This window comes from Gadus macrocephalus, chromosome 12 (genome assembly GCF_031168955.1).
Source record: "Gadus macrocephalus chromosome 12, ASM3116895v1".
NCBI lineage: Eukaryota > Metazoa > Chordata > Actinopteri > Gadiformes > Gadidae > Gadus > Gadus macrocephalus.
In genome coordinates, this window is record NC_082393.1 from 1,979,858 (window position 1) to 2,119,032 (window position 139,175).

A 139,175-nucleotide genomic window follows, 5' to 3' on the forward strand; every position below is an offset into this window, starting at 1 on the left:
CTTCCTCTCTATCTGCTTGGTGGCCATCTTGCTTCATGTTGCTGAGGCCAATGCGACGCCGTGCGTCCGTGACCTCTGACCTCCGTCCTCTGTACCTCAGCCTTCCGCCAGGTCTCCCATGGCCTCCAGATGTCGTCCATGAAGAAACGACGGTCCACAGACGAAGAGGTCTTCTGTTTGCCCGTGAGTCCCTCCTCTCACTTCCTGTCCATCCGGTCACTTCCTGACTTCCTCTTAATTCTCAAGAACATCCTTATGTCTTCCTCCTCACTTCCAGTCTTCTTCCCTCTCGTACTGTCCTTCCTGTCTTCTTCCTCACTTCCTGTCCCTCACTTCCTGTCTTCCTCCTCACTTCATGTCCTCTTTGTCACTTCCTGTCCCTCACTTCCTGTCTTCCTCCTCACTTCCTGTCTCCCTCCTCCCTTCCTACCTGTCCGTCTCTGATTGGGTGAATCCCAGCCAGTTTTCCCTGGGCGAGCGAGCTCCGGTCTGACTGCCCTGTCCCTCTCTCTCTCTCTCTCTCTCTCTCAGATCAAGGGCAGGGAGATCTACGAGATCCTGGTGAAGATCAAGGAGTCTCTGGAGCTCATGCAGTTCCTGCCCCAGCACACCATCGAGTCGTACCGCCAGCAGCAGCAGAACCTCCTGCAGAAACAGTGAGTACCACTCCGGTAATACCAGAGTACTGAGAAGAACCACAGAACCACATTCCACCAGAGTACTGTGTAGAACCACACCGGTACTACCACAGAGTAGAACCACGTTCCACCAGAGTACTGAGTAGAACCTCACCAGCCCTACCACAGTGCTACCAGAGTGCTACCACAGTGCTACCACAGTGCTACCATAGCTCTCTGTATTACAAGTTCTTCCCTAGTACCTCACCCAGTTCTACTACTATACAGAACTCTCCCCTTGTCGGCATGTTATTGTCTGATTGAACCTTAACAAGTGTGCAGCTGCGCTTACAGGCTGGGATTCTGGTTCCTGTTGTCATGCACTCCCTTCTCCTCCCCTGGTGGTGTTTGGAGTGTCTGTAGCGTGTGTTTGTACCGTGTGCTCGCAGTGTGTGTTCGTTGTCGTTAGCGTGTGTCTATAGCCCTTTTGTTGTTAGCATGTGTTGTTAGTGTGCTTATTCGTCGCGTCGCTCCAGCGCCTCTCTGGCTGTGATCCACTGGCAGAGGTGTTGTGTTGTTCCTGCGACATGAGAAGCGAGGCGAGGCCGTGGTTCTGTGTGAGCGCAGGGAGAGGGCACATGGCCCGGAGGCTCCCCACAGCTCCTCCCCTCTCCGGGGAGCCGCCAACACGCATGAATCGGGACAAATGTGCCGAGCTGAGCTTTGTTCCGCAGACGCTTCCAGAGAGACGGGTTCACGCCTTTGGGTGTTCTGCCAGAGTTTGCACAACAGCATAATTCGAGGGGGGAAAGAAAAAAACAAACTTTTGGTTGAACCTCAGCCATTGGCTCAAGCGTGATTAAAATTGACTCACCTGGTTAGTGCGGCCCCGCCCGTGTTACCGGCGTGGTGGGGAAAGGGCAGACGATGGGTTAATTATAGTCGAAGGCTCTAATCACTGCTTACGCTATCAGTAAAATTGTGGCTGGCATGGCGCTGACGGAAAACCCGTACATAATGGAACTAGCCACGGGGTTCTTAACCAACGGATGAATTAAAGGGGGTGACCTTTATATTCCTTGTTATATAAACCCGCAGTTACCAAACACAAGCACTAGGGGGCGTGAAAACACAGCTTAGATTCCTCCGCAATTCTAAAGAGCTTCATTCTTTTTCATTTCTGCTTCCTTCAACGTTTTTTCTTCTCTCCGTCTTTGTATCTTTTTTTTTTACCTTGACTAAACTTCTAAATACTAAAACTAGTACTCATACTTCCCTCCTCTAAGTATGGGAAGTCTATCTAGACATTACTGATTATTGGGAGTGATTCCTGCGTTTCTGCACGACTGACTCGCATGCACTTGTGAAACAGGGACACCTGCTGGAGAGCAACGGAACTGCATGACAAGACTCCCCAATCATCGTGATTATAACGAGTGCGCCATGACGACGGTGTGATTAAAGACTTTGCCTCCCTAACACAGAATGACCACTCCTTTGTTTCCCTCCCTCGCCCTGTCTCTATCGCCGTGGTAACTAAACCCTGGGCGTGGCCTTACTCCTCCTCCTCCTGCTCCTCTCCCCAGCCTGCTGTCTGCCAGGCTGGGCCGCCAGCTCCTCCAGCCGGCAGGAGAGCAGAGGAGGCGCTGCAGCTCCTCCTGAACCTCTCTCCCTACATTCCTCCTCCTCCTCCCTCTCCTGCTGCTCCTCCAGTCTGCTCCTCTTCCTCGTCCCGCCTCCTGGACTCCTCCTCGTCGTTTCTCCTCCTCCTCCTCCAGGCTCCTCGGGGCTCACTGACCACTTCTGATCTGATGCCTCCTCGTCTCTTCAGCTCCTCGTCGCTTCTACCCTTCCTCCTCCTCCTCCATCTCTCTTCCTCCTCCTCCTCCTCCTCCTCCTCCTCCTCCTCCTCCTCCTCCTCCTCCTCCTCCTCCTCCCCCTTCTCATCCCCTCTTCCTCTTGCTCCTCTGTCATCTCTCCTCCTCCTCCACCACCAGTCTGATCTTCCTCTCATCGACACCTCCTCGGCTCTCCTCTTCCTCCTCCTCCTCCTCCTCCTCCTCCTCCTCACAGTGTTCACTTTGATCTGGGACTGGTTTTCAAAGTAAAAGTCCCCTCAGTGGACTCCATGCACTGACTGAGCCAGCAGAGAGAATAGGATATAGAAAGGGCCACACCGTTTTATTAAGGCTTGGCTGATTTTGCATGTTTAATTATCTGATTGTAATTGTTTTTGTTCCAACGAGCACATCTTGAAACCTTTACTCATTGTAGCAAACCGCGACAAAATCTCCATTGTGTCATTCTGTTTGATTCCCTGGTGTCATCTTAACGCCATTGCATCCAGCACGTAGCATTTGTAGCGGATGTAGCATATGTAGCATATGTAGCATATGTAGCGAACCGTTTACTCTGTGACAAGAAACCTTTGAGATGTCCTCTGCCTCTTCGGTGGTCGAGGTCTGGAACCAAGCTGTAGCTCTACTGCAGTTCTTATTATTAGTTAAACCTGACTACTACTTTTTAGTGTGATTCTAGTTTATTTCTATTGTGGTGTTACCGTAGTTCTTCCGTATAGTTTCTACTTTCGTTTCTACTGCAGTTTAATTGTAGTTCTGCTGTAGTTTCACTGTCGTTCGACTGTAGTCCATTGATATACTTTAATTCTACTTCAAATCAAATTCTACTGTTTCTATTCTAGTTTTACTGTAGTATCACTCTAGTTCTATCATAGTTTTACTGTCGTTTTACCGTGGTGCTATCTTGGTTTGACCGTGGTGATTCAGGTGAACACGTTTCACCTTTGCTTTGTGAGTAGAGCTGGACTCAACAGGACTTTGTTTGCTGTTTTCATTTTCAGGGTTGTTTGTGTTATTGAGACTTTATTGAGACTTTATTATGCAGATTCTATCGAACGTTGCTCGATGCTGGTCATGGTTTATGAAGTCCCTGCGGGACATTAAGATGTTTTTGTAATTCTTTAGTTTGTGAGTTTTAGTGTCTGTCAGGTAAATATCTTTCAGAGACCTTCTGTTTGAAACAGAGGCATGTGTTAGCTTGTTTGCAGTATTGCACTATTGTCTGGTTATTAATAAATGTTCTTTTTTCTGCTTTACCGCTCTCAGTTTCCCTTTCCTGTCTGAAATGTACACTGAATTGAATATTCACAGCTTTTCATTTATATTTATGGACATAAAAAAATCTTTAATGAACTTGAGACATATCAATATCTTCAAATAACTCAAATGATGTATACTACATTATTGTGTTAAACTTTTATCCTATCCATTTAGTATAGGACTGTTAATATTGATGTTATTCTCCGGCCGACACCACCTGACCTCCAGTTGTTCTTTAATCAATATAAGAGATGGGTTCTATCGATAGTATTGATCGACTGATCAGATACGTCCAGGCGATGGCGTGAGGGTCACGTGGTACTTTAAGTACCGTCGTAGGCCACAGGAAGTGACTAACAGGAAGTGACTAACAGGAAGTGACTAACAGGAAGTGCGTCCCTCCCAGGCCCTCCATGACGCCCCAGCAGTCGTACGGGTCCCAGTCCCCCCCCCACGGGAAGGTGAACAAGCTGCCCTCCGTCAGCCAGCTGATCAACCCCCAGCAGCGTAACACCATCACCCCCTCCGGGATGGGCTCCGGCCTCACTGACAGTAAGTACTACACCACCCGTCTCTCCTCCTGCACCACCCGTCTCTCTCCTACACCACCCGTCTCTCCTCCTACACCACCCGTCTCTCCTACACCACCCGTCTCTCCTACACCACCCGTCTCTCCTCCTACACCACCCGTCTCTCCTACACCACCCGTCTCTCCTCCTACACCACCCGTCTCTCCTCCTACACCACCCGTCTCTCCTCCTACACCACCCGTCTCTCCTCCTACACCACCCGTCTCTCTCCTACACCACCCGTCTCTCCTCCTACACCACCCGTCTCTCCTCCTACACCACCCGTCTCTCCTACACCACCCGTCTCTCCTCCTACACCACCCGTCTCTCTCTCTCCTGTAGTACCTGTCTCCTCCTACACCACCCGTCTCTCTCCTACACCACCCGTCTCTCTCCTACACCACCCGTCTCCTCCTACACCACCCGTCTCTCCTCCTACACCACCCGTCTCTCCTCCTACACCACCCGTCTCTCCTCCTACACCACCCGTCTCTCTCTCTCCTGTAGTACCTGTCTCTCCTCCTACACCACCCGTCTCTCCTCCTACACCACCCGTCTCTCCTCCTACACCACCCGTCTCTCCTCCTACACCACCCGTCTCTCCTCCTACACCACCCGTCTCTCCTCCTGCACCACCCGTCTCTCCTCCTACACCACCCGTCTCTCCTCCTACACCACCCGTCTCTCCTCCTGCACCACCCGTCTCTCCTCCTACACCACCCGTCTCTCCTCCTACACCACCCGTCTCTCCTCCTACACCACCCGTCTCTCCTCCTACACCACCCATCTCTCCTCCTACACCACCCGTCTCTCCTCCTACACCACCCGTCTCTCCTCCTACACCACCCGTCTCTCTCCTGTGCTACCCGTCTCTCCTACACCACCCGTCTCTCCTCCTACACCACCCGTCTCTCTCTCCTACACCACCCGTCTCTCTCTCTCCTGTGCTACCTGTCTCTCCTACACCACCCGTCTCTCTCTCCTGTGCTACCTGTCTCTCCTACACCACCCGTCTCTCTCCTGTGCTACCTGTCTCTCCTACACCACCCGTCTCTCTCTCCTGTGCTACCTGTCTCTCCTACACCACCCGTCTCTCTCTCCTGTAGTTCCCGTCTCTCTCTCCTACACCACCCGTCTCTCTCTCCTCCACCACCTCGTCGAGGGACGGGGGGGGGGTGCTATAAGGGGGGGGGGGGGCAGGGGACCCCCCCCCCCGGAGGACAAGCTCCTCCTACTGTCCGCCCAGGACCGCCCACCTCATTACCAGGCCCCCGCCCCCAACACCTAGTCCCCCGCCCCCACCTCGTCCCCCTCCTCTCTTATTGTGCATGCAGTCCGTCTAAAGGTCGTTCACAAGCAGAGGCTGGGGAATCGAACCCGCAACCTTTGGACCGCCCCTAGCCACTGTGACCCCCCACCCCAACCTGCTCACATCCCATAATACCTAGACGGAGACACTGACGGGGGGGCTGCTTGTGTTTCCATAGTGACGCCCATGATGGGCACTCACCTGCCAATGAGCGGGGACCTGAGCTCGCTCAGCCCCTCCCACGGCCTGCAGCCCCAGCTGCCCATGGTCCCGTCCTCCCACTGCACCCCCCCCCCACCGTACCCCATGGACAGCAGCATCGCCAGGTACCCGCGCTCTCAGGACCCCGCTCTCAGGACCCGGGGGGAGGGAGGGGGGGGGAGGGAGTTATAGCGTCATGGATAGATAGAGGATGGCGAGGGAGTGCGTCCTGTTCAGAGAGGTCGTGGGTAGAGCTCTTTCCGACTGATTCGGTCGTGGTCGTGGCACCGTGCGCTCGGTTGTTATGGCATGCATGTTGTGGGAGTGAAGTGGTCAAGTGACCTCTGAATGTGTTTATATAAGGACATGAATGTGCTTGCCTCGTGTGTTTCAGCATGGAGCGAATGTGTGCATAATACATAAAGTGAACGATGTATATTTATCACATGCGCCTGGGGTACTAACATCAGAAAATAGCACGACCTGTTCTGTACCAAGACAGCTGATATCGTGACTTACCTCTCTCTCTCTCTCTCTCTCTCTCTCTCTCTCTCCCCCCCCCTCTCTCTGTCTCTGCCTCTCTCTCTCTGTCTCTCTCTCTCTCTCTCTCTCTCTCTTCCCCCCCCCCCTCTCTCTCTCTGTCTCACTCTCTCTCTCTCTCTCTCTCTCTCTCTCTCTCTCTCTCTCTCTCTCTCTCTCTCTCTCTCTCTCTCTCTCTCTCTCTCTCTCTCTCCAGCTTCCTCCTGCGTCTGGGCTGTTCAGGCTGCCTGGACTACTTCTCAGCTCAGGGCCTAACCAACATCTACCAGATTGAGAACTACAACATGGAGGTGAGCCTTAGCCTGCCGTGTGGGTGGGGGTGTGTGTGTGTATGTGTGTGTGTGTGTGTATACAGCTGCACTGTATGTCTGTATTTATATCAATATCATTTGTATGTATTCAGATTGACTGACTTGGTTGGGGCACTGCTAAATCGATTACAAATATTGGTTGATTCATTGATGGATGGATTGAATGTATTTTGATCGCCTGATCAATAGATTGCCAACTGTCTGCTGGCATGTCTTTTAGCGTGTATTTATGAATGAATCAATGATCGATAGATAAGAGGAATATTGATCGCCCGATCAACAGATCAATGACTGTGATCCTATGTGTTTCCTTTAGGATATACACTATATATTGATCGACAGATCAATAGACTGCGTGTCTTTAAGGGTGTATATATGTAATGATCAACAGATAAATCGATGGCTAACGGTGTCCACTCGTGTCTCCCTTAGGACGCACAGAGTGTATATTGATCGCCCGACCAATCGATTGCTAACGGTGTCCGTGGCGTGTCCCCCCAGGACCTCTCCAGACTGAAGATCCCCCCAGACTACCAGCACCTCATCTGGAAGGGCATCATGGAGCACCGGCAGAACATGGACTTCTCCCCGCCGCCCCACATCCTGCGGAGCGCCTCCGGGGCGTCTACGGTCAGCCTGGGCTCCTCTGAGGCGCGCGGCGAGCGCGTCATCGACGCCGTGCGCTTCACGCTGCGCCAGACCATCTCCTTCCCCCCGCGGGACGAGTGGTCCGACTTCTCCTTCGACCTCGACTCCCGCCGCAACAAGCAGCAGCGCATCAAGGAGGAGGGGGAATGAACGGACCATTTGTTTACATGCACCCGCCCCCCTGACCCTTGACCCCCTGCTGACACCCCCCCCGACCCCCCCCCCCCCCCCCCGGGCCGCCATTTCAGTTCAACCCGCTGAAACATTTCAATTGAAATCTCCGGTGTTTTCGCCGTTGCGTCGCGGAGAGCCGGACACTTTGTTTTAAAAAGAGGTACAGATCAAAAGTGCACTTAAGGTCTTGAGTGTGGGGGCTCGGCCGGTCGCCTGGAGAGGCGCGCGTTCGAGTCCCGCGTGCATTTGCTTAAGGGTTCGCCTCGCTCGAAAGAGAGAGAGCACTTAGGGAATGCTGCGAACGGTTTTTTATATCGTCATTTTTTTTTTTTTGTCGTCTTTGTTTTTTTTGTTTTTATATACGTCAGATATGGTCTTAATACTTTCCAATGTAAAGCAGGACCGCACGTGGATCTTGCGTGCGAAGGGCTTCTGGGTCGTTGGGTTTCGTAGTCTCTGTTAGAGCCTTCCCAGGCTAAAGCGTTCACCCTCTGACCGCCCCGAGGTCGGACTGTAAACATTTCAAGAGTCTTCTTCTCACCAAAGTGTTATGATGACCTGCTCCCCAGAGCTCCCCAGGCTCCTCTTGCAGCTCTCGCTTCTGCTGTTAGCCTCGCGCCCGCTTCTGTTTGTTTCTGTCTCAGCTACGTGCTAAGAGCGACGTGCTACGTGTTACGGGCTGCATGCTAGGAGCTATGTGCTAGGAGCTACGTGCTACGTGTGTGTGTGGGATTCCCAAGTATTCCGGTTCAGGATCCATCCTTCCTCCTATATCCTTCTTGTCAGTGTTGCAGGTGTACTGAACTGATGTCTGTGTTTCCATCGATCAAAAGGTGCCTGGCATCGAATCTTTGTTTACTACGTTTTTAAGGACCGTATAGTTTTGGTAAGGGTTTATGTTTGATAGTTAGCCAAAACATTTGATATCATGTATATACATTTGTATAGCTATTTTCTTGAACAAACCTAAAGAAAATACTTGATAAGCCCAATGCCATATGGATGTGAATACAGCGGTACCATCGGAACTAATGTTTGTATTAATCGACAGTTATACATATGTACCCTTTACCAGCATGATGTGCCAAGTAGCATTGTTAAAGCCTTAGAAAGCATCTGCCATTTCATATTTTTGTACAATATATTGTAAATATGTTGCAAGTGGGCTTTTGTGATATAAATCCAAAATAAATATACATACTAAATGCATTTCATGTTTATGAATATTGTTTCATTGTTTTCATTCATCTAGAATTCACCATTCACAATATTTTTGGTCGTCAGCAAAAAATTATTTTTTTTAATCGCTTGTGACGAGCGATAAAAGCGTTACCCCTTAACAGCGTTACCCCTTATGTATTTTTTCATGTTGTGCCATAAAAAGCGACAGTGTTACCCCTTAAGTTTTATTTGAAAATGACCGATAAGAAGTGACAGTGTTACCCCTTATGTATTTTTTCATGACGAGCGGCTCGTTTTTTATTGGTCACTGTCGAATATAACAAACCTAAAGGTCGTCGTCAAACGAAAAGTAAGTCATTTCTTATCGTCTAATAACACATAAGGGGTAATAGTGTCGTTTTTTATCCATGTTGTCTGATAAGACATAAGGGGTAACACAGTCGTTTTTTATCGCTCGTCATCGAATATAACGTAAGGGGTAACACTTTCGTTTTTTATCATCGTTGTCTGTCTAATAATACATAAGGGGTAACACTGTCGCTTTTTATCACACATCATGAAAAAATACATAAGGGTAACACTGCCACTTTTTATCTTTCGTTGTCAAATAAAACATAAGGGGTAACACTGTCGTTTTTTTTGCTCTCGTTGAATAAAACATAAGGGGTAACACTGTCGCTTTTTATCTTTCGTCATGGAAAAAAACATAAGGGGTAACACTGTCGCTTTTTATCTTTCGTCATGGAAAAAAACATAAGGGGTAACACTGTCGTTTTTTATCTTTCGTCACGGAAAAAAACATAAGGGGTAACACTGTCGTTTTTTATCGCTCGTCATCGAATATAACGTAAGGGGTAACACTGTCGCTTTTTATCTTTTGTCATGGAAAAAAACATAAGGTGTAACACTGTCGTTTTTTTTGCTCTCGTTGAATAAAACATAAGGGGTAACACTGTTGTTTTTTATCTTTCGTCATGGAAAAAAACATAAGGGGTAACACTGTCGTTTTTTATCTTTCGTCACGGAAAAAAACATAAGGGGTAACACTGTCGCTTTTTATCTTTCGTCATGAAAAAATGACATAAGGGGTAACACTGTCGCTTTTTATCACACGTCATGAAAAAATACATAAGGGGTAACACTGTCGTTTTTTATCTTTCGTCATGGAAAAATATATAAGGGGTAACACTGTCGTTTTTTTTTTATCATCGTTGGCTATTAAAACATAAGGGGTAACACTGTCGTTTTTTTTTTATCATCGTTGGCTAATAAAACATTAGGGGTAACACTGTCGCTTTTTATCTTTCGTCATGGAAAAAAACATAAGGGGTAACACTGTCGTTTTTTATCGCTCGTCATCGAATATAACGCAAGGGGTAACACTGTCGCTTTTTATCTTTCGTCACGGAAAAAAACATAAGGGGTAACACTGTCGTTTTTTATCGCTCGTCATCGAATATAACGCAAGGGGTAACACTGTCGCTTTTTATCTTTTGTCATGGAAAAAAACATAAGGTGTAACACTGTCGTTTTTTTTGCTCTCGTTGAATAAAACATAAGGGGTAACACTGTCGCTTTTTATCACACGTCACGAAAAAATACATAAGGGGTAACACTGTCGCTTTTTATCTTTCGTCATGGAAAAAAACATAAGGGGTAACACTGTTGTTTTTTATCTTTCGTCATGGAAAAAAACATAAGGGGTAACACTGTCGTTTTTTATCTTTCGTCACGGAAAAAAACATAAGGGGTAACACTGTCGCTTTTTATCTTTCGTCACGAAAAAATGACATAAGGGGTAACACTGTCGCTTTTTATCACACGTCATGAAAAAAAACATAAGGGGTAACACTGTTGTTTTTTATCTTTCGTCATGGAAAAAAACATAAGGGGTAACACTGTCGTTTTTTATCTTTCGTCATGGAAAAATACATAAGGGGTAACACTGTCGTTTTTTTTTATCATCGTTGGCTAATAAAACATAAGGGGTAACACTGTCGCTTTTTATCTTTCGTCATGAAAAAATGACATAAGGGGTAACACTGTCGCTTTTTATCACACGTCATGAAAAAATACATAAGGGGTAACACTGTCGCTTTTTATCTTTCGTCACGGAAAAAAACATAAGGGGTAACACTGTCGTTTTTTATCGCTCGTCATCGAATATAACGCAAGGGGTAACACTGTCGCTTTTTATCTTTCGTCACGGAAAAAAACATAAGGGGTAACACTGTCGTTTTTTATCGCTCGTCATCGAATATAACGCAAGGGGTAACACTGTCGCTTTTTATCTTTCGTCACGGAAAAAAACATAAGGGGTAACACTGTCGTTTTTTATCGCTCGTCATCGAATATAACGCAAGGGGTAACACTGTCGCTTTTTATCTTTTGTCATGGAAAAAAACATAAGGTGTAACACTGTCGTTTTTTTTGCTCTCGTTGAATAAAACATAAGGGGTAACACTGTTGTTTTTTATCTTTCGTCATGGAAAAAAACATAAGGGGTAACACTGTCGTTTTTTATCTTTCGTCACGGAAAAAAACATAAGGGGTAACACTGTCGCTTTTTATCTTTCGTCATGAAAAAATGACATAAGGGGTAACACTGTCGCTTTTTATCACACGTCATGAAAAAATACATAAGGGGTAACACTGTCGTTTTTTATCTTTCGTCATGGAAAAATATATAAGGGGTAACACTGTCGTTTTTTTTTTATCATCGTTGGCTATTAAAACATAAGGGGTAACACTGTCGTTTTTTTTTTATCATCGTTGGCTAATAAAACATGAGGGGTAACACTGTCGCTTTTTATCTTTCGTCATGAAAAGATTACATAAGGGGTTACACTGTCGTTTTTTATCTTTCGTCATGGAAAAATACATAAGGGGTAACACTGTCGTTTTTTATCTTTCGTCATGGAAAAATACATAAGGGGTAACACTGTCGTTTTTTTTCTTTCGTCATGGAAAAAAACATAAGGGGTAACACTGTTGTTTTTTATCTTTCGTCATGGAAAAAAACATAAGGGGTAACACTGTCATTTTTTATCTTTCGTCACGGAAAAAAACATAAGGGGTAACACTGTCGTTTTTTATCTTTCGTCATGGAAAAATACATAAGGGGTAACACTGTCGCTTTTTATCACACGTCATGAAAAAAAACATAAGGGGTAACACTGTTGTTTTTTATCTTTCGTCATGGAAAAAAACATAAGGGGTAACACTGTCGTTTTTTATCTTTCGTCATGGAAAAATACATAAGGGGTAACACTGTCGTTTTTTATCTTTCGTCATGGAAAAATACATAAGGGGTAACACTGTCGTGTTTTTTTTATCATCGTTGGCTAATAAAACATAAGGGGTAACACTGTTGTTTTTTATCTTTCGTCATAGAAAAAAACATAAGGGGTAACACTGTCGTTTTTTATCTTTCGTCATGGAAAAAAACATGATGAACATTGTCGTTTTTTATCGCTCGTCATCGAATATAACGTAAGGGGTAACACTGTCGCTTTTTATCTTTCGTCATGGAAAAAAACATAAGGGGTAACACTGTCGTTTTTTATCTTTCGTCATGGATAAAAACATAAGGGGTAACACTGTCGTTTTTTATCTTTCGTCATGGAAAAAAACATAAGGGATAACACTGTCGTTTTTTATCACACGTCACGAAAAAATACATAAGGGGTAACACTGTCGCTTTTTATCTTTCGTCATGGAAAAAAACATAAGGGGTAACACTGTCGTTTTTTATCTTTCGTCATGGAAAAATACATAAGGGGTAACACTGTCGTTTTTTTTGCTCTCGTTGAATAAAACATAAGGGGTAACACTGTCGTTTTTTATCACACGTCATGAAAAAATACATAAGGGGTAACACTGTCGCTTTTTATCTTTCGTCATGGAAAAAAACATAAGGGGTAACACTGTCGCTTTTTTTTTATCATCGTTGGCTAATAAAACATAAGGGGTAACACTGTCGCTTTTTATCTTTCGTCATGAAAAAATTACATAAGGGGTAACACTGTCGCTTTTTATCACACGTCATGAAAAAATACATAAGGGGTAACACTGTCGCTTTTTATCTTTCGTCACGGAAAAAAACATAAGGGGTAACACTGTCGTTTTTTATCGCTCGTCATCGAATATAACGCAAGGGGTAACACTGTCGCTTTTTATCTTTCGTCACGGAAAAAAACATAAGGGGTAACACTGTCGTTTTTTATCGCTCGTCATCGAATATAACGCAAGGGGTAACACTGTCGCTTTTTATCTTTTGTCATGGAAAAAAACATAAGGTGTAACACTGTCGTTTTTTTTGCTCTCGTTGAATAAAACATAAGGGGTAACACTGTCGCTTTTTATCACACGTCACGAAAAAATACATAAGGGGTAACACTGTCGCTTTTTATCTTTCGTCATGGAAAAAAACATAAGGGGTAACACTGTTGTTTTTTATCTTTCGTCATGGAAAAAAACATAAGGGGTAACACTGTCGTTTTTTATCTTTCGTCACGGAAAAAAACATAAGGGGTAACACTGTCGCTTTTTATCTTTCGTCACGAAAAAATGACATAAGGGGTAACACTGTCGCTTTTTATCACACGTCATGAAAAAAAACATAAGGGGTAACACTGTTGTTTTTTATCTTTCGTCATGGAAAAAAACATAAGGGGTAACACTGTCGTTTTTTATCTTTCGTCATGGAAAAATACATAAGGGGTAACACTGTCGTTTTTTTTTATCATCGTTGGCTAATAAAACATAAGGGGTAACACTGTCGCTTTTTATCTTTCGTCATGAAAAAATGACATAAGGGGTAACACTGTCGCTTTTTATCACACGTCATGAAAAAATACATAAGGGGTAACACTGTCGCTTTTTATCTTTCGTCACGGAAAAAAACATAAGGGGTAACACTGTCGTTTTTTATCGCTCGTCATCGAATATAACGTAAGGGGTAACACTGTCGCTTTTTATCTTTTGTCATGGAAAAAAACATAAGGTGTAACACTGTCGTTTTTTTTGCTCTCGTTGAATAAAACATAAGGGGTAACACTGTTGTTTTTTATCTTTCGTCATGGAAAAAAACATAAGGGGTAACACTGTCGTTTTTTATCTTTCGTCACGGAAAAAAACATAAGGGGTAACACTGTCGCTTTTTATCTTTCGTCATGAAAAAATGACATAAGGGGTAACACTGTCGCTTTTTATCACACGTCATGAAAAAATACATAAGGGGTAACACTGTCGTTTTTTATCTTTCGTCATGGAAAAATATATAAGGGGTAACACTGTCGTTTTTTTTTTATCATCGTTGGCTATTAAAACATAAGGGGTAACACTGTCGTTTTTTTTTTATCATCGTTGGCTAATAAAACATGAGGGGTAACACTGTCGCTTTTTATCTTTCGTCATGAAAAGATTACATAAGGGGTTACACTGTCGTTTTTTATCTTTCGTCATGGAAAAATACATAAGGGGTAACACTGTCGTTTTTTATCTTTCGTCATGGAAAAATACATAAGGGGTAACACTGTCGTTTTTTTTCTTTCGTCATGGAAAAAAACATAAGGGGTAACACTGTTGTTTTTTATCTTTCGTCATGGAAAAAAACATAAGGGGTAACACTGTCATTTTTTATCTTTCGTCACGGAAAAAAACATAAGGGGTAACACTGTCGTTTTTTATCTTTCGTCATGGAAAAATACATAAGGGGTAACACTGTCGCTTTTTATCACACGTCATGAAAAAAAACATAAGGGGTAACACTGTTGTTTTTTATCTTTCGTCATGGAAAAAAACATAAGGGGTAACACTGTCGTTTTTTATCTTTCGTCATGGAAAAATACATAAGGGGTAACACTGTCGTTTTTTATCTTTCGTCATGGAAAAATACATAAGGGGTAACACTGTCGCTTTTTATCACACGTCATGAAAAAAAACATAAGGGGTAACACTGTTGTTTTTTATCTTTCGTCATGGAAAAAAACATAAGGGGTAACACTGTCGTTTTTTATCTTTCGTCATGGAAAAATACATAAGGGGTAACACTGTCGTTTTTTATCTTTCGTCATGGAAAAATACATAAGGGGTAACACTGTCGTGTTTTTTTTATCATCGTTGGCTAATAAAACATAAGGGGTAACACTGTTGTTTTTTATCTTTCGTCATAGAAAAAAACATAAGGGGTAACACTGTCGTTTTTTATCTTTCGTCATGGAAAAAAACATGATGAACACTGTCGTTTTTTATCGCTCGTCATCGAATATAACGTAAGGGGTAACACTGTCGCTTTTTATCTTTCGTCATGGAAAAAAACATAAGGGGTAACACTGTCGTTTTTTATCTTTCGTCATGGATAAAAACATAAGGGGTAACACTGTCGTTTTTTATCTTTCGTCATGGAAAAAAACATAAGGGATAACACTGTCGTTTTTTATCACACGTCACGAAAAAATACATAAGGGGTAACACTGTCGCTTTTTATCTTTCGTCATGGAAAAAAACATAAGGGGTAACACTGTCGTTTTTTATCTTTCGTCATGGAAAAATACATAAGGGGTAACACTGTCGTTTTTTTTGCTCTCGTTGAATAAAACATAAGGGGTAACACTGTCGTTTTTTATCACACGTCATGAAAAAATACATAAGGGGTAACACTGTCGCTTTTTATCTTTCGTCATGGAAAAAAACATAAGGGGTAACACTGTCGCTTTTTTTTTATCATCGTTGGCTAATAAAACATAAGGGGTAACACTGTCGCTTTTTATCTTTCGTCATGAAAAAATTACATAAGGGGTAACACTGTCGCTTTTTATCACACGTCATGAAAAAATACATAAGGGGTAACACTGTCGCTTTTTATCTTTCGTCACGGAAAAAAACATAAGGGGTAACACTGTCGTTTTTTATCGCTCGTCATCGAATATAACGCAAGGGGTAACACTGTCGCTTTTTATCTTTTGTCATGGAAAAAAACATAAGGTGTAACACTGTCGTTTTTTTTGCTCTCGTTGAATAAAACATAAGGGGTAACACTGTCGCTTTTTATCACACGTCACGAAAAAATACATAAGGGGTAACACTGTCGCTTTTTATCTTTCGTCATGGAAAAAAACATAAGGGGTAACACTGTTGTTTTTTATCTTTCGTCATGGAAAAAAACATAAGGGGTAACACTGTCGTTTTTTATCTTTCGTCACGGAAAAAAACATAAGGGGTAACACTGTCGCTTTTTATCTTTCGTCACGAAAAAATGACATAAGGGGTAACACTGTCGCTTTTTATCACACGTCATGAAAAAAAACATAAGGGGTAACACTGTTGTTTTTTATCTTTCGTCATGGAAAAAAACATAAGGGGTAACACTGTCGTTTTTTATCTTTCGTCATGGAAAAATACATAAGGGGTAACACTGTCGTTTTTTTTTATCATCGTTGGCTAATAAAACATAAGGGGTAACACTGTCGCTTTTTATCTTTCGTCATGAAAAAATGACATAAGGGGTAACACTGTCGCTTTTTATCACACGTCATGAAAAAATACATAAGGGGTAACACTGTCGCTTTTTATCTTTCGTCACGGAAAAAAACATAAGGGGTAACACTGTCGTTTTTTATCGCTCGTCATCGAATATAACGTAAGGGGTAACACTGTCGCTTTTTATCTTTTGTCATGGAAAAAAACATAAGGTGTAACACTGTCGTTTTTTTTGCTCTCGTTGAATAAAACATAAGGGGTAACACTGTTGTTTTTTATCTTTCGTCATGGAAAAAAACATAAGGGGTAACACTGTCGTTTTTTATCTTTCGTCACGGAAAAAAACATAAGGGGTAACACTGTCGCTTTTTATCTTTCGTCATGAAAAAATGACATAAGGGGTAACACTGTCGCTTTTTATCACACGTCATGAAAAAATACATAAGGGGTAACACTGTCGTTTTTTATCTTTCGTCATGGAAAAATATATAAGGGGTAACACTGTCGTTTTTTTTTTATCATCGTTGGCTATTAAAACATAAGGGGTAACACTGTCGTTTTTTTTTTATCATCGTTGGCTAATAAAACATGAGGGGTAACACTGTCGCTTTTTATCTTTCGTCATGAAAAGATTACATAAGGGGTTACACTGTCGTTTTTTATCTTTCGTCATGGAAAAATACATAAGGGGTAACACTGTCGTTTTTTATCTTTCGTCATGGAAAAATACATAAGGGGTAACACTGTCGTTTTTTTTCTTTCGTCATGGAAAAAAACATAAGGGGTAACACTGTTGTTTTTTATCTTTCGTCATGGAAAAAAACATAAGGGGTAACACTGTCATTTTTTATCTTTCGTCACGGAAAAAAACATAAGGGGTAACACTGTCGTTTTTTATCTTTCGTCATGGAAAAATACATAAGGGGTAACACTGTCGCTTTTTATCACACGTCATGAAAAAAAACATAAGGGGTAACACTGTTGTTTTTTATCTTTCGTCATGGAAAAAAACATAAGGGGTAACACTGTCGTTTTTTATCTTTCGTCATGGAAAAATACATAAGGGGTAACACTGTCGTTTTTTATCTTTCGTCATGGAAAAATACATAAGGGGTAACACTGTCGTGTTTTTTTTATCATCGTTGGCTAATAAAACATAAGGGGTAACACTGTTGTTTTTTATCTTTCGTCATAGAAAAAAACATAAGGGGTAACACTGTCGTTTTTTATCTTTCGTCATGGAAAAAAACATGATGAACACTGTCGTTTTTTATCGCTCGTCATCGAATATAACGTAAGGGGTAACACTGTCGCTTTTTATCTTTCGTCATGGAAAAAAACATAAGGGGTAACACTGTCGTTTTTTATCTTTCGTCATGGATAAAAACATAAGGGGTAACACTGTCGTTTTTTATCTTTCGTCATGGAAAAAAACATAAGGGATAACACTGTCGTTTTTTATCACACGTCACGAAAAAATACATAAGGGGTAACACTGTCGCTTTTTATCTTTCGTCATGGAAAAAAACATAAGGGGTAACACTGTCGTTTTTTATCTTTCGTCATGGAAAAATACATAAGGGGTAACACTGTCGTTTTTTTTGCTCTCGTTGAATAAAACATAAGGGGTAACACTGTCGTTTTTTATCACACGTCATGAAAAAATACATAAGGGGTAACACTGTCGCTTTTTATCTTTCGTCATGGAAAAAAACATAAGGGGTAACACTGTCGCTTTTTTTTTATCATCGTTGGCTAATAAAACATAAGGGGTAACACTGTCGCTTTTTATCTTTCGTCATGAAAAAATTACATAAGGGGTAACACTGTCGCTTTTTATCACACGTCATGAAAAAATACATAAGGGGTAACACTGTCGTTTTTTATCTTTCGTCATGGAAAAATACATAAGGGGTAACACTGTCGTTTTTTATCTTTCGTCATGGAAAAATACATAAGGGGTAACACTGTCGTTTTTTTTTTATCATCGTTGGCTAATAAAACATAAGGTCGCTTTTTTTTACATAAGGTCGCTTTTTATCTTTCGTCATGAAAAAATTACATAAGGGGTAACACTGTTGTTTTTTATCGCTCGTCATCGAATATAACGTAAGGGGTAACACTGTCGCTTTTTATCACACGTCATGAAAAAATACATAAGGGGTAACACTGTCGTTTGTTTTTTATCATCGTTGGCTAATAAAACATAAGGGGTAACACTGTCGCTTTTTATCTTTCGTCATGAAAAAATTACATAAGGGGTAACACTGTCGCTTTTTATCACACGTCATGAAAAAATACATAAGGGGTAACACTGTCGTTTTTTATCTTTCGTCATGGAAAAAAACGTAAGGGGTAACACTGTCATTTTGTATTGGTCGTTGTCAAATAAAACATAAGGGTAACACTGTTGCTTATTATCACACGTCATGAAAAAATACATAAGGTGTAACACTGTCGCTTTTTATCGGTCGTTGTCGAATATAACATAAGGGGTAACACTGTCGCTTTTTATCGGTCGTTGTCGAATAAAACATAAGGGGTAACACTTACGTTTTTTATCGCTCGTCGTCATATAAAACATAAGGGGTAACACTTACGTTTTTTATCGCTCGTCGTCATATAAAACATAAGGGGTAACACTTACGTTTTTTATCGCTCGTCGTCATATAAAACATAAGGGATAACACTTACGTTTTGTATCGTCGTTGTCTAATAAGACATAAGGGGCAACACTGTCGCTTTTTATCCGAGCCAATTAGCCTTACACCTTATGTTTATACCAGCATATAAACACATTTTTTATCGCTCGTCGTCGAATAAAACGTAAGGGTCTCTTTTTATCCGAGCCAACAAGAAGGGTAAACCTTTGAAGGGGGTGACGGTTGGGTTCTGCTGATGTTCGAGGAGTGCCTTTCCTGGTGGCTGAGTGAGTGGGGACTCAAACCCGAGTCTACAGAGTGTTGATCTATCACCCTGTAATATACCACTGCACCACCAGGACACAGAATTTAAATACTTCGGAAGTTATACTTTACCTTACATTTTGTAGAAGAAATAAAGCTGAATATGTAGCTGAGTGACCACCTCCTCCTCCACCCTCCGTATTTGTGTGTTTATATGAGGACTCAAACCTGGGTCAACAGAGTGTTAAACCACTCTCTTACCACTGCACCATCAGGGCACTGAATACAATACACATGTATTTTATTTTACGTTTTATTTGACCAATAAAAAACAACAGTGTTACCCCATACGTTTTGTGTGTGTGTGTGTGTGTGTTTGGCGGGTTGTGTGTCACAACACCACCCCCTGGTGGACATCAACACGGTAGCAGCTTTAAGAGACGCCGTAGCGCGCGCGTGTGTGCGTTTGTGTGTGTGTTACCCATCATAACAGTTAGTCTCACACGGGAAGAAAACACTCCCGTATTCTGAGGGTCTCCTGGTGGGTTCCTTGTTAATTAGTTAACCAGTGAAGTTCTGCCCTCGTCCTCCAGGGGGCGAAGTTTTGTCACTTCGAGTCTACACACACACACACACACACACACACATGTAAAAAAACTAACTATAACCCTAAAAGTAAAGAGAAAACCCCAAAACCTAGCCCTAATAGTAAAGCCTCAAACCAATGTAAACATTATTAGCCTTACACGTTATCATTGCGTTTGCGCCACTTAAAATACGTCCCTACATGTGCCAAGACTATGTTTGCATGGAGTGGGGATGAAGAAAAGACAAGGAGACGCTGATCGATCACTTTTGTTTCATTAAGAGCCCTGAAATGGTTTCACAGGTAGAGTTCACAGGCACGTTGCTGCGTGCAATCCGTCTTTAATCACTTTACAAACCACAGGAACAACGGAGAACCCTGAAACAGGACTCACCCCCCAAAACACTTTATAAATGAATAAATGTATAAGTACATTTAAAACAAACCAATAATGTGTCTCAATATGCACTCACAGCATCAGCCAATAATTTATTCCCCAAAATGTATCCCTGATCTCAATAAATCTGCCGAAGCACGAACTACACACTGTTAAATGTCAATAAACATAAACTGCCAATCGTATACACGTATACGTTGAACCATTCTTAAGACGCAACATCGATTTAAAATAAACTCGCAATGAGTGAATGTGCCAAAATGGCGGCAGGGTATCCAGAAAAAAATGAGGACCCAAAGAACACCTCGAATGACCACCTCCACCTCGAATGACCACCTTCATCTTCAATGACCACCTTCATCTTCAATGACCACCTCCACCTCGAATGACCACCTTCATCTTCAATGACCACCTTCATCTTCAATGACCGCCTGCTCCTCTACCTCGAATGACCACCTTCATCTCCATAGACCGCCTCCACCTCCACAGGTCTCTGGGACTCAGCATGCTGTGAGCGTAGCCTCGTCTTCATCACTTGAAGAAGGGTCCTCGGAGCTTGGTCTGCACCTGGTCCCTCTTGGCCTGCCGCTCCCTCAGGTAGGCCTTCAGCTTGTCCGTGGAGAAGCTGACCAGGGAGCCCCCCTGCTGGGCGGGGCCCCGGGGGGCCCTCACCCAGGGGCTCTGCAGGCACTCTGCCGCCGTGGGTCTCCCCCTGCACAGAGGGCCGGGGTCAGGGGTCAGGGGTCAGCGGTCAGCGGTCAGGGGTGAGGGGTGAGGGGAGGTCGTCCTCTGGTGCTCGGCAGCTCTCGTCGTAAACGTCTTTTATTGGGACCAGTTAAATTCTTAACACGCCTCGGTCGTAAATGCTGTGTAGCGGCCTTATCGGGCTCTCTGTCGTAAACATAATGTTGTGGTTCTATCGGGTTGTCGGTCTTAAACGTAATGTTGTGGTTTTATCGGGTTGTCGGTCGTAAACATAATGTAGTGGTTCTATCAGGTTGACGGTCTTAAACGTAATGTAGTGGTTCTATCGGGTTGTCGGTCGTAAACATCATCTCACAGTTCTCTGTCGTAAACGTACCATAGTGGTTCAATCGGGTTCTCGTCACAAACATTTGGCGGGTGTCGGTCATAGACATCGTGTAGAGGTTTTATCGGGTTCTCGGTCGTAAACGCCACGTAGCAGCTCTATCGGGTTGAACTCGGTGTTGGTTAGGGACGCAGTCTTCATCATCATTCATATCACGACCGGCGTGTTGCTCACCAGGCTTTGGGGTTCAGGCTGGTCTTCATGAAGTTGATGGCCCCCTCGGACAGACCCGGGTAGCAGCGGCTGAACTGGATCTTCCCCTTCCGGATGTTCCTATCCTGCTCCCAGCCCAGCTCCGAGTGGAACGGAGCGTCGGCGCTGAACCTACGAGGAGGAGGAGGGAGGAGGAGGAGGAAGGAGCTCTCATTATGTGTGGAGAGGGGGAGAGAGAGAGAGAGAGAGAGAGAGAGAGAGAGAGAGAGAGAGAGAGAGAGAGAGAGAGAGAGCTGATCCTGTCCTCACATGATGAAGGCCAGGACGCCGATGGCCCAGATGTCCGTCTCCGGTCCGACTCCGTTGCCTTCCAGAATCTCGGGAGCTTTTGGAAGCACAATGTAAACTGACAGACAGACATAACGCATCTTCATAAACACGACACGCCATTTTTCTGTCGATACAGAAAAATTCATTGAAAAACAACGACGATGAGAATGGTGAATGATCGATGAGAAACAAGCAGCTGAGAACATGTGGTGGGGTTGGTTAGGGTGAGCTAGGTCCTTCCATCCATCTCCCGTCAGCGCGTACCTTTGCTGCTGCATTCTGTTGAAGGCCATGACGTCAAAAAGGACGGGATTAGTCCATTAGTGTGTGTCAGTTTATGTATCCAAATTTGAATTCCAAATTGTGATTTTTTTCATAAACTTTTATACTTCATGGAAAACATCTATACTATATATAATATTAGATAAAATAATATTCATAAACATATCAGTGTGTCCTTGAGCACGTACCTTTGTTTTCGGCCAGCCCCTGGAAGTGCTCTATGTGGACGGGCTGCCCGGGGGTGAAGGGCTGAGCGGAGCCCAGGTCCACGATCTTCAGCTGGTTCTGCTCGTTCACCAGCACGTTGTCCGACTTCAGGTCCAGGTGCACCACCCAGCGGCCGTGCAGGTAGTCCACCGCGCCCAGGATCTGGACCAGCAACTCGGCCACGTGCTTCTCAGAGTACAGGTCTCTGCCAAGGGAGGTCCGTCATTTGTCACGTATTGAATATTTTTAATGTTATATTTCGCGTTTTATGATGAAGATGAACACAAAGGACACTGATTTAGGCTGGTTGTACATCTGTGTTGTCGATGCTTTCTTGGCCCTTTGACTCTCACAAGATGTTCACAGTGCTACATGATGCTCTGTAATGAAACACAACGTTCACTAGAAGATATACTGTACATCTACCACGTTCACCATTTATAATCCTTATTCAAGTAATTTATTCATTTAATGTCATTTAATTTAAAACAAAAAACAAAAAAAAATGTTACTTGAAGAGTCTACTCATATGAACTTGTATGTATACATTTATTTATATATATATATATAAAAAAAAAAAGTCTTTCAAGACCCCTGACGCGTGACCCCCAGCAGGGGGCGCTCACCTCTGGGCCAGGCTGGGCAGCAGCTCGCGGCCGGGGCACAGCTCCAGCACCAGCAGCAGGTATGCGGGGGTGATGTAGGCGGCGTGCAGCTGCACCAGGTGGCGGTGGTGCAGGCGCCGGAGGATCAGGTACTCCCTCAGCACGCCCTGCCGCTGCTCGGGGCCGTAGGGCGTCAGCTTGGCCGCGCACACGCGCCCGCTCTGGGCGTCGCGGCACTGGGTGATGACGCTGAAGCGACCCCTGGGGGGAGGGAGGGAGGGGAGGGAGGAGGGGGAGAGTAGGAGGAGGGGGAGAGGGAGAGAGAGGGGGAGGGAGGGTAGGAAGGAGGGGGAGAAGGAGAGTGAGGGGGAAGGAGGGAAGAGGGAGGGGAGAGGGGGAGAGAGGGAGGGGGAGGGAAGGGAGAGGAGGAGGAGGTGGAGAGAGGGGAGGAAGGAGAGGGAGAGGGAGAGAGGGGGAGGAAGGGAGGGGGAGGGAGAGAGGGGGAGGGAGGAAGGGAGGGGGAGGGGGAGTGGGAGGGAGAGAGTGGTAGACCGAGAGGGAGAGAGAGGGGTGGAAGGAGGGGGAGAGGGAGATAGAGGGGGAGGGAGGAAGGGGGGAGAGAGGGAGAGAGGGGTAGAGAGAGGGAGAGGGCAGAGACAGCAGGTGGGAGAGAGAGACAAAGTTGGAGAACTCTTTACCGAGAGATTCTATTTCTAACTACAATCTGTTCTTAATTCGTACTGGACCATGTCCACCGATTAAACACTACCAGCCATGGTATTCCAGTTGGTTCCCACAGTGTATGGTACGTGAGGATCCTACCTGTTGATCTCAGAGAGGAAGCTGTAGGTCTTGTGTGAGGGCTGTGCGCCCCCGACGGCCCTCGTCTCTGGGGAGTCCGTCTGGATGAGCGGCAGCTGGACTTCTGCGGAGGAGACAGAGTTGGCATTTTTGTAATTTTTTACTAAAATTCTTTAATGAAAGTTCCTAAAGTTGAAATTTAGATAATACATTAAAATATGGGGCCGTATCACCATACAGTCGCTTACATTACTGAATTATCTATACTTTATGAACTTTTATTTGAAAATAAAAATTATACAAAAAAATATATTAATATTATCTGTTGTTGTTTGTTTGCGTGCAGATGCACTGATGGATCAGTTCCTAAACCAGCGAGAGGTCGGGGCGACGGGTCCGCTCCCTTGCCTTCGGGGTGAGTTGCCATGACGACGGGGAGCGAGGGCTCGCTGAAGGAGCCGGCCCCCTGTTGGGTGACGACGCCCACCCTGAAGACGTAGGAGGCCCCCCGGGGCAGGTCCTTCACCACGAGGACGTTCTCCGCCACCCCCTCCGAGAGGGCCCGCCACTGGACCCCTGAGGGGACACGCAGGGGGGAGTCAACTCACACCCTCGCATCATCGGATCAGGCCCCCGCTTCAGCAGTGACGTGGGCGCGGGTATGTGGTGAAAAGCAAGACAGGAAGGTGGATCTATGACCTGGACAACACTTGATGGGCGTTTATGTCGATTTTGGTGGTGATGAATGTTTTTGGGGTATTTTTTATACTTTGGGTAAGAATCAGAAACTCCTTCTCATTACTGGCCCTATGGGCCGCTAAGTGAACTGCAAGCAGCTGGAGCTCACGCATTAATGCCTTCGAGATACTAACAATCTTAAAGTGAAGTTTGTTATAATCATAACAATTGTAAAATAAACATACAAATTAAAGAGTTATGGGAGAAGAGACATTTATGCTATTATTAGTTCTTGGACGTCAATTCCTTCCTTCTTCCCGGAGAAAACTAGCCCAGTTCAACTATAAAAGATTTTTTAAGTAAAACTAATACCTGTCCATATATTAGCAACTTAGCAAGGAAAGTAACCACTACTCATGAGCAACTATTCATAAAGAAAAAAAATGATCCGTCTTTGGTTTTACTCCTTGCCACCCACCGTCCGAGCAGTACTGTACGCAGTAGAGCGCCGGGGAGGGGGTCTGGACCTGCTTCCACACCAGGAGGACCCCGCCCCCGTCCAGCTGGACCACGTCAGGCCTGCTGCGCCGGGGCGGCGGCTCTGGAGGGGGGGGGGGGGGGGGGGGGGTCAGCGTTAGCGAGAGGACAGAGCGGGACTGATCTGGGGCCAGGCGTAACGGAAGGGGACCGCTACCTTTGGTCTTCTTGAAGGCCGGTATCTTGAAGGAGGACAGCAGCCGGGACACTTTGTTCTGAGGGCTCTCAGATCCGGAGGGACTGCCCTTTTTAGGAGGGATGGGAGATCCTTTCACGATCGGCCCTTTTACACAAAGACATGACGGGCAGAAACGTTAGACTTTAAAACACAACATAAACCTAACCAAATAGAAAGGTTGTAAGACAACAGCATCTTTATGAAGTGAAGTCCAGCCACAATTTGTGGTGCACTAGTATGTGATCAAATATGGGATATGGGATTTGTGTTGTTTTCCAATTGTCCTTTCATTCTGACTAACAGGTGTCTGCTCTTATGGAAGGAGGAGGCAACCGTTCATCTTCCACCAGTTCCCCTCCCTTCACTAGTTCACCTCCCTTCACTAGATCACCTCACCTCCCTTCACTAGTTCACCTCCCTTCACTAGTTCACCTCCCTTCACTAGTTCACCTCCCTTCACTAGATCACCTCACCTCCCTTCACTAGTTCACCTCCCCTCCCTTCACTAGTTCAGCTCCCCTCCTTCACTAGTTCACCTCCCTTCACTAGTTCACCTCCCCTCCCTCACTAGTTCACCTCCCCTCCTTCACTAGTTCACCTCCCTTCACTAGTCCACCTCCCCTCCCTTCACTAGTTCACCTCCCCTCCTTCACTAGTTCACCTCCCTTCACTAGTTCACCTCCCCTCCCTTCACTAGTTCACCTCCCCTCCCTCACTAGTTCACCTCCCTTCACTAGTTCACCTCCCCTCCCTCACTAGTTCACCTCCCTTCACTAGTTCACCTCCCTTCACTAGTTCACCTCCCTTCACTAGTTCACCTCCCTTCACTAGTTCACCTCCCCTCCCTTCACTAGTTCACCCCCCTCCCTCACTAGTTCACCCCCCTCCCTCACTAGGTCCCCTCACCTCCCTTGGTTAGGTCCTCCTTGCTGGATGATTTGAACAGCTTGGTGAGGCTGGAGGCCGACGCCCTCATCTTCTTCCTCAGGGTCATGGTGGGGGTGTCCGGGGCCATGATCTCCCCCAGGGTGGGGCCCAGGCCGGGGGTCTCCAGCGGGGCGTAGGAGTGGCCCGTCCAGGACTGCCGGCGGAAGATCTTCATGAGGCCCAGCTTGGGGGACCGCCCCGGGGGGATCTTGATCTCCAGGGCGGGGGCCGAGGCGTGCCTCTGGAGCCCCTGGCTGCCCGTCTTGTCCTTGGTCCTGGGGGGTCTCTCCGGGGACTGGAGGGACGTCAGGCTGGGGCTGGGGCTGGGCTGAGCCCCGGAGGGGGCCCCCGCCCGGTGGAGGCTGCCGCCGCTGCTGGCCGCCAGGTCCTGGTGGGAGCGGGTCCGGGCCCGGGGCGGGGGCAGGGGGGCCGCGCTCTTCGGCTCGGCGTCCACCTCGGAGAACCGGAGCGAACACGGAGCACCGTACCTCTGGCCGGGCCGGAACCGGGCGGCAGAGAGGATGGGAGCCGCCTCCTCACAGGGGCCCGGTCCGCTGGGGGACTCCGAGTCCCCGTGCACCCGGACGAGGGGCCCGGCCAGGGGACTGTGGGACCCCGCCGGGTTCCCCACCTCCAGGGGCTCCCGATGCGTCATGGGCGCCCTCTCCCCCATCAAAGGCCTCCTCTCCCCCATCAGTGGGCTCCTCTCCCCCATCAGTGGCCTCTTCTCCCCCATCAGTGGGCTCTTCTCCCCCGCCTGGAGCCTGGAGCCGACCAGCGCTCCCCCTAGGAAGAGGCTCCCCTGGACCGGAGCCACGGAGCCTCTCCTTCTGGACGTCCGGCCGGCGACCGGCGGGGCCAGCAGCTGCCTCCGCCGCCCTTCGTCGTCAGTGAACTCCTCCTTCACGCTCCGGCTGCCCCCCCCCTCCTCCTCCTCCTCCTCGGCCCGCCCCGGGCTCCGCTGGGGCGAGGCGGGCGAGCGGCGGGAGCACTCGTCCAGTGACCGGCTCCTCCGGTGGGGGGGCGGGTTGGCCTGGGACAGGCTGACGCCGCTGTCGAAGGAGCACGACGTCTGCATGGGCGGCTGGGCCGAGGCGGCGCGGCGCGGCCCGCGCCCGGCCTCCGCCTCGTCCTCCACGTACTCGATGAGCGGCTCGCTGAGCCGGCCCGAGAGGCTGCGGCGCAGCGGGCGCCGGCCGCGCTCCTGCTTCTTGGCCTGGAAGCGGTCCCGGAGGGTGATGTGGCGGGCCGAGAGCGGCGACAGCTGCTGGGAGGAGCTGTGGAAGGTGCTGCGGATCACGCTGCCCCGCGGGACGCGGCCGCCGTCGCTGCCCGAGCCCTCCTCGCCCTCCGAGTGGTACAGGGCCGGGCTGCCGTCCCGGCTGGGCCGCCGCTCCCTCTGGGGGGTCCGCTGGCAGGACGGCTCCGAGGAGCCCACCGACTGCTTGCTGACGCTCCGAGCCAGCCCGCTCCGAGCCAGCTCGCCGTCCTCCTCCTCCTCTTCGTCCTCTTCGTCGCCGAGCGTCTCCTCCTCCTCCTCCTCCTCCTCCTCCTCGTCCTCGGAACCGAAGCGCCGCGCGATGAAGGGCGGCGGGATGCGGGCCTGCTCCGCCAGCGGGTCGTAGCCCTCCTCCTCCTCTTCGTCGTCGTCGTCCTCCTCTTCCTCGGTGGGGCTGGCGTGCTGGAAGAAGTCCCAGGAGTCGGCCTCGTCGTACTCGGAGGAGGAGCCGCTGCTGGGCGAGGAGCTGCTGTGGTCGCGGGGCTCCCGGGGGACCGTGGCGGCCGTGTCCCTGAGAGGGGCCCCCAGCAGCTCGGGGAGGGGCCGCAGCGTGAGCACGGAGCCGATGCAGGTCAGCGACCGCTGGGCGTGCAGAGGGTCAGAGAGGGAGAAGTATCAAATGTACAAATATTTTAATTTTTATATATATATTATAAAAATATATATTTATTTTTAATATATATATTATAAATATATTTTCTTTTATTTTCTTTGATGTATAAATATATTTATAAAAATATATATATATATTCATATATGTATATTTATTTTTTTCATCTTAAATTTATAAATTACAATTTTATATTTATAAATCCATTTTTTTTAATTGAACATTTTTATTGATCATACTGAAATATTATGATTTAATTTACAGGTATTCATTCAATTCTGTCTAAAATGTTGGAGCAGCTTATTGTCCAAAGTGTTGTAGCAGCCGGTATGTTCTAACGACCTACCTGCCATTTCCTCCTGGAGATAAAGACCTTCAAGCTCCTCGTGTTGATGTCGTCCGTGTCCTCGACTGCGTGCTCCTCCTGAAACAGGTTCATGACAGCGGGTGGCTCTGAGCTCTGGCATGACTAAGACTCACTGTGCCTAAGAACAGCCAGACGTTAAACTCACCAGGAACCACTCATGGCTCAAGCACTCAGACGCAGTGGGTCTCCTCCTTAAAGAAAAATTATCATACAAGAAACAATTCATACTTTGATATTCATCATTTTAGAAAACATATTTACAACAACAAATATGTTTTGCTGTATGGAAACGGTCAACATGCCCTAAATGTAAATGTAAATGTCTCATTAGGGGACTTAGTCGTGTTCCTCCTTTACAACATGATATCTGATGTGGGGGCTTGGGTCAGGGGGGGAGTCATAAGTATTTGGCCTGTTTAGCCCTTTGAGACTGTAATGGAGATTAAGGGCTGCACAAATGATGAATTGAATCGAAGGTATTGGTATGGGTGCGTGAGCTACAGGTGTCTCAGGGTGTTGTGGGTGGACCAATAAGAAGCTCAGGTACTCAGGCTCCGGTTGGAGGACCAGGCGCAGGAAGTCCTGGGCCTCGGGGGTGCGGCCGGTCAGGTCGGGGCTCTCCCAGCTCAGGGTCCCCTCCCCCACCCGGAGCAGCGTGGCGCGGTCCGTCTCCCCGGCGAAGGGGCAGCGGCACGTCAGGCTGTCAACGACACGTCGGGACCGCCCGTCAGCACACCGACCAATCCTGTACTACCGCCGAGGGGCCGAGGCACGATAAGGCCTCGCCACGGTTCTAGATGTACGTACCAGAGGAAGGCGATCACACCCAGCGACCTGGCAGGGGGAACACGACAGAGGGTTAGCGCAGGATGAAGACAAAGCAGAGGACATGGAGTCAACATGTGGCTCAGGAGTGTCGAAGTGTCCCTGAGCAAGACACCTCACCCTAACTGCTCGGGATGAGCTTGCATGGCTGATACCGCCATTGGTGTGTGAATGTGTGAATCTTGGGCACTGTTGGACACTACTATTGCACTACTGACTGCGTGCTGCTGTCTATACCCACCGCCCCCGTTTGCATCTGCCTATGCGCAGATCTCTCATCCATCTAAGTACACGGAGACACCATCTCATCCAGATCTGCATCTAACGCGTGACCTCGTGGATCACCTCTAGATCATCGGTCAGACCCACCACACGTCCGTCGCCCCGGTGACGGGCTCCTGGTGAACGATCTCCGGGGCCACGAACTCTGGCGTCCCGAACTTGCTGTACTGGTGTCGGGACGCGTCCATCTCCTGGCTGAAGCCGAAGTCGCAGATCTTGACCTCGTCTCGCGGCGGGTACACCATCAGGATGTTATCGGGCTGGGAACAGACGAGGGAGGAGAGTGAGGAGACATGGTGGAGCAGTCTGACCATGAGGTCAGAGAGGACCCAGACATCACCGTTATGCTCCGTATCTCCTCCAAGAGACATGGAGGAGATATGGAGCATACGCTGATGTCTGACCACGAGGCCATGGAGGACCTCGATGATCTCCAGACGTCTGGCTCACCTTGAGGTCCAGGTGCAGGATGTTCATGCTGTGGATGTGAGCGACGCCCTCCAAGATCTGCTGGAGGTACGACTGGACCTGAGGAAACCAAACGGCATCGGTGACATTTCAATGTCGTCATACAAAGTTGATCAAGTAAAGGATATTGTGTGATGTACATGTCTGTCTACCTCTCTCTCTGTGACCGATGCCTTGAGCAGCAGATGGTCCAGAAGTCCATAAGGACAGCAGCTGTAACGTTGTTAGGGACTGAACGCGCATTAATGGATGGTCGATCTGTTTAAATTCATCTTTCTTAGAGCTTAGTGATAATGTCTTAAAAGTAGTGTAAAGGAACTGATAGTAAAAGGGATCTGTAGTCCCACATAAGAATAGAAGTTCAGGAGTAGAGAGTGTTAAAGAGTAAATGCTTGTGATCCTGCTCAGTGTCCCAGGATACACCTCGGTGACCAGGACCAGGGTGCGTCGGGTGCAGAAGAAGTCCAGCAGACAGGCCACCCTGGGGTGGGCCAGGCGGGACAGCAGGTCCCTCTCCTGGAAGGCCCGGGTTCTGGTGCTGTTCCTCAGGGGCAGGAACTTGGCCGCGAAGCCCTCCCCGGTCCTCCTGTGGACCACGCGCTTCACCACGCCGAACGCCCCCCTGGGGAGGGGAGGAGACGTGATGGGTGAGGGGCGCGGTGGAGGTCGCTGCTGGGACAGCCCGGTGTTGAACGACAACCGAGAGCATCACGGCGGTGGAAGACGAGGCGCCGGTTCACCTTCCCACTTCCTCGTGGATGTCGTAGACGGAGAACAGCTTCCTCCGCCTGCCCAGCTCCACCTCCCGCTCCTCCACCTCCAGCGGTCCTACGGGGAAGACGTACGGTCGGCCATGAGGTCGTCTTGAACATCTCCAGTTCTCCCTCGTGATAATCGCAGAGCGTCGCATTGATCCAACATAATGGGGTTGTGTTGTAGAAGACAAATGTCTGCAACACCCCCTCCCACTCCCCCCCTCCCCTCCCTCCCTCCCTCCCTCCCCTCCCACTCCCTCCCTCCCCCCCTCTCCTCCCTGTACCTCCATCCCTTGTGTCAGACCCCCAGGTTGACCACAGCGCTGACCGGGGGTGCAGACTCACCTTCCTCCACAATGAGCTCCGCCTGGCAGGAGGCGTGTCCCGAGTCGTTGTAGGCCAGGCAGGTGTACATGCCGCTGTCCTCCCCCTCAGGACAGACCACCGTCACCGAGCAGCGGGCCCCCTGCTGCCTCATCTCCACGTTGTCATTGGCTGAGAGCTCCTCCTCGTCCTCCAATCACAGTGTGTCATACATTTAACATGGAGGGCATTTAGCCGACGCTTTTATCCAAAGCGACTTACAATAAGTACGTTTGTCAGAAGAGAAACAATAACAATATCTCTGTCGGTACAGTAAGGATGTTTATAGAACCAAGTGCCAAGCACTAACCATCACTAGGTTAACCCATTCCCCGTACACAACACAGATAGCTAGGGTAATATTCTACACGATGCTAAGTACTATTTTAAAGTGCCAGGATGTACCACACACAATGAGGGCTTAATATTTGTGCTAGTGCCGACCTTGTACCACTGTATGTGGGGGGCGGGTCTTCCTGTGATGATGGCAGTGAAGACAGCTGATTGGCCGGGCTCCACGCACAGGCTCTCTGGGGGAACCTGAACGAAGGGAGGAGCTGGGAAAAAAAACAAGAAACGGACTCCAGTAGGATTGGGGGTTGAATGGGTCGGCTGTGTTGCTGGTTGTGTTGGGGACTAAAGTACCATCTTGGATCTCCTGCATGGGCTCTGAGATGAAGAGCTCCTCCTCCTCTCCCTCGGGGTAGTAAAGGGGCTCTTGGGTGGGGGTCTCCGTGGGTGGGGGGGTAGCTTCACCCACTTCAGGAAGACCTTCAGCACTGCAGAGAGAGTGCATCAGTTCACTATTAAGAGGAGGACGGGGGGAGAGGAGGCGATGGATGAAGCTGGACTCACTCCTCTGAGCTCCCTGGACCGAAGAGGCTCCTCACGATGGACTTGGGACTGAAGTCCGTCTGCAGCCACTTCTTCACCAGGACGGCGGACCAGCCTTCTGAGTCGGCGTCTGGGGGAACCAAACCCTCCATCTTAGCACCTCTTAACATGTGGAGGTGGAGCGGGAATAGTAAACGATGGAAGATCTTCCGGTTGACTTAACTTTGGGGTCATATTTATAAATTAATTATAATAATTATACTCATATGGCGAGGAGAGGAATTTTGAGAGCGGTACAGTACCTTTACCTTCACAGAGATTGAGAGAGATGGCAGATTTAACTTCTTACCTCACATGAACCAGGGTCAAACCCCCGTTAACCCACCATATCAACGGGATATGGACCATACCATTCCCCAGGTGGCTCTAGAAGACCTAACAGCACATGCCCGTCTCAAGGTGGGAGAATGGAGAATTAGATCGGCATGCATCAGGAGCAGGAAGATGTTGAGATGTTGTTTCATGCACTTAGATGAGGACTTACATGAGAGACTTCCTGCTGTCCGTCTCATGAAGGGAGGAGGATGACAGTGAATACGGATGAACAAAATGGTGGACGGACGCCCAAAAGGAAATGAGACAAAACAAAGATTCCTGCGGTGCTAATTCAACGACTATGACCTGAGGATCTGTTATACAAACCTCACAGGATTACACTGGATTATATTCCTTTCGATGCTATTATCGTAGAATGATAGCAAAGGGTTCTTTTGAACCACAAAGATGAGAGAACAATGAAGGAAATGTCAGTCATGGGGCTTCTGGAAATGGAAGAACAGATGATGAAAACAGGCACACACAAAAACATCCAATACATGACTGTATCAATGTCTTCTGATGGTGGGGACGTAGATATGGTGTTTGGTGGAGCGGTGGTGTCGGAGGTGATGGAGGAGGTTTGGGTGGAGGTGTTGAGGTTGGGGTCAGGGGAAATGGAATGGGATGTAACCTACACCCTGCCTTCATAATAACCGTGACATGGGGTGTAGGTAAGAGAGTGAGTGAGTGAGAGAGTGAGAGAGTGAGAGAGTGAGAGAGTGATCTGTGATGGGGTCGACGACAGTGTTGAGAGGCTGGGAGGTGGAGGGCTGGGGGGAGTTTGGGGGCTGTGTTTGGTAGTGTAGGGGAGCGGGTCTGAATTTAAAGTGTTCAATGTCTATGTCCTGGTCCCACTAAAAGTATTCCCAGTGTTTCCTTGTACCACCAGGGTGTTTATAACTGAGAAACAACGCTAATAAACCTCTCTTGGGGGCCCCGGGCCCCTGTGATGCGTGTTTACCTGGCTCGTCTGGGACCGGCCTACCTTTGGGGGACAAGTCCTGCGGTTCGACGATCTCGCTGTCAATCGACGGCACGTAGGCGGGGCAAAGCCCGGCCTTGCACTTGGCGCAGCCCATGGGGTTCGAGAGCTAGGGCAGAATAATATTAATACTAATAATAATAAAAGCAGTGACGGTAACCTGACGTCAAATATATATGGCCTTGTTATGCTAGATTTCTGAAACATAGCACCTGGGGGTTCGGGTATATTGCTCAAGGATGCCACCACGTAGTTTGTGGACATTATTGGGGATAAATACCTCGATATTTTGGCTTTGAACACTTTGAGCCACTACATTTACATTTAGGGCATTTCTATCCTTTAGCATTTTTTTTATAGACACTTTTATCCAAAGCGACTAACAATAAGTACATTTGTCAGAAGAAAGAGAAAGAACAAAATATCGCTGTCGTCGGTACAGTAAGGATGTGCAGTGGAACCAAGTGCCACTACTACACAATCGATATATTCTTTAAAACCATCCTTATTCTGATGCACCTCTTGACTCGCGTCTCGTACCTCGCACTCGTAGAGGCCGACGTCGGCCTCGGTGGGGCTGACGACGGTCAGGGTCAGGATCCCACTGCGGGCGTCGTTGGAGATCCGGTACTTACTCCGGTCCGTCAGCTCTACGCCATCTTTACCCCACCTGGCGACACAGAGGATAACTCAGGGGTCAGTCGGGTCCACGGTAACAACTGTCCTTTTGATAAGGGTTGGGGTGGGTGGGGGTGGGGGGGGCTGTACCTGACTCTGGGCAGGGGGGTGGAGAGGGTGGAGCAGATGAACTGGAGGTCCTCCCCCTCCATCAGACACATGCTCTCCAGTCGGCTGAGGAACCTGGGAGGAGCTGGGGAGAGGAGGGGTGAGTTACACCTCGTCTACATGGATTACATGTGGCTTAGACTGTTTGACTTTTTCACTTTTCGCTTCTGTTTATCTTCTCGAATATACATTTTGACCATCATTCATATATATATTTACATTACATTTGGGGCATTTCGCAGACACTTTTATCCAAAGCGACGTGCAACCATTCATGCACACATTCACACATCACCGACGGCGGAGTCGACCACGCAGGGCGACAGCCGGCTCGTCGGGAGCGGTCAGGGTGAGGTGCCTTGCTCAGGGACACCTCCACACACACCTAGGAGACCGAACTAGCAACCTTCCGGTTACAAGTCAACCTTAGGTGGTGATATATTTTTCGCATATTTTTTCCAATACCTCTTTCAAACCTAATTAGCAATTTAAATAATGGGTATGATGAAGAGATTTAAATTCATTCTAAATCAAAGTGAAGATCGGTCTGAACGGAGGAATGGCCGGCGGCGGGCCCTCACCCTCCACGGTGACGCGGGCCAGGGTGCTGGCGCTGCCCACCGGGCTGAGGGCGTAGCAGAGGTACTGGCCCCCGTCCCCCGGGGCCAGGCCGTCCAGCACCAGGCTGTGCGCCCCCGACCGCCGGGCCGTCAGGATGTGGCGCAGGTCCACGTCCAGGTGGAGCCCGTCTGGGGGCACCACAACACCACGTGTTAGGGGCAGCGCCACCATTTGCATTTACATTTACATTTAGTGCACTTGGCAGACTGCGGAGATTGTGGTTCGAACCAAGAACCAGGCTGGGGGTCAGAGACCAAAACCATTAAAAGCAACGAGAACATTTGCATTTACATTAAAGGCATTGATCCAATGAGACTCACAATAAGTACATTTGTCAGAAGAAAGAGAAACAACAATTTATCACTGTGGGTACAGTAAGGAGGTTCATAGAACCAAGTGCCAAGCACTTACAATCACTAGGTTAACCCTTTCCCTGTGTACAACAAGGCTAGCTAGGATAAAATGCTTCACAATGTTAAGTACTATTTTTAGGTGCCAGGATACGACATGTACGCGGTTGTATGTACAGGATACGACATAGGTTGCGTAAGAAGGGTGTTTTACGAGAGTAAGGGAAAATGGGCGGTGAGGGTAAGGAGGGAGGCGATGCAGAGTCCAGGTGAACTCTGAACAAGTGATCAAAGATTGATTCAATCTACTCCAGCCAATGCAAATCAAATACTGGATTGGTTTGGATGGGCACTATGCAGATATGACACAATAGTCCCCAACATTTAACCGCACCCTAATATTGTGCTGTCTTCGGAAAGAACACAACAAGTGTGTGCGACAGAAGCCGGGGTACCATGGCACTCTGTGATCGACTCTGTGACCCCGCTGGGGCCCCGTACCTTTGAGCCAGCTGACTACCGGGGCGGGGGAGCCGGTCACCCTGCAGGCCAGCTGGATGGTCTGCCCCGGCTGGGTGGTGACGTCTGACAGCTGCTCCTCAAACACTGGAGGGCCTGGGACACGCAGACACACGCCATGGAACCAAACAGGGTAGAAGAGACACAGAATGACCTTGTATTGTATATACAGGAGGATCCTCTGTGTGTCAAAATGGATATGATGAGATAAGCATTATTAATCAAAGACCAGATATTTGGGTGTCACAGCAGCAGAATTGCATGACGATACAATTAGTAGAAAATAACTTTTTTAAATAAGAGTTTAAATATTGAACTAGATTTTCATTAAATAGAGGTCTGATCGTTTGCTCTGGTCTGACTGATCAGAGAGGGACTCACTGCAGCAGGGGAGCTCAGAGGTCTGATCGTTTGCTCTGGTCTGACTGATCAGAGAGGGACTCACTGCAGCAGGGGAGCTCAGAGGTCTGATCGTTTGCTCTGGTCTGACTGATCAGAGAGGGACTCACTGCAATAGATCAGCTCAGAGGTCTGATCGTTTGCTCTGGTCTGACTGATTGAGGGACTCACTGAAGCAGGTGAGCTCAGAGGTCTGATCGTTTGCTCTGGTCTGACTGATAGAGGGACTCACTGCAGCAGGGGAGCTCAGAGGTCTGATCGTTTGCTCTGGTCTGACTGATAGAGGGACTCACTGCAGCAGGGGAGCTCAGAGGTCTGCTGGAGCTCCCTGAGGTCCCGGAGCCAGGAGAGCTTGACCAGGGTGGAGCGGCCCTGGAGGGTGTAGGTCCGCACCGAGCCCCGGTGCTCGTGGCCCAGCACCCAGCTCCTCTCGTCGCCTCCCCCCCCGGGACCGTCCTTCACCTTCAGGTCGTTCAGCTGGGAGGGGGGGGGGGGGGGGGGAGGAATGTGAGGGAGGAAGGGGGGAGGGAGATTTAAGGTCTGTACGCTCAGAGTGTAGTGACGGTCGGTACAACTTGAGTGCATTGATGTCATTATGAGAATATTATAAAAAGTGAATTGTGATTTTATTCCGCTGTTCATTGTTTTGTATTCAAATAATATGCATTGCTTGCTTTTTATATATATAACTATATACATATCTATATATCTATACATATATGTGTGTGTTTAAAGAAGATAATGAATAATTGGTTTCCAAACATATTCATATCCAACAATAGTTCTTTGGTTGATGCCAGGGGGATAAAAACCGACATAGGACCTTTTGGTGACGATTCAGATGCTAATCAGGGTTTTCCTCTGCATTAAGCATACACCTTCCTCTCACCTTCATCTTGTTTTTGAAGCCGTAGACGTCTGCGTTGGCCCCGGGGCCCCTCTTCAGTTTACACAGGATCACACAGTCCTTGAAGAGGAACACTTGTCTCTGCTGCCCTCTGCTGGCCGTCTTCATCTCCGGGGATTCCTCCCACACCGTCAAGACCCCCTGAGAAGGAAAGGGGCGCAAACGATGTTCACAGTGAAGCAGTGAAGCACTCGACATCAAAGGCAGTTTCACAACAGGTTGGCTTCCTGACTGCTGAGTTAATTGTTAGGGTAGTGTTAGGGTTAGGTTAACCTGGCACTTTATGTACACACTTATTGTATGTTGCACGTCCTGGCCCTTAATGTACGCACTCATTGTTTGTTGTACATCCTGGCACTTAACGTACGCACTTATTGTATGTTGTACGTCCTTGCACACAGATATTACTTAGCATTGTGTAGCATCTTATCCTAGCTATCTTTGTTGTATAAGGGGAATGGGTTAACCTAACAATTACACTCGTTTCCATGAACATCCTTACGGTACCGACAGCGTTATATTGTTGTTTCACTTTCTCCTGACAAATGTACTTATTGTCTCTTTGGATAAAAGCGTCTGCTGAATGCCCTGGCTGTAACTGTAGGTCCCCGGTGTGCTACCTGGCGTACGGGCTCCCCCAGGGCGGACAGCGGCGCGGGGTAGTTCTCTATGAGGGAGACCAGACGCAGCTTCTCTGAGCGGCCGGGCAGACGGGACACCATGGAGAAGGCGTCCTCCAAAACGCAGCACGCCTGGCCGCTCTGGGCCTTGTTCCGGATCAGCTCCTGGAAACACACAAACACAGCACATAAATACAACAAATAAACTAACAAATACAACAGACACAACAAAAACACAAACACAGCAAATAATACAACAAATAAACCAACAAATACAACAGACACAACAAACACATAAACACAGCACATAAATACAACAAATACAACGGACACAATAAACACACAAACACAGCACATAAATACAACAAATAAACCAACAAATACAACAGACACAACAAACACAGCAAATAATACAACAAATAAACCAACAAATACAACAGACACAACAAACACACAAACACAGCACATAATACAACAAATAAACCAACAAATACAACAGACACAACAAACACACAAACACAGCAAATAAATACAAGAAACACAACACACAAACACAACAGACAAATACAACACACAAACACAGCAAATAAATACGACAAACCTAACAAACAAACACAGCAAATCAAAAGACCAAACACACAACAAACGAATATAAACACAACAAACAAATAGAACAAAAAAAATAGAGCGAAGAAAGACAGCAAAAAAAGAAAGAATTACAACCAAAAAACACAACAAACAAATACAACAAACACAACAAGCAAATAGAGCAAACAAACACAACATACAAACACAACAAACAAATAAAGCCGCAAACCGACACAACAAACAAACCAACACAACAAACATGTCATCAGAGGATTGTACTGATGTGAGCTACAGGGTTAAAGGACTGAACCAATCAGAAGACATTCATTCTTATTAGCTCTTATGAACCCTCCCTAACCCTGCTCTCTTTGAGTCAGAGTGAGAGAGGAGCCTGACTGATACCTTCAGCAGGGCCTGATAGGTCTGGATGCGTTCCATGGGTCTCTGGAGGAACGTGAGGACCTCCTTGGCTGTGGTCTCAGGGTTCCCCGGCTCTGATGGATCCTAGTGTGTAGAAAACAGGAGGCTACATGAAACAAAAACCACCAATTTAACTGTAGTATATTGGGAATACTAACATTCACTAGACTGACACAGACATTTCTCTTTACTTATTTATTGAACACGCAAACGTGGCTCTCCCGCATAGCAACCATACATCACCCGGCTAACTCAGGATAGCTAGCGTTAGGTTACTGTACACAGCAATAGCACTACTGCCCCTAGGGGTCAGATGTAAGTATCCCACTCTACAACATTAACCATGAAACACTGGGTTTCCTATGCATCGGTATACAACATGAGTCATGGATTTGGGGGGGGGGGGGAGGTTACCCTTGTGTTTAGATACTGCTGGACAGCCTTGTCGGTGACGGACGCCTCTGCCTGGGATTGGCCCACCATGTAGTGGACGTACTTCTCAAAGTCCTCCGCCTGCCTCAGCAGATGCATGGCCACGTCATCATCTGTGGCGCAGTCGCTCAGTCTGGGCAGCACGGACCTGGAGGGAGCAGGTTGAGAGTCAAGTCAGGAGATAGAGCAGGTTGGATGGTAACCGGAAGGTTGCTGGTTCGATCCCCGCCCCCTCCTAGCTGAGTGTCGAGGTGTCCCTGAGCAAGACGCCTCCACCCTCACTGCTCCTGACGAGCTGGCTGTCGCCTCGCATGGTCGACACCTCCCGTCGGTGTGTGAACATGTGCATGAATGGGTGAATGTGGATATTGTAAAGCGCTAAAATGCATACAGTTGACATTTTATCCAAAGGATCTTAAAAGTGACAAGGAAAGCCTGCAGTGCTACAAACGAGTGCCATAAAGAATCAGGAGGACTTCTTCAAAGGTCAGAAATGATATAAACAAAGAAAAGACAATTGCATAGCTTATTAGAACATGTCAGACAATAAGGTGTGCCTCACCTCTCGTGGAGGAGGATGATGTCGCTGATGTTCCTGAAGACGGTCTCTCGCTGGGTGAGGACGCTGGGCGGGACATGGGGGCCGGTCTCCAGGTGATGAGACGCAAAGTCCTTCATCTCCTTCACAAACTCCTCCTCCCCGTCCACCAGGCCCTGGATCAGTTGGCTGAAGCAGAGGTCCTGTTATTATCATCAGTGTTACGTACTACTATACAGGCCAATACCACCTTTACATTCCCTACTGTGATAATCAGGTTTCAGGCCTTTCCACCGTGGTGTGATGTATTTGGGGCGGCAATAGCTCAGGGGGTAGAGCGGGTTGACCGGTAACCGGTAGGTTGCTAGTTCGATCCCCGGCTCCTCCAAGCTGTGAGTGTCGAAGTGTCCCTCAGCAAGACGCCTCACCCTGACTGCTCCAGACGAGCTGGCTGTCTCCCTGCGTGGTTGTCTCCCGCAACCGGTGCGTGAAGGTGTGAATGAATGGTTGTAAGTTGCCTTGGATAAAAATGCTAAATCCCCTAAATGTATGCATTGAGGTCAGCTTGTATCAGGCACATTGACGTCATTTTAGATGCAGGTCCTGATTCCCTCGAGGTACGTGACCGACCTCAGTGTCCTCCGGTACTCCTCTCCGGTCGACCCGATCCCGTCCAGATCCTCCTGAGGAGCGCTCGGCAGTGGGAACGTCTCCTGGGCCAAGTGGGGATTAAGTGTTCAGCCAATACCTCTCCCAAGGGAATACCCAAACACGCATTACAGGGTTTATAGTCGTGTTGTTATTGTGTTTAGAACATTTTTATGGTTATCCTATCATTATTCTGGGAATTACACAAGCGAATGTAATAATTTTATTTATGGAGGTAATTAGCAGAGAATTATTATCTGTTGCATAGCCTGGAAAATGCACAAAGAGAAATACAAAGTGTTTCCTACGGTTCTCTTCTTTTCCAGATACGCTGGGCAGACCCATCCCTGCCGTACAGGGCTGTTTTTGGTGGGCTTCGTGCGAACCAACCACTTGTCCGGGTGTACACAATCCAGGACCTCTACAAACTGGCCCTCCTTCAGAATAAAGGCCTCCTTGTTTCCAGCGCTGGGGCTGCAGTCGGCTCGGGCCACGTAGATGTCAAAGGTCTGGTCGAATAAAGGAACGGGCAAACACCAGGCATTACCACGGATGTTTGCATGCAGACGTTCTGTAGGTGAATGTAAGCGTGTCATAGAAATAGAACATTTTATGCGAAGAAAAAATGTAAACCTCTCTTCTATCTTCGTCTCCCTCGGACTCTGACGCTGAGCCGGCAGCAGCTAAAGGTGTGTGGGCACGGTGATGCTTTGGAGAGGGTGTTCTTGATACGCCCTCAAATTCACCTGGACCAAAATACACAGAAAGAGGTCATAAGCCGTGCTTCAATGTTTGTTCTCGATGCTGATTCGTTTACAATTGGCCTTGCTGACCTTTGACCTTCAGGAGTTTCATTTGTGGTCGCGTCTCAGTTGTCGGTTCTCTATCGTCCATCACAGCCATCTGTTCCTCTCTGGGATCGTCGCTGTGAGGATAATCTGAGGTTGGTTCAGTTGCTACAGGGCAATGGTTTCATTTGAAATCGGTCATGCAGCCACCATATCTGACCTGGGTTCGGGAGCGGTCTCGAGAGCTTCCATGTAGTCTGGAGCGGTGTCGTAGTCGGAGGGGCTGGACACTGAGGGAGACCGGGTCAGTGTAGAAGATTCACAGTTTACAAGGTGATCAAAGGTGATAAAAATATGTGTACACTGGGCATATTGGATTGCTATTAAACCTCCTATTTCTAAAGAACAAGGAAGGTGTTATCGATAGTGACAGCCAGGAGCACCTCAGCCAGACTAGATGCCCCCTGGTCGTACTGACACGCTGTAGGGGGATTCACTTAAGACGCGGTTGGACACCGTGCGGTTCCCTAGGTTTGATGACATTTATATGAGCTCCAGCTTAAAACACTCTGGATGTTTGGACTGCACTTCAAATCGATTGCTTAGCGTGGAGTGTCATGGTGTCATTAACACCAGAGAGTCATAACCAGTTACACTTTGAAACCATTCCCCTCCGCAGAAAACCACCGCAAGGTCAGACATACCGCCCCTCCCCTTCCTAGGACGGCCAGGGCGCTCTCTGCATAGCAACACAACGAAATGGGTAACGACCGTGTCCAAGCGCGTCTCAAGTGAACCACAAACTGAACCAAGCTACCGGTTCACTTACTGGAACTGGTAGGGATCAGCGAGGCTCGCCTCCTCTCCTGCAGAGTCATCTGGCTGTCCTGCTCAGTCAGGTTGTAGGCCTCCCATAGAGAGACGCCCTCACTCTCAACGACAAAGCCGGTCGGCTCGTTGGCTAAGGCTACCGGGGCTACCGGAGTCCGGGCTGGAGGCAGAGCCTGGGTCGGTGGCGGAGCCTGGGGCATCGGCTTTGCCAGGGCTTGAGGCTTCTGGGGCACCGGTTGAAGTGGCATGATGGCTGCGAGCGCAGAGTGAACAGGCTTGATGGTGCTGGCTGGGGTCGCTTGTGCGGTTATGTTACCGCTATAGGAGATCACACCAAACTTATTGACGACTTCACAGGTGTAAACGCCACTGTCCATGAGGTTCACGTCGGTGACCTCCAGTACGAGGACACCGTTTTCTGAAGTCTTCATCCTGTGCCGCTGGTCGGCGATTATTTGCTGTCCGTGTTTAAGCCAGCGCACAGCCTCGAGCTTCCCCTCCGCAACGCACTCCAAATGGGCCGTGCCGCCGAGTTCCACCCCCTGGTTCTTAAACACCTCCTTGAAGACCGGACGCATGTCTTTACGGGCCTTGTAGCCTTTGAACACAGCCTGAATCTTGACCGCAGCTTCCAGCATCTCGGGTTCATTGTCTATGATATCCATGATATCTTCTGGAGCTTCAGTTGGTGCCTCTGGTGGTTGGGTCACCTGAGGTAAAAGCTTGATGGGAGCAGGTTGAGATGGCGTGTTAATGGCGTCGAAGCCGAAAGGCTGGATGCTGCTGGAGTCCACCGTTTTCTCCGATCCGGCTATGGAGAAGGTGTCGTCTTCCGTGATGAAGAGAAGAGGAATGTTATCGCGGGACTCTGGTGTCTCACTCTCCAAGCGCATCGGTCGCACCTCGTGCTTCCTGCCCTCGTCCAGTTTGGGCATACTGCTTGGGGTTCCCACCAGTGCTGTCACTGGCTGTTCCATTTCTTTTAGGGGCCCCACTGGCAGCAATGGCTGTTTCATTTCCACTTCCTTCGCTTTACTCTTGACGAGGTGTTTAGCTTCCTGTTCGGTCTCGATGTCTCGTGTGACAGGTTGTTCCCTCTCAACATCATTATTCTCCTCACATTTCTTCTCGAAAAGTTTTACCGAGTCTAGAGCTGCCTGAACTTCCTTCTTAAACACAGGAATGACCAGGACCTGTTCTTCATCTTGACTCGCCTCAGAGTCTCTTGAGAACTGGCTTCCCGATGCCCTCCTGGCCCTGGCTTTGGTCCTCGCAGGTGGCTTTGGTGGTAGGGTCTCTATCACGATAGGCCTCTCTTTTGTCTTTACTGCCACTTCATCCATAGCATCTGCTGAGGGCGTTTTTTCAAGAGCTTTCAGTGACTTCTTCACAGTGGCTTCCATCAAAGAGGTTTCATGTGGTGGGACAATATCTTCGACAACCTTGTCTTGTTCGGGATCATCCTTTGATGGTTGCCTCTCAACTAATTCCTTGAAGCCTGACTCGGATCCTTTGCTTGACGCAGTAAGTTTCCCTTTAGTTCTTACCGGTGGTCTCAAAGGCACCTCCTCTCTCTTTTGTACGTCATCCTCCTTTGAGGTATACGTCACAATTTGAGGTATTATGGGTTTGTTCTCGACATACTTCTGTGTTGGGTCCAAAGGCATTTGTTCAGCCTTTTTAATCTCACTTTGTTCCTGTGGAGTGGGTGCTGACATCTGATCACCATCCCTCGGTTTCTCCAAATGTGTTGATGGTAGTTTTTCTTTCTGTTCCTCGGGCTCTGTCTCCTTCTTTTGATTCATCATGGCCGGCTGCAGAGGTCTCACCATCGGTGCTTCATTTGAGGATTTCTTACTCTTGTTCTCTAGTGACAAAGCTGAAGACGAACGTCTCTGTTCCATCTCCACGGTATGCTCTTTCTTCACCTCAAGCTGCTCAACTTTATGCCCCTTCTCACCATCATCACTCAGAGACATAATTGGCACTGCGTCTCTTTCATGCTTCCTTCTTGGGACCGGCTTTGGCACTTCAGGTTCCACCCTTTCCACCAGTTCACATTCTGGGTCAGAAATGTCGAATCTCACCACCTTGGTGTCTTTACTGACTGACATACATCTCTTGTCGACTTCCGTGATTGTTTCTTGTTTACCTTCAAGCTGCTTCACTTCATGCACTTCCTCATTGTCTTCTTTCAGAAGCTTTAATGGCAACGTGTCTCTTTGGACCTCATTCTTCCTCCTTGGGACTGGCTTCGGCACCTGAGGCTCCGCCGTTGGCTGCGGTTCATCTTCTGGGTCAGTGATGTCAAATCGCACAACCTTGGTATCTTGAGAACCTGACATGCGTCTCTTGTTCACGTCATTGTTTCTTTCTTGGGTTCCATCTAGCTGCTTGGCTTTGGGCTCTTCCTCACTGACTTTGTTAACTGCTATGTATGTCAATGTTTCTCCTTGGTCTTCCTGCTTCTTCCTTTGCTCAGGCTTTTCCCCTTTAGGTTCAGCCTTAGGTGCCACCTTTGGTTCCAGTTCTAATTCCTGGTCAGTATTGCAGGTCTGGGACAATGGAACAGGTATGGCATCTTTAGTAATGGACGTGACCGGTGGAACTCGAGGAGTGTGTTCGACAACACTCTCTTCTGAAGTAGGCTTTGTCTTGACCGGCAGTGTCTTCTTAGGGAGATGCAAATCAATCGCTAAACACCATTTGAAAAAAGTTTCATTAGTAAGGCTTTCTTTGCAGAAATATAAACAAACTTACAATGAGATTTGTTTTACAAACTCACCTGTAACAGCCAGACTAGCAGAGCTCTCTGCTCCTCCTACTAGACAGGAGTAGCTGCCACTGTCCTCTATGTTGAGGTCCTTGATGAGGAGCTGGAGCAGGCAGCCATCTTGTTTCATCTCATATTTTCTGTTGGCCCTCAGTGGCAGCCTGTTTTTCCTCCACCTCACCCTCACTTCAGGCTCAGGAGGCTTAGAAAGCTCACAGGACAGAGAGGCAGTTTCTCCCTCCTTAGCCTCTACACTCTGTAGCTCCTTGTTGAAAGATGGAAGAAGTTCTAGAGAACAGATAGATATTGAACATTTTATTATTTTAGAAATTAGGCAAATCCCTCTTCAAGGGTCAATCAAACTTCTGACGTGTCTATAGCACTTTGCATTTTGGCCACTTTACAAGTAACCCTTTAGACACCATCACAAAAACTGGTTTTCATCAACATAGAAATGTAATCATGTTCCTTGCGAGCTGATGACACAAACTGAGCTCTGGGCTGGAGAAGGTGTCGACTGGAGCAACCTGATGATGCTGATATTATTATAAATAATATCACAATTTATTTAGGACCATCCGCACACTAGCTCACCTGAAATCCAGATGGCTTGGCGATTATTGATGTTGACTATCACTATTAGTATAGCTCACAAATCCCTTTTCACTTATGCACTCACAAATCTAGTTAGGTCATGGCATATACAAATTGACCATCTTAATTAGGTTTCATGGACTTTAAGATCAGATATCGACCAGGAGAATATGAACTCACCGGTCACAGTCAGACTAGCGGAGCTCTCTGCTCCTCCTACTAGACAGGAGTAGCTGCCACTGTCCTCTGGTTTGAGGTCCTTGATGAGGAGCTGGAGCAGGCAGCCATCTTGTTTCATCTCATACTTCCTGTTGGCTCTCAGTGGCAGCCTGTTCTTCCTCCACTGCACCAACACTCCAGGCTGAGGAGGCTTAGAAAGCTCACAGGACAGAGAGGTAGTTCCTTCCTCCTCAGCCTCCACACTCTGTAGCTCCTTCTTGAAGGATGGAAGAAGTTCTGGAGGAGAGAAGATATGGAGCATTGAGATATGTTTGATTTTAGGAAGATATATATTTTGTGCAAAATCATAGAGCTGGCCTATTTTAAGCATATGTTGTAACTTTATGACTGGTTGCAGCCCATTTATTATTCTTCAGCCAACCAATTAATTGGTACAGTTGACTAGTATAGTTGAGTGTCATCAGCGTAACAAATGAATGACATTCTATCAACACTGAAGACCAACATGGAGAGAACATACAGAGTGAACACGATAAGGGGAGAACAGATTCTCCTGGGTTTCTGAGTAGGAAGGTCACGTCTGAGAACATGATGCTCCAGAATATGTCAAGATGTTTTGGTCCAATATGTGACCATTAAGCAGTACGGAGTAATTCAGAAGAGACTCACTTCATTTTGCAAAGTTCAACTTTGTAATAAAATACTGCACTTTTCCAATATTTTCACTACCATCTGACATTGGAGTTATAGCCTTAACATTAGATATCAGCCGGTACAGTATAAGAACTCACCGGTCACAGTCAGACTAGCAGAGCTCTCTGCTCCTCCTACTAGACAGGAGTAGCTGCCACTGTCCTCTGGTTTGAGGTCCTTGATGAGGAGCTGGAGCAGGCAGCCATCTTGTTTCATCTCATACTTCCTGTTGGCTCTCAGTGGCAGCCTGTTCTTCCTCCACTGCACCAACACTCCAGGCTGAGGAGGCTTAGAAAGCTCACAGGACAGAGAGGTAGTTCCTTCCTCCTCAGCCTCCACACTCTGTAGCTCCTTGTTGAACGATGGAAGGAGTTCTGGTGGAGAGAAGATATGGAGCATTGAAATATGTTTGATTTTAGGAAGATATATATTTTGGCTAAAATCATAGATGTGGATTTCTTTTTACATATGTTGTAATTTTCTGACTGGTTGCAGCCCGTTTAAAATTCTTCAGCCTGCAAATGACTTGTTACAGCTGAGTGTCATCAGCATAACAAATTAATGATATTTGTTTCCAAATTATGACCAACCAAGAGAGCACTACAGAGTGACAATATGAGGCGGAGAGAACGGATTATCCTCAATTACAGAGGAGGAAGTTCACGTCTGAGAACATGATGCTCCAGATTATGTCCAGCTCTTTGGGTCCAAAATGGGACCATGAAGCCGTAAGAGACTCACAGAATTTTAAAAAGTTCAACTTTGTACTAAAATACTTTTCCAATAATGTAACTACCATCTGACATTGGAGGAATAACCTTAGATATTACTGTCAAGAACACTATATGAACTCACCAGTGACAGCCAGACTAGCAGAGCTCTCTGCTCCTCCTACTAGACAGGAGTAGCTGCCACTGTCCTCTGGTTTGAGGTCCTTGATGAGGAGCTGGAGCAGGCAGCCATCTTGTTTAATCTCATACTTCCTGTTGGCTCTCAGTGGCAGCCTGTTCTTCCTCCACTGCACCAACACTCCAGGCTGAGGAGGCTTAGAAAGCTCACAGGACAGAGAGGTAGTTCCTTCCTCCTCCGCCTCCACACTCTGTAGCTCCTTCTTGAACGATGGAGGGAGTTCTGGAGGAGAGAAGACATGGAGCATTGATATATGTTTGATTTCATGGAAATATATATTTTGGGCAAAATCAAAGAGCTGGCCCCTTTTTTGCATGTGTTGTCATTTTCTGACTGGTTGCAGCCCATTTAGAATTCTTCAGCCAACAAATTACTTGGTACAGCTGAGTGGTACAGTTGAGTGTCATCAGCATAACTAATGAATGACATTCGATCTCAACTGATGATGAACCAGGAGAACATTACAGAGAGAACAAGGTGATGCATAGAGAGCAGATTCTCCTCGGGTTTCTGTGGAGGCAGTTCATGCCTGAGAACATGATGCTCAAAATGATGTCAAGATGTTTGTGTACAATATGTGTCCTATGTGATCTGATGAAGGCCTTTGTAGGCCGAAACGTTATCACCAATTAATCATTCTTATGATTGGAACTCAGAGTTTGCGGCACCTTCTTTTTATTTTTCTTACTTTGGGTCCAAAATGTGACAATGAAGCAAGAAGGGGTGATTCAGAAGAGACTGACTCTGTATTCAGTACAGTCAAACTTTGTACTAAAATACTGGACTTCTTCGAATAGTGTAACTACCATCTGACATCGGAGTAATATCCTTTAACATATCAACCAGTACAGGATATGAACTCACCGGTCACAGCCAGACTAGCAGAGCTCTCTGCTCCTCCTACTAGACAGGAGTAGCTGCCACTGTCCTCTGGTTTGAGGTCCTTGATGAGGAGCTGGAGCAGGCAGCCATCTTGTTTCATCTCATACTTCCTGTTGGCTCTCAGTGGCAGCCTGTTCTTCCTCCACTGCACCACCACTCCAGGCTGAGGAGGCTTAGAAAGCTCACAGGACAGAGAGGTAGTTCCTTCCTCCTCAGCCTCCACACTCTGTAGCTCCTTCTTGAAGGATGGAAGAAGTTCTGGAGGAGAGAAGATATGGAGCATTGAGATATGTTTGATTTTAGGAAGATATATATTTTGGGCAAAATCATAGAGCTGGCCTATTTTAAGCATATGTTGTAACTTTATGACTGGTTGCAGCCCATTTATAATTCTTCAGCCAACCGATTAATTGGTACAGTTGACTAGTATAGTTGAGTGTCATCAGCGTAACAAATGAATGACATTCTATCAACACTGAAGACCAACATGGAGAGAACATACAGAGTGAACACGATAAGGGGGAGGACAGATTCTCCTGGGTTTCTGAGTAGGAAGGTCACGTCTGAGAACATGATGCTCCAGAATATGTCAAGATGTTTTGGTCCAATATGTGACCATTAAGCAGTACGGAGTAATTCAGAAGAGACTCATTTCATTTGGCAAAGTTCAACTTTGTAATAAAATTCTGCACTTTTCCAATATTTTCACTACCATCTGACATTGGAGTTATAGCCTTAACATTAGATATCAGCCGGTACAGTATAAGAACTCACCGGTCACAGCCAGACTAGCAGAGCTCTCTACTCCTCCTACTAGACAGGAGTAGCTGCCACTGTCCTCTGGTTTGAGGTCCTTGATGAGGAGCTGGAGCAGGCAGCCATCTTGTTTCATCTCATACTTCCTGTTGGCTCTCAGTGGCAGCCTGTTCTTCCTCCACTGCACCAACACTCCAGGCTGAGGAGGCTTAGAAAGCTCACAGGACAGAGAGGTAGTTCCTTCCTCCTCAGCCTCCACACTCTGTAGCTCCTTGTTGAACGATGGAAGGAGTTCTGGTGGAGAGAAGATATGGAGCATTGAAATATGTTTGATTTTAGGAAGATATATATTTTGGCTAAAATCATAGATGTGGATTTCTTTTTACATATGTTGTAATTTTCTGACTGGTTGCAGCCCGTTTAAAATTCTTCAGCCTGCAAATGACTTGTTACAGCTGAGTGTCATCAGCATAACAAATTAATGATATTTGTTTCCAAATGATGACCAACCAAGAGAGCACTACAGAGTGACAATATGAGGCGGAGAGAACGGATTATCCTCAATTACAGAGGAGGAAGTTCACGTCTGAGAACATGATGCTCCAGATTATGTCCAGCTCTTTGGGTCCAAAATGGGACCATGAAGCCGTAAGAGACTCACAGAATTTTAAAAAGTTCAACTTTGTACTAAAATACTTTTCCAATAATGTAACTACCATCTGACATTGGAGGAATAACCTTAGATATTACTGTCAAGAACACTATATGAACTCACCAGTGACAGCCAGACTAGCAGAGCTCTCTGCTCCTCCTACTAGACAGGAGTAGCTGCCACTGTCCTCTGGTTTGAGGTCCTTGATGAGGAGCTGGAGCAGGCAGCCATCTTGTTTCATCTCATACTTCCTGTTGGCTCTCAGTGGCAGCCTGTTCTTCCTCCACTGCACCAACACTCCAGGCTGAGGAGGCTTAGAAAGCTCACAGGACAGAGAGGTAGTTCCTTCCTCCTCCGCCTCCACACTCTGTAGCTCCTTCTTGAACGATGGAGGGAGTTCTGGAGGAGAGAAGACATGGAGCATTGATATATGTTTGATTTCATGGAAATATATATTTTGGGCAAAATCAAAGAGCTGGCCCCTTTTTTGCATGTGTTGTCATTTTCTGACTGGTTGCAGCCCATTTAGAATTCTTCAGCCAACAAATTACTTGGTACAGCTGAGTGGTACAGTTGAGTGTCATCAGCATAACTAATGAATGACATTCGATCTCAACTGATGATGAACCAGGAGAACATTACAGAGAGAACAAGGTGATGCATAGAGAGCAGATTCTCCTCGGTTTCTGTGGAGGCAGTTCATGCCTGAGAACATGATGCTCAAAATGATGTCAAGATGTTTGTGTACAATATGTGTCCTATGTGATCTGATGAAGGCCTTTGTAGGCCGAAACGTTATCACCAATTAATCATTCTTATGATTGGAACTCAGAGTTTGCGGCACCTTCTTTTTATTTTTCTTACTTTGGGTCCAAAATGTGACAATGAAGCAAGAAGGGGTGATTCAGAAGAGACTGACTCTGTATTCAGTACAGTCAAACTTTGTACTAAAATACTGGACTTCTTCGAATAGTGTAACTACCATCTGACATCGGAGTAATATCCTTTAACATATCAACCAGTACAGGATATGAACTCACCGGTCACAGCCAGACTAGCAGAGCTCTCTGCTCCTCCTACTAGACAGGAGTAGCTGCCACTGTCCTCTGGTTTGAGGTCCTTGATGAGGAGCTGGAGCAGGCAGCCATCTTGTTTCATCTCATACTTCCTGTTGGCTCTCAGTGGCAGCCTGTTCTTCCTCCACTGCACCACCACTCCAGGCTGAGGAGGCTTAGAAAGCTCACAGGACAGAGAGGTAGTTCCTTCCTCCTCAGCCTCCACACTCTGTAGCTCCTTCTTGAAGGATGGAAGAAGTTCTGGAGGAGAGAAGATATGGAGCATTGAGATATGTTTGATTTTAGGAAGATATATATTTTGGGCAAAATCATAGAGCTGGCCTATTTTAAGCATATGTTGTAACTTTATGACTGGTTGCAGCCCATTTATAATTCTTCAGCCAACCGATTAATTGGTACAGTTGACTAGTATAGTTGAGTGTCATCAGCGTAACAAATGAATGACATTCTATCAACACTGAAGACCAACATGGAGAGAACATACAGAGTGAACACGATAAGGGGGAGGACAGATTCTCCTGGGTTTCTGAGTAGGAAGGTCACGTCTGAGAACATGATGCTCCAGAATATGTCAAGATGTTTTGGTCCAATATGTGACCATTAAGCAGTACGGAGTAATTCAGAAGAGACTCATTTCATTTGGCAAAGTTCAACTTTGTAATAAAATTCTGCACTTTTCCAATATTTTCACTACCATCTGACATTGGAGTTATAGCCTTAACATTAGATATCAGCCGGTACAGTATAAGAACTCACCGGTCACAGCCAGACTAGCAGAGCTCTCTACTCCTCCTACTAGACAGGAGTAGCTGCCACTGTCCTCTGGTTTGAGGTCCTTGATGAGGAGCTGGAGCAGGCAGCCATCTTGTTTCATCTCATACTTCCTGTTGGCTCTCAGTGGCAGCCTGTTCTTCCTCCACTGCACCAACACTCCAGGCTGAGGAGGCTTAGAAAGCTCACAGGACAGAGAGGTAGTTCCTTCCTCCTCAGCCTCCACACTCTGTAGCTCCTTGTTGAACGATGGAAGGAGTTCTGGTGGAGAGAAGATATGGAGCATTGAGGTATGTTTGATTTTAGGAAGATATATATTTTGGGCAAAATCATAGATGTGGATTTCTTTTTACATATGTTGTGATTTTCTGACTGGTTGCAGCCCATTTAGAATTCTTCAGCCCGCAAATGACTTGTTACAGCTGAGTGTCATCAGCATAACAAATTAATGATATTCGATTCCAAATTATGACCAACCAAGAGAGCACTACAGAGTGACAATATGAGGCGGAGAGATCGGATTATCCTCAATTACAGAGGAGGAAGTTCACGTCTGAGAACATGATGCTCCAGATTATGTCCAGCTCTTTGGGTCCAAAATGGGACCATGAAGCCGTAAGAGACTCACAGAATTTTAAAAAGTTCAACTTTGTACTAAAATACTGGACTTTTTCGAATAGTGTAACTACCATCTGACATCGGAGTAACATCCTTTAACATATCAACCAGTACAGTATTTGAACTCACCGGTCACAGTCAGACTAGCAGAGCTCTCTGCTCCTCCTACTAGACAGGAGTAGCTGCCACTGTCCTCTGGTTTGAGGTCCTTGATGAGGAGCTGGAGCAGGCAGCCATCTTGTTTCATCTCATACTTCCTGTTGGCTCTCAGTGGCAGCCTGTTCTTCCTCCACTGCACCAACACTCCAGGCTGAGGAGGCTTAGAAAGCTCACAGGACAGAGAGGTAGTTCCTTCCTCCTCCGCCTCCACACTCTGTAGCTCCTTCTTGAACGATGGAACGAGTTCTGGAGGAGAGATGGAAATGAAGCATTGAGAAATGATTGATTTCATGGAAATATATATTTTGGGCAAAATCAAAGAGCTGGCCCCTTTTTTGCATGTGTTGTCATTTTCTGACTGGTTGCAGCCCATTTAGAATTCTTCAGCCAACAAATGACTCGGTACAGCTGAGTGGTACAGTTGAGTGTCATCAGCATAACTAATGAATGACATTCGATCTCAACTGATGATGAACCAGGAGAACATTACAGAGAGAACAAGGTGATGCATAGAGAGCAGATTCTCCTCGGTTTCTGTGGAGGCAGTTCATGCCTGAGAACATGATGCTCAAGATGATGTCAAGATGTTTGTGTACAATATGTGTCCTATGTGATCTGATGAAGGCCTTTGTAGGCCGAAACGTTATCACCAATTAATCATTCTTATGATTGGAACTCAGAGTTTGCGGCACCTTCTTTTTATTTTTCTTACTTTGGGTCCAAAATGTGACAATGAAGCAAGAAGGGGTGATTCAGAAGAGACTGACTCTGTATTCAGTATAGTCAAACTTTGTACTAAAATACTGGACTTCTTCGAATAGTGTAACTACCATCTGACATTGGAGTAACATCCTTTAACATATCAACCAGTACAGGATATGAACTCACCGGTCACAGCCAGACTAGCAGAGCTCTCTGCTCCTCCTACTAGACAGGAGTAGCTGCCACTGTCCTCTGGTTTGAGGTCCTTGATGAGGAGCTGGAGCAGGCAGCCATCTTGTTTCATCTCATACTTCCTGTTGGCTCTCAGTGGCAGCCTGTTCTTCCTCCACCGCACCACCACTCCAGGCTGAGGAGGCTTAGAAAGCTCACAGGACAGAGAGGTAGTTCCTTCCTCCTCCGCCTCCACACTCTGTAGCTCCTTCTTGAAAGATGGAACGAGTTCTGGAGAAGAGATGGAAATGAAGCATTGAGAGATGTTTGATTTTAGGACAATATATATTTTGGGCAAAATCATAGATCTGGCCAATTTTTTACATAGGTTGTAATTTTCTGACTGGTTGCAGCCCATTTTCATTTCTTCAGCCCGCAAATGACTTGGAACCGCTGAGTGTCATCAGCATAACAAATTAATGATATTCGATTCCAAATTATGACCAACCAAGAGAGCATTGCAAAAGGGACAATATGAGGCAGAGAGATCGGATTATCCTCAATTACAGAGGAGGAAGTTCACGTCTGAGAACATGATGCTCCAGATTATGTCCAGCTCTTTGGGTCCAAAATGGGACCATGAAGCCGTAAGAGACTCACAGAATTTTAATAAAGTTCAACTTTGTAGTAAGATACTTTTCCAATAATGTAGCTACCATCTGACCTTGGAGTAATAACCTTAGATATTACTGTCAAGAACACTATATGAACTCACCGGTCACAGTCAGACTAGCAGAGCTCTCTGCTCCTCCTACTAGACAGGAGTAGCTGCCACTGTCCTCTGGTTTGAGGTCCTTGATGAGGAGCTGGAGCAGGCAGCCATCTTGTTTCATCTCATACTTCCTGTTGGCTCTCAGTGGCAGCCTGTTCTTCCTCCACTGCACCAACACTCCAGGCTGAGGAGGCTTAGAAAGCTCACAGGACAGAGAGGTAGTTCCTTCCTCCTCCGCCTCCACACTCTGTAGCTCCTTCTTGAACGATGGAACGAGTTCTGGTGGAGAGATGTTTAAAGTTAATCTACACATCTTTTGATGCCAAGATAAGATCTTCTCAACACATTCATAGGACTGGCCGATCTCTAGGATATCTTTATAAACATGACCGATTCCACGCCATTGTCAATAAGATATCCAATGTGTTGGACACCTTGGTAAAGATATTATCATCATCTTAGAGATTTAACTACATTCCTGACCAGCTGGTGATGACATCACCAAAGATGAGCATCAACCAGGTCAACTGAATAGGGCCCAATATATCTTTGTACAACCCTGAAAAGACAGTGCACATCTAAGGACTGGTTTAAATGCCATGTTTACAGTCAAATATGCGACCATGCAGCAGATGAATTGTCTGCTACAAACTCAATTTTGCATGAGTACTATTTACTTTAAAATATTAAAATATTGCAAATCACTACAGACCACTAGTTTTACAATGTTTAAAGACTTTTAACTACAAAAGACTGGGATGTGAACATGTCATTGCATGCAAAAACGCCACCTTGATTCTGAGTGAGAATATTAAAAAATGTCTAATGATCAAGAAGGTTATGAACTCACCTGTCACAGCCAGACTAGCAGAGCTCTCTGCTCCTCCTACCAGACAGGAGTAGCTGCCACTGTCCTCTGGTTTGAGGTCCTTGATGAGGAGCTGGAGCAGGCAGCCATCTTGTTTCATCTCATACTTCCTGTTGGCTCTCAGTGGCAGCCTGTTCTTCCTCCACTGCACCAACACTCCAGGCTGAGGAGGCTTAGAAAGCTCACAGGACAGAGAGGTAGTTCCTTCCTCCTCAGCCTTCACATCCTGTATCTCCTCCTCAAAGTAAGGAGGGAGTTCTGGAGGAGAGAAGATATGGAACATCGTATTCTTATTTATGTTCGGAAGAACCTTTTCACAATACAATCTTTCTGCTGGCTCATTGACAAGGTGTTAGCCCAGACATTGGACACCATATTTACAACTGGGAGTCATCAGCATAGTGATTGAATGATATTTCTTGCCATCTGATGACGCAAATCGAGATTCTTATTTCTTGCAGCCAATGGATTGATGTCATCCCAATGATCTTAGTGTCACAATTAAATCGGGACTCGGCGGCACTCTTAGCTGAAAACTGCAGATGGCTTGGTTCGTGATGATATAGAGTATCACTATATCCCCGGGACGAAGAGGCTTATTCAACCAAATCCCACTAACTAATGCAAGGAATGGAGTTATGCCATGGCATGTACGCTGTTCAAATTCACTTTTTTTGAATTGGAGTAATGGCCTTTAAGATTACCTTTGAATCACTGCAATATGAACCCACCTTTCACAGCCAGACTAGCAGAGCTCTCTGCTCCTCCTACTAGACAGGAGTAGCTGCCACTGTCCTCTGGTTTGAGGTCCTTGATGAGGAGCTGGAGCAGGCAGCCATCTTGTTTCATCTCATACTTCCTGTTGGCTCTCAGTGGCAGCCTGTTCTTCCTCCACTGCACCAACACTCCAGGCTGAGGAGGCTTAGAAAGCTCACAGGACAGAGCGGTAGTTCCTTCCTCCTCCGCCTCCACACTCTGTAGCTCCTTCTTGATAGTTGGAGGGAGTTCTGGAGGAGAGAAGATATGGAGCATTGAGATATGTTGGTATTATATCAATCTTTCTTTGAGGCGAAATCATTGTGTTGTCCTTTCTGTATTTCAATGTCTAGGCCATGAGGCCATGAGGCCATTGACAAGGTCCAAGGTGTTCGCCAACACTATGAACACCTTAGTAAAAACCTGGATGTCATCAGCGTAGCAAATTAATGATGTTCTTTACCAGCTGATTACAGGGAGAAGGGATGAATATAAACAGTGAACAGGATAGGGCAGAGGATAGATATGTTTGGGGTACTGGGAAGAGAGTACATGCCACAGAACTTGATACCCCAAGAGAATATCCAGCTTTTGACAAATATGTGACCACGTACTAGGATGAATGATTGTGTACACCATTACACAGTTTCATCAGTATGAAATGTAACCATTATAAGATATACAAATGCACTATGTTAGATTGGGGTGATTATAAACCAATACAATGTGTTCTCACCTCTGACTGCCAAACTAGCAGAGCTCTCGACTTCTCCAACTTGACAGGAGTAGCTGCCACTGTCCTCTGGTTTGAGGTCCTTGATGAGGAGCTGGAGCAGGCAGCCATCTTGTTTCATCTCATACTTCCTGTTGGCTCTCATTGGCAGCCTGTTCTTCCTCCACTGCACCAACACTCCAGGCTGAGGAGGCTTCGACAGCTCACAGGACAGAGAGGTAGTGCCTTCCTCCTCCGCCTCTGCATCATGCAGCCCTTCCTGGAAGAACGGAGGCAGTTCTGGAAGAGAGAGTTGGATGCCCAGTTAAGACTTGTAATAAGAGGTGTTTGGGTCACAAGAGAATGAACATCCCAATACAATAATACGTACCTCAATAACCTCAAACTCACTAACTTTTCAAAAGATACAAAAAAAATCATTGATTTATCGTGCAGGACATAGGTAAAAAAATATCAATACTATTTTTTACAAAAAGCAGACAAACATGGTATGGATCCTCGTTTGGATAGGTTTTACCGTGTACAGTGAGCAGGGCATTGCCCTTCACATCGCCAGTGTCACAGGTGTATGTGCCCGTGTCCAGGAGCTCCGCGTCGTGGATGAGCAGCAGGTTCAGGTGGCCCTCCTTGCGGATCTCGTATTTGGTGCCGTGGTGGAGGGGTGCGCTGTTCCTTCTCCAGGTGACCGGGTTGGTGGCATCAGACGTGGTGCAGGAGAGGGTGGCCGTTTGCCCCTCCATGATCTCAACATCCTTAGGTCGCTCCTTCAACAAAACTACATTTTGCAAAGACAATATTGGATTTGTTAGCGTGCATCGTTAAGTTAGGTCGTCCAATCATAAAGGCAGGAATCCCCTTTGACTCACACGTCCCTTTGTTTACCATTGTCTAGAATTGTTCGGAAATTCCTCCGATATTGCCTAAAATGCAGTATTGGGTATCGGTGAGTACGCAAGTCTATACACCGATACCATCACATGACAAAAAAATGTAAAAAAAATGTAACTTGTTCTTCAACGTAAGAGAAGAACAAGTGCTATTAGTAGTTACAATGCTGGATGCGGTATCGGTATATACTCGGTATCGGCCGATAATCGGAATCGGTATCGGGAAGGAAGAAATGGTATCGGAACGTCTCTACCTTTGACCCTGGGAACCACTAAGAGCTTGGCTGAGGTCCTCTCCTCGCCGATCACAAAGGCCACCTCTCCGGTCTCGTCGGGCGTGGTCATGGTGAGCACCAGGCGCTGCTGCCGCCCCTGGAAGGTCATCCGGTTCATCTCGTTCCTCTGCAGCGGGCTGGAGAGGAGCCACCACTCGCCCTCGCTCACGTCGGCGTGGCTCAGCTCGCACACGAACGCCGCGTCCTCACCCGCCGTCACCGTCCGGTCCTGCAGCCCCGAGACGATCCGCACGCGCTCTGTGGAGGGAGAACGGTCTGGGTCAGCGGGTCTCACATGGGAGTATGTGCACCCCTATGGGTTCTTTGGAGTACTGCGGGGGGTACTGCTGAAAATGTACTAAAAAAAATAGAATAGCAAAGTCAATTGTGAAAGCTAGACAAAAGAAAAATCGAGAAAATGGACAAGTGGTTGAAACGTAAATCCGACGACAAGGAGAAAGGAGAATCCTGGAAAAAGTAAGCGCATCCAGAAGCACCAAAATGTCATCAGTTTCAGGAGGAATGTATGGGATTCCCCTCTGCATGCTCTGAACCCCCCCCCCTGGCGTTGGGCTTCTTTTGTGGGGAGAAATTAGTCTTCACTGAATTAATAATTGACTCATCTCGGAGACCGGAGAGAACCTCTGATTTACTGAGTTGTATTTAGGTCAGGATTTTCTATCGTCTCTTCAGAAATGGCCGAGGTCCGGACCTCAGTGACCTCAGTGGCCTCAGTGGCCGGCTACCGGTCCACCTACCCCTCACGATGAGCCGGGCGGTGGTCTTCTTGCCCCGGGTGATGCAGCAGTACTCCCCGGCGTCCTCCCGACCCACGCCCTGGATCTCCAGGGTGTGGGTGAAGCCCTCCTTCCTGATGAGGCAGCGCCCCCCCGGCGCCACCGTGGCGTCGTTCTTCTTCCAGGTGACCGGGACGTTGGCGCTGGAGATCTCGCAGCAGAGCACGGCCGTCTTGCCCTCCGTCACCTCCACCCGGCTCTCCAGCTCCTTCTCGATGTACACCGACGCTGCAGCTGGAGGGAGGAAGGAGGCCAGATGTTTCTGACGCCACTTCGGGGTTTTCACACATCGGAAGACGCAGGTAGGTCGCAAAGCTGGGGCCTTGAATTTGTGACGTCATGACATTTTTATGAACGTTTTGTACGACTACGCACAAAACAAGGGTTATAGGGAAGTGGATTAGGGCCACATGGGAATTTATTTAGAGTTCTAAATTTAAATTTTGAATTCTCATTTTAAATTCTGAATTCTGAGATTAAAGTCAGAATTCTGGGATTAGGTACATTTTGTATCAGATAATGTGTGCAAAGCAAACGTAGGATTGACAACAAGGTATTTTTGCTGAGTTTTGAGGATATTAAAAACAACCCCAAAGACGGTTTGTGACAACAACAAAGACTCTAGACAACAAGACAACAAGACTCCAGACAACAAGACAACAAGACTCCAGACAACAAGACAACAAGACTCCAGACAATAAGACAACAAGACAACATGACAACAAGACACTAGACAACATGACAACAAGACTCCAGACAATAAGACAACAAGACAACATGACAACAAGACACTAGACAACATGACAACAAGACTCCAGACAATAAGACAACAAGACTCCAGACAACATGACAACAAGACTCTAGACAACAAGACCCCAGACAACAAGACAACAAGACTCTAGACAACAAGACAACAGGACTCCAGACAACAAGACAACAAGACCCCAGACAACAAGACAACAAGACTCTAGACAACAAGACAACAGGACTCCAGACAACAAGACTCCAGACAATAAGACAACAGGACTCCAGACAACAAGACAACATGACAACCGGACTCCTCCAGACCCGTACGGGGACCCCCTACCTCTGACGTTGACCTCGGCCGTGGTCCTCTGCTCTCCCAGGATGCAGCTGTACTCGCCCACGTCCTCGGGCTGGATGTTCCTGATGTGCAGCTCTGCCGAGGTGCCGCTGAGCACCGTCTGGTAGCGTCCGCCGGGCTCCAGCCGGTCCTCCCCCTTCCACCACTCCACCGGGACGCCGGCCTTGGACAGCTCGCAGCGCAGGGCCACGTCCCCGCCCTCACGCGCCTCCTGGTTCTTCAGCCCCGTCTTGAACGTGATGGGGATCGCTGGAGGGAGGGAGGGAGGGAGGGAGGGAGGAAGGGGAGGGAGGGGAGGGAGGACTTTAGCCTTCGTTTATTCATTCAATCATGTTAGTGGATTATATTCAATTCAATTTTATTTTTATAGCCCTTACGCACAGGTACAGTCTTAAAGGGCTTAACAGGCCATCTATTTTATTATCCCTCCCTGACCGTAGCCCTGAGAGGTCAAGATCTCCCTTTTATTATGGGATTGCTTGCTTATTTATTCTTCATAATTTCCTAACTACTCCGATATAACTGTGTCCTGTCTGAGGTAAAAGTCCAGCAGTGGAATATTTCACTGAGGACCTAATGTTATAAAATCAAGTCATGTATTTGCCTAAGAAACCCAGTGAATCATGCGGAGACGTATCTATCTATCTCTATTTCTTGAATCTTGAATCTAAACAGAGGTTCAAGATTCAAGATTCACAAGTTGTATTTGTCAAATGCATACAAGTATGCAGTGACCTGTAAAAGTGACTTAGCCGCAGAAGCAGCGGTCTCCTTACGGGTGACGGTGAGGTTGGCCGTGGTCAGGGCGTCGCCGTAGACGCAGCAGTACACCCCGCTGTCCTCCAGCAGGGCGTTCCTGACCGTCAGCTCCATCACGCCCTCCCTCCGTCTGACCTGGTGCCTCAGGCCGCTCTTCAGGACCTCCAGCCCCCTCCTCCACTCGGCCGCCAGGCCCGGCCTGGAGAGCTCACAGCTCAGGGTGACGCTGCTCTCCTCCTCCACCTGCTGGTTCCTCAGCTTCACCTTGAAGGTGATGGGGGGAGCTGGGGTGGAGCAGAGCGGGACAACGCTGAGGAACATCGCCATGAGGTGGAGCTCCGAACCACGTCATGTACGGTGTAGATGTTGAGGACGATGACTTATGATGTTATGATGATGTAAGGTGAGACCTTTCAGACGTTATGATGTAGTAGATACCATGTGGATTTAAATGACCTTGACGTCTTGAATGCATTTATTATTAAATCAATTATGCATAGTTAATGCATAATTAATTTATTAATTTTGAGTATTTTATTTGATGTAATAACAATTATTATATTACAACTTTTGTATTTATTAGTACTTTTTATATGAATGAAAAATATTTTTGGGGTCAATTCAAAATAATAAAAAATCTAAATGTTCGATTCCGAGGCAACTTTAAGCTTTTACCTTTCACCTTTACAAACATTTAAAACATGGGTGATGGCCTCATCCCAGCGGTACCCTACCTGTAACGGTGAGCTGGGCGGTGGACTGCCCGTCCTGGCTCTTACAGGTGTACTTGCCCGCGTCGCTCTCCTCTGCGCTGAGGATGACCAGCTTGGTGTAGGGCCCCTCCTGCCTCATCTCGTACTTGTCCCCCGGTCTGAGCACCGTCCGGCCCTTGGTCCAGTCCACAGGGGCCCCGGGCCGGGACAGCTCGCAGCAGAGCACTGCCCGGCCCCCCTCCCTCACTGACACCGGCTCCACCTCCTTGGTGAAGGTGACAGGGAGGGCTGAGGGACGTCCCGGGAATACAGGTCAGATACATCTGTCTCTGTGCGTTTTGGTTACAGCTGTAAGACCTTTGTGTTTGGAACATGGATATATTTGCAGACTAACAAGTGAACTGACAAGTGCACCAACAATTGAATCAACGAGTGAACTAACAACTGAACCAACAACTGAACCAACAACTGAACCAACAACTGAACCAACAACTGAACCAACAACTGAACCAACAATTGAATCAACATACTAACTAGTGACCCAACAAGTGATCAAAGGGAACTTAAAAGGTAATTTGGATGGTAACCTTAATATCCATATGGAGACTCTTTCATTCTCACCCACTAACGAACCGTGAACTAACGAACCGTACGTATCCCCCACCAGAAGGACCCCTTCCTGTACTTTGAGGTCAGCTGAGGTAGGGGTACTAACCACCACCAAGCTATACTTAACCCCAACAGACTGTACTGAACCCCACCAAACTATACTAAACCCCATAAGATTGTACTAACCACCACCAAACTATACTAAACCCCAACAGACCGTACTAAACCCCACCAGACCGTACTGAACCCCAACAGACGGTACTAAACCCCACCAGACCGTACTGAACCCCACCAGACCGTACTGAACCCCACCAGACCGTACTGAACCCCACCAGACCGTACTGAACCCCACCAGACCGTACTGAACCCCACCAGACCGTACTAAACCCCACCAGAGGCACCCCCTCCCTCGGACTGTGCTGAACCCCACCAGACGGGCCCCTACCTCTGACGGTGAGGTCGGCGGAGGTCACGGCGTCCCCGGCGCTGCAGCTGTACTCGCCGGCGTCCTCCAGGACCACCCTGCGGACCACCAGCTCGGCCAGCCGGCCCTCGGCCCTCAGCTCGTACCGCCGGCCCTCCCTCAGCAGCTTGGCGTTGCGCCGCCACTCCACCGCCACCCCCGCCTTGGACAGCTCGCAGCGCAGGCTCACGCTGCCCTCCTCCACCGCCTCCTGGCTCTTCAGCTTCAGCCGGAAGCTCACCGGGACCGCTGGGGGGTGAACGCATTTTGGACATACAGTTCAATTCTTAAATCCTGCTTACACAGAAAGCAGGATTTTATTTAATTTATTAAACTGAATTTAATTAAAAAGATGGTGAATTTTTTTGTTTCTGTTAACCGGTAAACGCTCTGAACCGGTAAACGCTCTAAACCGGTAAACGCTCTGAACCGGTAAACGCTCTGAACCGGTAAACGCTCTGAACCGGTAAACGCTCTGAACCGGTAAACGCTCTGAACCGGTAAACGCTCTGAACCGGTAAACGCTCTGAACCGGTAAACGCTCTAAACCGGTAAACGCTCTGAACCGGTAAACGCTCTGAACCGGTAAACGCTCTGAACCGATAAACGCTCTAAACCGGTAAACGCTCTAAACCGGTAAACGCTCTAAACCGGTAAACGCTCTGAACCGGTAAACGCTCTGAACCGGTAAACGCTCTGAACCGGTAAACGCTCTGAACCGGTAAACGCTCTGAACCGGTAAACGCTCTGAACCGGTAAACGCTCTGAACCGGTATACGCTGGCCCCCCCCAGCGCTCACCGGTGATGTCCAAGGTGGCGGCGGTCCTCAGCTGCCCACACACACACGCGTACGCCCCGCTGTCCTCGGGCCGGCCCCGTCTGATGAGGAGCTGCTGGAGCGGCCCGGTGCTCCTGAGCTGGTACCGGTCCCCGCTGCTCAGGGGCCCGTCGCCCCGCAGCCACTGGACCGGGGCCCCGGGGGCCCGGGACAGCTCGCACTGCAGGGTCAGGGGGCCGCCCTCCTCCGCGTGGACCCCCCGCAGCTCCTGGACGAAGGTTAGGGGGGGCTCTGGAGATGGACGGGGGGGGGGGGGGGGGGGGGGGTATCGTGTTATATCGTTTCTAAGAAGATTGTTTTTGGGAGGAACATTTATCTGGAAAACCCATTGAAAAAAAAAAACATTTTTATAATTTTACATGTTATATTTTTTGATGTTGTATTTTATATAAATTTTTATAAAATTCTTATGATTATCTAATCATACTTTTAGACATTTTTCAATTCATTATATTTAATATGATATTGTATATTTTATATAAATTGTATCATTCTTTTTGGATTTTGTGTGTATTTTTATTTTATTTTAAATCTTCATTAAACTTAATTTACTTACAAAATAATTATGTTGACATGCTAATCCTTACATTCTATCCAGAATTGTGTTTCTTGGTTCCATGTTTCATTGATTCGACTAAAACTCCATCATCTACCTTTAACCCTGGCTTCATAAGGACCAGGTACCTCTAACCTACACTGAGGTCTGCTGTCCCACTCACCGTTCACCCCCAGCCGGGCCGTGGTCCTGTGCTCCCCGCAGACACACGAGTACTCCCCGCCGTCCTCCGGGGCCAGCTCCACGATCCGCAGCTCCACCTGCAGCTCCTTCATCCTCATCTGGTACTTCCCTCCCTCCCACACTGGCTCCTCCTCCCTCCTCCACTCCACCGCGGCGGCCGGCTTGGTGAGCTCACAGTGGAACACGACGCTGGCGCCCTCAGTTCCCTCCACGTCCACCAGGGGCCGCTGGAAACACGGGGGAAGACCTGGCCGGGAGACCCAACACGGAAGGGTTACGGCCGAGACCAGACTAAACATTTGAATTACGTAAGAGTGTATTCTGGTCCCTCAGATGGACAACAGGGATGTGGTTGGGTGGGGAGGAGCACTCTAATGATCGAGGGAAAACAAACAAAATGGCGACACGTTTGTACAAAAATACAAAAGAGACTCTGATCAAATGATAGAGTGATGGTTAGGGTCTGTTGGTGTTATATAAATCAATGGCTGCTGCGGTTGTTCTAAATATAGCATCATCAGATGAACAACATTACAGTATTCAAAAGGCATTCAGGATTACATATGATATATATTTACACTTACTAGACCTGTAAACAAGGGTTGAAAACAAATAAATGCACTAATTAGTGACCTTAGTGCGAACATGAATATGCGGAACTCATTTGACCCGAATCAAGATGTCTACGGTGATAATGACAGAGAGCATGAGCTGGAGAAGAGTTGTGATGAAGGGGAATTCTTCATTGACTGGAATGTAATGGGAACGGAAAACAAATGTATTGTGACATTTATTCCTCTAGCATGTGGGAAGGGAATGATCAACCATATCTCCATGGCATGGTTTAGTGAGGAAGGCATGAACCAGTATGAACCAGTATGAACCTCTGTTAGGTCTACTGTTTTAAATAGTTTTTACTGTTTTTACTCTGTTTGAGCTGACTTCTCCTGCGTCTGCGTTGCGCTGACTCTGTTGAAATCAGAAAATCCAGGAAAAATCAATTCACCAAAAAGCGTGAGTTAGTCAAACTGCACCATATTCAATAACAGAGTCCAACACACATTACATTTTCACATCCACTTATGCACAACCTTTCAAATGTTACAATGATGGCGTAACATATATATCCCCAATCTCCTGTCTGGAATAAATAAAGTACAACTCATCTTCTCTTATCTGATGCATCAGTGACATGATGATTACAAATGTAATGGAAATGTCCTGTTGAGATGTAGACATTTTAAAAGACATGTTGTTCTCAAGACACTAAGACACTGTGTCTTGCCACTGTGACCTCGCTCATTATCTACAGTAATCATTTCAGTGTTTGTACCGTGCTGATCGCCCCTGGGGGGTACTGAGTCTGGGAGACGGCCTTGGCTGGCTCACAGCTGTACCACAAGCAGAGGACTGGTGGTATTCCTATCTGCAGATGGGGTCTCAAGGGCCTTTCCCTGCTTTAACCCTCAAGTGTGACCACTGTTGAGTACAGCGCCTTAGCTTTGAACGCCTGGGGTGCTGAGTGGTCTCTCTGCAGAGACTACACCTTTACTTCTTTGTTGTGCACGGGGAATGGGTTAACCTCACAATTGTTAAGAGCTTGGCACTTGGTTCTATGGACATCCTTCCTGTACCGACAGAGATATATCGTTGTTTCTCTTCCTTCTGACAAATGTACGGATTGTAAGTCGCTTTGGATAAAGGCATCTGCTAAACACCCTAAATGTAAAGGTAAAATTTAGATGTGAATTTCACTACTTTTCTTTTATACTATTTGTGCCTTTTTTTTTTTTTTACAATCAACTCTTTAGGGTTAGTCTGAGTTAAGTTGCAAACACAGTTAGACGAAGACCCCCCCCCCCCCCCCATGTCGCCCCTCTCCCCGCCTGCCTCACCTGTGACGGTGAGCTGGGCGGTGGACTGCCCGTCCTGGCTCTTACAGGTGTACTTGCCCGCGTCGCTCTCCTCTGCGCTGAGGATGACCAGCTTGGTGTAGGGCCCCTCCTGCCTCATCTCGTACTTGTCCCCCGGTCTGAGCACCGTCCGGCCCTTGGTCCAGTCCACAGGGGCCCCGGGCCGGGACAGCTCGCAGCAGAGCACGGCCCGGCCCCCCTCCCTCACTGACACCGGCTGGAGCTCCCGCCTGAAGGTCACCGGGAGAGCTGGGGAGGGAAGGGGCGCGAGGGGTGAGGGGCCCTGACGGGTCAGGAAGGAGAGGGGCCGGAGGGACGCGTTTGGGGTTGATTTGGGTTCGATAAGGGTTTGTTTTGTGTTGGATTTGTATTTGATTTGCGTTGGATTAAAGATTGACTTGGGTTTGACTTGGGTTCATTTGGTTCTGATTTGGGTTTCATTTAAGTTTGATTTGGGTTTGATTTGGGTTTAAATGTGTGTGATTGGGTCCATGTGCCTTTGTTCTGGGACTTGATTCTTATTCTAATTCTCCTAATTTCAGGATGTTCAATTGATTCAGGAATTTCTACATTTCCTCTAACAATGGATAAATGTGATGCAATATTGATCTATTGATTGCACATTGGGTTATGGTTATGTTGATCAAATGTGTCTTTATCACTAATTTATTAGGAGACTTGCTGCTCCAGGCCTCTTTGAAGACCCGTTGGCACATGAACAGACCTCGGACAAAAAATCAAAGTTCAGCTCAACTTCCACCGTGGATTTCCTCGGAATCTAATCTCAGCAAAGAGCAAACAGTAAACGATGTGCGTCTCATCTTAAGGGATCTCTGCTCTACGGCCCCCCAGAAAAACAAGGAGCTGACTAAAGCACCACCCAGCGAGGCCACCTGAGGCGTACGTTTGACGGTGAGCTGCGCGCTGGTCCTCTCCTCCCCGACGGAGCAGCTGTACTGCCCCGCGTCCCCCAGGTGGAGCTGCAGGACGGTCAGCTGGGCCGCGCGGCCCTCCTGGCTCATCCGGTACTTCCCCCGGGACACCTCCTCGGTGAGCACCTGCTCGCCCCGGCGCCACTCCACGGCCACGCCCTTCTTGGAGAGCTCGCAGCGCAGCGTGGCGCTGCCGCCCTCCTCCCCCTCCTGGCTCCGCAGGCGCGCCCGGAATGTCGCCGCCACCGCTGGGACGAGAGGGGTCACGAACAGATGTCAAGAACACGAAAAATATACGTAAACTAATGAATGCACACGCGTTAAGGAGCGGATATGGGTTCGGCGGCCAGCTTGTTCCATGATGCCTATGGGAAGACTTTGAGGTTCGAACCCAGACCTTTAAGGGTCCCATGTCATGCCACCCAGGCGTGAGTGGGATTAGCCTGACAAGCCGTTTTGGAAAACTGCCCCTTATGACATCCCAGGTGGGCGTGTCCACCTAGATGTGTGCTGGATGGATCAGTCTACCAGCCTACCCAGTGGACTGTAGCAAACGTTGCTCTTCTATCCGTCTGGGTGGGCTTGTAGACTGATCTGTCCAGCATACATCTAGGTGGACACGCCCACTAGTGCTTTAACAGGTAAAGGCAGATTCCCAGACAGCTTGTGATGCCTAACCACACTCACACCTGGCGGCATGATATGATATGAGAACCATCCCCATGAAAATGAACAAAGCCAACATGTCTGAGGATGCAACCGGTGCTCTGTCTTCGTCCAAGCCCCCCCCTCTCCCTCCATCAGCCCCGACCTACCGACGACCTTCACCGTGGCCTTGGTCCTCATCTCCCGGCACACACACGTGTAGACGCCGCTGTCCCCGGGGAGCGCGTCTCTCAGGATCAGCTCCTGCAGCGCCCCCCTCTGCTTGATCAGGAACTTCTCCCCGTGCTGCAGAAGGAACCCCCCCAGGCTCCAGTCCACGGGCACCCCCGGCCGGGAGGTCTCGCACTGCAGGGTGGCGTTCTGCCCCTCCTCCACGCGCACGCTCTGCAGCTTCTGTCTGAAGGACACGGGCAGCGCTGGGGGACGAGGAGGGGGTCAGCTTATCGGGTTATTGTGATGAGGGCAACCACAGAGACAGGGACATCGTGGTGGAGACAAAATGTACAAATCTGGCTCAGGCAATTTGATCTCCTTCTATTATAACAACTGTATTCTTAATCCCTTTGGCATATGAGTGTTTTATGTACTAATGAGTGTTCTTAATGCAAACATGAATATGCAGTACCGATTTTACCTGATAAACACATTGGTTTTCTTCATTATTTTAAACTAAGTTTTTTATTTTAAACTTTTTTAATTTAAACTCCCCGTGTGGACTGTGACTCGTCCCTTGGAGTCTCTCGAATGATTAGATATAGATCATATCCATAACAACGCCTAACCCCATTAAGAATACTCTTCTCTATAGCGTAGCTGAGCTCCATGAACCCAGCGGCGCCGGCCTCCTACCGTTGACGGTCAGCGTGGCGGCGGACTCGATGTGCCCGCAGACGCAGGTGTAGACGTTGCTGTCCTCGGGCGTGACGTCCAGGACCTTGAGCTCGGCGTGCACGTCCCGGTGCCTGATGTGGAACTTGTCCCCGTGCTCGAGGTCCTTCTCGTCGCCCCCCCGCCGCCACCCCACGCCGGGGCCGGCCTTGGAGAGCTCGCAGCGGAAGGTGGCGCTGCCGCCCTCCTCCATCATGACGTTCCTCAGCTTCTGCTTGAAGGTCAGGGGCAGCGCTGAGGAACCACACGGCCAAGGTCACCACGACGGGTTCAAACACGTTGAATAGTTGGGTTTTACACATTTTTATTACTTCTCCGTCCTCGTTCGGTTCTCTTCTTTTGCCATCGCCATTTTACCTTTGCTTCAATTAATTTCTGCTAACTACTATGCCTGGCGTTATCCTTGGAGGATTACTTGGAGCAATAAGTCAACTTGATGAACCAAGCTGTTGAGAACAGCATAGTAATTTAAAAAAAATGTCTCCAAAATCGACACAGGAGTTACGGTCTATTATACTTATCCTGTCATGAATAAGCAGGTAAGAACTGGTATCCAGCTCATGTCTGGTACCAGCTCTTCAAACCCAGAACGTTTTATTTGGCAGTCGCTCCACCTACCCACAATGCACCTTATATGATAGTTCAGATCAGAGCCGACACACACCACTGAGATACATGCAATAGTACCGCACTATGCTTGTTATAGTATAGCATACCTTAGAACCATAACGCATGCATTTGAAGTGTGCATCCGCTCTCATGCATTACGACCCCGCCGTCCCCCATTAAGACCGATCAGCGTCACTTCTCCTCCTGCTCCTCCTGCTCCTCCTGCTCACCGATGATGGTCACCGTAGCGGACGTCTTCTGATCGGCGCACACACAGCTGTACACGCCGCTGTCCCGCGGCAGCGGCCTCCAGAGCAGCAGCTCCTGGCCCGTCTCCCGGCGCCTGATCTGGTGCCTAATCCCATTCCTCAGCGGATCATCCCCTCTCTTCCACTCCACCGCCACGCCGGCCTTGGAGAGCTCGCAGCGCAGAGTCACGCTGACGCCCTCGTCCGCCTGCACGGGCTTCAGGGGCTGTGTGAACGTGATGGGGATGGCTGGGGGGGAAGGGGAAGAGGCAGAGGGGAACGGGGCCGTTCAGGAGCCGCTCAGAACCCGTTCAGAACCCGTTCAGAACCCGTTGGGGAACTGTTGGGAAACTGTTCTGAAGGGGTTCAGAATCCGTTCTGAACCGGTTCAGAGCCCGTTCAGAACATGTTTCGGGAACCGGTTCAGAGCCGGTTCGGAAACCGTTCGGAACCCGCTCAGAACTGGTTCAGAACCCGTTCAGAACCCGCTCAGAACCTGTTCAATAGCCGTTCGGAAGCCGCGCAGCCCTTCAGAACCAGTTCAGAAACTCGCTCATAACCAGTTCAGAAACCTGCTCGGGAACTCGTTCTGAACCCGTTCGAAACACATTTAAGAAAACGGGATCCATTTAAGAACTCAATTTTCAGAATCCGTTGAGAATCCGTTCGGAACCCGTCCACGATGCACCGTGTCAGTCGTTTAGCTGCAGGCGCCTGTCACCTGAAGCTCTGAGTGAAAGAGAACTCATAGGGAAACATAAAGGAGCAGATAAGGGTTCTCTTTGTGATACTGACACTAACTATATTAAACTATTCACCACTTAATTAATTAGCAGACATGTTTATCCACAAAGAAACCCCCACAAAGTCATCAACTGGAATTATCTCATCGCCATTTAAAAACATCATGAATGAATCATGAATGATCTAATTAGGAGTTAACGTTCAGTGTGGAGGAGTGTGTCTGTGGGTGATTATTCCCCCTCAGCATAGTGACTGAACTCTTTGAACACAGAGGCGTCCTCACCGATGACTCTGAGGCTGGCGCTGGTGACGTGCTCTCTGCAGAGGCAGCTGTAGACCCCCGAGTCCTGGGGCATGAGCGCCGCGACCGTCAGGAAGATGGCCGTCTTCTTGTGCCTCATGGCGTACTTGTCGCCGGCGCGGAGGTTCTCCTGGCCCCGCCGCCAGTGGTACAGGACCCCGGGCAGGGAGTACTCACAGCTCAGGGTCACGGCCTCGCCCTCCCGCGCCTCCAGGTCCGTGAGCGGCTGGGTGAACTCTGCAGGGATGGCTGGAGGATGACAGGAAAGGGAGACGGAACTAGAGAAGGGAATCGGCCATTTTGGATCTTTGAAGGTAAATGTTAATTGTTAAACATGTCACCATTTCACTTTAACTTTCAGCTAGTATTTTTGTTTTCTTTCTTTCATTGTTTCGCTTTTGTTCGATTTTTACTGTTTACTCAAACTTGCAATTTTTGTACGATTTTAACGAGATCGTAGCTAAAAATACCCTGGACATATCTGTGGTCAATACTGATGATAGCAATTTTTATAATTTCAGATCCTATAAATTATATATTCTAAAAATAAAAAATGCTGGCCAGCCCTTACCTCTTTCTCTTTATACAAGGATCTAACTATAGACACTCCCAAAACCCCTCCCACTCTCTCTAAACCCCACCCACTCCCTCAAAACCCCTCCCACTCCCTCTGATCCCCTCCCACACCCTCTGAACCCCTCCCACTCCCTCCAAACCCCTCCCACTCCCTCTGATCCCCTCCCACACCCTCTGAACCCCTCCCACTCCCTCTAAACCCCTCCCACACCCTTTAAACCCCACCCACTCCCTCTAAACCCCTCCCACTCCCTTTAAACCCCTCCCACTCCCTCTAAACCCCACCCACTCCCTCTAACCCCCTCCCACTCAGACCCTCCAGTCAGCCTAGCTATGCTAGGTCAAATCACTCAGTGGTAGAGGCAGGACGGCTCACTGTTTTTTGAAATCTGAAAGCATCATGCCTTTAACTTTGCTAATAACACAATTGACATACTTGTACGGAATAAATCTAAAAGTGAGCAACACAACATCGACAGAACCCAATATATTCCTTCCCCTTAGTCTCTCGACACCGACATTGTGCATGTTAATGGTAGCCAATAATTGTGCTCCAACAATCAATAATCAATGATCAATTTCAGTGATCATCCACCTTTGACCCTGACGACCGCCCGGGTGGCGACGGATCCGGCGCTGCACTCGTAGACGCCGCCGTCGCCGCCGCCGACCTCCCGGATGGTCATCCGCGCCTCGCAGCCCGAGCGCGCCGCGGAGTAGCGCGAGGAGTTCCACATCTGGCAGCCGTCCTTGTACCACAGGATGTGACACGGCTTGGAGGTGACGCAGCACAGCGTCAGGCCGCCGCCCTCCACGGCCTCGCAGTCCTCCAGGGACTTGACGATGGTCGGGCGTCGCTCTGGTGAAGACATGAGTCAAAGCGACCACGCATCAGCGGTGGAAGCCCATGTATGGGCTACGGCTCAGGTCCAACAGCAGCTGATGTGGACCATTCATTTGGCTGATTCTTTATCCATCATGGTCCTTCTGAAGCAGGTAAGGGTTAGGCATCTTGCTATTTACATTTACGCATCGGGCATTTGGCAGACGCTTTTATCCAAAGACTTACAATAAGTACATTTGTCTGAAGAAGGAGGAACAGCAAGATATCTCAGTCGGCACAGTAATGATATTCCTAGAACCAAGTGCCAAGCACTAACAATCACTAGGTTAACCCACTCCCAGTATACAACAAAGATAGCTAGGGTAAGATGCTACACAAGGCTTATCACTATTTTGAAGTGCAAGGAAGTACAACACACAATAAGTGTGTAAGAGTGGTGAATCGGGGTTTGGGGGGGGCTTTTCAGATTCTAAATGAACTCTGAACAAGTGAGTCTTATAATATTGTGAAGTGCTATTGGACGCCTACAGGTGAGCTGTGGACATGGGGGGATCGAACCCGGTTCCTCCCGGCCGGGTCTCGGCCCACTGACCTCTGACGAGCAGCGAGGCGTAGGACCTCTTGTCCCCGGCCTCGAAGGAGATGGTGCCGCTGTCCTTGCGGGCCAGCTGTCTGAAGGTGAGCATGTGGAGGCCCCCCTGCGTCGCCTGGATCTCGTTGAGCTCGTTGGTGTACAGCAGGGTCTCGTCCAGGTACCACTTCACCGACACCAGGTCGCTGGGGCAGATGCGGCAGCGGAAGGTGACGGTGTCGCCCTCCAGGCACTCCGAGTCCTCCAGCTCGTCCAGGATCAGCACCCGCTGACCTGTGACCGGAAGGGAGGAACGCCGGGGTCAGTGGGGGGGAACCGTCGGGCCACTTTCAGAGGACGCTTTCCATCCAAGTCGCTAAGTATAATCAATGTCACTCATGTGCGTTGGGTTCAAGAAATGTGTCTCGGTCAGGAAGTACACAGACTGTCAGACACCAGGGTTCAAACCATTTCAGCTGGGACTGGAAGTGAAATACCTTTACCATAACTCAAAGGGAGGTTTAAATTCAGATTATAAATGTTTGAATGGTAGATTTTAAGTCTGAATATTGAAGAACATTGAACCCTCCCCTCTGTTGACCATCAAAACAGCCTCACCTGTTGAGCTTTGACCCTAAAGCCCCCCAACCGGTTGACCTTTGACCCATGAAACCAGCCCACCTATTGACCTTCAAACCCCCCCCACCTGTTGACCTTTGACAGGCAGGGATGAACGCCGCCGGGTCTGGGGGAAGGGCCGTTGGGCCCCTTTCAGAGGACGCTTTCATCCAAGATGATCCAAGATGTCATGAAGCACACAGGCAGACTGTCAGGAGACATCAGGGTTCAAACCCTTTGTGCCGGGACTGAAGTCAAACACCTCACCATCACTGGCGAGGTGAGTTTAGCTCACCTCACTTTAGCTCAAAGTTACGTTTCAGAAGTTAAGCTTCTGATTGTTAGCATTAGTTTAAAACATTTTAATGTTTAAATTTAAGCCTAAATATTGAAGAATATTGAACCCCCCCCCTTCCGTTCACCATCACCCCCCCCACCCGTTGACCTTTGACCCATCATCCCCCCCCCCACACACCTGTTGACCTTCGACCCATCACCCCCCCCACCTGTTGACCTTTGACCCTCAAACCACACATCCTGTTGACCTTTGACCCATCACCCCCCCACACACCTGTTGACCTTCGACCCTCAAACCACACCACCTGTTGCCCATCACCCCCCCCCCCCCCACACAACTGTTCACCTTTGACCCTCAAACCACACCACCTGTTGACCTTTGACCCATCACCCCCCCCCCCCCCCCACACAACTGTTCACCTTTGACCCTCAAACCACACCACCTGTTGCCCATCCCCCCCCCCCCCCCCACACTTTACCTCAACTACTTTTGAGGCTCACTAAATAAACAACACTTAAGCTCTGGCCGGCGGCCCTCACTGATGACGGTGAGCTGGGCGTGGCTCTTCATGGTGCCCACGTCGCAGGTGTAGTGGTCCGTGTCGGCGGTCTCCAGGCAGCAGACGGTGAGCGACAGCAGCACGCCGCTCTGCCTCATGACGTACTTCCTGCCCGGGCGCAGCTCGGTCAGGCCCTTCAGCCAGGCCACGCGCCGGGCCGGGCGCCGCGTCTCGCACTCCAGGGTCACCTTGCCCTTCTCCTCGCCCCGCGCGTCCCGCAGCTCCCGGGAGAAGGTGTGCTGCAGCTCTGGACCGGGGAGAGGACGGGGGTCAGTCTGGGGTTCAGGGGTCTCCAGAGACTGTGATGTGTTTGGGTGGCTATGAACACAACACTTTCACTTTGGAGTGAAAGTATCATAAATATATGGCCTTTAAAGCCCTTTGAGACTGTACATGTGATTAAGGGCTATACAAATACATTAGAATTTCATTGAATTGAATTGAGTCATTTAGCGGACGCTTTTATCCAAAGCAGCTGACAGGGAACATGGATACTTGTCATTAAGGAGCAGGTTGGGGTAGGCTAAGGACATGGAGGCTGGAACCGAAACTCCATAACCCTGCACTATCCAGCTACTGTTTACCGAGAAGATCAGACAATCGATGGAAAAACAAACACACTCTTCCACACTCGAACTTTGGATCCTCCAGATCCAAAGTTCGTCTGAAAGGAAACCAAAGAGGCTGGCGTTCACTTCAGACGGTGAGGGGGTCCCCCTTGTGCGCTCACCTCGGACCTCCAGCTTGGCGCGCGTGGCGATGCCGTCCGCCTCGCAGCAGTACTCCCCGGAGTCCCCGACGGTGGCGCTGCGGATCACCAGGCTCACCAGGGTCTTCTCCACGCTGACCACGTGCTTGGAGCCGGGGCGCACGGGGTGGCCGTTCTTCAGCCAGCGGATGGTGGCCTCGGGCTTGGTGATCTCACAGCTCAGCACCGCGTCGTCGCCCGGCACCACCTTCACACTCTGCATCTCCCGGAAGACGTGCACCGCCTTCTCTGCAACGGGACAGCACCGTCACCAGTGTTCACAGTGATCAGAACGAGAAACATGACAGGGACATATGGGGCTGGCATGTGGCTCAGGAGGTGGAGCGGGTTGGCTGGTAACCGGAAGGTTGCTAGTTCGATCCCCGGCTCCTCCTAGCCGAGTGTCAAAGTGTCCCCGAGCGAGACGCCTCACCCTGACTGCTGCCGACGAGCTGGCTGTCGCCTTGCGTGGCTGACTCCGCCGTCGGTGTGTGAATGTGTGCATGAATGTGTGAAACTTACGCAATATTGTAAAGCGCTTTGAGTGGCCACTGGTTAGAAAAGCGCTCTATAAATGCAGTCCATTTACCATATCAAGAATATAATCACAATAACACTTCAAACACCTCTTGGACCTGGACGCTTACCTCGGACGAAGAGCATGGTCCTGCAGCTGAGGTCTTTGACGGTGAAGACCACGTCTCCAGCATCGAGCAGGTTGGCCTCTTTGATGGCCAGTTTGTACAGGCGCCCGTTCTGGATCACCTGAAGCCGGGAGTCGCTGACCACCAGCTGGCCGTTGATAGTCCAGGTGGGCTCTTCCATGAGGTCGTGGGACAGAAGACACTCGAAGGTGCAGTTCTCCCCTTCCAGGACAGAGGCAGTCTTCAACCGTTGGACAATGGTGATGAGAAGGTCTGGAAAAGCAGCAGGACAGCTAAAGACTGCATCTCCGGAGAAGCGCTAGTGTCTCAATTGTGTGAAACTTATTACAAGGTATTGTTTTTTTAATAGAATCCACTGCTGAAAGACATGCTGTCTCATCATTTTTGTTCATTGCTTTAAATTCCATAGCGACTTTCATCAAAACTTTGAGACTTTGAACTTTGAGACTTTGAGAAGAAAACCTGGGAGGCCAAAAACCACCCGGTGCAGAACTGAGACACAAGAGCCTGAAAAGATGAACCTGTCATGGGGAGAGGCCCAACATTCTGCCAGGGACCGAGTGCAATGGAGAGTGCTCATTGAAGCCTTATAACCATCAGAAACTCTTTTCATTCAAAAGTCAACTTAAATCCCATCTTTTCAGGACCACCTCCAACATCTGACAAATTATCCTCCTTCTATATCCATCTTCCACCCTCTTTCTCTCTCTTAATGTGTTGTCTGGTGTTGTGGTGTTGTTTGTTTGCCTTTTGTATGAGCGTCTGTACTGTCTGTATGCATTCCTTTTTGTAAAGCGCTTTGAGTGTGAGAAAAGCGCTACATAAATTGAATCTATTATTATTAAAGCGTTGAGTACTAAGAAAAGCGCCGTAAAAAAACGTATCTATTATTATTATCATGTCCCATAGGGACGAAGAGGAATGATGATGATGATGGGCTGATACTCACCATGCACAGTTACCTTGGCCCGGGTCTGGCTGGCGCCCAGGTCACAGGTGTAGCGTCCGGCGTCGGCCTTGCAGAGGCCGAGCAGCGTGAGGCTCATGGCGCGGCCGGCGTGCAGCAGCTCGACCCGGTCCCCGGGGGTGAGCGCCTCGCCGTCCTTCGTCCACACGGGGCTCGCCGTCTCCTTGGAGGCCTCGCACTGCAGGCACACTGCTCCCTGCTCCTCCCCCACCACGTCCTCCAGGGAGCGCAGGAACACAGCCGGTCGCTCTGAGGGGGGGCGGGGGGGGGGGGGTCATTGTGGTCATTCCCGTGCTGCTCGCCGCATTATTGTTTTTTTTCTTTTTTTCATACACATTTTTCACCACAAAATGACCGTCTTTTTTGCGAGGTGGGGCTTGGAGGGGGCTCAGCCTTTTTCAGGGGGAGCTTAATCCCCCGGCTGGCCCAGCACTCGCGCCACCACTGAACACGCACAATAGAGGACCAATGACGCATCACCACGTGCAGCATGAAGTGAGAAACCATCATTGGTTCGATTTTGATGTATTCCAAGGTCGTGCGGGCATGGCCGACCTTTGACCCTCAGCGTGGTGGTCTCGGAGATGGGCCCGGCCTTGAAGGTGACCCTGCTCTCCTGTGGGCGGAGCCTCCGGACGGTGAGGCTGTGCATGGTGCCCATGTTCTGGACGCGGCACACGGCGCTGGAGTAGAGCCGGCAGCTGTTGAGCAGCCACTCCACGTTGGCCACCACGTAGTTCAGCTCGCAGGAGAAGATGGCGCTGTCGTCCTCCTCCACCTCCAGCGGCTCCAGGCTCTTCACCATCTGCAGCCGGCGCACTGAGAACGGGGAGGAAGACGGCGGATAACGACAAGAGAACGGATACTGCGGACGAATAGCGGAATCAAATCGACTACAACTGAGATCCTGAATCAGTGAGTCATTTACGACATCTGAAAAGTCCCCTCTACTTTTTAATGTGTGATCTTATTTTACATTCCTGGGGTCAATACTATGTCTCTCCTCTTACTGGCTCACAAGAGTTTCGAGAGAAATTCCTCCCATACTGCTTCGGTAATCGGCGAGTACTTAAGTCTCAGTGCTGATCCGAGACCATTACATGACTAGCTCATTTAACAAGAGGAAAGGAAGATCACAAACACATGCAGTATAATGCTGCGGTCGTCGGAGGTGGAAAGTCGGAATGTGAAAAGCGTCAACTCAGACCTTTATACGTTCCAGATACCAAGTCGGAAAAACATGGATGCTCACGCTTAACACTAATGATCCAAATGTATTATTATAATTAAAGATTATAAATGTAAATTATCGGGTTCAGAAAAAAAAAAAATCGACAGTAAGTGAACTGAGTATACATTGCCCTCATCGTAAGAGAACCCTTCAATAGGAACCAGTGCTATTATTACGTAGTTACAATGTAAGGCTGCGTTCACATCTAGTGTTTTTTTTTAAATGTTGTTGTCTTGTTTTACATTATATTCCTATGGAGCAGAGCGTTTCAACTTTCAGGAAGAAAGCGGTCGACGTCAGGCGTCTTTTTGGCAACTGACCAATCACAAGCGGAGCATTGACACTTCGTCACGAAGGAAACTCTCAACTGTCAAAACCAGAAACAATGACGGACAAATCACTCGGGAAAGTGCCGGTGGAGTGAATAATAGTTTTAATTACAGAACATGTCGCGATCTACGACATGTCTAATGGGCTCTAGCCTGGATACGTAGAAGGCGAGTAACGTCGGGTCTAGAATGGCTTTGTTGCTAGGCGATAGAAAAAACGCTCTCTGCTTTTAAACAGTCGGCTCAACTCTTCCCTATTACAAAAAACACTAGACGTGAGCACGGCCTTAAATGCTGCACCGGTATAAACTCGGTATTGGCCGATACTCAAGTTCAACAATCGGTATCGGGAAGGAAAAAACGGTATCGAACATCTGTACGTCCCACCTTCCACCTTGACGGTCGCGGTGCTCTGGGACCCCCCCGCCATGCAGTGGTACGGCCCGCCGTCCATCCCCAGCAGGCCGTGGATGGTGAGCTCCGCCCGCGGCCCCTCCCGCCTCATGCTGTACTTGGTGGAGCTCTTGAGGGCGGTGCGCCCCCGGAACCAGCGGACGGCGCGCGGCGAGGGCGCGAAGGAGCAGCTCAGCGTCACCGCCGCGTTCTCCTTCACCTCCACGTCCTCCAGGGGGCGGAGCACCTGCAGGGGGCGCTCTGAAGGGGGGGGGGGGGGTGTGCAGACGATATATCGGTTATTTAAGGATGTTGCACACTCTAGAAATGTCAATTATTTGTATTATTTACATTTTATATTTTTAATTATGTATTATTTATATATTATTCTTATATATTAATATATTATAAAAAATATATATGTTTATATTATTAATTATAAATTAATTGTTAGTTATTAATAAAAAAATATATAATAATATATTATTCATATTTATTAATATATTATTAAAATATATATATATTAATATTATTAATTAAATTAAATGTTTTGCACATTTTACATGTGGTACAGTATATGCCATTTGGTGGATGCTTTTACCCGAAGCAAACGTTCTCAGCATGGGGGGTACCACTGAGAACGCCTAGCCCGACCAGGACAGGGCCACAAAGTGTACCATCCATCCCTCCCTCCCTCCCACCCTCCCTCCCTCCCTCCCTCCCTCCCTCCCACCATCCATCCATCCATCCTCCCTCCCTCCCTCCCTCCCTCCCTCCCTCCCTCCCTCCCTCCATTCATCCATCCTCCCTCCCTTCCTCCCACCCTCCCTCCCTCCCACCATTCATCCATCCTCCCTCCCTTCCTCCCTCCCTCCCTCCCTCCCACCATCCATCCATCCCTCCCTCCCTCCCTCCCTCCCTCCCTCCCTCCCGCCCTCCCTCCCTCCCTCCCTCCCTCCCTCCATCCATCAGTGCGTCCCCACCTCTGACGGTGAGCTTGCCGCTGCAGTGGCTCTTGCCCGCGGCGAACACCACGGGTCCGGACATGGAGCTGTCGGTGGCGGTGAGGCAGAGGCTGTGGACGGTGCCGTCCCTGTCCATCCTCACCCCCGGGCTGGGGGCCAGGACCTCCCCGCTCAGGGTCCAGCGGGGGGGCCTCCCCGAGCGCAGGCTGGTCTCCACCTGGAACAGCGCCGGCTCCGGCTCCGTCACCTCCGTCACCGAGGACATCCCGCGCACGATCTTGATGGCCTGCTCTGCACACACACAGCCCAGGGGCACGTCAGGAGGCGGGACCGGGCTGCGGGGAAGCCGTCACCATACTTTATGGGGGATGGATTTAAGTCTAAAACTAAACTGTAGAAAATTGGGGTGTCGAACCCAGAACCAGGCTGGGAGTCAAAGACCAAAACCATGAATGTTCCACTCATTAAAGTAACGAGAACGTTTGCTTCACATCCAGGGCCTTTAGCAGACGCTTTTATACAAAGCGACTTACAATAAAGGGAAGTCTGGGGCCCCCTGCTTGAGCTGCTCCCCCCGCGACCCGACCCCGGATAAGCGGACGAAGATGAGATGAGATGAGATGAGACTTAAAATAAATCCATACGTCAGAAGAAGGAGAAACAATATATCGCTGTTGGCACAGTAAGTATACAACACTGATAGCTAGGATAAGAGGCTACACAATGCTAAGTAAAAATTTAAGTGCAAGGACGTACAGCATACAATAAGTGAGTGACAGGGGCGTGGGGAGGTGGGGGGGGGGGGGGGGGGGGGGGGGGAGGCTATGCAGGGTCTAGGTGAACTCTGAACACGTGAGTCTCGAGTCTCTCGCGGGAGAGAGAGCATGGACCACAACGCGAGGGGAACCGCTCACCCTCCACCAGCAGCTGGCAGGAGGTTTTGTCGTCGCCGGCGTCGCAGGTGTACGTGTCCTCGTCCGAGGAGCAGACGTCGTCGATGGTCAGCTGGCGGTAGACGTCCTGGCTGAGGAGCTGGTACTTCTGACCCGTGGCCAGCTCGCGGCCGCTCTTGAACCAGCGCACCTGGGCGCTGGGCCGGGACACCTGGCACTCCAGGAGGCCGCGGTGGCGATACATGGCCACCTTCACCCTGAGCGGACGGGCTATCTGGACCGGCAGCTCTGTGAGGGAGGGGAGATCACACCTTAAGGCGGGGGCGATGAGCTAGTGTTTCGGTCGACTGTCACTTGGATCTTGAGATCATTTCATTCCAGTTTGCTTCGGTTGTTTCCTGGATTCCAAAAATGTGCGTTTGGTCCATTGGAGGAAAGGATTTACGAAGCTTATCTCTATCGAATCGCTTGCTAACGTGTGATTAACCTTTAATCCAATTTATTGGAATACACCTAAAATGGTGTATTATGTGTTTTTGCCTCATATCTGATGAGGTTCCCACCGTACTGCGATGGTGTTTGACATTCCTGGTGAGTTAAACCTAAAAAGGTCAGTTCTCTCACCTTTAACTGCAAGAGTTGCATAAGAGGACACTCGCTCGGCAGTGAATCTGATCTCTCCGGCATGTTCCGGCCTGACGGACTTGAAGCTGAGGATGTGAGTTTTACCTGCAAAGACACCATTTCTGGAGGTTAGATTGCTGATTCTGGTGACATGAACAAGCAACACATATGCATAAGCCAAATTGTGTTATCTAACCTAACTCTACTGCCTACGGAATTAGGCTAAATACAAGATGAACCTTAAAATATGGGTCAGGCATTTATGCTATGAGGCTAACGATCTGTGTCTCTTCATTAGAGAAAAAACTGTATTTTTCCTTTTTAATTAGTGTTAGCATTACTGATATCATGCTACTTCAATATCAGCCAATATTCAATTCGATAATCGTCGTTAACTCAGTTGAATAATCGTTGATAATTCAGTTGAATAATAGTTGATAATTCAGTTGAATAAAAATCGATAATTCAGTTGAATAATAGTCGATAATTCAGTTGAATAATAGTTAATAATTCAGTTGAATAAAAATCGATAAGTCAGTTGAATAATAGTTAATAATTCAGTTGAATAAAAATCGATAATTCAGTTGAATAATAATCGATAATTCAGTTGAATAAAAATTGATAATTCAGTTGAATAATAGTCGATATTCAGTTGAATAATAATTGAATATCCGCTGATAATCCACCGGGAATGTTCATGGATCTCCCCTGGGCCTCCATGATGAAGAGGAGCCCGGGTGAGTCCCCAGACCCCCCCCCCCCCCGGCCCCTGCCCACCCTGGTGCCGGATCCGGACGTGGTCCCCTGGCCGGACCCGGGCGTCGCCGCGGTACCAGCGGCCCTCCAGGTCCTCCTGGTTCACCTCACACAGGAAGCTGACCGCCTGCCGCTCCGTGGCGCGCACGTCCTGCAGCTCCGTCACGATGAAGATGTCCCTGGCTGAGGAAGAGGAGAGGGGGCGGTACAGAAACACATTAATGGAGTGAAGACGCACACAACATGATACAGACACACAACATGATATAGAAACACATTACTGGAGTGAAGACGCACACAACATGATACAGACACACAACATGATACACACATGTGTGTGTGTATGTGTGTGTGTGTGTGTGTGTGTGTGTATGCGTGTGTGTGTGTGTGTGCTAATGTGTGTGTGTGTGTGTGTGTGTGTGTGTTTGTGTGTGCGAATATTTATGTGTGTGTGTGTGTGTGTGTATGCGTGTGTGTGTGTGCTAGTTAGAACATGATACACACACAACATGATACAGACACACAACATGATACAGACACACAACAACATGATACAGACACACAACATGATATAGACACACAACATGATACAGACATACAATACTGGAGTGAAGATACACACAACATGAAACAGACACACAACATGATACAGACACACATTACTGGATGAAAGATACACACAACATGATACAGACACACATTACTGTACTGAAGCTTTGTTTAGTGATTCTGACACACACACACACCTTAAGACAAACACACATTACTTCAGTGAAGCTTAGTACCATCATACAGATACACAAACACATGTTACTATTCACTTCAGAAACACACAACACGATTTAAACACACATTAATGTACTGAAGCTTAGTATAGTGATTCAGACACACAAACACTTTAACACAAAAACACATTACTATACTGAAGCTTAGTTTAGTGATTCAGATATTCACAACATGATACAAACACACATTCATCTACTGAAGCTTTGTTAGTCAAACAAATACAAACAAAATAATTCTAACACATGTTATGACTCACAAACACACAACATGATACAAACACACATTCATCTATTGAAGCTTTGTTAGTCACACAAATAAATAAAAAAAAGGATTCAACACATGTCACGGTAATTAAGCTTTGTTTAGTGATTCAGACAAACACAACAGGATTCCAACACATGTTAATGTACTGAAGCTGTGTTAGTCACACGGATACATAAAACATGATTCAAAACATGTTAGGAGCTTATCAAGGGTGAGATTATTCAGAGACACACACAGCTTCATAGAAACTCACAGAAGGAGCAGAAACAGACCATACACAACGGCACAAAATCGGATGATTGATGATTGCAAAAATGAAATGGGTATGCGCAGAAGAGGAGAGGCTTGTGATTGTGGCCTCTGTGAACCACTCAGGAACCTGGTCTTGAAAAGTGGTTGATGTGGAAACGCAATGAATGTGATGCATTAATGTAACCGTTGATTCCATCTGCCTTCTCACTCCGAATCCATAAGTCCCATATGCATCTCTAACTCCTCCCCAGGTCCAACGTGATGCTGTGTTCTACAGTCTAGAAGAACCTCAGGTCTTTACGGCTCGGCCCTCCCATTGGTCCACAACTGTTGACCTCTGACCCAGTACCCCCCCCCCCCCCCCCCCCCTTTCTGTTGACCCTTCAACCCTCCCCATCCTGTAGACCATCACACCCCCCCACCTGTTGACCTTTGAACCATCAAACCCCCCCCAACCTGTTGACCTTTCAGCCTCAACCACCCCACCGGTTGACCCTGAACCCCCAACTGTCGACCTTTGACCCTCAACCCCCCCCACCTGTTGACCTTTGACCCTCAACCCCCCCACCTGTTGACCTTTGACCCTCAACCCACCCACCCCGCCTGTTCACCGTCTAACCACCTTGTTGTCCCTCAACCCCCCCCCCTTCACCTGTTGACCTTTGACCCTCAACCCCCCCCCACCTGTTGACCTTTGACCCCCCCACCTGTGACGGTGAGCCTGCAGCTGGTCTCCACGTCGAGGGCGCTGAAGGAGACGGTCCCGGCGTCGGCCAGCCCCACGCGGGTCAGGGTGAGCGCGTGCTTCTTGCCCTGGGCGCTGATGCGGCAGGTGGGCTTGGCCTTGAGGCGCAGGCCGTCGCGGGCCCAGGCGCCCTGGACGTAGGCCAGGTTCAGCACCACCTCCAGGGTGAGGCTCTCGCACTCGCACACCGCCGTGTCCTCCAGGGCCTTCACCACCTGCAGCCGGTTCTCTGACCGGCCGTCCACGAGGGAGCGTCAGTCCAGCGCTGTTCACCGTGCAGTGCTACGATCACAGCTAACCACTGTCCAATCTTAACCACAGGCTAATGCTAACCACATGCTAACCGCTGTCCAATGGTAACCACAGGCTAATGCTAACCACATGCTAACCACTGTCCAATGGTAACCACAACACAATGCTATAATCCAATCCTAATACTAACGGGAGCGTACCTATGTTCCCCGGGTCCTATGTTCCCCGCTTTGTATGTGACCGGGGAACATAGGACCCTTTGAGCAAATCTTTTTTTCGTAGGATGGTAGGGGCAAGTCGCACCTTTTTCGCCTCTGATTCGCCTGTGATTGGTTAAAATGGCTCTCCTCCGATTGGTTATGGTTAGGGTTAACCCTCACTCTAACCCTAACTCTAAACCTGACCCTAACCCTTTGCACCTGGGGAACATAGGACCATAACCACTGTCTAATGCTAACCACAGGCTAATGCTAATCACAATACAATGCTACAATCACAGCCTAATGCTAACCACTGTCTAATGCTAACCACAGGCTAATGCTAATCACAATACAATGCTACAATCACAGCCTAATGCTAACCACAGGCTAATGCTAACCACAGGCTAATGCTAATCACAATACAATGCTACCATCACAGCCTAATACTAACCACTGTCTTATTCTTACTACAGCCTAATGGCAACCAGTCTTATGCTAACTTAGCCTAATGGTGACCATGGTCTTATGCTAACCACAGCCTAATGCTAACCACAGGCCCATGCTCATACCATGTAGTTAGTCATAGATAGTTCCTAGATGTGATTGTTGTGAACTCACTGGCCGCCGCTACTATCCCTCCAGGTATGTTGTCGGCCATGTTGAAGGTGAGCGGATGCCAGATGCTCTTTCTTCTCCTACTGGCTGAAAATGAATTAGGTTTGAACCCTTAGTATGAAAAAGACCAAGTTAGAATTAGTTTGATTCTACACAAGTACTTTAACTTCCTACGTTGCATCAGATACAAGCTTCTGCTGCGGTGTGTAGTAATGGCCTTAAGAAGATGTTTCTGGAATGCTAACTCTTAGCCGTTAGCTGTACATTTTATCCTGTTAATCATATTTAGACTTGTCGGGGTTGTTTGTGTGTGTGTGTGCTAGTGTGTGTGTGTTTGTGTGTGCGTATGTGTATGTTTATGTGTGTGTGTGTGTGTATGTGTGTGTGTGTGTGTGTGTGTGTGTGTGTGTGTGTGTGTGTGTGTGTGTGTGTGTGTGTGCTAATGTGTGTGTGTGTGTTTGTGTGTGCGAATGTTTATGTGTGTGTGTGTGTGTGTATGCGTGTGTGTGTGCTAGTGTGTGTGTGTGTGTGTGTGTGTGTGTGTGTGTGTATGCGTGTGTGTGTGCGAGTGTGTGTGTGTGTCTGTGTGTGTCTGTTTATGTGTGTGTGTGTGTGTATGCGCGTGTGTTTGTGTGTGCGTATGTTTATGTGTGTATGCGCTTGTGTGTGTGTGTGTGTGTGTGTGTGTGTGTGTGTGTGTGTGTGTGTGTGTGTGTGTGTGTGTGTGTGTGTGTGTGTGTGTGTGTGTGTGTGTGTGTGTGTGTGCGTGCGCAGCCTTCTTCAATCTCGCCCTGCCATCTTAAAATGGCGACTCGGACACCAGGAATATCTGGGCCCATCAAGATGGGGAGCACGTGGCACCACTCAGATATGACAGAAGTCCCGTCACGTGTGTTATTCGTAATGAAGAGCTGATCTCAGCAACCCTTTATGCCATCTATAAATAGCACTCCGAGTCAGCTATGTTCACACCCCCACCTCCTCTGAACTGCCCCACCACTGAGACAGTAGGGCAAGCAGAGAATGATGATGATGAAGGGGCTATTGACTGCTGGGATCTGATTGTATCGGTGATATTTAAGGGGGACGGGGCCAAAGAGGATGACTCTTGGCTATGAGCGGACTTCATGGCTCCCAGGAGCTTTGAGGGAAAACTATGATCGTAACTTCATCCGTAGTGTGACCTTTCACCTTGCGTCATTCAGCAAAACCCTTTGTTCACACACTAGTAGCCTAACAAGGGAGATCCAGAGTTGGATTTTCAAATATGTAATTCGAAATATACAGGTTTTTTATTTATACATATTTTATATTTTTTAACAAATATCTTTGCAAAAATAAAATAATGCAAAACAATTAAGACCTATAACATATCTTAAGGGCTTGAATCAAATCTTTATCTTGATAACTAGCCTATTATGAATTGGACCTGAAGAGCTTTGAAATGCATGAATACTAAATTCATATTAATACAATTGTAGGTATTTGAACAAAACTTAAATGCATAATCCAAATACTATTTTCACAGAGTCTCAATCCTCAGCTGTAATGAACCAACCTTGACCTGGAGCAGATGTTGTCTTCAGGGAGTTAAAGTCTCCTGGTATTCCCTTGTGCGGTCTTCAATAAACTCCCTCTCAGAGTTAATACCGGCAGAAACAAACAAATCAGTAATCCCCCCAGGCTGATCCCATCTCCAAACCCCTATCCGTGCATCACCTAGTGTCCTGGACCGAGTCGTCAAAGTTTTAAGTTTCTCCTAAATAAAAGAACATAGCCTGGTGGTTGTTGGTGTTCTCGTTCCCCCCAACACCGATGCAGCCTGTTGCGCTTTCTCTTTTTTTCTTTTTTTGTTTCCCCCCTTTGCGTTTGTGGAGCCCGCTGGCAAACAGCTGACATATCTGTCCTCAAAGCCGAGCCTCCAAAATAGCCTCGTGTCATGATGCTCTCCGACATAGCCCCGGCCCAACGCAGACGTCTCCCATCGTCCGCCCTGCCATCCACACACGGCAAAATAACACTTATGGTTTGATCAGGGTTTCTACTTCATTAAAGAATACTGGGTCCGTCCTGTGAAGCTGCTCTGCCAGAGCAGGATATCAACAGCCAGGGTTAAGGGCTTAACTTCACACCCCTGCTAACTATCTACGCACCACGCAGTACTGCAAGTCGCATCGGATAATAGTGTCCACCAAATGACAGATATATTTATAAATAGAGTGTAGAGTCTAAGTGTAAAGTCCATTGTGACTCCCCACCCCAATCTTAGCTTTGTGTTGTCGTACTTTGCGTCGGCTAGTGTTTTGTCTGACGGTCAATTAACTTAAAATGTTGTGGTCAAAAAATGGACCCTCAACATTCATCTTCAGCAGATGGTGTACGATTGTTTCTTGATTGTTTTGTGTTGTTTATATTTTGCAGAAAGATGGAGTACAAATGTGCTACCCGCTGTGAGATCATTTTAACGGTAACACTTTAAATTAATCAACCCTTATTATAACATTCGTTATTGCAGTAATGAACATCGGCTACCGTTAATCCACAGTTTAAATACAGCGGCGCTGAGAGCTGGCATGGGACAGACTCTCCAGACGTGCTCCGTTTTGCCGCGCTGGCTGTGGTTCCTCAGTTCCTCATCTGGTCTTCGTGCTCAGCGTTGGATCAGAACCATAAAACACCCCAACTCTCCTCGGAGAGTTCCCCACCAACGCTAGGGTTGAAAGGTCATCAGAGATTAAGCATGTGGGACCCATCACCCCATCGCCCAATGCAAATTGCACTTCGCTTCCTCCTCACCGACGCTCGCACACATGTTCTTCTGCAGAGATCGGCGCTCCATCTGGCCGCCCTGGTGGGGGCTGGAGCTCACAGCGCTGAGGCTGCTGATACAGCCCCTCTCTGGGGCAGAAGAACATGGGGTCTGGCCCCTTCGTCCGCTCTCTGAACAAATTATGTAAAATACATGTAAAATAGGGGGGGGGATCTGTGGTTTCACACGATGGAAACCATCAGCAGAAACACTGGGAGACCAGCTGTGGTTTGTGTTGAATCTGCATAAACGGGGGGGATGGTACCGCCCACTTGTGACGCCGCCGCCGCCCACCCCCCCCCCCCCGTCCAACGTTGAGATGGTGCAGATGTTCCACCAAGTTGCTGTTGTTGTTGGATCCGTTTTGTAGGGGCTTCCCCTGGTCTGGTCCACGAGGATGGACAAAGCCCCCCCCCCCCCCCCCCACCATCCTCTGCCCCGGCAGCATTGTCTGGCTCGGGGCTTGACGGACAGGCCCATGTGCCGCTGAGCCCTGCTAAGCCCGGTGAAACTCTAGCGACCAGATAATCTCGATGCCATGTCACCCTCTCGGGAAAATAACTCATAGCATCTGAGACCGGAATAGTTCTGACGTCCAGAACCGAAGCGTCGTGCAGAGGTCTAACGTGTTTCTTTGAAGAAGAAGGGTTGTGTTTTCCCCTTCACCCCCCCCCCTTCTATATTGATTGAATCACTTCACAGAAATGAAAGATCTTCTCAAGGTCGAGTATTTGGAGTGCATGCACACCACGGAAAAATGTATATTTCATCTGAAGAAGCAGAATCGAATGACTTTTAAATTGTTTCCTTCCTTCTCATTGGAAGCCGTGGGTCCCAGGAGTTAATTCAGCAGAACTCCAGAAGACGAACGGTCCGAAGATCAAAGGGAGATCTTAAGATCCAGTGGTACGAGACGTTAGGGGGAGAGGGAGGTGATGGTGTGTCCTCTCAGAGGTGTAAGGAGGCTATAATTAGCGCCGCGCTAAATGGAACTGTGGCAATGCGAGGATGTGATGAGACCTCAGAACGTCCCATTCGACAGCTGAACTCTCTCCAGCTCTAAGCCTTTTGGGGTCCGTCTCATGGAGGCCGCATCCGGGGGTCATGTTTCCTCCCATGGCCCAGGAGCCGTTCACCTGAGAAGCCCCAGCTCAACACACCGGTGCAGTCACACCTGCGTGCCTTCTTCACAAAGTGGCTGGTCGACGGATTACGGGGAACAAAGGGGGGGGGGGTCACAGCGGGGGTCAGTGGAGCCCAGCCAACACAGCCCGCCCGCCTGCAAGCACAGGGCGTCTACCCCGGGTTTGGCTGGGGTAGACGGAGCAGACGCGATTAAAATCAAACCATCCACTAACCACTTTAGACTTCAGCGCTGGATACGGAGATTACGCACCAAGAAAGGCTGAAGGAAGAAAAAACACTTGTTGAGCCGTGGTACTTTTCGTGAGGCGCTGTTGGGAGGGTCCATCATCACAGTGTTGTTATCTGTATTGGGAATGCTCCAAATACCGCGCTAGGCCCCCGTCAGACAGAGCCCGTCTCAGCAGCTGGTGTGATGGTTTTCAGCGGGGGGGGGGGGGGGGCGTTTTACTCCCTGCTTTGGACCTGAGGAGCACCGCACGTTTTTGGCGGAGGTTCCAAACGCCTCAAACCTAAACTCAGATCAGAGTTGTTGTGACACCTCCGTGTCGAACCTGCCCCGCCGGTTGTCCGATCGGTGGAATTCAATGATGTCAAATGATGTCATATTTCAGACTCGTTTAGATTCACTCGATGGTCACGTGACTGTGATGATCGGTATTTTTGAAGAGACACTTTCCCGTCTGAGGTGGGAACATGGTGGCATTCCGACTGGGGCTTTAAGTGCAAGGCTGGGATTGTTTTCACCCAAAGCAGACACAGAGCAGTTTAGTGCCCTGTTGTTGAACCTGCTGTTGATTTCATCTCCTCAAAAGTCATGCTCTCCGGTGGTCTGAAAGCCCCTCATCAAAGCTCACTGCTAATCTAATTTACTGCGGTTACACACCAAACAAACAACAACAACAAAAAACTGAAATTTTTGCCAATTAATTTTTATGGGCTCTTCCAGAAATCAAAAGCATGAACTTGACCTTTTATTTCGTGGGGCGGTGCCATAGTGAACGAGTACTTCTTATTTCTTTGCCTTCTTCTTGCCGTCCTTCTTCTTCGGTGCCTCCTCTTCCTCCTTTCCTGTCGCGGCCTTCAGGCGCTGCTTCCCCAGTGGAGTCTTCGCATACCAGTTCTAGGAACCAACACAACATGAGAAACAGCTTTGGATCCTGTTCTAGGAACCAACACAACGTCAGAAACAGCTTTTAATCCAGTTCTAGGAACCAACACATCATCAGAAACAGCTTTGAATCCGGTTCTAAGAACTAACACAACATCAGAAGCAGCTTCACAACATTTATAGGAACCAACACAATGTCAGAAACCGCTTTTAATCCAGATCTAGGAACCAACACAACATCAGAAACCGCTTTGAATCCAGTTCCTGGAACCAACCCAACATCAGAAACTTCTTCTAATCCATTTCTAAGAACTGACACAGCATCAGAAATATTTTCACACCAGTTCGTGGATTCAACGTATCCAAAACAGCTTCACACCAGTTTCTGGAACCAACACCACATCAGAAACAGCTTCACACCAGTGCTAGGACACCAACACACCAGAAGCAGGTTCACACCAGTTTCTGGAACCAACACCACCTCAGAAACAGCTTCACACCAGTTCGAGGAACCAACAGGTTCATTCTCACCCAACCACCAACAAAAGACCCGACTGCAATCCAAACACAGTAACCAAAACTCAGATTTAGCGTCGGAACCAAAACGTAAAGTCCCCGAGACTTGGGCCTAATCCCATTTCTACCCCTAACCCATTCCCCTTACCCCTCCCCCTTGTTTTGAAGGGGTAAGGGGAATGGGTAAGGCCCAATCCCATTTCTACCCCTTACCCCTTCCCCTTACCCCTCCCCCTTGTTTTGAAGGGGTAAGGGGTAGAAATGGGATTGGGCCTTAGGCCCAATCCTATTTCTACCCCTTACGCCTTCCCCTTACCCCTTACCCCTTACCCTTCCCCCTCCCCCTTGTTTTGAAGGGGTAAGGTCTCACTTTGAGGGCCTCCTCCTCGTCCTGGAACACGGGGTCGAACTTGGCCAGCGGCGGGACGAACTCGGCGGCGCTCAGGGGTCGGGCGGCCTGCTGGAGGAGGCGGCGCTCCGTCAGCACGCCGCCGATCACCCGCACCATGTGACCCGGGGTGTAGCCGTCCGAGATCTTGGCCAGGGAGCTGAGGTCCAGCGCCGGGGTCAACTCCCCACCCCGCTTCCTGATCAGCTGCTTCCACAGCACTGCCAAGGGGTCAAGGGGTCAAGGGGTCACAGGTCATGTCGATAAATGGTAAGTGGACTGCATTTATACAGCGCTTTTCTAACCAGTGGCCACTCACAGCGCTTCACAATATCGCATACATTCACCCATTCATACACCAATGGCCACCATGCAAAGCGACAGCCGGCTCGTCAGGAGCAGTCAGGGTGAGGCGCCTCGCTCAGGGACACCTCGACACTCAGCTAGGAGGAGCCGGGGATGGAACCAGCAACCCTCCGGTTACCAGCCAACCCGCTCTACCTCCTATGCCGCATGTCGTCGCCCGGGGTAAGCGTTGGAACGCCGGCGCGTCTTCGTACCGTATCTTGCGCTGTAGTCCGGTCGGGGAATCAGGATGATTTTGTCGTACACTTTGCACAGCGTCTTGATGTCCGCGCTCCCTGGGTCCCTTGTTGTTCCGACGACAACGATGCGGTCTTCGCCACTGACGGACTTCAGAGCCTTCGGGAGGTCCTTCTTCAGCCGCTTCGGATCTGACTGGGAGCACCAGAGAGAGAGAGAAGGTGGTACGAATAAGCTGAATTCAATTGGTTAAAAGGCAGGGCATGGCAAGGTGCTAAGATGGCTCCTGGATACCTCCTTCTCTTCCTTTGGGACTTTCTTGTAGAACATCTTCTCTGCATCTCCGACCCATATAACCGAAGGCTGCATCAATCTGGCCACCTGTAGTGAATAAAGGTCATGTTGAGAGAGCTCTACAGTTCCATCTGTAGTGAATAACGGTTATGTTGAGAGAGCTCTATTGTTCCATCTGTAGTGAATAACGGTCATGTTGAGAGAGCTCTACTGTTCCATTGTTTTCAGACCAGATAAAGTGATTCAGTCTCTTTCTTTGTGCTTCTCCAACAGCGCTGTGCAATATTTGGCAGCGGTTGAGTGAGAAGATCGTGCTTACATCTCAGTTGAGGCTGAGATGTAGCTTTCACATCTCAGTGAAAGCTGGCGCATTACCTTGAAGACCAGGCGGAGCATCAAGGCTCTTCAGGGTGGAACCTGGTGCAATACCTAGCATCACGGCCATACCGCTCTTACCTTGAAGACCGTGTAGAGCATCACAGCCATACCACTCTTACCTTGAAGACCGTGTGGATCATCACCGCCATACCACTCTTACCTTGAAGACCATATGGATCATCATAGCCAGACCGCTCTTGCCCGGGTACTTCTCGGCAGTGTTGAGCGGGGACAGGTCAAACAGCGTGGCCCCGGCCTCTTGGCAGATGGCGTGAACCAACATCTTCTTCCCCACGCCCGCCGGCCCCACCAGCAGGATGGCCTTTATCAGCGGGGACTTCTCGTGGACGACCTTAGAACCTGTCCACGGAACGCAGAACATGGTCAGACTTTTCCACCCAGTGGCTCCTCAAAGCACTCTACGATACTGCCTGACATTCACCCTTTCATGGACACATTCACAGACTGGCGGGCGGCGGCGGGGTCGGCCACGCAGGGCGACAGCCTCGTCAGGAGCTCTCAGGGTGGGGCGTCTCGCTCAGGGACACTTCGACACTCAGCTAGGTGGAGCCGGGGATCGAACTAGCAACCTTCCGGTCACCAGTCAACCTGCTCTACCTCCTGAGTCTCATGCCAACCCTACATAGCGCATACATCGAGGGCTTTCAGAACGTTCGCTTCTTAGCCCCGGGCTACGGTCGATGCTAGCAGACTTAAAAATAACGTGTTTTTTTTTAAAACAAAGCTGCATTTTCTGTATGCCGCAGGAGCAGTTAAATGGGGTTGTATGTTTCAAAATACCACAAATAAGACGTTGCGTGATATAAGCCGCATCTTATTATGCATCTATGCCCACAGCCGAAATACTTGAATGTACTGCCCAATGCGTGTGTGAAAGCGTAAGGAAATTGTTTTAAATAGTACAATATTCCTTAGGCGCTGCGGTCATGTGATGGTTGAGAAACCGTCCGTGAGTAATCGAAGTAATGCCGATTAAAGCTTTAGTAAAACCTCCAACTTTTTGACAGATTTAGAAAACAAGGCATCTTTTATTTTGCAAGCAATTAATTTAGACGCAGAGGCTTTGAATTATAGTTGAGAGCACATTGTGGAAAAACCGTCTCCATTGTTTTTGGAGTCCGTGAGGAAGTGATGCCAATGTTTACTTCTTCACAAGGGGATCTTTTCACTCGCAAAACCGAAGAGTACGCCGCAGCGAAAGTCACGGTGCACGTGGGCGGCGGTATTGTTTTCAGAAAACAGGGCGCTGGGGCCCTCAGAAGTCCCAGACTCAGCGGGCATCAGGAGGCTGACTGGCACGCAGCTGAGATCACGACCTTGATTACAGACGCCCCCCCCCCCCCGGCACTTTCTGACACATTTAAAGAACAAGGAGTCTTTTGTATCGCAAGCCAACCGTTTAGACACGGAGGCTTTGAATTATCGTTCATGCACTGAGAACCATATTGTGGAGAACTTCCTTGTTTCCTGGGCGGTCATGGAGCGATGCCAGTGTTTTTTTCCCTCACCGGGCTGTCTGGTACCTCTGATGTCAATGAGCATACGGGCCAAACATCGCGAAGGCATTAGGCACCCAAATCGCGATTTTTTTTTTTTTATATATATTTTTTTTATAGGAGACACGGTCACATGACCTCACAGTTACAGACTCCGTGGCAGGCAGGCTGGCCCCCCCCCCACCGAGACCCTCGCTCAGAGAAGCCCTGCGGCCCTCTCTCCCCAGCCCCCGGGGGGCCCCTCACCTAGAGGCAACACCCCATACAGCGTCAGGACTTGACGCACATCGGAGAGCGAAGGCATAGGCTCGATGTCGTTCTGCCGTAGAGTGGTCCCGAGGTAGCTGTAGTCGCCTGGGGTTAGGGGGGGGGGGGCAAACAAGCACAACACTTGTTGCTCCAGCCTATAACTCAGAGAGCATTTCAATCAAAGTGAAATTGATTTATCTTAAATAACCCTAGAATGAAGGGTGGCGGTAACAGCCGGATTTCATGCCAAGGCACAGACAAGGGTAGTATTTCTCCACAAATAAACAAACACAGTTTCCTCCAATCTCTACAGATTTTTGGTCCGCACCGATGTAGGTGGCAGATGATTGGTTTTTGACACTTGGCCGAAGCAGCTGGAACACTAATGAAATTACCTTGGAAATCCTGCAGCCTCACATCATCCGCCTGCCTCAGCAAGCCTTGTTCCACCAGCTCCCGATGCAGAGACTCAAAGGTCCTAACACATGAGAGGAAGAGCATTTATAGGGTCTTTGGAGCGCTATAAAAACGCTATAAAAACCCAGGGAGGAGACAGTTGACCACAGACGATGAGGAGTCCTCCAGCCCCCCATCGTAGTCACCACGCCTCACCTGTCGGACGTCAGGTCTTTCTCCTTCTTTTTCTTCTTCCCGCTCTTTGATGCCTTCTTTTTCTGGAGACCAAATTAAACCAATTACAGACCCCGCCGGAGCATGATAGAACACAGCGCTCGTCGTTCCTTACTTTGACGCTGGCCTTTGTCTTGCCCCCCTTGTCTTTGTCCACCGTGAGCTTCCAGCTCGCGAGCTCCTGCCTCATCAGCTCGTCCACCTGAGACCAGTAGAGAGGAAGGTGACGTCCATGCACGATACCATACCGTCCACAGTGTTACTCGCGGTCCGTCGGGTGTGTACTGTGACCTTCAGGCGGATCTCCGCCTCGATCAGGGGCCTCTTGTCCTCTTTGATCAGCTCCACCTCGTGTCTCTGAGTGAAGTTCTCAGACTCCCCGCGGTTCCGCCAAACGTCTGCCACACAACAAATACTGCCGTCAGGTCGCCTTCTGATCACGTGTCGTTTGTTGTGAATGGCTGTACCCCACTGCCCCATCCCCTCCCTAACTCTCCCAAGAACACCCTCTTACGCACTTGTTGTATGTTCCTCATCCTTGCACTTAATGTACACACATATTGTGTGTTGTATGTGCGGCACTTATTGTATGTTTGTACTTCCTGGCACTTAATGTGTGTTGTACGTCCTGGCACTTAAGCAAAGTACTTGGCATCGGGTAGCATCCTATCCTAGCTCTCCTTGTCATATACTGGGAATGGGTTAACCTAGCGATCTTTAATGTACCGATAGCGATATGTTGTTTATTTTTCTTATTGTACGTCACTGTGGAGGTGGGGCGGCGTCTGGCCTGCAGGGGGAGCATGGAGCACCAGGTCTGCTGGGGTGATGGGGTCTGATTGCGGACAGGTGTCTGCAATCTGACCCAATCAGGAAGTGTGTATTTATGTGCCTGCTGGTGTTTCAGTCAGGGGTTGGAGAGAGAGAGAAGGAAGACGCTCTCTGCGAGCCAGAGAGAGCGTCGTAAGAGCACGAGACGGACGGACGGACGGACGGACGGACGGACGGACGGACGGACGGACGGACGGAATGAAGATTTAGTTCGTTTGACATTGTGTTTGTTTGCCCAGAAGGGAAAATAAACAAGAGTTTGCTCCATTTTCACTGGAGAACTGTGTCCTGACTCTTCTGAACCCGTTACAAAGTCGCTTTGGATAAAAGCGCCTGCTGAATGCCCTAATTTTAATGTCAATAGATCATAATGACATTGGTTTTGATACGCTTTTGATTAATCAATCCAGTTTCTTGTTTTGTGACTTCTAGCTTGACGTCAGCGCAGTGTAACATCATTAGGTTTGGTTGAAGGCAGAAGAGGACTGTACCTCCGTAGATCTTGGTGCTCGCTGCTAGGTCGCTGAGGAACGCAGAGGGTAACATCTTTAGACCGGCCTCTTCTTCCTGGGGGAAGACGAGATCTCCTTTACATCATATCGACATCTCTGCCTTTTCTCCTTCATCTCAGGTGTCCCTCCTGAGAATGAACCAAGGTTCAGTGTCACTGTGATCACTCTGGGAGTTGTCTACATGTTCTAACAGTGGCCTTGTTTCTTGAGTCTCAGCTATAAGAAGAATTTGAGATTTATTTTATTTTTACAAAAGGGACAAAATATATTGATGATTTTTTTTTTACTAATTAAAATGTATATATACAGGATTATAGCCATGGGCTAATTTCCATCCTTAGTCCCTGACTGGAAGATGGTCCCTAAATAAATTAAAAAATAAAACAAAATAAAACAAAACATAATATACAGAGACACACACAGAGTAAAACATCATAATACACATAATAGACAGGGTTAACAGATCAGCGGCAGTGGACAAATTATAAATTATCCCAGTTTGTGACCACATGTTTGATTTTCCAGAAGCCATTTTTTTTTTGGAATGAGAGTAGTGCAAGCTCTCAAGAGTCTCAATACGACACAAACCACGGGATGCACTGCCTCAATTATGTCCCAGTTTATCACAAACAAATCTCAGTGCCACTTCCACATAATCTCATATTATGTGTAAAGGGTAATATAGGGTGGCTTGATGTACATTTATTTACATCAAGTATGCACCAATTTATCGAACCTTTGGTTAATGTTGCACATAATTCACGCTATTTAATGTACGCTCCGATTTCCAACCCCATTGAGGACATGTTTGAAAAGACTCATGTGTGTTTGGGAAATGAGCTGCAGACATTATACCAGGAATGGAGGTCATTTCAAGGAAAACTACTTTGCCTGATGCATGCTTAAGGGCCAGCCCAACTGTGTGGCAGAGTGTTGCAAGAGAGGCACAAGATGAAGTCATGTACCATCTGTTAGTATCTTGGAACAAAGAAAAACATGCATTACAAATGGGCACTTTTTAATTTAATTAATGTAATTAAATTAAAAAGTGCCCAGTTGGCACAGTTCCTCAGGAGTGAAGGCTTTGGTGTGAGACCATTCCTCTCAACCTGTGAAACGTGTAAAGTACCTCCTCATCCCCCTTTCCCTTGTCCTTCTTTGTCTTCTCCTCTTTCTCATCCTTTTCCTTTGGCTTCTTGTTGACCTCCTCCTCTTCCTTCGCAGCAATTTCCTCCAGTAGCTGAAACAAAAGGCGAATCATCTCCCCTGAATAAAGTCGTTACCCTATTTGTTATCATCTCTCTACGGAACCGGGATGGAGCGGACGATCTCACCTGTTGAGGCGTCTTCTCAGCGAAGATCAGAGTGGAGCCTCCCTCCTCCTCGTCTGGGTAGTCTGGGAAAGACCCGGTCGCGTCGCTGGAACGAGACGAGGTCAGAACAAAACATTGAGGCCGATCTCCTCGGCAGTGTCTCCCGTTACTCTCTGATGCCCTGACCGATCGTACCGGCACTCGAAGAACCACTGGCGGATCTGCGTCTTGTTCTTCTCCTTCATGTCGGGCCCCTCTGCCTCTCGCAGTTCGTCTGTGACCGTGACGATGGAGTCCTGGTAGTCCCTCTCGTGCTCCTCCTGTTTCCCCCGCCTGTTGGCTTCGTTCCTCTGGGCCGCGGCGATCGCAGCGCCCGGCCTCCAGCGGTCTGGCTCCATGACCTCCGGGGGCGCGGGGAACCAGGGCCGGTTAGACGGGCCGCATCACATTATATTTACATTACATTCAGGGCATTAGGCAGACGCTTTTATCAAAAGCGTAGTAAAGTACAGTTGTCCGAAGGAAGAGAAACGGCAATATATCGCTGTCGGTACAGTAAGACAGTAAGATGTCCATAGAATCGCTAACTTAACCCATTCTCCGTATGGAACAAAGATAGCTAGGATAAGATGCTACACAATGCTGGTTACTATTTTTTAAATGCAAGGACGTACAACATACAATAAGTGCGTGCATTAAGTGACATAATGTTCTGGCTGAGCCAGAGCTTCAGCACATGGCTCAAACAACAGTCCACAAGAAGGCTTTGGAAACTGTTGGATAGAAGCGGTGTGCACTTGTTAGGTTAAGGACATGCAGACACCAAACAAGGGATTCACAGATGGTTGTTGTATTGCTGTTAACTGTTTGACTTGGAGCTCTGCTCAGTGTTAAGTATTGCTCATCCTAAACAGTCCCTGACTTGTTGACTTACCATTCCCAGAAAGATTAGCTCCTGCTCCCGCATTATCTTGGTCCTCTCTCTCTCTGTGTGCCCTCTCCACATCTGTAACAAGTTCAAACATCACACAGGCGGCATCATCGTTACGCTTTAACTGTCGGCAGGAATCGCTCTGATCCAAAGGTTTTCAGATACACATGGAGCAGGTCGGGTTTAGGCAGACGTTAGAACCAAGTTTATACTTCATTGATACAGCGCTTCACTAACCGGTGGCCCCTCAAAGCGCTTTACAATATCGCCTCACATTCACCCGTTCATGCACACGTTCACACACCGACGGCGGTGTCAACCATGCAAGGCGACAGCCAGCTCGTCGGGAGCGGTCAGGGTGAGGTGTCTCGCTCCGGGACACCACGACACTAGGAGGAGCCGGGGGTTCGAACTAGCAACCTTCCGGTTACCAGCCAACCCGCTCTTCCACCTGAGCCACACGCCGCCACTTGTGTACCATATGGCTTGGAGTCCTACACTCTAATGAATGGATGGATGGATGGATGGATGGATGGATGGATGGATGGATGGATGGATGGATGGATGGTACGGCACCTTCTGGATGCAGAGGGCGGCGGCGTGGGGGTCGTCGGCCCTCTGGTCCGGGGCCACACTCTGCCTCCTCTTGGCCCTCTGGATGTCCCTCATGAAGCGGGCCCGGAGCCTGCCCTGCCGCGCACGCTCAGCCACCTGCAGGGTCCTGATGGCCTCCTCCACGCTCATGGCCTGAGAGAGGGGGGGCTTGGGGGGGTGGGAGGAGGATGAGGGGGGTGGTGGTGGTGGTGGTGGTGGTGGTGGTGGTGGTGGTGGGGGTGGTGATGATGAAGAGGAGGAGGAAGATGATGATTCATGAATATATGGTGTATTACCATTCTATCTATCTATCTATCTATCTATCTATCTATCTATCTATCTATCTATCTATCTATCTATCTATCTATCTATCTCTAGACAGACAGACAGACAGACAGACAGACAGACAGACAGACAGACAGACAGACAGAGAATATAATATAAATTTACAGCGACACTTAAAAGAAGTTACATTCACCCTAAAAACTTCTCAGGGAGAGTTGCCTCATAAAATATAATTGGATGATCGATTCAGCATTAGTCAATGGCCGAGTGGGAGGAAATGAACGAATTACAAATTCAAAGGAAGATAAAGCGCCTGCATTCCTGAGTGCCCCCCCCCGCCGAGTCCCTCCCTCACTCTAAGGTTCTCCGGGACCTCCATGGTGCTCGTGATGTCTGACAGCATCTTGCGTCGCTCCTCCAGCTCCTTGGCGCGCTCGCTGAGGAAGAACCTCGGGATGGGGATCTCAATGTCGGCCTGCAGAGGAGTCATCATGAGATCACCGTCAGAGGACAGATCTGCTCTGTTGGCCCGCCGGGCTCCACCGTCACGCACGCACGCACGCACGCACGCACGCACGCACGCACAGACGCACGCACGCACAGACACACACACACACACACACACACACACACACACACACACACACACACACACACACACACACACACACACACACACACACACACACACACACACACACACACACACACACACACACACACACACACGGAACAAAATGCCTGTTCTCCCACTCAGAGCCCTCTATCAGCACTTGGGAGAACCATATCCTATGTTATCCTACGAAGGATAGGATAACACTTAATCAATCCCAGGAGCCAAATTGTTAACACACAGAAACGGACGGAAACCAAACAATGCAAGCCAAGGTTCTGGGCAATTTAACTCACGATAAGATAACAATATCTTCACGCAAACCTCTTATTATGAACATGTGGACATGCATCTGGCTAATAGGGCTGAGTCACAGAATCAAATACATTCTAGTCTAATTAACCGTCTCCGGATGTGGCGGCCAATCAAACGGCTCCGCTCACCGGCGTGAGCTTGAGGTCCTGCAGCACGTCGTCCATGTAGTGGTACTCGGAGAACTCCTTCTCCACCATCTCGTTCTTCAGCTCCACCACGCGCCCCATCACCCCGTCGAGCACCCCCCGGATCAGCCTCCTCTTCTGGGGCTGCAGCACCTGGTCGTACGCCTCCTCCAGGTGCCGGAGCACGCGGACGTAGCGCACGTACAGCGTGATGAGCCGCTGGAAGAACACCACCCGGTCCTTCTCCGGGCGGGCGGGCTGCGGCGGAAGCTCCTCCGCCAGCAGGCTGCTGAGCTCTACCTGGGCGTCGGCCCACAGCTTGTTGTAGGTGCTGTTGGCGGGGCAGGACAGAGGGGGGGGGTTAGTGTCTCGGGTTCAAAGCTCCTTACTGCAACATACAGTCGGGCAGATGGTTGGGCGTTGATACGATTATGACAAAAATGGGGGGGGGGGGAAGATGACTTAATTGTTATGGTAAAGAGAATCATGAATTAACTGAATATTATTTCCCCTTTGCAACCCCCTTTTTTCGTCTCTTTAATGCCAGGGAACCTGAAATTGTGTGTGTTTTAAACGTCTATTTGTAATAGTAAGCAATAGTAAGTAATAGTCTTTTTGTAAAAACATGTTTTTGCGATACTATTTACTTTTCATAGTGTAACAGGGGGTGGACTTACACTCAAATATCATGCAATGCATGGATGAGCCCGAATGGGACTGAGTGAATGTCAGTCAAAGTTGTGTAGGTTTCACGCAGTTAGCCGCTAGCATTGAGCTATAAGTTTGGTATTATGCCAAAGTGTGCCGTAACGTTACCTGTGTGACATGTCTCTGCGATGACAGCGTTTCAGTGTGTTTTCACCACGGTTTCACATTGGATTTCAGGGTCTGTTCGGTCCACGCTCCGAGTGGGAAGCCATCGCTTGGTCTGTCTCTATGGCAACCATGAACCGGATATAGCTGACGTCGCTCCTTATATGCATATATCCTCTACGTTTGACTGCGTTGTTGTTGTTGTTCAGATGATAAAATTGTAATTATTAAATAGTTATAATCCAAGTCTATTCTAAGGGATTTCGTGAAACGCATAAAACAGGAAATCTAAAACGAAATATTTTTCAAATGCAGCACCGTGGGCCGCCAATAGGTGACGCCAAACCTCTAGTCTGCAGCCGTCATCATTAATCCACTGAGAGAGTTGGTCAAACTCAGAGCGTGCAGCCTATATAAAACCAAGACGGTTATCATCTTCAAAAAATGACGATCATAACCATGCACTCGAGGAAAAGACCGGCAGCCCCTGTGCTGTAACTTTTTTGGCAGGAAACAATCCGAGCCGACTAACTTTGACGTCGTGGGGCGTTGGTGTTAATCTGCATGAGTATTCCGCTCATAAAATTCACAGTCTGATTCTGGTGGAAGTGCGATGGAGCAAGGCGGTCTCTCTCTGTGTTCCAGCCAGGCATTGACGTTTTAAATAGGCCCGGCTGACAGGTCCACCATAAGCCGGTGTAGGGTCAGGCGTGCGTGCACCTCCATCCAGTCACCTCAGCCGCAACTTTGGAAACTACCTACTTTTCTTTTCATATTTTTTTGTTTTTTTACACCCCTAGCCTATGTCTTATTTCGGTTTCGTAGTTTTAATATTTCTGCCTAATTCGCCCTGGGACTTGGAGTGCGTCGGGCGCATGGCACCGTGAGCGACCACCACACGGAGGGATTGAACCCAAGATGTCAACATTGCCATACCACCCACTCAAAATCGATTCTATTCCATTCAAGAAGCTCTCTCATCGTATAAAGCGGGACGCATGACTTCAAGACAGTCGTGATCGAGAACTGCTGTCTGTTCTTTTATAGTCTGGAACCGGAGAAAAGAGGAAAGCCTGGGGATATTTTTGCAACAGGAAAAACAAGACGAAATCCTGCTAAAGAAGAAAGTGTCGTTCGCTCCTTAACTTGTAAGTTTAGACCGTGGATAGTTGGAAAGTTTTATTTTCATTTTCTGCAATTTGCTGCCATGCAAATTCTACTGAGGCTCCACTTCTCTTTAGATCCCACATATGATGCGCGTACACACGCACACGCAGACACAAAGACACGCCCGCACACACACACACACACACACACACACACACACACACACACACACACACACACACACACACACACACACACACACACACACACACACACACACACACACACACACACACACACACACACACACCTGTCGGACCTGGAACTAAAACATTCATCCCCCACTATACTTAATTAGCCAACAGAGTTCTGCTTTTATTGACTCCACTAAGGCAATTATTTCCTAAATTATCCCACCAACAAACACATCGGACTACTTCAATAAGAAAAGGCTTTTTATTGCAGCTTCTTAATTGAACTTCTCGCCTCTCTGCTGTCCATAGAGAGAGAGTGGAGCCATGCAGGTGGAGAAGAAATGCCACATCCTGCTGGCCATCGTCGTTCTCCTCATCACCTCGGACCAGTGCACCGACAGCCGGGAGGCCCGCTCCAGCGACCGAGGCACACTGTTGGACCTTATCCTGCAGGTCATGAGGGACAGCCAGCAGCGGGACAAGCAGGTCTCCCGGCGGCACAACAGCGGGTTGTTCACCGCAGCAACGCAGGACTTAAAGTTGCCCTCCTCTCGCGAAAAGCCTTTGTATGTCTCTAGACTGGATCACAGCAGACCCGTAGGTAAGCTGATGAGATTTATTATCAGGAACACATGATGATGAAAACGTAATCCTTATTTTCACAGCGAGGAGACATCTGTCACGGGGTGGTGCACCGGGCTAAGGAAACGTTTCACACAGTGAGACAGCGTGGAGATCAGTCGAAGTGGTCGTCAAGTTTGAAAAATGATACTCTCTTCTGTTGCTTCTACCGCCCCACTATAAGTGTTTATGAACCAGAGGGGGTGAAGTCATGCAATAAACCCTCGGCATTAATTGAATGAATCAGAGGTAATTCCAATTTGCACCAATTTATTGGATCCCAGCTATTTGACTTAAGCAGAGATTAGGGCAGAATCCCTCCAGTACAAGACGTGGAGCTCTGCTGGTTTCCCGAGGAGGTTACTGTTACTGCCTTCGTATGCGTTTGAAGTCTCCGCCGGTGGAGAGAGAGGGATTACTGTAAATGTGTCTTCAATCCCTCATGAAACACATGCAACCTACTGAAGCCTAATCATCTCACATCCTTCACATTCTTTCGGAAGGCCGTGGATGGTTCCTTTTAGAATAATAACATTATAGGATAAGCCTAATTAATTGCAATACAGTACCCAAAATGACCACCTGTTAGAAATACATGTATCATCGTTACTTCCTGTGGTTATTGAACTGCCTGGCCAATTATTTGACCCTTAACCCTAACCAGTTACATGCATTATAAATATTAAGAACAGGCTGACGCAGGTGGTTATGTATATCACACAGTACTACTTGTGTGAGTTTACTGTAACAAGGCCCATGGTGTAAGGTGGAACCCCCAAACGGTTGAAATGGCACCATTTTGAACGGTCGCTATATCAGTAACATATTACATTATTGTACACATTCTCATCTGACCTCCTTCTTCAAGTCACCACCCCCTTCACTGTAATATAGGGTTGAACCATCAAACTGTGGATATGGCACCTTGTTGGATGGTGGTATATCAGTAACACATCCCATTATCGTACACATTCTCATCCGTCATCTTACGTCAAGTCAACACCACCTTCTGCCTCAGGGTGTCGGTCAGGCAGCTTGAAGGAGCCTCCATCTCAGACCAGTGGCTAAAGGGAATTCCCCTTTTGAGGGCATGAAATGCAGCGCTCTTGGCATGCGGTGTCTGTCTGATCGGCTCTCCCCGATGGCACGCTTCATGTAGCGATGGCGGGACGGTGCGCATGCATCACCAGGCAGACTCCCAGTTTTTCCCGGGCCTCCACGGGCCCTTTTGATGCGCCGTGCCAGCCGGCCACTCCAGAGTCTTCTCTCTCTCTCTCTCTCTCCATCACATTCTGCGTTGTGAAATGTTGGCCTCCCCTGATCATTAGCAAATGTCTCTTTGAGATGCGTTGTGCAAAAAAATAGACTATTTTGTTGCGTTTCACGTGAGAACGATTACACTGACTGATCTCGACCAATCGCACCGAACTGTTCATGTCCGGCCATGAAACGGCCATGTGGCGGCAATAAATTACCCCATCATTCGCTTCGCTCTGAGACCTCACCAACAATGGTCCTAACTAGCACAAGGTTTTGCAGACGTAATATTCCTCTAAACCTCTGTGGTAATCGTCTTACAACATGCAATAAACGGTACGTCTGGAACGGGACATTCTTCCCGTGGCGGTGAGAAAGTGCATGTGTGCGTCGGCGGAGACTCCTCCACCCATATCTGAGGGCCTGTGTCATGCTAGCTTGTTAACTGATGCCATGGACTTATTCTGATGACATTGATCGGCATTACAACCGCCAAGAATAATCTCTTTAGCCTGTTAGCCTCCCCCAGAGAGTTCACATACCTCCACGTTCCCTTCATTCAGAAAATGAACGTGTGATGGCTGTTATTTAAACTGTTAGCGTGTTGTGGCTACGTGTTGTTGGCCCATCGCAGGGAATGATTTAGAACTTAGCTTCTGCCGTAGTAAAGCGATGCACCCTGCTGTGATGTTTTCCTTGTGTAATAGTTTGTGATGTGGTTTTATATTTAGCTCAAAGTGCGAATCGATTTAAAAAGCCGGCTTGCTTTTGTTTTGTCTTGCAGAAATAGCACCCAGAGAGTTAAATCTGAAGGACAAATTCATTCAGCATTTCACAGGTAAGAAAACCGCAACAAAACAACCATCATGAGTGCCACTGTTGTTTCATCTTATTGCAATATTAACCCTTAGCCCCAGCTTAGTTCATCAAACATGTTAAAGTAGTGTGGCAAGGAGAGCTAGCTGTAATAATCCCTTCATTTCCCCGACCCCCACAAAGTATTCGCCCCTTTTTGGAAAGTAGTCTACAGTAAGGGTCAGATGTTAAGGCTAGGCTTAAACTATAAAGAGAGAAGCAGACGCCCACGATGGCTGCAGCGCCCCGGAGTTCCCATGTCCCGGCCAACGGGCTTTAGCGAGCAGGGAAGTCGGGCACATGGTCAGGCCGGGCGGAGAGCCTGGCCCCGGAGGCTAAGCTGATTATTCGTCTCAGGGCCCAGCGCGAGCAGACTACACTATTGGTGTGAAAATCTAGAAACTGGCTCCTTAGGGCCACACTGTTTAAGAGGCGATCGCCATTGCACCCAAACCCTCTTTGCGGCAAGGCTGGAGCTTATGCTGGCCCGCTGACCCCGGCCACTTGACCCCGCAAGCACCGGTACACCCAGGGGTCAACCAGTGTGTGTGTTGGGGGGGGGGGGGGGGGGGGATTCATAGGAAAACAATTGCCGCCTGTTTATAAAAATAAACATCGTTCATCTGATGTGTTGCCTGATGAGAATCTTTTCTTTTTAAGCAGGACCGGTCAAGTTCTCATCGGAATGCAGAACAAATTTTCATAGACTTTATCACAATACGCGGGACTGTTCGAGACCAGCATGTAAGTACACCTTCCTACTGTCGTGTCTCGCGCCCTGAACGCTGTTGTTGTGTTCGTCTGTGTATCCGTGTGTTTGTCTGTGGAGAGTGTCCGTGTGTTGGTCCGTGGAGAGCTGTTCGTGTGACTGTGGATGAGGGGGGTTTTGATATGAGTAGGGTGTTTTGTCGGCCCTCTCTGCCCTTAAGTGTATATGCTGGCCCTACCCGGCTCATCCACAGGGGTAATGACACTTGACACTGTTGTAGTTTAACCTGCCTCCACCTTACTTTCCTCACTCCATGTTATTTGGGATTCGATATGATTTAGTTTCTCATAATTCCATAACTTAATGTATTTTGCACGTGTACATTTAAAAACATGTTCAATACTGAATTGGTTGGCTTTTCAAATGTTTTTATTGATAATATTCAATGATCAAGACATGTCAATTCAAAAGCCTAGTTAATTTGATCTTAAAGCCCTTAAGTCTCAAAGGGATTTACAAGCCGTATATTTACGACCTCCCGGGTAGGGGATGTCATAAAAGAGAAGCGCACTACAAAACAGGCTTGCTTCAATGAACTGGATTAGAGACAATGAGAAATGGAGCAGAACTATTGGACTGGGTCCATTTCGTCCATTTCTTCTGCATAGCCAAAGGAGTTGGAGTTCCTTCCTGCGGACCGCGTCAAATCAGGGTTAGACCTTAATTTGCCCCTCACAGGTTAGGTTGCCCCACAGTTTAGGGTGCCTTACACTGAATGATAAACCGTCCAAGCTCTGTCTGACCTTCACCTCTCAGTGTCTCAGACAGGGTTTCCCCAACCGAGGTTCACACAACAACCTGTTGAACTATACACGCACATGTTGTACCGACTTTCTTCTACATTGTCCGATTTAAAATCTGTTCACTCAAAGAGCTTACGACATAGAGACTGTTTGAGATATTTAGATCACACTGACCATAAACAACTGACCGGTATAGCTTTTTATTCAACACATAAAAGGTGCCTTTTTTAACAAGGCACCCCTAATTGGAAAACCCAACAAAATATACGATTTCAAACAGACTTATTTATCCAATGTTTTGCACATTGAAGAGATCCGGGAAAGCCGTTGTGCACACGGGGAATCGTATCACACACGATACTCTGTACGTTGGCTTCTATCTGCTGTGAAATCAGGCAAAGACAAAACATGTCTTCAGCCGAGAGGCTACGTTAAGTCACACCTCATCTCACAACATCGGTGGGAGGCCGTTCTTCTGGGTCCGACGCCAGCAGAGAGATCAGAGAGGAACGTGTGCCAACCCCTGTTTCTTTATCTCCTCCACTGGTCCCCGGGGCCCGACTGTCGCTCTGCCTGCCAGGGCCGGATGATGAGTCCAAATTAACATCCGATTCGTGCTCGCTCTTTTGTTGGAATGGAACGATCGGGAGGGGTAATTTTGAGGAACAATCATTTTTCCTTGGGTCAAGACCCCAACCCCTTTGGATTTCACGTTTGTGCACGCGATCACGTATCGATTGTTTACTCTCTACTTCACCCGACAAAGAAGATGAGGCCTCATGCATATATTGTAAACATCCAGCTGTTTCTGCAAAGATGATCCGTTTTGCTTTCAATTGTGATGCAATGACATACCATAACCAAGTGCCAATAATAATGTTTTTGTCTTATCTTTCAGACTACAAAAGATGTGCTAGATTGCTAACGCGGCTAGCAATGAGCCCACTGTGCACGCAATCATAGACATTGCATGTAAGTATGGCGTTCGACAGCCAGACCTGGCACTGATACCCCTGCTGGCCCGCGGACAACTTGTTCCCAGCTCCACAAAACTTACATTTCAAGGCATTTATTTTTTGTTGCAACATATTGCATTTGGATCTGGGTTCGGCATCAAAGCTGTGTTATGTTGCTTTTAAGTCCGATGCCGACAAATACGAAAGGGGAAAAGCCCATCCCATAATAATTGTACTAATAATATGAAACATGTGTTCACGTATCTGCTTTAAGTAAATCGGTAAAAATAAATATACAGTTCACTGAAGGTCATAGGTCAGTTGCATGTAAATAATGTGTGACTGTTTGCCATAGAAGACAGCGTTCTACATTACTACACATTACAGCCAGGGAAGTCATGTAACGCAGCCAGTGATTCAAGGGCTGCTCTACACACACACACACACACACGCACGCACACATCATAGCACACCCATCAAAATATGCCGATCAAAAACACACACACACACACACACATCATAGCACACCCATCAAAATATGCCGATCAAAACAAACACACACACACACACACACACACACACACACACACACACACACACACGACAGTGGAAACCAGGCTGGTCACTGCCAGATTGTAATTTTCTCATGGCCGGTTGTCCGAGTACAGAAGGTGCCAACACATTGATGGCCCCATTAAATCTGATTCTTTTATCAGCAGTTTAGTCTGAAGTGAGCACGTCACGTCAGACGTGAGAGAGAGCCACATCATCGCTGGCGATGGCTGAGACACCAGGAACAGCCCTCTTTGTGAAGGGTAATAGATCTAAAATAATACACAAATCTCAGATATTGGGTAAAAACCAACACGTCGGACTCAGGCGTAGCCTCAGGATTATCCCCGTCCTTACAGACACAAAGTCCAGAGCGATGAAGACATGCGTACGCTCAGTTCACAGCTTACTCTCCCGGGGGAGAGCCTGCGATCGGTCCGTTCAGAGCTCGGAGACAGGAAGAGTGTGGAGAGGAGTCGCTCGACCACACTGGCGTCGAGGTTAATCGCTCTTTGTTCACGTGATCCTGGATGACGCGCCTGGTGTCAGAGACCCCCACTCTACGAGAGAATGGACTCAATTAGCGGCTGATGGATTGTCACAGAGGGAGGAAGTGGCGGAGAAAGCGACCGCTTATGCACTGGAGGTATATTCCTTTATTTGGAAAGGGCGGCCGCAGTTATTCAGTGGCGCAAGTGAATCAGATAATGCCATCATCTCCTGAATTACGGGCCGTAGTGGGCGCAGGAAGGAATTAAGTGATTCATTATTTGAGTCATGCTGATTATTCCTAAATGAACCATTGTTAATGTTAAAAAGGGTTAGTGAGGTCAGACCATGTCAATCTCTTCTGTGTCCGTCTCAGGAGCTACACACAGCCATTGGGGCGCCTTGTGTAGAAATGTCTTCCTTTTAGGACTTCATTTGAACCAGGGCCAATAGTCAGCCATAGAAGACCACGTTCTGCGTTGAAGTCCGCCCACTTATAGCAAGGGATTGTCATGGGAGGCAGCCATTGATAAGAGTTACTCTCATATACACACGGATCACACGCACACACGCACACTTGTTTTTAGGACTTCATTTGAACCAAAACCCACTAAAGCGCGGTATTCTTTTGTTTCTGATACAGGTTCATCGTTTATGAAAGAGGGATACTGGGTTGCCGAGGAAGTGCCTTCGAATCCACCAGTCATATGAACTATGTTTTATTTCATAGCAGCGTCATATGAACTTCGTTTAATTTGATAGTATTTCTATTTTTGTTCGCGTGGATAATGAACGAATGATGACATTGTTTGTTAATTTTGGATAGATTTTTTTTTTTTTATGTATCTTGTATATGAACCATGTAATTCTCAAGAGACAATATATTATTAAATATACCTATTTATTTATACGGTATGTATATAATTATTTACAATCATTCCGAAATGTAATGAGTTTGTTCCGATGCGTTACTCTTGTTTTTTTTGGTACGTGTAATTCCTACTGCCGTGTCTCTCTCCCCCACCCCCGTGACTGTGTGTGACGTTGTGACACGCCCCCACCCTGTGAGGTCGCCATCGCCCGTGTAACGTTGGATTTGGCACTTGAATGATTCCTGTCATTGACAATGAGAACATATTGAATGAGTTAAAATGGCGGCAATGCACTGCCGCCGTAAAATAAAGAATATTGAAGCACATGCAATTTCTGCAATTATTGTAACGTGATTTACGCGGATGCCGGGCGAGACGATTATGGAAGAAGGATGGCTCATAGCTGCAAACACAATTCATAAACACAGCGCAGGGAATCGGGTGACAGGAACAAAACTATACATAGCCTGATAATAATAATAATAAAATTGACCTTGGATCTAAAATTAATTTAAAACAGTATTACGCACGGTGCCATTTCAAATATCACAACGTCTATGCATCTGTCGCGGCTGATAATTCACATCTCCAAATTGTTCCGAGTGATGATGATCTACCAAAACTTCTGGTGCTCTGACTCCCTCCATAATGAGGGGTCCCTGTTCGGTGGAGACTGAGCAGATCCGGTCTGGACTTCATAAGTCCAGACTTTGGTCCAGCAACGCCGTCCAAGATTTGTGCTCTGGTGCGGGTCTCTAGAGGACGACCGCGCACAGAGTTCAGAGCGCTCGCAGGCTGTTGGGAAACAGCTTCGCAGGCAACGCAGCGCTAAAAGGGCTGGACTTTGGATGGCTCCATTGTTCTGAGGCCAAAGCCCCGGGCAATTAATATTCTTATGTTGATTAGAACCACTGCTCTATTTATTTACTCATCCAAATAATGATTATTACTATTTAAATGCATGGCAGTTCTATTTTTTCCTCTTCCAACTCTGGCCTGTGGAATGGGTTAAAGAATGCTTTTGAAATAGTTTGTTATGAGGCTGCTTTTGAAGGATTGTTGCAATGCAGGTCGTTTTCAGAGACTTCATACATGCGACGCAATTAACTGAATCTGAATCACGGGACAATGTACACAAACAGCTCATTTCCCGTCAAAAAGAGGCCTCCGCGAGTTTCCTAAATTAATCACGTTTTTGTTTTCTTGGATTCATTCGCTAATATCAGAAACCAGTAGACTATATCTCCCCTTTCTTATCAGCTTGGAATGTGCTCAGTCAGTGTCTATTTATTGTGCCAGATTATATTTGCTGAGAGAACACGGCAGGACTTCTAAGAGGAAGCGAGCCGTAATCCGCATTGTGATCATGTTGTGTATTATCTCATATTGGCTTACACTAACACATGCACCCGAGACATTAGTTACTTTAATTGACTATGTCTATGTTGAGGAAGGCTAAACAAATATGGACGCTGATACAAGCTGAACTGTGGTAGGAAGGAAGCCAAGGAACACATAAATTAGTTCCCAATCCCAGCATATGGAGCCTTCTACCGATGGAGTTTAAAGAACAATGCCAATGGTCTTTAATGTTGGAAAACGCACACACACACACACACACACACACACACACACACACACACACACACACACACACACACACACACACACACACACACACACACACACACACTGAGGATGTTTGAATAGATGTACATCACACATACATACACACAAAGACACCCACGCAAACGCACACACACGCACAAACAATGTTGAGATTTTAATATATACATCACACACACACACACACACACACACACACACACACACACACACACACACACACACACACACACACACACACACACACACACACACACACACACACACACACTATATGGGCTTCGGAGAATACTTTTAACAGCACATTGACCATTAACATATCTAGTAAAAGTGAAGAATTGGCAGTCACATTTCAACAACTTGTAAATGTTACTTTTCAAAAAGTAAGCCTTCCATGTTGCATCATGTGTATATCTATCATCTGTGGGAGGGAGTGTGTAAGTTTGTGTGAGTGTGTGCTTATGTGTGCGTGCGTGTGTGTGTGTATGTCTGTGTGAGTGTGGGCTTGTGCGTGTGTGTGACTGCATGCGCGTGTGTGTGTGTCTGTTTAAGCGTGTGCGTGCGGCATACGCGTGCGGGTGTGAGTGCTTTTATGGGTGTGCATCATGTGTGTGTGGGCACATGCGTGTGCGCGCGTGCATGTGCGCGTGCACGCGCCAGAGCCTAACCTCCTCCAGGACTCATTCCGGGCGCTCCCCCGCCATAAATTAGAACTAGGAGCAGAACATCCCCGGAAGAATCAACATCAAAAAGTCTCGGCCTGCATGGGAATATATGGTTCAGATTACTGCGAGCTCACCTTCCTGCTTCCAGGAATCCCTCGGTTACCACAGAAAGAGAAGTGCAAAGATGACATCTCTAAATGTATATATTTATAAATAGATAAAGATGCACTGGTGCATGTCTTTTTAACAAAAAAGAAGATAAATAGGTTGACTGGGAGAAATGGTGCCTGGCTGGCGCGATGGTCTGATAACGGCCGCGGATCATTAAGGAAATCAACGAGGCTTGCACGTTTCGGGGCGGCGCCGTAAAGGGATTAGAGGGCTATAAATATGAAGCGCTTCTCACGGGGGACCGAGGCGGCGGGGGGGGGGGGGGGGGGGGGGTGGGGGTCCTCTGCCCCTCGCCGGCTGGCCCAGACCGGGGACACCACCCCCTAATCTGAGGAGGATATCACTTCTCTGAAGACGAACCGCGCAGATCAGGGGAAGAGACAGCAGCCGCGCCCCGGGACTCTGTGTGTGTGTGGGCGGAGTCTAACACAATTACATGAGACCGCCGGATCACCGGCCCCGGGCACCACGCCTCGGCCCCACCGGGAGAGGCCATGGTGGAGATGGATTAAGACAAAGCCCGGACATTTCCTCCGTGACAGGTCACATCCGGCTGGTCCAGAGGCTGAGGCCAAAGAGAGGCTGAGGCCACTGAGGGCTGATTATGGTCCCACGTCACGCAGCGCAAGGACCACGCAGACGCTTCGGCGCAGTCGCTAACCTGTTTTGGTTCTGCGTCAGGTTTTAGTGAGCGGACCAATCACAGCCCTTGTTGCTGCGTCGCTGCGTTTTTGGGAGGCGCACGTCAGGCCCTTGCGGTTGTCGCAAGGAGGGTCCACAAGGAAGTAATGGGTACATAACCCCCTTGCGTTGCGTGAACGTGGGACCATAATCAGCCCTCAAGGCTGAGGCCCAGAGAGGCAGAGGCCAAAGAGGGGCTGAGACCGTAGAGAGGCAGAGGCCACTGAGAGAGGCTGCTGAGAGGCTGAGGCCGATGAGTGAAGCTGAGGCTTCAGAGAGGCTGAGGCCACTGAGAGACTGAGGCCACTGAGAGGCTGAGGCCAAAGAGAGACTGAGGCCACTGAGAGGCTGAGGCCAAAGAGAGACTGAGGCCACTGAGAGGCTGAGGCCAAAGAGAGGCTGAGGCCGATGAGCGAAGCTGAGGCTTCAGAGAGGCTGAGGCCACTGAGAGGCTGAGGCCAAAGAGAGGCTGAGGCCACTGAGAGGCTGAGGCCAAAGAGAGGCTGCGGCAAAAGAGGCAGAGGCCACAGAGAGAGGCAGAGGCTAAAGAGGCAGGGGCCAAAGAAAGGCAGAGGCCAAAGAGGCAGAGGCCACAGAGAGAGGCAGAGGCCAAAGAGGCAGGGGCCAAAGAGAGGCTGAGAACGCAGAGAGAGGCTGAGGTGGCTCTGAGAGGCTGAGGCGGCTCCGAGAGGCAGAGAGGCTGAGGCCGCTGAACGTGGGACCATAATCAGCCCTCAAGGCTGAGGCCCAGAGAGGCCAAAGAGGGGCTGAGACCATAGAGAGGCAGAGGCCACTGAGAGGCTGAGGCCGATGAGTGAAGCTGAGGCTTCAGAGAGGCTGAGGCCACTGAGAGAGGCTGCTGAGAGGCTGAGGCCGATGAGTGAAGCTGAGGCTTCAGAGAGGCTGAGGCCACTGAGAGGCTGAGGCCAAAGAGAGACTGAGGCCACTGAGAGGCTGAGGCCAAAGAGAGACTGAGGCCACTGAGAGGCTGAGGCCAAAGAGAGGCTGAGGCCACTGAGAGGCTGAGGCCGATGAGCGAAGCTGAGGCTTCAGAGAGGCTGAGGCCACTGAGAGGCTGAGGCCAAAGAGAGACTGAGGCCACTGAGAGGCTGAGGCCAAAGAGAGGCTGAGGCCACTGAGAGGCTGAGGCCAAAGAGAGGCTGCGGCAAAAGAGGCAGAGGCCACAGAGAGAGGCAGAGGCTAAAGAGGCAGGGGCCAAAGAAAGGCAGAGGCCAAAGAGGCAGAGGCCACAGAGAGAGGCAGAGGCCAAAGAGAGGCTGAGAACGCAGAGAGAGGCTGAGGTGGCTCTGAGAGGCTGAGGCGGCTCTGAGAGGCAGAGAGGCTGAGGCCGCTGATAGGCTGAGGCCAAAGAGGCAGGGGCCGATGAGTGAGATTGAGACCACAGAGAGGCAGAGGCCACTGAGATGCAGAGACTTGAACCCCCCCCCCCTCCCTAAACACAGCCAGCCCCTCATATGGTAGTTAGCCCAAATAGTTGAGGATCTGGCAAATGGCCCCAGAGGGAATGATAAAATATGTAATTCTAATATTAGTACGACATCAGAGACACGTCTCCCCGTCTTGTGATGGGGGGAGCAGACCTGAGGCCACGCAGACTCAAGGCATTCCAGTTGATGTTCTGGACGGTATCAGATCGGCCCCCGAGAAAACGTCTTGAAAAACAAAATAATAACGCGACAAATAAATGTCACACAATTACCCTCGGATTCCGCACGCTGTGAGGCCCGGGGAGCAAACGACAGCCGTCGTGACATAGCCCTCACCTGCTGAGCCAATCGGATTCGACGCTGTCGCCTTCCGCCTCCTGTCAGCGCGTCCATCTTTATTTATAGGCGACGGCAGCGGCGTCGCTTTGATGGCTGCAGAATTACGGCGTATCATTCCTCGTGTGATTAATTCAGAGTTATCACAGAACGCATAAATCACCGCGGTGAGTCACCGTTGACAGACACATCAGTATGATTTCCTCTGAGACGGTCGACAGATGTGGTGGAATCAATCCGCCGGCTCTCGGGTTCTCGAAAGCGAAACCAAAGCAAAGTGGAGCGAAATGAGGAAAACAGTGACGTAAGCACCGGAGACCGCTGCCGTCGTCTAACTGAAGCGTCTATACCTGTGGAGTCTACTACTGTGTGCTTCAGGCCCGCCTAGCCTCCAGTGGACGGTTGCACCTACTGGTCTTAACTACGCCTGGTCTTAACTGCTAAGTAGGTCTTAGTTAAGACCAGGCTTACGCCCAGTTGGTGCAACCCAGCCCAGGAGTGACTCAACACTTCCACTATCTATGACCCACGAAGGAAGCAGAGTAGTAGACTGAAAAATTAGTAGTAGTAGTATACTCAGTAGCCTAGTATTTACTACCTGCATTTTCGGCAGATGCTTCCACCCAAAAGCCGCCCACAGGCTTCAAACACACGCCATTAAGCAACAGTGAGACGACATCACGGCCACCTGCTCATGGAGACCTTCAGGTAGGTTTAGGGACACGAGGGGAAGGAAGCTATGGTAACCAACGATTCAAACATCTCCAGTCACTTGCTCCGCCATCCTCCAGCACACATAGCCTACTGTGAGAGGGTGTCAGAAGGCACTGGGAGGAGGAAGAAGTTTCTCATGGTGCCAGCCACAGTCACTTTGATCCCGCGGTGCTTGGGGGCTTGGCATTGCCCCTCGCCTCCCACCCGGTCTGCGCGTCCCACCCCCCGCTCTGACGTCACAGACACGTAACAGTGGTGATCACCGCGAGGCAGTCTTACGTTTATTTTTCACCCCCGTGTTGGATGGAGGTGGGGCCGTACATGTTTAAACTATTAGGAGCCGTGACTGTTGGTTTTAATGGTGCTAAATGCGAATGTACGTTTAGTTACGCAGACAGAGGTAATCCAATAAGACTGAGATAAAAATGCGCCGTTTCAGAAACCAATAAAAAAACTATGTTGGATATATTTCTTTTTATGACTCAAAGAAAGATCATTCGAGTTCGGATGGGATTTGTGTAAGGTTTATTGAAAAAGCAAAACGAATGAATGAAGATATATGGGATGGAACTGCGGATATTCAAAGCTTAGGATGGCAACTTATTTTCGAGGCACTTTAGGTCATATTTATTGAAATTATCTGGACATTCTGACAGCCATCAATAAGGAAATAGCCTGATAAATAAGTAAAATAAGCCTTTTATTCGGCACGAATGCAATTTTCGGACAGCTTACCTGTGTGTGTGTGTGTGTGTGTGTGTGTGTGTGTAACTGTAACTGTAACTGTAACTGTGTGGTGTGTCTACTTACCGGCTACTTTCAGGAACTCTGCCCCGTGCACTCACTGCGCATGCGCGGAGCCTTCCACAAGGCCAGCACCTGATGCTAATGTGGCGTTCACGTCGCTGGGAATAATGTGGAAAACATTTTCACGACGTTGAAAAGTTCTCGGGAACGACACCTCATGACTCTCTTATGATTCTAATCTGGCAACTGGGGCCAGTTTTGGATAACAGAGCTGCCCAGTTGGTGACGTGATATGCATGAACATGGCAGAACAGGAAAGTTGTACTCAATATAAAATAATCAACCATTATATCACATACATTACTATCGATTGATGTTGTAACCGTCTGTTGGCATCGACTTTGCTGTTTTAAACGTTGTGTACTGGTAAACCAGCTCTATATAAGTGCAAGTGTAGCCTTCCATACAGTGGCAATACAATGTGCTTCTCATAAATATAAGCAAAATATAGTAGGCCTAAGGTGATAGGCTACAAGGAAATAAAGGCGTTAGAACTTGAAACGGATCCGACTAAGTTCTGTTTAGTTCTGACTGTTTTCTATCAGATTAAAAAAAAACGAATGTGAATAACTATTAGATTCCCACAGCAGTGCACATGAACGGACGCTGTCGGGAACACGCGTAAGCGTGAGCGTCATCACTGACGAGGCGTCTCGTTATCACCAGGACCAAGAACGTGCCTTAAAGCTAGCCAGGCCAGCTACACACGTGTTTCCAGTCGCCTGGGGGGTCCACGAGGGGCTGGTTTCTCCACATGGCCTACACTAACTTTATCATGTCTTAATGAACAATTAAGATTAACATTATCATATCTTAATGGACAAATGTCAAATGTCATCCTGCTCCACTATCAAATAAATCCCAAAATAGAATAATTCACTGTATAAGCAGACAAGAGAAGCCACGTTATCATCTTTATTGGAGTTGGAAGTTCTTAATTCTTTGATTAATCAGATCGAGATCAAATTATCAAATCCCCTCCCACATCAAAGTCTCTCCAACCCTCTCTTCTTTCAAATCTGCCCTCAAAACATACCTTTTCACACTAGCCTTCCCCACCTAGCTCCCACCTTATTCTTCATGTTTAACCTGTTTTTCTTTTATTCCTAGTCTGTTTTACATCGTTTTGATAGGGCAATATGTAAAGCGTCTTAGAGTACCATATTAAGCAGTATATAAATTGTATTTATTATTATTATTATTATTATTATTATTATTAATAAATGATTAGTTAGAAATAAAAGCCTCCAGGGCAGTGGAAACAAATGCAGTCTAAACACACGCGTAGTGTCTCTTTCAGTCCAATATCCATAAATCATGTCTCTATAACGCAGCACCTGTTTCAACTGGAGTAAGAATCACAAAACATAAAGCGCAGCAGTTTGTGTAGTATCGGAAAATATCTGTTAAACAGAGTCATTAAATATGAATTTGTAATCATCTTTGCACGTTTTATGACATCATGGGTGTAATATAAATCTCGCTAAGCTAACGCATCCATAAACATAATTGGATCAAATATATTTATGATCCTTTTCCAACATGATCAAAATGAGCTCATTATAGTCCCATCATAGTCTTACATTTGATATATCATACTTTTAATTATGCTTCATAATATTTTATGGATAGTAATTATGTTGTAAGATCAATACATCATGGTCATAAAATATACTCGTGCGTCACGACTAACAGCTTGAGTCTTTCAGTTGTTGCTTTAGCGAAACATCTATCAATACAATTTTATTGTATCATTAAATGTAACTTTGATTGGCAGAATATAATGTTGACAAATGGGGCTCGTCTCTGAAGAACGCTGTTTCCATAATCTTCTCCCGCTCTTCCTCTGCCTCCTAGAGAATAGGTTCCGTGTCGTTCCAACGCACAATGGCGTCCTTCCATCTGAAAAACACAAACACAGGAAACACAGATCTGCAGTCGGGGCGTTTTCATGTCACTCCGGCCTCGACTCCTCGACTACCCACAACCACGAGTTCAACACGTCAAAAAACAAAAAAAACAACCAGAATGTTTTCTCCTCTTATCTCCGAGTGATCCTTGGCTCGGGCTGGGGATCCAGCTGGCGCTTGTACTCATTGGATGTAAAACACATATTTGTGTCTGAGAAGTGTGTTCCGTTATCCTCGCTCTCCTGACAAAACTCTCTCCGTACACTCACAAATTATTTTCACGAAGTGTCGAGCGGCGCTAGCCAAGGCCGTGATCTATCGCCGCCCATCCATCCTCCTGCTGTCACTGCGTTTGTTTATCGCTGGTTCTCATGGACGCTACGCGATGAGCAACCACGCAAATCCCCGGCGAGTGGTCCGAGATAAGGCAATGATTTACCCACTAAATCACCCACTAAAGAGCAGCAACCATTACACCAGCACCGCATGCTGCAACAACATTACAAGGAATCCTTGCATCCTATTCACTCACCCTCAAAGGTTCATGAGGTTCCACAAGACGCAGACACGAAAACAAGAAGGGAACCAGAACCCAGACGGGCGAGCGAGAGAGCGAGCGACGTGGCCTGGGGCGTGCGACTGTCAGTGCTGTGGTTGTGTTCTCTTTGCGTGCGAGCACGTGCACGTGCGCGTGAGCGTGTGTGTCTGTGTGTGCATGTGTGTGTGTGTGTGTGTGTGTGTCTGAGCGTGCCAGCATCCTGGATCACGTGTGCGTGTGCAGGTGCGTGCGTGGGTGTGTGTCTGCAATGCATGCTTCCGAGCGTTCCATGTCAGCGTGCGACGTGCGTGCGTGAACTCGAGTGCGTGTGGGTGAACTTCGGTGTTTTGCGTTGCTGGCCCGAGGGAACGACTCACTTGGTTCGGATGCACTGCTCCAGCGGAGGAGTGAGCTCCGGGTCGTTATCCTCCCGGAATGCCGCTGCCAAGCCCACCGCTAAAAAAAAAAAAAAAAAAGTGAAGGCACTTAATCAGAAGGACGGACGCCCAGATACCAGCGCCATAAAGCCCCCGCCCTGACACAACGCAGACCGCTCCCTGGGGCTCCGGCAGAGAGCGAGCCCTGGTGAAGTGTTGGGGAGGAATCACCAATCCCCAAGAACCCGAGTCGACACCGAGAAAGCGCGGGCGGCGGTGAAATGTGGCGGCGCGGGCACTCACACACGGAGAGGCGGATCTCCTGCTGCTGATTGGCCAGCCCGTCGTAATAGTAGAGGTCAAACTCCCTGGGGCCACGGCTGCGGCCGTCCTGATTGGTCGCTAGCTCCCTCTGCAGGCCGAACAGGGTGCTGAAGTGGCTCTCGCTGCACACCACCCAGATGGGGAACAGGGGGGTCTTCAGGTGGCTACCCACCTGGGGGGGAGAGACACTAGTTAGAAGCATTGAGTCGTCTGTAGAATACTTCAGTGATGCATTGTGGGATGGATTGATTTAATGTGGTTTATTTCACAATTACAATGTCTGTGCTATGTCAGTTAAAATAACCCCTTTTTATTCTTACATCTGATGTCAGAAAAGAGATTAAAACAAAGTTAAACCGTCCAAAGACCACCTCTGATGATGAAGATGATGAAGGAGAAGGTGATGAAGACACACAGTGGTTATGAAACAGGTGATGAGGAAACAATCTGATGATGAAGAAGGTGATGAGGCAGAAGGTGATGAAGACACACGGTGGTTGTGAAGAAGGTGATGAAGAAGAACGTGATAAAGACAGACTGTGATGATGAAGAGGAGGAATAAGAAGGTGATGAAGACACACTGTGGTTATGAAACAGGCGATGAGGAAACACTGTGATGAAGAAGGACGCAGACGGAGGAGCTTTCAGCCCACCTGACAGATGTTGTGGTGCTCGAACAGGGACAGCAGGCCGATGTTGCACGGCTGGGTGACCCCCTTCAACAGGGTGGAGTCCAGCTGCACCTGGCCGTCGAACACGTTGGACGCGGCCTGGCCGCACAGCAACAGGTTCACCAGCTCCTGGCCGCAGGGGTCGGAGACACAGAGTCAGAGGGGGGGGGGGGAGGCAGAGGGCGGCCTTATCTGCGTCCCGATTCGTCCATCACCCATTTAAAATGCTTGTCCGTCTGTCCGTCTGTCTGTCTGTCTGTCTGTCTGTCTGTCTGTCTGTCTGTCTGTCTGTCTGTCTGTCTGTCTGTCTGTCTGCATGCAAGTATGCATGTATGTATGTGTGTGTGTATGTATGTACGCATGTATGTATGTGTGTCACTGTGTGTATGGATGTGTGTATGTATGTATGTGTGTGTGTATGTATGTATGTCTGTGTGTATGTATGTCTGTGTGTGTATGTATGTATGTCTGTGTGTGTATGTATATTATGGCCCCATTGCCCTACTTCATCCCTTGAGGGAGGGATCCCCCATTCTCCGTTCCTTCTCTAGATTCCTTCCTCGCTAATTAAGGGCCTTTTTTCTTGCCCTCTGGGGGGCTAGGGTCAGGGGGGGGTCATAAACACACAGCCTGTTAAACCCTTTGAGCCTATAGCTGTGATTAAAGGCTCATGTAATTGAATCCAGCAGCGTGTTGTCTATCTTGATGCGGTGTGTGGCAACATGTGGACCACGAGCGTAACATTAGCCCACCTGTGTGCAGTACCCGTGGGCTCCTATCAGCGTGTTGCTGGACACGTCCATATCTTCCCGTACCCTGAGAACGAACACAAAAACGCATCAACAAACACGCTGTGTGGGTTGCGGACTCCTACCCTCCTACGATGTGGTGCGGGCGAACGTGACGACAAACTGATCTTTGAGGGAAACGTACTTTGCGATCGATCGGGAGAGCACGGCGGAGACACAGAACAGGAGACACCCGAAGGAACCGGACTCGAACTGAGAGATAAGGGAGCATCTGTTATTGGTCAGGGCTGAGGGAGGAGACGGCGGCGATGGGTGAGAGTGGAGGGGGGGGAGACCTGCTGGATGTGCTCCTCCAGCAGCCACTGCAGGGCGTTGAGGTTGTCAGCGGTGAAGCAGGTCACCTGGAGAAGAGAGGTGGAGGCGTACATTGCATTCACATTCACGTTACATTTACATTACATTCAGGGCATTTAGCAGACGCTTTTATCTAAAGAGACTTAGAGGTCGATTATTGAATTAAGAAAGAAAAAGGGAATGGTAAATGCATTTATACAACGCCTTTCTAACCAGTGGCCACTCAAAGCGCTTTACAATATCGCCTCACATTCACCCGTTCACGCACACATTCACACAGCGACGGCGGAGTGTCAGCCACGCAGGGCGACAGCCGGCTCGTCGGGAGCAGTCAGGGTGAGGTGCCTCAACGACAACGATATATCGCTGTCGGTACACTAAGTTGTATGTTCATTGAACCAGAGTGCCAAGCATTATCTGTCGTTAGGTTAACCCGTTCACCGTATACAACAAAGCTCAGATAAGGACCTCAGAACGAGAACATTAAAGGCTCAGACGTCATTTATTCTCTCAGCAACGTTTCATGTTTTACTATGTCAACGGGCACCAGTATAAAGATATTTAACGTACTGTAATCATTTACATTTGGCGTCCAAATATATAAACACGTGCGTATATGACATGAGCCTGCCGTTACCTTTTCAAGTAATCCTTCGGATTTGTAGTGGCCCGATGGAACAAAGTGACTTCTTCCTGAGGTTCTGTTGGGGAGAGACGAGGCACAGATAATGTTGACGCATGAATAGCGTTGGCTAATGTTAATGCCGAACATTTGCGTCCGTGTCTTCAGAACGATTCGCTTTGTTTGACGAACTTAACGAACTCTAAAAGTGCTGAAAATATGATCCCTCTCACGAAGCTATAATAAAGTTTTGTCATTTCACACGAATACCAATGAAGGAAGAATTTATCGTATTCATATTTTTTTCTCTAATAAAATGTCTTTATAGTTGAGGTCACCTCGACCCAGAGCCCAAACCGTTACCAGCTGGGCTTCGACTGACTCCACCGTCTGTGAAAGTGTTGAGTCCGGTCAAAGGCCACAGAGAGGTTCTCAGCGCTGGAGATGACTCACATGGCCAGCGTGGCGGTCTTGTGTTCGCCGGCCCTCCACAGCACCTCGGAGACGGCTAGCACCAGGCAGCGGCGTCGCACGCCATCGGAGGGCCTCAGCCGGCTGGGGAAAAAACACACACAACACAACATTGGCCATGACGCACAACAGGTCCTTTTCATTGGCTAAGAGGTTTGAACGGATAATCACTGATAACTTTGAACACAGTTTGTCCGACACTTAGGCGTTAGATTTACATTTAGGGCATTTAGCAGACGCTTATCCAAAGATGTACAATAAGTACATTTGTCAGAAGAAAGAGAAACCGCTGTCGGTACAGTGAGGATGTTCATAGAACCAAGGGCCAAGCTCTGACTGTTGTTAACCAAGGGCCAAGCTCTGACTGTTGTTAACCAAGGGCCAAGCTCTGACTGTTGTTAACCAAGGGCCAAGCACTGACTGTTGTTAACCAAGTGCCAAGCTCTGACTGTTGTTAACCAAGGGCCAAGCACTGACTGTTGTTAACCAAGGGCCAAGCTCTGACGGTTGTTAACCAAGGGCCAAGCTCTGACTGTTGTTAACCAAGGGCCAAGCACTGACTGTTGTTAACCAAGTGCCAAGCTCTGACTGTTGTTAACCAAGGGCCAAGCACTGACTGTTGTTAACCAAGGGCCAAGCTCTGACGGTTGTTAGGTTAACCCATTCACCGTTAACAACCAAGGTAGCTACGATAAGATGAACTGCAATACAAGGTAAACGGCATATCAGAGGGGTTCAAATGTCGAGAGTGAAAGTGTTTTCAGGAGGTCTGTATGGAACTACGTACCCCAGCTCTTCACCGGCCGGGTTCGGATCGTCAAACAGCAGCTTCTGCAGGAGGCAGGCCTGGACGGAGGCCAGCACCCCACAAGGCCCGCCCTGCACACACCCAACAAACACAGTCACCCGCCGGCAGGCACCTGCAGGAACGCGGAATCCGAGGAATCGCGCCGAGCCACGGAGGCGTGCGTGCGATCATATCAGCCAGCATGTGGGATGATTTAACGCGGGCATCACTCCACCAACACCTCGCCGGTCAGGGACGTCCTCCGCTCACCTTTCTCTGAACTATCCCGTATCTGAGGTCAGGGGTTTCGGAGAAGCCGAAGCCCTGGTTCCTCCACTCGGGGCTGAAGCAGCGCGAGCCCGAGCCAAGAAGAAGCTCTTTCAGCGCCTGGAAGCCACACAAGGACAACCACATCCGTTATGGAGACAGCGCTCGGCTCACCCAGAGAGAAGTAGTCAGGGGTCAGCCAGTCCGCTCTATAAATACATTCGATTTGATTCGTTGGATTTCGTCTTCCTATGTTGTATGTGCTTGATGTTGCATGTGCTTCTGGCACTTAATGTACGCAATTATAGTCTGTTGTACGTCCTGACACTTAACGTACTGCCTTGTTGTATGTGGTCCGTTCTTGCACGTAAAGATAGTTTGTAGCATCGTACAACATCTTCTCCTAGCTATCTTTGTTGTGTACCGGGAATGGGTTAACCTAGTGATTGTTAGTGCTTGGTACTTGGTTCTATGAACATCCTTACTGTACCGACAGCACTATATTGTTGTGTTTCTTTCTCCTGAGAAATGTACTTATTGTAAGTCACTATTGATAAAAGCGTTGAAATGTAAAATGTTAATGTTTGGAGATGAGCCGTGTGCAAGGAGCTGAGGTTGTGGTACCGTGGCGGTCTGGACGTCCATGCGGCTGCTCTTGTGGCTGTGCTGAGGGAGGCTACCAGGCTGTAGGGACACCTGGGACAGGTCCATCTGGGACAGAGACACCCGGGACACGTCCTGGAAGTCCTCATCGTAGTCAAAGTCATCTAGGAGACGGGGATTTGAACCGGAGGAGCCGACTTGAATACAGTCTGTTTGATCGAGAACAAGGCTTGACTTTCAACACACATCACGTCAAGGTTTACGAGAAAGAGTTTAGGAAATTACCCAAGACCATCTCAGATGATTGTGAGCTCTCCATAGTCAGATCGGTGGACGGCTTGGGTCTGAAAGAAACAATAAAATAAAAAGACCCAGAAAAACGTCAACTTATTGAGGAAAAAGTCTGCCATGAGCGTGCATGCTTTGATTTGATTGGTTGGATTAGTGTCTTCAGATCAAACTGTCGGCTGAATGACCCCCAGACCCCTTACCTTCTGCTAGGGCTGGGCGATTAATCGAAATTCGATCTCGATTTAGATTTTAGCATCAAACTATCACAAAATTAACATAATCACGTTTTTTTGTTTGTTTTGTTTTTAAATGTTTTATAGAGAGTGCAGAACAGCTGGATACATATCTGTACATTATTTTAGATTTGAACATCTTCTTTTGGACGTTTGTGTACTTTTTTAAGGCGAAATTTCAAAGTTCTCAGTTACAAAGTGTTTTTGAGCGAGACATGCCGAATAATTACAACGTGTTTTCAAACTCCAAAAATAACCGTTTGAATAATCGTGATTTCAATATTGACCCAAATAATCGTGATTATGATTTCTTCCATAACCGAGCGGCCCTACCTTCTGCCCTGCACGCCGTCGTGTGTACCAGGGCTCCCCCGGCCCTCCGCGGGACCCCGTCCCCGCTGTCGGTCTCTGAGGAGCCCTGCAGCACTGGACTCCCCCGGGTCCGGTGGGGACCCCCCCCGGGGGGTCCGGCGAGCCGACCCCTTAGAGAGGCCGGGGTGCTCCGACGGCCCGGACTCCCGCCCCCCCGCCGACGGGGGCAGCCCCGCCCTTGTGGAGGGTCTCCTCTTGTGTGGGTCCTTGAAGTGCACCGTGGGGAACCAGCATGGTCATCACGTCTTCCTAATCATTAATAATGACGCTAATAACAACACACTCGATTTATAAAGCGTTAGTGCTCAACGACGCTTCACAGAGGGAACACGTGATCAAAATCATTCAATAAGAACATATATTAGTAAGAAGATAAAAAAAAAAAGGAGGAAGGGGAGAGAAGGGGAGGAGGTTATGTGGTGACAGCGGTCTTAACGAGGTGGGTTTTGACGGAGGGCCTGTTTAAATGAAGGGAGTGCGTCGGCCTGTCAGCCTGTCGGGTTGTGGTTGTGGTTGGGGAGGGAGTTCCAGAGGGAGGGTGAGAAGGCCCCGTCTCCCCAGGTCCGGAGCCTAGCCCCGGGGGATTTGAGTGTTGGTTGTGTCCGTTACATTCACCGGAGAAGGTCAGGCCGTCAGGAAATCTACCTGTGGCGTGTTCGCTATCGGTCCTCCCAGAACGCCTCGTCGGCTGCGATTGGCTCTGTTCTTTACCGCGCTCTCATTGGCTGCCGTCTCCCTCCGGGGATAAGAGACGTTGTCCCGGAGGTAGGCCCCGGACGGCTGCTGTTTAGCGGGATCCGAGTCCTCGTCTGGGGGGGAACTTTGACGCGGGGAGGGGCTTCCAGACACCGGCGTGTCTCGTAGAGAACCGTTGTCCTGTCTCACTGATCTGTGCAATCGATGCAACGTTTTAAATTAATTTAATAAACCAGGATTAGCATATTAAAGTATAATATCCAGTTGTAGGTAATAGCCAGTTGAAGAATGAGTAAATAGGGAAGATGAATACCGTTGGTTTAGGTGTGTTTTGGGAACCTCTTCTGTGTGGTACTGTGGGTTGCTTCCGTCCCCATGAGTGAGCGTGTTCAGGTTGGCTCTGCTTCGGGATGTGTGGAGAGGATCGCCCTGGAGGGAGACGAGGTCGTCCGTGGGTCCCTCGATGTGAGACTTCACTATCATCTCCAGCAAGGTTTTAAGGGGGCTATTCAGAGCCTGGTGGGATTCAATTAAAAGTTATATACGTGTATATATATGGATAGATAACAGAGGGAGATGACAGAGAGAAGAGAGAGAGAGAGAGAGAGAGAGAGAGAGAGAGAGAGAGAGAGAGAGAGAGAGAGAGATCACAGCATAGAGAGAGAGAGAGAGAGAGAGAGAGAGAGAGAGAGAGAGAGAGAGAGAGAGAGAGAGAGAGAGAGAGAGAGAGAGAGAGAGAGAGAGATCACAGCATAGAGAGAGAGAGCGAGAGAGAGATAACGTTTATATATTCAATAAGCCCTCCTTGTGTCTAGCCCCTCCCTGGCTGAGCGACCCACCTTGTTGTGACTGTTGAGACCCTCAACCTGGAGGACCCGTCTCAGGTCGGACCTGTTGCTGATGCTGGCCGCCGTGCGGGGAGACTCCTCATCCATGCAGGCGATGGTCCTCTTCAGACCCTGGAAGAAGAAGAAGACCGCCCCCAGAGTGTTGGTTCTATCACACAGGAGGCTATCGCTAGCTTAAATTCTGCCAACTCACCACGGCTTTGGATTCGTTTCAAAAGATGACAACTACCATTACTGATCAATAAACACGTCGACCACTTACCTTGCGACTTAGAAATTCTCGCACCAGGGACGAGGCTACTTCTTCCACCGACACGACCATATTGGGATAGCGGGGGTCAGTTTGTGATTAGCTACAGGAGAAACACCTTCAAACCTCTGCTGGATGATACAGCTGTAATGTTGTGTATTTGTGGGTGCAAAGGAGCTGGATGTATGAACAGTATTTCAATTCATGCATCGTGTTTCGGAAAGACTTGTTTTCCTGTGGGAAAGGCAAGACTGCGCATGTCTCGAGGCGTGCCTGTGACTGTGCTGCCATGGTTACGGCGCGATGGGCCACCCGGGGGCGCTGGTGGGTCACTTCTTAAAAACGTGGGAATTAATGTGAAATAGTTTTGGATGAACATTTACACAAGTCCCTTCATTATTTTGTTATTCACTGGACTTGTATTAATATAGCAGCTGTAATCGAGTTCAGCGTTTTATGGAAACATCAAGTCATTGTTCATTTTTTTGTATATTTTATTAAAACATTTTTATAACATTTGACAAATAATCAATCTAGGCTTATATTTCTCAAGAATCAACGATAAAGTAATAACATAGAGTCCAAAAACAGTTGTATCAGGATCTGTCAGAGTCTCGCATTATATTCAACAATAAAAAAAAAAGGGTTACGATTTAAATATTCAAGATAAAGATTTGGTGAAAACGGACGTCCATATTTTTTCAACAGATTCGATTTCTGTAAAATTTGTTTTGTTTCAAGGTTGTGCTTTCAATCTCAACAGATTTAGAATTGTTTCTCCAGTTATTATAATTCTAATAAAAAATATCTATTCACAATAATTGCATAGCCAACCTACAGGATGTCATGGTAAACATTATTCTATACTGTAACAACAAGTATGCCGATATAACGTTACGTTCACATACATGTACGATAGTAGGAATACAGGACACCATAGGCCTCGGGTACTCCGAAATTTAATTAAACGTATCACTTACTTTTTTATACTTTTGAAACTGGGACATATTAAAACACATTCCAAAAAACAACTTTTTTAGGTTTTTCCACACGAAAAACTATCGGCATGATTCAAAAGCGCAATCATTCTCCATCAGTTCGCTGTCATGTTGTGGGTCGAGAAAACACCAAAGTACGCATTTAAAACACGCTACCGTATCAATATTTCTTTTGGCACTTGCGTCGATCTACGCTAGGGCAGTTTCTCACAGACAAACTAGAACGTAAACAACACATCTCGCACTGTGTGTGTATTCCTTGGCCCTCCCGTAGGAATGCCAAGCTGATTGGTGCTTCTCTTGCCGCTGTTTGGCCCATCGGCGAGGCGCTGAAATGTCAGGGAAGGGGTGAGAGATAACGGGGGAGAGTTCTCTAGACGACTGGGGGAGTGGGGAGTGGGGAGGGAGGAGGGCGGGGGGTGGGAGGGTTCAGTAGTCATCAGCTGCAGGAGAGAGAGAGAGAGAGCTTTGGTTATCCTACTCCTCGATGGAAGGAGCAGCAAAGAGCCACTGCATACAGAGACACCGTGGAACCCCAAGCATGTTGGGTCTGGGCAGACTGGAAGTGGAGGGCATGCAGACAGGAAGTGGACGTTGTGCAGACAGGAAGTGGAAGTTGTGCAGACAGGGAATGGAAGTTGTGCAGACAGGAAGTGGAAGTTGTGCTGACATGAAGTGTAGCTCAGGCAGACAGGAAGTGGAGGTGGTGCCGGCCGGATGTGTGGTCATGCAGGCAGGAAGTGGAAGTCATGAAGAAAGAAAGTGTAGGCTGTGCAGAACGGAACTGTTAGTCATGCAGGCAGGAAGTAGAGGCCATGTAAACCGGAAGTTGATGTCATGCAAACAGGAAGTGGACATCATGCAGACAGGAAATGGAGGCAATGCAAACAGGGAGTTGACATCATGCCGACAGGAAGTGGAGGCAATGCAAACAGGAAGTCGACGTCACACAGACAGAATGTCGAAGTCAAGCCGACAGGAAGTGGAGGCCGCGCAGAAAGGAAGTGGATGACACGCAGATGGAACGAGTCGAGGTCATGCAGACGGGCGTGCGCTCACACCAGCGTGCTCTTACTTTCTATCGCGAGGATGCAGGTGCTGGCGGCCGTGCCCCGGCTGTTCACCGCCTTGCACATGTACTCCCCTTCGTCCTCCGGGAAGGTCTCGGGCAGGTAGAGGCAGAAGGTCTCGCCCCGCTCGATGTACTGGTAGTCCTCGCAGTCCTGCAGCGTCTCGCCCTCGAACCACCAGGTCACCTCCGGCTTGGGCTCGCCCGTGATCTTGACGGTGAAGCGCACCGGCTCCGAGTCCACCACCGACTGGTTCTTCAGGGGCTTCTTGAACCAAGGCGCCCCGGAGCGCTCCTGGTCCTCCTCGTCTTCGTAGGCCGCCGAGCCGTTGACGATGCCGCCGTCCTCCGCCTCCGTCTCGTCGTCCTTCTTCTGCACGAACAGAAGTGAATGGATGAATGAATGAATGAATGAATGATCTTTATTGGTCAATGTACAGGTACGGGTACAGCGACATTTGGGAGAGCTCCCCCCTGGTGCTTAAAAAAGAGAGGACAAGGAACATATGCATCGTTCCTTGTCCCCCCCCGTCCCCGTCCCCCCCCCTAGACTGATAGACTGGATACATACTTTGTTTTTGTCGGTTAGATTAGAATGATAGAAGATAATTTTACAAGGTTATGAGAAATTACGTTCTTGTTTCTTTGAGTCTGCCTTGTGTATGAAAAGTGCTATATAAATAAAGTTGTCTTGCCTTGCCCTGCCTTTCTTTATTATGAGTACTTTGGGGGTTTTTATATTCCTTTCTCGCGTTGTCTTTTTTTGTCTAATTTTTCTTTTTCTTCTCTTTTCCATTTAGGGCATTAGCAGATGCTTTTACCCAAGAATGACGGGGATCAAGAGACGCAGCGAGGGCTTTACCTTCTGCAGCGCGGCGTCGATCTCCTGCTGCTCGAACTGCATCCTCTGCAGCTTCTGCTCCTCCACCCTCCTCTTCTCCTCTTCCTCCCGGGCCATGGCCATCTGCTGGAAGCGGGCGCGCATGTCCACCTTCTGCTTGAACGGGGACTCGTCGGCCTTCGCTGTGTTCACGTCCACCTCCTCTTCCCCCTTGGAGAAAAAAAAAACAAAACGTCAGGTCATGACCCCCACCGACGCTGATTTATCGATCGTCAGAATTCGGAATTTGAATTCCCCTGACGGCACGTAAGCTCTTAAGGCCCGTGGCCGATTCTGCACGACGAGAATGTGAAAAGATTGTGGATGACGTTTGTGTTCAGACGTTGTATCTTCCAAAACCGAATGAAAGGGATAAATCATGTGCAGCCCTAGATATAAACATGTGTTTCAGTAAGTAAGTAGTAAATCACTTTTAGTATTTTTATTCATAGGTATTGCTGTTTCTGAGATACATATTTCCGATAGATGGCTCCTCACCTCCTGGAACCGTTCGGTCTCCCGCTCCTTGATCTCCTCGTCCACCGCCTTCCTCCGGGCGCGCTCCTCCTCGATCTTCTTCTGGATCTCCTCGTCGGTGTGCTGCTTGATCTTCTCAAACTTGGACTTGAGGTTCTTGGCCTGGATGGAGCCGGTCCTCTTGAGCTTGACCAGCTCCTCGTACTCCTTGCTCATCGCGTCGGAGCTCTCGTTCACCTCGTCCTGCGGAAGGGCGAGTGAGAAGGTCTCGTTAGTAAGGAGCTCCGTGCCCCCCCCCCCCCCCCCCGACACACATACACACACACACACACACACACACACTGAGGAGACTGTTGCACGGAAACCCTGATTTGTTGCTACACGGTTCACGTTACTCAAGAACACAGATATGGTTCTCAAATGGGGGTAGGCGTACCTCTAGGGGTACTTTGGAGTACTGCAGGGGGTACTCAGACATTTAGAAAATAAATAAATAAAAAGCTGACTCCTAGCAAGTTTAGGAGTTTTTTCACTCCTAGCAAGTTTAAATTCTGAAAGCTAGAATAGAAAATCGTGAAAACGGACAACTGGTTGAAATGAATATCAGGGTTAGTTAATGTTTTGAGTGCCCCCTGCAGTACTCTAAAGTACCCCTAGGGGTACGCATAGCCCCATTTGAGAACCACTGAACCAGTAGAAAAGGCTTTAAAAATTTACACAAATTTAGATTTTGGCGCTTGCGACTCACCACGCCCATCTCCTGTCGGAGCTGCTCGTACTCCTGCTTCTCCTGCTCCATCTTCTTCTTGCGCTCCTCCACCTTGCGTTTCCGCTCCGTCTCCTGCTTCAGCTTGAGCCGTGCCTCGAAGTTGATCTCCAGTTTGCCCGGCTGCAGAGCCTCCTGGGACTCGCTCCGCACCATGCCGTCCGGCTCGCCCTCATCCTGACGCGGCACACGGACACGAGGTGTCAATCCACCCAGGTTGTCAATCAACCGGGGTGTGATGGTAATTAGAAAATACAAAATAAAATAAAGTTAAATAATGTTAAATTAAATAAATTTGAGTTAAATAAATACAATTAAGTTAATTTAAGTTAAATTAGGTTCAATTAAGTTAAAATAGTTACATTTAATTAAATGCAATTAAATTAAAATTGTACATCCCTTAATCACAGTTTCAGTCTCAAAGGGCTTTTATTTATAGCAACTGTTTTGTATTGATTTAACTTCCCAATTTCCAAAATAAAAGTGAAAAGTTATTTCAAAGCAAATCAGTTGAAGACCCACACATTGAATCATCACATAATCAACTAAATGCATTTATATTGATCAACATTAGTCATTAAAAAAGTGGTTGAAGCAGCTATTGCTGAGCATGCAAAGTGTGAAATGCAAGCAAAATGGCCAATGTAATTCATGGATGAATCTTACGATTCTTCCATGAATTAGTCATAGAAGCAGCATATGGAAGATTGTTATTACCAGGGAGTTAGTTACTTTGTAATGAGAGTATCTTACATTGTCGTCCCCATAGGCAGACATATCCTGATCCAGCCCAGTGCTCTTGAAGAAATTATTTAGAAGAGGGCATAGCAATTTGAGCCATCATAAGAATATAAAATCCATTAAAAACCTAATTAAACTCCAATTGGATCGTAACCAATAACTAATGTTAATTTGTGGTCAATTAACGTACCCTTATTGTGAAGTGTTACCCAAAATTGAATATAAAAAAAATCCTACAAAATAAAAGCGTATTTCCAAATCCTCTTTTCCTGTTCTAAAATCCCATGGCCTCTGAAATGTCCAGCAGCGGGTAAAGCAGGTGAGGTGACAGGATGAGGACAGCCAGCGTGGTGTTTACCGCCATGCCAGTGCCACGCCACTATACCAACAGCGCCGCGAACACGCCGTGGGTTCGCTCTGTGCCGCAGAAGAACCCTACCATGTTCTTGCGGGCCTCGGCGAAGAGCCTCTTCTCCTCCTCCAGCCTCTTCTTGGCCTCCTCCTCCGCCTTCCTCTGCTCCTCCTCCCGTCTCTGGCGCTCTTTCTCCTCGAAGCTCACGCAGATCTTCCCGGGCTCGCTGCCCTCCAGGTTCAGCAGGGCCATCAGCACATCGTCGTCGTCGTCCACCAGCTGGGGATTGATTGATTGATTGATTGATTGATTGATTGCATTTTAATAATCCCCAAGGGGGACATTATTTTGCCGCCGAGCCACTACACGCAACAACATACATCAACAGGACAGTAGATGCATCAAGACGGGGCACAGTACAACATACACTACAGCTACTAATGAATAGGTCTGCACCGCGTTGACACTGAACGGACACAATGATCACAGCAATACCAACTAAATAAAGCAACACATCATATATAGTCAACAGCTCTTATTAAAGAGGCTGATCGCTGTGGGAACAGCGATCAGCATCTTTAATAAGAGCTGTTGACTATATATGATGATCTCCTTGGAGAGAGAGACACACACACACACACACACATCTCTCTGAACCACACAGCAGCCACAGATGCTCTCCGTGGAGCGTCGCTTTGGACCCCTCCAACCTGGAGGTCCAGCTCTTCTGGAGCAGGTTGGCATGACGACCGCATCCCCGTGTTGTGGCTTCAGCACATGTTATGAATGGATCGCTGGGATAGGTTCCCGTTTTTCCTTTCTTTGGAGGATTTATGAATATACATATATATTTACAAGTTGTAGATTTATGATTGAATGAGCTTTATCTTTTGTTTGTGATTTATGAACGTTATCTTGCGTAGAGCCGGGCTCTTCCGCAGACCGGCGCTGCTAATGGATTTGTTTTTTTGTTTCAGGAGGTGAGCGGAGTGTGAGTGTGTGTGTTTGCGGCGCCAATCCTTCACGTGGCGGACGGCCGTGGTTACCATGCTCTTCCTGGCCTCGGCGAAGGCTCTCCTCTCCTCCTCCATCCTCTTCTTCGCCTCGCCCTCCGCCTTCTTCCTCTCCCCCTCCACGCGCTGTCGCTCCAGCTCCTCGAAGCTCAGCCTCAGCCGCCCCGGTCGTAACTCCTCCTTGTCCCCCGCCGCCCCGGAGGCGTCGTCCCCCTCCGCCTCCTCCTCGCCCTGAAGGGAGAGGTGGGAGAAGACGAGATCGCTCAGCGAGCCGAACCCGCGGAGACTAACACCGGCCGGTTCAGAACTCGGGGCTGGATCCCGGGAGGATAATAACGATAATAGATGAGAGTGAGCTTCTCCAAGACTCCTAACTCAGAGGAAATCCGCTGTTGACCTTTTTTTAAATCATGAAAAATAAGGTGTTTTTTGAATCGGGGTTCGATTCACATTTCACAAGATGCGACTCATCTGTTTCAGCCCTGTGTGTTAATATCCTTGCTGTGTTTGGAAAGCAAATACATGAATGTGTAACGCTGAAAATGCGTTTCTTCAGGAATCAGCAATAGTAATATGTCTTGCCGTCATGCAGTCCAAACAAGACTATTCTGCAGACTATAATGCTACTATGCATCTAATAAAAATGTAGGTTGATACGTTTTGACTATGATGATCCCGGCTCAAGCGTAGTCTCACGCTTGAGCCGCGATCATCGGCTCAAGAAGAATGGCAACTATGGCAACAATGCAAACCCATAACAAGGCTTTTAAAGAGGGAGGCTTTATCGAGGGGGGGCTTAATGAGGGGGCTATTAACTAGGAGGCTATTAATGAGGGGACTTCTAAAAAAAGAGCTTTCTAACAAGGGGACTATTTACCATCTGACTTTTTACAATCTGACTTTTAACAATATGACTTTTAACAATATGACTTTTAACAATCTGACTTTTAACAATCTGACTTTTAATGGACTCTTAACGAGGGGGCATTTAAGGAGGGGGCCTCACCATCTCCAGCTTGGCCTCCTCGAAGGCCTTCTTCTCGTCCTGCAGGCGGCGCTTGGCGCCCTCCTCCGCCTGCTTCCTCCGCGTCTCCTGCCGCTCCTTCTCCAGCTCCTCGAAGGACAGCTTCAGCCTCCCCGGGGTCACCGCCTCCCGCTCCGCCGGCCGCAGCTCCTCCTCCTGGGGGGGGGGAGGAAGAGGGGGACACTGAGTCCCGGAGGTGAGACTTAGGGGCTCTCTGGAGGAGCACATGATGGGGACGACCCACAGGGCGAATGAGTGAAGAACGGGGTTGGAATATTGATAACAAGGAACACATCTCTGGTAGAAGGGACCGACACGTAGAAAAATGAGGCTAAACATATTGGCCAGTCGGTTCGATTAGCATAATGTACTATTTTGCAAGGTTAGGAGAAACACGTTTGTTCTTTTTATTAGGACCCATTTTGGGGCTTTTGTCTCCTTTTTGTCTTTTTCTTCTTTATTTTTCTCCTCAAAATATTAGACTGTATCTCGACTGCTTTCTATTCTAGACCCTCCTTATGTACTATCTTGTGCTCGTGATTTTTCTTTAATGGTAAATGGACTGCATTTATACAGCGCTTTTCTAACCAGTTGCCAGTCAAAAACGCTTAACAATATTCCACAGCCAACATTCACACACTCACGGCGGAGTCAACCACGCAGGGCAACAGTCGGCTCGTCGGTAGCACTCAGGGTCTTACGCAGGGACACCTCGACCCTCAGCTAGGAGGAGCCAGGGTTCGAACTAGCAACCTTCTGGTACCCAGCCAACCCGCTCTACCTCCTGAGCCACATGCCGCCCCATGTGGCACGTGGCTGTGTAACGAGCCGTGAATCCTACACAATAAGAGCGTCCTAGTTCCACCCACCGCCGGAGCGAGCGAGCTCCTCTTAGCCTCCCTGAAGGAGCGGCGGTTTTCGTCGTACAGCCTCTTCTTCTCCTCCTCCGCCCTCTTCTTCAGGTCCTCCTCGCGGTTCTTCTCGATGTCCTCGAAGTTCATCTTGATACGGCCGGGGGGGCGGCAGGCCTTGGACGGGACCACCCGCACCAGGATGCTGTCGTCTCCCTCCTGGGGGAGAAAGGGAATACGGATAATTAAGATATACGTAAGAAGGAAGTATGTCGAATACAAAGTGAGAATAAAACAGTAAGATTGAAAGAGTCAAACAAAGTTGACTCTTTTTCTTTGAAAGATATTGGTACAAAAATGTTTGTAAATGGTCTGGGGAAAGAATCATTGCTTAAACATTTTGTACCAATATCTTTCAAAATGTGTTTGTAAGATATCTTTCAAACTCTGCTTCAAAGTGTGTTTGAAAGATATTGGTACAAAATGTTTAGGAAATATTTGTTGTGGTTTGAACAGTCTGTTGACATTCTGTTGTTACATTCTGTTGAGAGAGGCATATTGGGGGGAACCTCAATAAAAGCAGGTCGCTCGGACTCAATAACCACAGGAGATAAAGGTGTATCATCGAGGGGAGAGAGGCCCCCCCAACCACACAAAGGTGACCGACCGCAGTAGGTATGTCTGCTAGCGTCTGTCCAGATAGCAGAGTTCTAATTTGGTCCAAGTGTGGAGGAGGGCAGCAGCTAATTCAGTCTCTGACTGGTGTGGGAAACAGTTGCCAGTCACATGGCTGTCTACACCCGGCAGAGGCCTTGTGGTTCAGGCAGAAGCCTACTGTACTGGTGTTGACCCGGTTGTTTCTAGTTCAGCTCGTCTGTGCTTCCCCGCGTACGGCCTATTACAACAGCGTTTCCTCTCAGACAACTTTAAGATCTGTTCAGGTTTTAAACTCAGATATTGAGCCAAAAGGTAATGGTAGCATAACTCACAATGGACACTAGATGGCTTCATTCACAAAACCTTCAAGCGACTATAAACAACGGTTTAAGTCCCTAAGGGATGGAACCAAACAGCACACATTCGGTAGTTTGAGGTTCTATAAATTACGTGTTTGTATGCGACAGGTAAATCCTTACATTCATCACGTGTATTATTTGAAGAAAACGACTTAAAGACTGGAAGCAGAATAACAGCTCAGGAAGTAGCAGGTCATTTATCACAATCCTCCATCTGGTAGAAGCATCTGGAAACAAACATCTCCCCGATCCTGGATCTATCAAACGAGTGTTATGTCCGTGTTTCCAAGGCAAACGTAAAAAACATTGCAGCCCTCGCTTTGGCTCTCAGAGACCAGCACTCAGAATAACTCTTTCAAGTGGCAGCTGAGGATTACCTTAATGATTACCGATACATGGACGCCGGCAGGTGGACCGTGGCTTAGCCATCATGATACATACTACCTCCCCCGTTCGCCCTGACCGAACGGGGGTCCCCCCCGCCCCACCCAATCATAGCATGCAGACCCCTGCAGCGCTACAAACCTCCGCCGCCTTCTTGGCCAGCTCCTTCTGAATCTTGGCTTTCTCCATGATGTCCTGGGTCGCTCTCCTCTTCCTCTCCTCCTCCATCTTCTTCCTCCCCCCTTCCTGTCTCTTGTTCTCCATCTCGGCGAACTTCCCCTTGACGCTACCTGAGGTGGCGGCGGCGGCGGCGGCGGCGGCGTGGAGGGGCATGGCAGAGCAGAGGAGGTCAGTGTGCTGTTGGTAATCCTGTCCTCTCCGGGGCGGCTCACACGTGAAACACCATCTAAGGCGTGTGCGCTCCTCGACGCGTCTCACCTGTGATCTTCGGCACGTAGGACTTCTCTACCTTGGCGGGCTTCACCTCCTCCTCCTCATCACTGGACGCCAGGAGCTCCTTTATCTGTAGCGGCGGCGGACGGGACAGGAGAGTGTGCGGTGAGACTACGCTTGAGCCGGGATCATCTGCTATTACACTTTACAGGGCCATGCTGGAGGCAGCGGGGACAGGGCTAATCCCTGCTGCTAATAGCCGCGTCACGTGACCGGCAGGTAGGCCTGTGATTGGTGGGCGGTGCACGGCGCACGGGGGGGGGATCAGTCGGAGGTGTTCCTGGCCCTGGCACGATGCACAGTTGGCGAGGGAAGGAGGGAGGAGCGAGGCAGGGTTATCCACTCACAACACAGCGTACCTCCCGGGTTATTTGGGCGCCACACGCGGGTCAGTTGAGGGAGGGACCAGGTTGTTATTGTAGTGAGTCAGAAGTCTGAGTAGAGAGGCTGGGTCTACGATGTGAAGGCTCTACGGCGTTGTTATTCGTTTTTGCAAAGACCAGTTTGTTTTTTTACATTTATTGCACAAACCTGAGATTAATAATCCTATGAATAATCTTAATAATGATACTAATAATCGACAACCGAAAAAAAAAAATGGATTAGGGTTAAAGAAAAGGAATAACACTAGAGAATAATACTCTGATTAATAATCCTAATAATATTAATAAGAAGAAGAATTAATTGACAACCAAAAAAACCTAAAAAACGAATAACCCTAATAACAAACAACCGACAACCAAAACAAAACGACAACAACTGAATGAGGGCGAACCCTCGTCACGCCGTCACCTGGCTCCTGATTGGTCATGCCATGCGGCCGGCGGCCCGGGGGGGGCGGGGTTAGTGGGGTTATCACTCTTTGACCTGCTGCTTGCGCCGGCCGTACTCCCGCTCCTTGATGTACTGCTCCTTCCTCTTCTTCTGCTCCTCGGTGTTCCTCGTGCGGCTCCGCTCCTCGCGGGCCTTCTGCATGGCCTCGAACTTGTTCTTCACGTCCCCCTTGTCCGTGTCCTTGGGCACGTAGCTGCGGGCCACGGGCCTACGGGACCGCAGCAGCTTCTGAGGGGAGGGGGGGGGGGGGGGGTGGGGGGGGGACAGAGGGGAGAAGGGTCAAAGGTCGGCGGGTTCGGGGTGCTAGACCGATCGGGGACATGGTGGGACGACGGGGGTAAGGTGGAACGGGGTACAGGTTGGAAGAGGAGTTCTGCTCAAGAAGTCTGCGGAGGTTGTTAGAAATAATCTGCTCAAATTATTACCTTCAATGCTATTTGACTATTATTCATGGTTATCAATTTTATGTTTGGTATTTATTATCTTTTATGAAACATACGAGTACATATGACAAATTTACATGTTTTATATGTATTATATGATCTGACTTCTACTGCTAGTCCACAATAAATACGAAACATATAGTACATTGACATGTTGATTCTTCAATGTATTATATAATAGGATTTCTACAGTTAGTATGCATGATGCTCCCATCTGTCTCTCACTCATATGAAATATGAATATTGAACATTACCACCATCCCAGAGAGCAACAACAGACCGCTGTCCCGATCCGAGCCATCGTCCTCACCTCTCGTCTCAGCACCACGTCAGACATGTTTGTGTTCTCCGTGTGATCTTCATCCCCCTCCTCCTCCTTGGTCTTCTCCTGGTCCTCGCCGTTGACCTTCGTCTCCCCCTCCTCTTCCTCGTCTTCGCCTCCATCTTGTTCTACACCGTTAACGTCCGGAGTCTTCCCCCTCTCCGGTTCCTCCCCCGCCTCATCCTCTTTGTCCTGAGGTGCCTTCTCGTCCTCGTCCATCTCGTCCTCTGCCTCTTCCTGATTGGCTGCCTCGTCTTCCTTGTCGTCCTGGGTTGTCACGCCGTCCTCCTCCTCCTCATTGGCTGCGTCCTTCACATCCTCCTCTTGGTACTTGTCCGCCAGGTTGTCATGGGCAACCTCGGCCATGACCTGTGTGACCACCTCCGTCATCTCGGTGCCACGGCGCCCAAGTGTTGAAGATTGGCGCTCGCGTCAAATGTCAACCTGCTGGGTGAAACAGAGCCGCGATTCTTAATCCCCTGTCATACACTGTATGATCTCACTGTTAGCAAGTCATTAGTCTGATATTAATAGACTGACCAATGGCCAGCATGGATTAGAAGAAAGAAAAGCGTTGTATTAAACAAAGAAAAGTAATGAAATCATACCTCACATCAATCTTCTTTTGTATTAGAGGCACACACTACTTTTTACACTTTGGTAGAACTCTCTTACACGTCCACCAATGACGCCTGGTCAAATCCTAACCCGTCAACGGCATTAGAGGCTGAAAAGCAGGGCTTCATCTGGTGCTTCAAGGCATGGCTGAGGGGGTCTGTTGCTCTCTAAATATAGCCCCCTTCTGTGGGCCGGACATGTGATCACGGCTATTTCTGATAGGTGATACGCCGGGGGCCAGGGCTGTAGCTGGCACCCCGTATCGCCCAGAGAGCCAGTACCCAGACCCCTAGATTAGGCCTTTGGGGCGGCCAGTTCACCCAGCAATAAACAGTGGACTGTTCATCACTCTGTTCATTATGGGACTCAGCAGCCCAGGCGTGAGACTTTCAATGAACTAATTGTCAGAGTCTTACAATGCAGCGGACGACTGTGTTCAATGTCAGGCTGGGGAGAACGGGCATGAGAAAGGCCCGACGCCAGTGGGTACAATGGGAGTACTGGTTTACTCATAGTGTTGAACTGCGACAGACCTCGATTCAAACCAGCCCGGTGGCCAGTATATATATATCAGCATGTAGCTCATATAGGCCTATGAGTAAGGTTATCATTCTTTAGAAAGTTATGGTGCATCTGCTATGGGACAAAATCAGATTTTAAAATGGCAAAAACTATGATATTGAAATCAGAATAACAAAATCAAAATCTCGATCTGGCAAACACACATTTAACTCTTGAATCAAATAAATCAAGAGTTAAAAAGATGTGGCCCGGATTTTGATCTTTATGGAACCAAATGAGGGGGATTGACATAGAAATGACATGTATGGGGATAAAAAAAAAGTATGATAATCCCGGATAATAGCAGTAGACTTCATTTTCTCAGAGGCTGCGATTTTTTTTTTCCATAAAGTGTGACTGACATACCCGTTACTCACCTCTTTAGTAGGAAGGTGATCTCCTTATTCTCATTAAATCCCGTTTGACACTGAAACGCACGAAATAAAACAATCCAGGGTCCTCGACGGTTCGGGCAGCGTGTCCCCTCTAGTGCGGAGGTGCGGGGCAGAGTGGGTGAGGTTACGTCCTCGAGCAGGGGTCCTATTAAAGTTCCGCTCACCCGGCCGTCTGCCGGAATTCCGCGCGCGCCAGGCGCAGGTTCAGCTGTCGCCGTTTCTGGACGTTTCCCCATCACACGTCTGCTGCAGCTTCCAGTCTTTTTCGACTCAAAGCCACAGCTCTCAGCCGCATATGAGGTTGAGCATTGAGATGATTCTGAATCCACTCTGTGTAGACATTGTTCAGGTGTTTACAAATGTGTGAATCAAATGCCTACGTGATTTTACATCACGTAGGCCTGCACACATCTCTGGAGAGATGGGGTCTACTGTTTTGGAAAGGGACTTTAGCCATGGCAAACATTTCATTTGCCATTGGAAAGTGAAATCATCTTTTGTTTAATCCACATTACTATAAATAGCATAACAGTGCAAAATGATAACAAAAGCATTCATATCTCATATCTAGCGTGACCTGATGAACATCTAATTACTGATGAAGCCTTAATTACTCTTTAGGATAATGGTTCTACATTAATAGATCCATTAACAAATAACCATGCAAGTCTTCATCCAAACATCCCTCATGAGCGCTACTTTATATTAGGAAGTTGTGGCTTTAAGTGACGTATGTAAATAGACACCCCGATCAGAAGCGTTTGTCTGCTGTGATCGCTCCCAGCACAGCTGCTGTCCTTACATCCTGGAGAGACAGAACCGTGTTCCACCTCACCTCAACACCGGAGCTTCACTCTTACTTTTCTTTTAAGAACCTCCGAACCAGGGCTTGGATCATAAAGGCATCTGCAAAATTATTAAATGTAACGTCATAAAACCATATAGTGTGCCTTAACATCCAGTTTGGTCACTTAACATTTAAGGAGGGCACAATTAAAGAGGTGATATTATTATGCCAGCAGGTGTGAGTGTGATTAGCCATTACAAGTATGCAAATACACCTAGATGTATGATGGGTAGGATAAGCAACATTTGCTACAGTCAACTGGGTAGCCTGGTAGTTTGATCTATCCAGCGTACATCTAGTTGGACACGCCCACTTGTGATGTCACTAAAATACAGGAAAAGGCTGATTTTCGAGTAGGTTGTAATGGCTCATCACACTCACACCTGTTGGCATACCGTCACCTTAATGTTCCTACCATTGTACAGTTACATACCAAACCAACTAGAGACAGGGAAGTGCCACAGCAGGAATTAAGCATGACATACGTTAGTGTACAGTCCAAAAAACACCAACTTTGGATGACTTTTCTCACTTCCCCAGATGAATCTGTGTGTGTGTGTGTGTGTGTGGGGGGGGGGCGGGGGGGGGCGGTGCCCCCATGGTTCCTGTGTTCGGTATCCCACACACACCCAGAAGGAACAACAACAGGACCGCCTTAAATAGCCGCCACAGCTGTGGAGACCAATCAGGGCTGGGGGGACATCCAGCCTGACTCAGACCGCCCCCCCACAGGAGTCAGCTGCTGCCCCACGGCCCGACACTGCAGTGTCGATGGGGGGGGGGGCAGCCTTTGTTGTGCCAAGCTACAGTACTCCAATACCTCAAATATAATTCCCTTTATCTGCCTCTCTTTATCCCCAACCCTCACAACCA

The 139,175-nt window shown here is 48.3% G+C and overlaps 6 protein-coding genes across 16 annotated transcripts; 2 read left to right on the forward strand and 4 right to left on the reverse strand.

Moving 5' to 3' along the window:
- Positions 1–45: 45 nt before the first annotated feature.
- On the forward strand, positions 46–8,697 carry tp63 (tumor protein p63). Of its 2 annotated transcripts, none has more exons than XM_060067093.1 (6): positions 46–183; positions 532–656; positions 4,143–4,288; positions 5,793–5,940; positions 6,552–6,645; positions 7,179–7,454. In XM_060067093.1, the coding sequence occupies exons 1-6, from the start codon at positions 130–132 to the stop codon at positions 7,314–7,316; spliced, it is 705 nt and encodes a 234-aa protein (XP_059923076.1). In that variant the 5' UTR covers positions 46–129; the 3' UTR covers positions 7,317–7,454. The 2 variants fall into 2 exon arrangements, with proteins under 2 accessions (XP_059923076.1, XP_059923075.1); XM_060067092.1 differs by having other exon boundaries at positions 58–183; positions 7,168–8,697.
- An 11,205-nt stretch (positions 8,698–19,902) lies between these two features.
- obscna (obscurin, cytoskeletal calmodulin and titin-interacting RhoGEF a) lies at positions 19,903–85,250 on the reverse strand. The gene is made up of 86 exons (XM_060066749.1): positions 84,681–85,250; positions 83,126–83,209; positions 82,018–82,284; positions 80,030–80,191; positions 79,253–79,357; positions 78,650–78,916; positions 77,754–78,026; positions 76,765–77,031; positions 75,373–75,636; positions 74,800–75,066; positions 73,833–74,102; positions 73,168–73,434; positions 72,418–72,684; positions 70,984–71,256; positions 70,143–70,406; positions 68,954–69,220; positions 67,909–68,175; positions 67,031–67,303; positions 66,331–66,597; positions 65,488–65,763; positions 64,566–64,832; positions 62,651–62,917; positions 61,893–62,162; positions 61,075–61,341; positions 60,042–60,308; positions 59,325–59,591; positions 58,531–58,797; positions 57,405–57,677; positions 56,626–56,904; positions 56,002–56,259; positions 55,488–55,763; positions 54,727–55,002; positions 53,978–54,253; positions 53,131–53,406; positions 52,371–52,646; positions 51,453–51,728; positions 50,691–50,966; positions 49,899–50,174; positions 48,982–49,257; positions 48,225–48,500; positions 47,433–47,708; positions 46,515–46,790; positions 45,758–46,033; positions 44,967–45,242; positions 44,205–44,480; positions 41,418–44,114; positions 40,809–40,878; positions 40,634–40,725; positions 40,434–40,546; positions 40,109–40,309; positions 39,783–39,865; positions 39,177–39,341; positions 38,597–38,762; positions 38,165–38,266; positions 37,175–37,339; positions 36,537–36,695; positions 35,941–36,124; positions 35,231–35,344; positions 34,340–34,507; positions 33,741–33,843; positions 33,513–33,642; positions 32,976–33,081; positions 31,634–31,742; positions 31,424–31,557; positions 31,223–31,335; positions 30,761–30,929; positions 30,401–30,488; positions 30,082–30,282; positions 29,813–29,873; positions 29,643–29,720; positions 29,280–29,452; positions 28,893–28,919; positions 28,633–28,785; positions 28,231–28,276; positions 28,065–28,142; positions 25,809–27,690; positions 24,882–25,007; positions 24,666–24,788; positions 23,918–24,085; positions 23,531–23,633; positions 22,730–22,969; positions 22,085–22,308; positions 21,879–21,893; positions 21,594–21,690; positions 21,306–21,455; positions 19,903–20,753 (listed from the first exon to the last, which is right to left on the reverse strand). Exons 2-86 carry the CDS (start codon positions 83,163–83,165, stop codon positions 20,573–20,575), a joined length of 20,982 nt encoding a protein of 6,993 aa, XP_059922732.1. The 5' UTR covers positions 83,166–83,209; positions 84,681–85,250; the 3' UTR covers positions 19,903–20,572.
- A 2,750-nt stretch (positions 85,251–88,000) lies between these two features.
- Positions 88,001–99,209, reverse strand: zgc:153738 (uncharacterized protein LOC558115 homolog). The gene is made up of 19 exons (XM_060067139.1): positions 99,036–99,209; positions 98,223–98,550; positions 97,522–97,641; positions 96,864–97,049; positions 96,291–96,362; positions 95,552–95,757; positions 95,378–95,462; positions 95,173–95,283; positions 94,023–94,098; positions 92,992–93,098; positions 92,816–92,902; positions 92,683–92,744; positions 92,466–92,548; positions 92,068–92,175; positions 90,465–90,664; positions 89,927–90,013; positions 89,650–89,827; positions 89,072–89,310; positions 88,001–88,197 (listed from the first exon to the last, which is right to left on the reverse strand). Exons 1-19 carry the CDS (start codon positions 99,044–99,046, stop codon positions 88,087–88,089), a joined length of 2,457 nt encoding a protein of 818 aa, XP_059923122.1. The 5' UTR covers positions 99,047–99,209; the 3' UTR covers positions 88,001–88,086.
- Positions 99,210–99,469: 260 nt separating this feature from the next.
- alkal1 (ALK and LTK ligand 1) lies at positions 99,470–107,842 on the forward strand. 2 transcript variants are annotated; one of them, XM_060067140.1, is made up of 6 exons: positions 99,470–100,180; positions 100,645–100,934; positions 102,996–103,049; positions 103,727–103,810; positions 105,477–105,550; positions 107,219–107,842. In XM_060067140.1, the coding sequence occupies exons 2-5, from the start codon at positions 100,658–100,660 to the stop codon at positions 105,539–105,541; spliced, it is 480 nt and encodes a 159-aa protein (XP_059923123.1). In that variant the 5' UTR covers positions 99,470–100,180; positions 100,645–100,657; the 3' UTR covers positions 105,542–105,550; positions 107,219–107,842. The 2 variants fall into 2 exon arrangements, with proteins under 2 accessions (XP_059923123.1, XP_059923124.1); XM_060067141.1 differs by having other exon boundaries at positions 99,481–100,180; positions 103,730–103,810; positions 107,219–107,841.
- Positions 107,843–114,790: 6,948 nt separating this feature from the next.
- Positions 114,791–124,545, reverse strand: mindy4 (MINDY lysine 48 deubiquitinase 4). The gene is made up of 18 exons (XM_060066565.1): positions 124,271–124,545; positions 124,000–124,119; positions 123,474–123,676; positions 123,110–123,353; positions 122,426–122,670; positions 121,854–121,912; positions 121,590–121,732; positions 120,969–121,085; positions 120,699–120,790; positions 119,894–119,995; positions 119,456–119,519; positions 118,800–118,865; positions 118,649–118,716; positions 118,468–118,531; positions 117,698–117,844; positions 117,024–117,216; positions 116,721–116,799; positions 114,791–115,797 (listed from the first exon to the last, which is right to left on the reverse strand). Exons 1-18 carry the CDS (start codon positions 124,328–124,330, stop codon positions 115,749–115,751), a joined length of 2,115 nt encoding a protein of 704 aa, XP_059922548.1. The 5' UTR covers positions 124,331–124,545; the 3' UTR covers positions 114,791–115,748.
- A 186-nt stretch (positions 124,546–124,731) lies between these two features.
- nexn (nexilin (F actin binding protein)) lies at positions 124,732–138,077 on the reverse strand. Of its 9 annotated transcripts, XM_060066562.1 has the most exons (15): positions 137,438–138,069; positions 135,870–136,328; positions 135,150–135,344; positions 134,268–134,352; positions 133,971–134,119; positions 132,448–132,648; positions 131,561–131,734; positions 130,588–130,785; positions 129,629–129,820; positions 129,202–129,246; positions 128,431–128,625; positions 127,704–127,925; positions 127,188–127,376; positions 126,332–126,698; positions 124,732–125,699 (listed from the first exon to the last, which is right to left on the reverse strand). In XM_060066562.1, exons 2-15 carry the CDS (start codon positions 136,269–136,271, stop codon positions 125,686–125,688), a joined length of 2,628 nt encoding a protein of 875 aa, XP_059922545.1. In that variant the 5' UTR covers positions 136,272–136,328; positions 137,438–138,069; the 3' UTR covers positions 124,732–125,685. The 9 variants fall into 9 exon arrangements, with proteins under 9 accessions (XP_059922545.1, XP_059922547.1, XP_059922544.1 ...); XM_060066564.1 differs by lacking the exon at positions 129,202–129,246 and having other exon boundaries at positions 137,438–138,060; XM_060066561.1 differs by lacking the exon at positions 124,732–125,699 and having other exon boundaries at positions 125,716–126,698; positions 135,870–136,325; positions 137,427–138,077.
- Between the last annotated feature and the right edge of the window lie 1,098 nt (positions 138,078–139,175).

Excerpts from the sequence above, each read along its gene's own strand:
- tp63 (XM_060067092.1), top strand. The coding sequence starts at position 130 with ATGTCGTCCATGAAGAAACGACGGTCCACAGACGAAGAGGTCTTCTGT. Across the intron at positions 657-4,142 it reads CAGAACCTCCTGCAGAAACA|GCCCTCCATGACGCCCCAGC; the intron begins GTGAGTACCACT and ends CGTCCCTCCCAG. Across the intron at positions 6,646-7,167 it reads TTGAGAACTACAACATGGAG|GACCTCTCCAGACTGAAGAT; the intron begins GTGAGCCTTAGC and ends GTGTCCCCCCAG.
- nexn (XM_060066561.1), bottom strand. The coding sequence starts at position 136,271 with ATGACGGAGGTGGTCACACAGGTCATGGCCGAGGTTGCCCATGACAAC. Across the intron at positions 131,735-132,447 it reads GGAGCTCGCTCGCTCCGGCG|GAGGAGGAGCTGCGGCCGGC; the intron begins GTGGGTGGAACT and ends CCCCCCCCCCAG. Across the intron at positions 126,699-127,187 it reads TCGACGCCGCGCTGCAGAAG|AAGAAGGACGACGAGACGGA; the intron begins GTAAAGCCCTCG and ends CTGTTCGTGCAG.
- zgc:153738 (XM_060067139.1), bottom strand. Across the intron at positions 94,099-95,172 it reads AGGGAAAGGGGGATGAGGAG|GAAGAAGAGGCCGGTCTAAA; the intron begins GTACTTTACACG and ends GTCTTCCCCCAG. Across the intron at positions 89,311-89,649 it reads GGACTACAGCGCAAGATACG|TGCTGTGGAAGCAGCTGATC; the intron begins GTACGAAGACGC and ends ACCCCTTGGCAG.
- mindy4 (XM_060066565.1), bottom strand. The coding sequence starts at position 124,330 with ATGGTCGTGTCGGTGGAAGAAGTAGCCTCGTCCCTGGTGCGAGAATTT. Across the intron at positions 123,677-123,999 it reads GTCTCAACAGTCACAACAAG|GCTCTGAATAGCCCCCTTAA; the intron begins GTGGGTCGCTCA and ends GAATCCCACCAG. Across the intron at positions 115,798-116,720 it reads GAGCAGTGCATCCGAACCAA|ATGGAAGGACGCCATTGTGC; the intron begins GTGAGTCGTTCC and ends TGTGTTTTTCAG.
- alkal1 (XM_060067140.1), top strand. The coding sequence starts at position 100,658 with ATGCAGGTGGAGAAGAAATGCCACATCCTGCTGGCCATCGTCGTTCTC. Across the intron at positions 103,050-103,726 it reads ATTCATTCAGCATTTCACAG|CAGGACCGGTCAAGTTCTCA; the intron begins GTAAGAAAACCG and ends TTTCTTTTTAAG. Across the intron at positions 103,811-105,476 it reads GGACTGTTCGAGACCAGCAT|ACTACAAAAGATGTGCTAGA; the intron begins GTAAGTACACCT and ends CTTATCTTTCAG.
- obscna (XM_060066749.1), bottom strand. The coding sequence starts at position 83,165 with ATGGCCGACAACATACCTGGAGGGATAGTAGCGGCGGCCA. Across the intron at positions 40,726-40,808 it reads GAGACCGCTCCCGAACCCAG|CGACGATCCCAGAGAGGAAC; the intron begins GTCAGATATGGT and ends TTATCCTCACAG. Across the intron at positions 33,643-33,740 it reads ACCCCCCTGCCCAGAGTCAG|GTGGGGTAAAGATGGCGTAG; the intron begins GTACAGCCCCCC and ends CTGTGTCGCCAG.